We start from the raw sequence: 144,179 nt of genomic DNA on the forward strand, positions 1-144,179 counted from the left end.
CATCCCCTGCGTAACTTCAACTTTGTCACTGATTCTTGAACATTATTGTCAAGAATCTGCTGATACTGAGGGGAATCCATGCGTCCCTCAACTTTAACAAGATTCCCGGTGCCGGCATTGGCCACACAGCCCCAAAGCATGATGGAACCTCCACCAAATTTTATTGTGGGTAGCAAGTGTTTTTCTTGGAATGCTGTTTTTTTGCCGCCATGCATAACGTCTTTTTGTATGACCAAACAACTCAATCTTGGTTTCATCAGTCCACAGGACCTTCTTCCAAAAAGAAATTGGCTTCTCCAAATGTGCTTTTGCATACCTCACCCGACTCTGTTTGTGGCGTGCTTGCAGAAACAGCTTCTTTCGCATCACTCTCCCATACAGCTTCTCCTTGTGCAAAGTGCGTTGTATAGTTGACCGATGCACAGTGACACCATCTGCAGCAAGTTGATGCTGCAGCTCTCTGGAGGTGGTCTGAGGATTGTCCTTGACTGATCTCACCATTCTTCTTCTCTGCCTTTCTGATGTTTTTCTTGGCCTGCCACTTCTGGCCTTAACAAGAACTGTCCCTGTGTTCTTCCATTTCCTTACTATGTTCCTCACAGTGGAAACTGACAGGTTAAATCTCTGAGACAGCTTTTTGTATCCTTCCCCTGAACAACTATGTTGAATAATTTTTGTTTTCAGATCATTTGACAGTTGTTTTGAGGAGCCCATGATGCCAATCTTCAGAGGAGATTCAAACAGGAGAACGACTTAAAAGTGGCCACTTTAAGTAGCTTTTCTCATGACTGCATACACCTGGCTATGAAGTTCAAAGCTCAATGAGTTTACAAAACCAAAAAAAGTGCTTTAGTAAGTCAGTAAAAAGTAGGTAGGAGTATTTAAAACAAGAAAATGATAAGGGTGCCCATACTTATGCACCTGTCACATTTTGTTTGAATGCAGATTGCACATTTTCTGTTAGTAAAATAATCCTCATTTCAAGGCAGAAACATTACTGTGTCCAACAGTTATTACATATATCAAACTGAAATAGCTGTTGCAAAAACACCAATTTTTATAAAACATTAAGCTTAAGATTAATAGGGGTGCCCAAACTTTTTCATATAACTGTATATTATCTTACGGGCACATTATACCTCCTGTAATTGGAATAATTTCCTGTGTAAATTGGGTTATAAGGATTGAACATGCACTTGCACTTTTACTAACCTTATATATTTTTTATGTACCCTACATACCTTGACAGTAACATATATACATCTTTTGATTAAATAACTTATTCTGCCATTTTTCTGTGCATCCATTGTCATGATAAACTGTATGTAATACGGTTGGAGTGTAAGGGATTTCTGTTTGTAGTCTCTCTCATTTTATTGGTCTTATATTTTATTATAATAAAGTTTATACATTTTTGAATTCTACATGGGTGTTTGGCTTCCCATTTATTTTGGTTATTCTGTATAATTTTTGGAAGCACCAAGTATTTGTGGCCGAATATAGGTTTAAACATGGTGAAAGAGTATGTGTCCACACGTCTCCATGTACTAACTGATGGGTGTGCCCCATTTAACTTCTGGGTCTCTAAATTGGACACATGGCCTGAGCTTGTCCTTTATGCCTTGGAGGTGTGGGCCTGCCCTGTGGCAAGTTTACTGTTGGAATGTGTATTCAGCATGGCAGGGGGTATGATCACAGTAGGGGCATGCGCCTGTCCACAGCCAACATGGGCAAGCTAACATTCATTAAAATTAAGCAGGTGTGGATCCACAGGACTTGTCTGTCACTTTGGTTGACTTATCAACTTTACCAGCCGCACCCAGCCGTTGATTTACTCTATTTGACATTTGTTTCATTTTAGGGCCTCTCCAAATAAAAAAACAAAAAAAAAACAAAAGAAAAAAACAAAACTCCCACCCCCTCAACTCTGGTGGGTCAAGGTTCCTGATAATTAATTTATTTCAGCTATTCCTGGTGCTTCTGCACCCTAAACTCTGCTTAATCAAGTTACCTGATAATGAATTTGTCTATGCTATTTTTGCTGCTGTTGCACCCTCTATTCTATTGAATCAAGGTAACTGGTCCTCACTAGAGCCTCTGATGGTGAGGTTAGGCTTGAGCTGTAGGTCGCCGCCAGGTTCCACTCAAGAGCAGTCCCCGGACCTACAGCAGCTGACCCCAAAGGTCAAGAATGCAGGTACAGACTCGGAGTAGCAGGCAGGACTGGATCACAGGACAGACTCTGGTACAGGGTTGCTGGACAGGTACGGGAACACAGGACAGCCTCTAGTACAGGGTCGCAGGACGGGTATGGGAACACAGAACAAATTCTGGTGCAGGGTCACAGGACGGATACGGGAACACAGGACAGATTCAGGTGCAGGTTAGCAGGACGGGTACAGGAACACAGAGACCCAAAAACGGACTAGTGGGCTAAGACTCACTAGATATTTAAGTTGTTCAGGCACCTCCCTACAGGGGAGGGTGCCTTAAATACTTAATGCCTTCCAACTATAAGCTGGGAGAATTTCCAGAATGTGCACGCTACCCCTTTAAGAAGCGTGGAGCGTGCGCTCCTAAGCGAGTTGCCGGGAGACCTGCGTGATATGCGTGAGCCTTGGGACCAGGAAGTCGCGGCAGAAGCTGGAACAGGAGACGTTACCGAGCGGCCGTGGCAGTGAGCATGTCTGCGTTCCTGCTGGGAGCAGAGAGAGGAACCATGCTGACACACTGTCAACTATACTGAATTCTGGTACTTGATAACAAAGTCTGCTATTCATGATAATATTTATTGGCATTATTGGTATAGTTTTAGAGGTTTAAAGGGAACCTGTCAGCAGGATTTTGCTAAGTAAACTACAGGCAGTGTCATGTTCAGACTGCAGCACTGATTAATATGATACCTGAGGTGAAGAAATCCATCTTGTGGTTCTTGTGTAATTACTTAGTGTTTCCAGTTTTGAGTTAATGATATACCCGTGCTCCGGGGTGGGACTGTAGGCAGGGTCTTATCCTGGTGCTCTAGACCTGAGAAACCAAGAAAATACCTGCCTACAGGCCGCCCCTATCTCTCTCTGTCTGGCTGTCTCTATGATGAGGAACATACTTGTGCTTCGGGGCGGCCTGTGGACAGGGATTTTCTTGTTGATCTGGCCTAGAGCACCAAGGGAAGACCCTGCCTACAGTCCCGCCCTGGAGCACGAGCATATCATTAACTCAAAACTGCAAACTCTGATTACACACGAACCATAAAATGGATTTCTTCACCTCAGGTATCATATTAATCAGTGCAGCAACTCCAACATGACTCTGCCTGTAGTTTACTTAGAAAATCCTGCTGACAGGTTCGCTTTAAGGTGGCATCAAGTAATTTTACTGTTGAAAGAGGAGCCTATAAGGTCTGCATCTGCCTGGCATCATCATTATTCATGTGGAAAGTAATGATTTGTGGAAAGTGAAAACTTTGGACTTGGCTAAAATTAAAATAGATTTGTGTTTCTTCAAATATATTCTTCCAGATGTGAAGTAAATTGTTTGAAAAGTATCCCAAGATACATTTGGAGTGGTGGAAAATTTTGTTTTCTTGAAAAGATTTGGAAGAGGGTTAATCGTTGCATGTAAAATGTATGCCTTTGTTGAATAGTTGGTCTTTTAAACATTTTGAATTGGAGGATTTTATTTTGAGTCTAGAGAGATGACCTTGTCAATCTGTCTGACATCGGTTTAGACATTTTCAATGTGGATTTGGACTCAACTGTAGAGAAATTGCGTTTTTTCCTATGGGATAAAGTGTGGAGCTAGGGCCATACATGTCTGGTGGGTTTAGTTGCCCAACTTCTAATGATCACTTAATAAAGGACCGGGGCCATTTTTCATCTATAATCTGTCTAGATTCAATTATTTATTTGGGTTTTAATGATTATATAAAAAGGTTACGTGTGATGACTGCAGTACCATGTGAAAAAGATGAAAAAAAGAGTTTTTTCAGGTATCTGATGATTTTTCTCAAAAATCCGCAAAATAAAAAAAAAACTCTGGAAAAAGAGGGGAAAAAATGAAAATTGTTATCTTGGGGCTCACTTTTTATCTCTCACCTTGCTCACTCCCTGATGCAAAAAAAGTTGATTTTTTTTGTGATACATAAAAAATACATACATTTGGTATTGTTATTATGGTATCAACCCAGAGAGTAAAGATAACATTTCAATTATTTGGAATAGTAAAGAGTGTCTAAAAAAAAAATCTGAATTGCTGTTTGATTTGTTTATTCCACCTCTAAAAATGTCTAATTTATTGATAAAAAAGTAATTTAAACCCCAATTAGTCCATCTTGCCACAAATGATTTTTTAAACAGTGAATTTATTGTGTAAAACTAATAAAACATAAGTAAAGCTATATAAATTTGGCATTGCCTTAAACATACTTAGCCACAGAATAAGTTAATGCTTTTTTGTGCAGCACAGGAAAAACAGAAATTCTAAACTGTAAAAAACAACAGAGAAATTGCTATTTTTTTCTAAGTCTCCCCATAGAGTGTTAGTGAAAGTTTCGTATTAAATTATATGTACCCAAAAATGATGCCAGTGATGAATCCGACTCATCCTGAAAAAAAAAACAAGCCCTCATTGAGCTATGTTGACGAAAAAGTTGATACTGAAAAAATGAAAAAAAAAAGATATATGGTCATTATGGCCAAATTATGGTAGATCTGGACCTTTAAGCGTTAAACTAAATTTTTTTTACAGTCAGTAACCGGTATAATTAATATTTAGCATATTTGATTTAATGGGTATCCCAGAAATGAAAACATACAAGGGGTATTTCACTATATGACTTCTTCATAGGGATTCTGTCTTTTCAATAGGTCAAGTTGCAGCTCCAGAACATCTTCAAGAAAACGCTGTCTGCAAGCAAGATAGTATAAGGTCTGGGTCTTCAAATATGAATTATCCTTTCCATTTCCTACTAGTAGCCACACAGGCATTTCTCAGCTTACTGAGCTACTAAGCTTTTTCTTAAGAAAAGCTAGTGTAAAAACATTGTATAACCTTTGTACATGTATTCACTGTGTACTGTGTATTGCCCCTACTGTATGTTTTATAACATCTATTCTAAAGTGTAGAAACCATTTCTAGCTTAATTATCAAGTCAAAACTAAAGAATAATTAATCATATTTAATACTGGAATGATTTGTTCTTCAAAGCCAAAGACTATAGAATAAATGTTTTACTTTAACGTTTAATTGTGTTGTGCGATTTTCATTTTTAGGAGGAATTCATCTTTTTCTTTTCTATAGTTTCTAAGGTTATACATTTACTTTTTGAGCACTACAGCTTCTGTCTAGCAAGATTTGTATGTCAATTGCATGTATCCTTTTTTAAGCCTAATTCTTAGGTGCAGGGGTGTACATACAAATCATGAGGCCCTATAGCAGAAGTTCTAATTGAGCCCCCGCCACCCAAAAAAACAAATTAATATTCGACGATGTCAAAGAAAAACATATCTCACAACGTTGCAATGCAGCCTTTACAAAGTAATTTTTCTCCTACTGAAGCCCTAGATTCCACTTTCATTGCACCCATGAAGTATGATGCCAACAAAAGTGCCCCCCAAACACAGTATGATACCGAACGGTGAATTCCTCCACAGTACCCTGCACACGCACACAATGATGACCTTACTGTATCCCACCTCAACTCCCACAGCAAATATGGTGGTCCCACACAGAATGATCCCCCAACGGTGACCCCACACAGCCCTCCGTGCAGTACAATGGACCTACATACAGTATAATAGCCCCCCACAGCTCTCCACACTGTATAATTACCTCCACTAGCCCTCCAAACAGTATAATAGCCCCCACAGCCCCCACACTGTATAATTACCTCCACTAGCCCTCCAAACAGTATAATGGCCCTCACAGCTCTCCACACTGTATAATTGCCTCCACTAGCCGTCCAAACAGTATAATGGCCCTCGCACAGCCCTCCACACAGTATGATGGACCCTACACAAACCTTCACCCTGTATAATTGCTTGCATACAGTATAATAGCCCCCACATAGCCCTCCAAATATTATAATAGCCCCCACATAGTCATGCATATAGTATAATGGGCTCCACATTGCCCTCCATAAAGTATAATGCACCCCATAGTCCTCCATATAGTAATGCACTCCCCAAAGTCCTCCATATAGTATAATACACTCCCCATAGTCCTCCATATAGTACAATGCACCCCTATAGTTCTCCATATAGTGCACCCCTATAGTCCTCCTGCTGACAGATTCCCTTTAACAACATGCCGAAAGTGCTGGCTTGTCTACCAAGTTAATTCTGTCATAAGGCACTAAATAACCGCCTGTCAGTAAATATTTACCAAATCAGTGGTTGTATTAAAACCATTTACAAAAGCAGATCACGCTAAATGATGTACACTGAGCAATATGTAATAAATTATTCAGTGTGCATAGGCTTCTATTGTTGTTGGCAGCATGACAGGATGAGGCGCTGCTAAGAACGATGATTTTTAAGCAAGCTTAAAGCATTAATAAAGCAATGGGATCTACCTTATGCACACTGAATCATTATGGACAAGAAACAAGAAAATAGATGCGTGCATATACAGGGCTCACCAAAATGAGATAATAATGCAAATTATTAGAGATGATCAAATACATACAAAAAAGAACAATTAAAAACAATTAAAACGCCTCATGGCTGAAAAGAATCCATTAACAACCAGGTATGGTTGTTATGTGGAGTATGTGTGTATGTGGAGTATTACTTTTTTGGTTAGGATACACTCCTGACAGCATCTATTATATAATTCACTCCATATTATCCTGACATATTGTCATTACTCTTTCCCTAGTTGTTATTGTACAAGCACAATTCTGGTGTTTGCAGGGTATATTACAACCATACCTGGTTGTTAATGGGTTCTTTTCAGCCATGATGCTTTTTAATTGTTTTTAATTATCAGTTTTTGTATGTAATTGATCATGTTTAACAAATTATTTGCATTATTATCTCATTTTGGTGATCCCTGTATATGGACGCCTCTGTTTTCTTGCAAGCTTAAAAATCATTTCACCTGATGAATGAGCATTTAGCTCATTCATCAAGTGATTGACACTCTGTTTACACTAAAAGATTATCATAAAATATCCTTCCTAGGAATGCTTGTTCATGACTAACTTTCAGTGTGAATGCTCCTTTAGTAGCTAATTTCATCTGCTGGTATAGTAAGTATCCATACTCATAGAATGACTTTCTCTTTCTCCAGTCTCCCATGCTCAGATACTATTCCCAGTGTGAGTATTGGGGAGAGGAGCAGAGAATTTCATCGTCTGTAGAGATCTTTCCTAGACCTGCAGTTGAAATCAGCTACTAAGATTGAATGAAGCTGACAAACCATCGGTTTTAGTATTGTGCTAAAGGGAATTTCTCATCAGGTTTTTGCTATTTAATCTGAGTGTAGCATAATATAGGACGGGAGGCCCGGATTACAGGGATGTATCACTTGTTAGGCTTGAATAAAAGTGCCATTGGCCGCAGTTTTGTGCGCCTCTGAAAAAAAAGACACAGCTGAACAGAGGCGAGACGGAGTTCAGAGTAACTCTGCTGCCTCATTATAGTGAATGGATCCCTTGGGGGATTCATCTGAATCATGTCACTCAGAGATTTAAATATAAACCCTGATATAAGTGCTCTGCGTAGAGCGCCGGATAAATATGATCCAAAATGTTACGTAAATTTTGAATCAATCCACAAAAAAGCCCCCACTCAGGTCAGTCATCTGACAATGTAAATATAGGGGCTTCCACGTTACTGGTAGCACAAAGGCTCTGGAAAAGTGAAATGGCTCCTTGCTCCCCAAAAGAAATTCAGTGAATTCTATGCTCCCAAATCCAAATGCCCCCTCCCTTCTGAGTGTGCCTAAACCACATTTAGCGTCCACATATTTGGCATTTTTGTAGCAATGAGAGCCCGCCTAATTGATGCATGCATGTCTCCAAAAGCATGAGCTGCGCACAACGTACTGGTCACTACAATGTACTGGTCACTGCAACGTACTGAGGACTACAATATATTGATCACTACAGCGGCAGTTTGCAATTTTCACTTAGCAACATCCACTGCAACTTAGTTCTAGAAAACACCCATGTAGTTAAAATCCTTAAAACATCTGTGGATAAATTCCCAGAGGGGTATAATTTCCAAAGTGGGGTCACTTGAAGGGGGATTCTGCTTTTCTAGCACTTAGGAGCTCTGTATATGGAGTCTGCAAATTATTCTAGGAAAATCTGAGCTCCATGAGGCAAATAGTGCTCCGTCCCTCCCGAGTTTCACCTTGTGGCTAAACAGTACTGTACAGCCACATGTGGGGTATTTCTACATTCAGCAGAGATTGTGGGACAAATTTTGGTGCCATTTTTATCCATTTTCCAGTGTGAAAATGTAAAATCTGGGGCTAAAACAAAACTTTGGTGGTAAAAATTGAATTAGTCTTTTTTCACCGCCCAATGGTATAAAACTCTCTGAGGCATATGTGGTATCAACATGCTCACTGCACACTTAGATGAATTCATTGAGAGGTGGTGTATTTTGTAAAATGGGGTCTCTTATGTGGGGGTCCTGCTGTTCTGGTACCGTAGGGGCTCTGTCAATGTGACATGGCACCGTCAAACCAGTCCAACAAAATCGGAACTCCTATATGGCGCTCATTCACTTTCAAACTCTCCCCTCTGCCTCAAAAGTAGCTTTCGACCATATATCGGCGTACTCAGGAGAAATTTCATTTTCACAGATCAACTTTTTAAAATTCTGTGAAGCACCTGTGGGTTCAAGGTGCTCATCACAAATCTTTATAAATTCCTTGACTGGTCTAGTTTCCAAAATAGAGTCACTTGTGGGGATTTTCCACTATTTAGGCACACCAGGGGCTCTCCAAACGAGACATGACACCCATAGACCATTCCATCAAAGTCTGCATTCCAAACTGCCACTCCTTTTTTTAGCTCTGCCGTGCACCCAAACAGTAGTTTACCCCCACATATGGGGAATCAGCAAACTCAGGAGAAATTGCACAACAAATTTTGGGTTCCAATTTCTCCTGTTACCCTTGTGAAAATAAAAAAAAATGGTGCTAGAAGAAATTTTTGTGGGGAAAATGTGATTTTTTTTTTAGAACTCTACATTATAAACTTCTGTGAAGCACCTGGAAGTTCAAGGTACTCATCACACACCTAGATAAGTTCCCTGAGGGGTCTAGTTTCCAAAATGGGGTCACTTGTGGGGGGGTTTCCACTGTTTAGGCACATCAGGGGCTCTTCAATCGTGACATGGTGTCTGCTAATTATTCCAGCAAATTTTGCATTCAAAAAGTCAAATGGCTCTCCTTCCCTTCTGAGCCCTGCCGTTCGCCCAAACAGTGGTTTTTCCCCATATGGGGTATCTGCGTGCTCAGGGGAAATTGCACAACAAATTTTGGGGTCCAATTTTTCCTGTTACCCCTGCAAAAATAGAAAAAAATTGGGTCTGTTTGCACTCAAACAGTAATTTTCTTCCATATATTGGGTATCGGCGTACTCAGGAAAAATTGCACAACTAATTGTATGGTGCAATTTCTCCTGTTTCCCTTATGAAAATGCAAAGTTTGGGGCTAAAAAACATTTTTGTAGGAAAAATGTGAAATTTGTATTTTCACAGCTCAATGTTATAAACTTCTGTGAAGCACCTGGGGGTTCAAGGTGAAGTAAAATTTTTGTGAAAAAAGTAAAATGTTAATTTTTTAATTCCACATTCCAAAAATTCCTGTGAAGCACCTGAAGGGTAAAAATCTCACCAAATACTCAAAGTGTGCAAATAGTCTAAAGCTATGTCAAAGCCAAATACCAGGAAGCATCAAATACAAAGAAGCTTTATTTAAAACATGACATACAAGAAAAAGCCAAAAAACGCAAAGTCAAAAACACGATAAAAACACATGTAAAAAACCCACTCACAAACTAAATGAAAAAAAAAACGCAAGTCATCTAATTTATATAGTAGGTCCACAAATGGTGCAGAAAATGTGCAACATGAAAAACTCACTAAAAGTTTATTGTGGGAATGTAGCCCAAGGCACCAAAGATTGAGACAGACTCTTTGACAGAGAAAGAAAAAATAATTCAAATATATTCTTCAACTACATAAACAGTAAGAAACTCAAAAATGATAATGTTGTTCCCCTCAAAAATAATCTGGGTGAAATTGTGAAAGAGGATTTACAGTATTTACACGAGGCACATGACAGACGACATGATCAGGATACAAGAAATTCTACAATAAATGTCACCTGCCAGCAGGAAGTAAGGCGCTGCCTCAAAAACACTAAAGTGGAGAAATCACCGATGACATAAATCCCTGATGTATTGCAGGAATTAAGTACTGTGATAGACAGACCATTATTTCTAGTATTCAAGGATTCCATAATAACAGGGTCTGTACTACAGGACTGGCGCATAGCAAATGTGGTGCCAATATTCAAAACAGGGACAAATCTAAACCAGGAAATTATAGGTTGGTAAATTTAACTTCTACCGTGGGTAAAATCGTTGAGGATTTTTAGTGACGTAACTAGCAAAATCTGGACTCAGGCCCCCAATTGCATGTTGGTTAGCTGTATTGGGGCTCCCATAGCATTCTAGATCCTATAAAGACATTGTTTGCACCCCATTTAATAATGTAACATTCTGGCCCCTTTATTTAATAATGTCTTCCATCCTGGGCCCCTTCCTTTTGCAATATCCGCCATCTTGGCCCCTTTGTTTAATAATAGCCCCCATCCTGGCCCCTTCCTGTATTAATGACCCCTATCCTGGGCCCCTTCCAATTATAATGTCCCCCATCCTAGACCTCTTCCTGGCATAATTCCCTGACACTGAGCCCCTTCGGGAAATAATGAACCCCATCCAGGGTCTCTTCCTGATGTAATGTCCCCCATCCTGGGCCCCTTCCTGGTATTATGTTCCCCATCCTGGGCCCCTTCCAGTAATAATGTCCCCCATACTGGACCTCTTCCACTAATAATGTCCCCCATCCTGGACCCCTTCCTAGTGTAATATTCCCCATCTTGGGACTCTTCCTGGTATAATGATCCCCATCCTGGGCCCCTTATAGTAATAATGTCCCCCATACTGGGTCTCTTTCTGTAATAGTGTCCCTCAACCTGGGCCCTTTCCTGTAATGTCTTTGTGTTCTGCCACTTTTCTCCAACACACTTAAAAAAAAAAATAAACCATTCTTCTTATTATCTCCCACTCTCACTATGTGTGGCATCCTCTTCCAGTGCTCGGCTCAGAGGCCAGTAGCTGACAGTTGTAAGATGGCCGCCGGACAAGTCCTTGATGGTAGATATGTATCACCCAGGTTGGTAGCTTTGGTGATGTAAAACTGGTAAATCATGCTCCAGCATGTTTAGTGCTGAGAGGGTTAATAGGGCGTGTGAGGGCCATTTTTTACAAGCAGTTATAAGAGTTGGGCGGGATTGGCTGCTCACATATCCCCACCCCAAGGCCTGTGTAAAAAATGGAGACCGATTGTCTCATTCAGTATCTGTGGCTGGAGGTGTGGAGACCTCCAGTGTGTTTGTGCTACAGGACACTGACTGTGAGCAGGCGAACCCGTAGCACTGTATGGACTGTTTTCTTGTTTGTTACTTTGTGCCAGACAAGGCTATGTTTCATTTACTTTGAGAGTGCGGTTTATGAAGTCTGAATAAACCCATCATGGACATTTTAAAGACACTGACTCCTGTGACTACCTCAAAAGCGGCTGAGTGAGTACCAAACCCCTTACACAGTGTAAAGATTTGCTAGTCTTCTTGTAGCCTTCACTTTTCTTGTGTAAAGAAATTATTTTCTGACAGTTTGTAGCGCTTCTGCCGCCATCCCTGCATGGTGTCCCCTTCTCCCCCATGCAGGGATGCTGGCTTACTCACCAACCCAGCCCTCGGCGCAGTCCCCAGCATGCCCTGCTCCTGTTCCTGCTGTCACACAAGGTGTGGGAAAGACTTAGTGGAACAAAAAAGGGAAGAGGGAAAGGGAACCCAGACTTTAGGGAAAGGGGGGAAGTGGAGACCTCCTAGGTTGATCTAGGAGTGTCACCCTGTTTCCCCTAACATCCCTGTATTGGTTCTTCACCAATCGCCACACACGTGCCTCGCCCTGTCTTTCCCTAGCATATGGCTGAGGCTAGGGAAGGGAGGAGATGAGCACTAGTCAATCTCCACTAAACACTGTAGACAACAGGGGTGGACAAACAGGGGGAAATTGTTAGCTTTAGACGAACTCCAGACAAATGTGCACACGTCCTCAGGCTCCAGAGAGGATGAAGTACTTCTCTTGCTAAAGTAGGAATGAATATCACTGGCACCTCCCTCTGAAACACAGCAGGTAGGCAGGGTGTTACTTAGCCAGAGGGAGGTAGCCGCTGGGTCCTAGAGACAGCCTCTAAGAAGATGTCTGTAATCCCAAATGTAGAGATCTCCTGCAACCAACTGTCTGTCACCTCTGACACACCCATGACACCTGCTTCCTTGTATGCATGTGTGCAAGCTCCCCCGTTGTTATAGGGGCAGCTCACGCATTATGCTAAATGCCTTTACACTGTGTTCCAAATTATTATGCAAATAATATTTTCTCAGATTTTCCCAAATTACCTATATGAATTGCAGTCATTGTAATTTTCCAATCAAATAACTATTAGAGTACAATTGAAAGGTTTTTGTACAAACTGCCTATGATAACAGTATATTTATTAAAAAATAAAAAACTCAAACTGCACTCAAAATGCATGTTCCAAATTATTATGCACAGCAGAGTTTTCAACCTTTTCATTTTAATAAAGAACAAAAAAATGGTCATTTTTGAAATTATAAGCATTAGCAGGTTATTACAAACTGAAATCAAACAGTTTTCAACTCAAAACTTTATTCTAGGTGATGTTACATTTGCACATAGGACCGCTGTTCGAAAGGAGCTTCTGAACTCTCTCGTCCATTGAATTTGTCAGGTTTTGGATGGTTTCTGCTTCAGTTGTTTTGCATGAGGACAGAATACCCTCCCAGAGCTGTTGCTTAGATGTGAACTGCCTCCCGTCATCATAGACACTCCTTTTGATGATGCTCCAGAGGTTCTCAATGGGGTTGAGGTCAGGGGAGCATGGGTGCCACACCATAAGTTTGTCCCCTTTTATGCCCATAGCAGCCAGAGATGCAGATGTGTTATGTGCAGCATGAGATGAAGCATTATCATGCATGAAATGATCTCGATGGTCCAGATGGATGGAGTGGAGGATGGCTGGTTGATGGACACCCCATGAAAACACGGCTACGGCGCTAACAAGGAGGAGGTGAAGTAATGTTTTGGGCTGGAATCATGGGGAGAGAGATTGTCGGCCCTTTTAGGATCCCTGAAGGGGTAAAGATGAACTCCATAATGTATGTTGAGTTTCTCAAACAGCACTTCCTTCCATGGTTCAAGAAGAAGAACCGTGCATTCCGCAGCAAGATCATTTTCATGCATGATAATGCCCTGTCTCATGCTGCACATAACACATCTCCATCTCTGGCTGCTGTGGGCATAAAAGGGGACAAACTTATGGTGTGGCACCCATGCTCCCCTGACCTCAACCCCATTGAGAACCTCTGGAGCATCATCAAAAGGAGTGTCTATGATGGCGGGAGGCAGTTCACATCTAAGCAACAGCTCTGGGAGGGTATTGTGTCCTCATGCAAAACAATTGAAGCAGAAACCATCCAAAACCTGACAAATTCAATGGACGAGAGAGTTCAGAAGCTCCTTTCGAACAAGGGGTCCTATGTGCAAATGTAACTGTTAGAACCTTGCTCTTAGGTTTTTTTTCCTTTGCTGGTCACATGACCTTGTTGGCCTATTTAATCCTGCTCCGCCCTTCTGGCTTTGCTGGACTTCATTGTATATCTACTTTCTAGCTAGCCTGTGCTCTGTGTCTTGCTCTGTTAGTTTGCTTGGTCTACTGACCTCTATGTTCTATATATTTTGTTTGTTCGTCTGTCTGCTACTATTTCTGTTAGGAGGTGTCCCATATTCCTCCCAGTCCTTAGTACTTGTAGGGATTCCTTCCCCACATCTATAGGTCTCCGTACAGACTAGCTTAGGACTTTAGCAGGTCTGATCGCAGGATCAGGTTCCCTGTTACATCGTAGGGATTAAGCTGAGTTCTATCGTAGGGACAGATCTCCTCTCTTTCCTTAGCTCTGGTAGCAGAACATAACAGTAAGTCCAGCCAGCAAATTCTCTAAGGAAAGATTTTTCTGTTCCATCATGGTGTCGGTTCAGGATTTGGTTCATCGCCTGCAGGGACTCTCTCTGGAGGTGGCCGAGCTCCGTCAGCACGTGAGTAACTGTCCTGGAGCACATTTCTTGGAGCCTAAGGTATGTTTGCCGGATTTATTTTTTGGTGAACACCGAGAATTTTTTTCATTCAAAAATGCTTGCTTATTGTATTTTCGTTTGAGACCTAAGTCCTCTGGGGATGAATCCCAGCACGTAGGGTTCATAATGTCACTTTTGCGCAAAGAGCCTCAGGAGTGGGCCTTTTCTTTGCAACCTAGTGATACATGCTTCAGATCAGTGGATAGTTTTTTTTCTGCTTTGGGACTATTATATGATGATCCTGACCGTGTCGCATCAGCTGAGACTGAGTTGAAACGTTTAAAACAAGGATCAGGTAATGTGGAAAAATATTGTACTCATTTCCGTCGTTGGTCTACTCAAACAGGATGGAACGATTCTGCTCTGAAAAGTCTATTTCTTGCTGGGCTCAGTGAAAGGGTTAAAGACCTGCTAATTGCTTATCCTACACCTGAAGATTTGCAACAGGCTATGCAATTAGCTATACGGGTGGATAGAAGACTGCGTGCAAGGGTTAATGAGAGCAAATCCTCTGCTATGTCAGTTTCTGGTTATGAGAATGTGTGTACTAACAGTGGTGAACCGATGGAGATTGGATCGGTGGCACCTCGCTCTCAAGAAAAAGACCGTCGATTTTTTGAAGGCTTGTGTTTCTATTGCGGAAAATCTGGTCATTTGATTAAAGGCTGTGAGCTTCGTATGAAGAAAGAAAAAAAAATGGTCAGTCACGCCCGTATTGCCTGTTTAAATTCCAAGGGTGTATTTTTAGCTGCTTCCACGATTGCTCAGGAAAAATTAATGGAATTTCGGGTGTTTGTCGATTGTGGGTCTACTCTGAATGTTATTGATGGGGGATTCGTGGAAAGACTCAATTTAAAACCTGAACCTTTATCATCCCCCATTGCTGTGGTTTCTGTGGATGGTTCCCCTTTGAAGAATATTACTCTCAAGGTCTGTGAATTTCCTCTCACTATTAATGGTGTTCACCATGAGAAATTGGATTTGGTAGTGTTGAATAACTTGCCTTCTCCAGTAATATTGGGATTGCCCTGGTTAAAATTTCACAATCCTGTACTGGATTGGTCTACCAGTAAAATTAAATCCTGGAGCCATAAATGTTATGACAAGTGTTGTAACGGGCGTATTGCAGCTTTGGATAGGGGAGAATTGCCTGTTCCTATTCAGGATTTTTGGAGAGTTTTTTCTGAGAAGGAATCGCAGGTTTTGCCTCCCCATAGAGACTATGATTGTTCTATTGAATTTGTCCCTGGAGCGACTCTTCCTAAAAGTCGTTTATTTAACCTTACTATTCCTGAGAGGAAGGCTTTGGAGGAATACATACAGACAAGTTTGGCCGCCGGTCACATTAGGCCCTCTAAGTCTCCTGTGGCGGTTGGATTTTTTTTTGTAAAAAAAAAGGACGGCGGTTTACGTCCTTGTCTGGATTTTCGTGAGATTAACAAAATTACTGTACGCAATCCTTACCCACTGCCATTGATTCCTGATCTGTTTAACCAGTTAATGGGGGCCAAGTGGTTCTCTAAAATTGACCTTAAGGGGGCATACAATCTGTTGGGCATGAAGGAGGGTGACGAATGGAAGACTGCTTTTAACACTCCTGTGGGTCATTTTGAGAATCTGGTTATGCCTTTTGGTCTTACTAATGCTCCTGCATTTTTTCAGAATCTGATTAATGACATCCTTAGACCTTTGATCGGTAAAAATGTGGTTGTGTATTTGGATGACATTTTGATTTATTCGCCGGATCTGGAGTCTCATTGGCGGAGCGTGCGTGAGGTATTACAGTTATTAATGGACAATTCGCTTTTTGCTAAGCTGGAGAAATGTGAGTTCGCTGTACAGAGAATTAGTTTTTTGGGCTACATTATCTCCAGCAAAGGTTTTGAGATGGATCCGGTTAAGGTTCAGGCTGTGCAGGAATGGCCTAGGCCTATTGGTTTGAAATCGATACAGAGGTTTTTGGGTTTCGCCAATTACTATAGAAAATTCATAAAAAAAATTTCTAGTATTGTCAAACCTCTGACTGCTCTCACCAGGAAAGGTGCTGATGCGGTTCAGTGGTCTTCTGAGGCCATTGAAGCTTTTGTGTATCTCAAGGAGAGGTTCACCTCTGCTCCCATCCTTATGCAGCCTGATGTTACTAGGCCGTTTTTGGTTGAGGTTGATGCTTCCTCTGTGGGGGTTGGCGCAGTATTGTCTCAGGATAACGGGGATGGATTACATCCCTGTGCCTTTTTTTCAAAAAAATTTTCGGAGACTGAACTGAATTACGATATTGGTAATCGGGAATTATTGGCTATTAAACTCGCATTTGAACACTGGCGCCACTTCTTGGAAGGTGCGGAATTTCCTGTTCAGGTTCTTACGGATCATAAAAATCTGATATATCTTGATGCTGCCAAGCGCCTGAATGCCCGTCAGGCTAGGTGGGCACTGTTTTTCTCGCGGTTTAATTTCTCCGTTACTTACATCCCTGGTACTAAGAATGTTAAGGCGGATGCCTTGTCTCGCAGTTTTTCTCCCATAGTTGGTGCTGAGAAAGAGGAGAACATTTTACAAGAAGGTGTTGTGATAGCTGCTTTGGACTCCGTTTTGGAAAATGAGATTCTTAAAGCACAGGAGAATGCCCCTTCTAACAATCCTCATGGGAGGTTGTTTGTGCCTGGGACCTTTAGGAGAGATTTGTTTGTTGAGTGTCACGAATCTCGGTTGGCAGGTCATCCCGGAATCTCTGAGACCAAGAGACTGGTGGGTCGCAGTTTTTGGTGGCCTGGATGGCAGAAGGAAGTCATTAAGTGGGTGCGTCAATGTACTATATGTGCTAGATCTAAGTCCTCACATACTCCTGCTGCGGGGTTGCTTTGTCCTTTGGAGGTTCCCAGTGCTCCTTGGACACATTTGGCTATGGACTTTATAACTGACCTTCCCCCCTCTGAGGGTTTTACTGTCATCTGGGTGGTCGTGGACCGTTTTAGCAAGATGTGTCACTTGGTTCCTTTCGTCAAACTGCCCTGCGCTAAAACTCTCGCTAAGGCCTTTGTCAAGGAAATTGTCAGACTTCATGGCGTTCCTACTGACATTGTTTCTGATAGGGGTCCTCAGTTCGTGGCTCGTTTTTGGCGTGCCTTTTGTGATAGGTTGGGAGTTCATTTGTCGTTCTCGTCCGGATATCATCCTGAATCTAATGGCCAGACAGAAAGGAAAAACCAGGATGTTGAGCAGTTCTTGCGTTGTTTTGTGGCAGACAATCAAGAGGGGTGGTCTGAGTTTCTGCCACTTGCTGAATTTGCTCTGAACAATCATACATCTTCTTCTGCTGGTTGTTCGCCTTTTTTTTGTTGTTCTGGGAGACATCCGTCGTTTGGGTCGTTCTCCAAGTTGGGATCTGCCGTGCCTGAGGAGGAGAATTTTTCCAGTGATTTGGAGAGAGTTTGGACGGATGTGCGTGGTAATCTTCAGGAGGCCAACAGAAAATCTAAAGACTACTTTGATAGGAAACGACAGGAGGTTTTGTTCGCTGTTGGTGACATGGTTTGGTTGTCCTCTAGGAATCTGCGGTTGAGGATTCCTTCAAAGAAATTGGGTCCCAAGTTTGTAGGGCCCTTTAAGGTGCTTCAGGTTGTCAACCAATCTGCTGTTAGGTTGGAGGTTCCTACCTCCTGGAGAATTAATCCGGTATTTCATGTCTCTCTGTTGAAAAAAGCTGTTGTATCGGATTGTGACGCCTCTGCCTCTGTTCCTCCGGTGGTGGAGGACGGGGAATATGAAATTTCTCGCATCCTTAACTCTAGACGGTATAGAGGTAGTTTGCAGTATCTTGTGGCCTGGAAAGGTTTCGGTCCCGAGGATAACTCTTGGGTGAGGTCGGATGATGTTTCCGCGTCCAGACTTATCAGAGCGTTTCACAGGAGATTTCCTGATAAGCCTGGTCCTAGGGGATCCGGAGGATCCTCTTAGAAGGGGGGGTACTGTTAGAACCTTGCTCTTAGGTTTTTTTTCCTTTGCTGGTCACATGACCTTGTTGGCCTATTTAATCCTGCTCCGCCCTTCTGGCTTTGCTGGACTTCATTGTATATCTACTTTCTAGCTAGCCTGTGCTCTATGTCTTGCTCTGTTAGTTTGCTTGGTCTACGGACCTCTTTGTTCTATATATTTTGTTTGTTCGTCTGTCTGCTACTATTTCTGTTAGGAGGTGTCCCATATTCCTCCCAGTCCTTAGTACTTGTAGGGATTCCTTCCCCACATCTATAGGTCTCCGTACAGACTAGCTTAGGACTTTAGCAGGTCTGATCGCAGGATCAGGTTCCCTGTTACATCGTAGGGATTAAGCTGAGTTCTATCGTAGGGACAGATCTCCTCTCTTTCCTTAGCTCTGGTAGCAGAACATAACAGTAACATCACCTAGAATAAAGTTTTGAGTTGAAAACTGTTTGACTTCAGTTTGTAATAACCTGCTAATGCTTAGAATTTCAAAAATGACCATTTTTTTGTTCTTTATTCAAATGAAAAGGTTGAAAACTCTGCTGTGCATAATAATTTGGAACATGCATTTTGAGTGCAGTTTGAGTTTTTTATTTTTTTAAAAATATACTGTTATCATAGGCAGTTTGTACAAAAACCTTTCACTTGTACTCTAATAGTTATTTGACTGGAAAATTACAATGACTGCAATTCATGTAGGTAATTTGGGAAAATCTGAGAAAATATTATTTGCATAATAATTTGGAACACAGTGTAGTCTGTGTCAGCTAACCTGACTCCTTGGGTAAGCTGCTGCAGTACCAGCAACTGCCTAGGAGTGATACCTGGCGGCTACCTGACGCCCAGCCTGTCTCCCCCACCTGGAGCTGCAGTGAACCCCAGGTAGTCGCTTAGCTATGCTCCTACCAAGGCAGACCGGCCCCAGTCGCACATTTGGTACACTAATCCACTTGCACCACTGGGTGGCGTAACACACGTCTCTTCCCTGTGATGCTATTGGTAACAGCAAGAAATGGGCAGGGGTTTTCTTTGTTACGTAACGCTTTTTTATAGTCAACTGTCTGCTGGACATCTGTTTAATGAATAATTAGATTTACCTGTGGTTGAATTCTTTTTAATTCGAATTTTGTAGTCTAAATTTTAAAGGGATTGTCCGGTCATTATCAATAAGTCTGAAAGGGGAAGGGTCCAATGCCATCAGATTTTTACTTTTTGGCATTAATATATTTATTAAAAAAATGGGATCAATTTTAATGTTGTTGGCAATTAGTTTTTCTGTAGATAACTTTGCATTTTGATTTCTTTTTTACATTTCTTATTGAGCTCTTCATACTCCTGGGATGGTAGTTCTTGTTTTAGTTTTATTATACTTTGTACTGCCCTATTTCACCATGATGGTTTATTTTTATTCCTGGACATTTTATTACCTGGGGGTATAAGCTTTCTACAAGATTCTAGTAATATAACTTTAAACTCACCCCATTTATGTTCACTATGCCCAGTTACCAGGACACGATCCCAGTCTACAAGACTTCCCTTGATTGAGTGAACTTAGCTTTCCTAAATTTCCTGTTTTTTGTATGTGTAATGTTTTTTAGAATATTACACTAAAACTTACCATATGATCTGATATTGTGTCTCATCTTTTAGCTTGTCTTTTTACCATTACTGTAAAAAAACATTGTTTTAATTGCTTATCCTAAAGTGGCCACATGGTGGTAGTCTTCCTCCATACAAGGACAATCACATCCCACATTGAGCCATGCATTCATCATAGTGTTCTGCAGTGCACCACCAGCTGAGTGGTAAGTGGATAAAAAATGGCCAGATCCTCTCCTATTTATATAGGGAGATCTTATAACCCTGACATGGACATTGAAACAACAGGTACATGAATGTCATGCTGAATTCAGAGGTCCTAAGAGTGACACAAGGTTACGTAATATGTAAGTATGCTTTTTTGCATAAGTGGAAAAGGCAGGAATGTGAAGGCACGTGATATTTAGGGTTGGTATATTGCACTTCGGCATACGTTTGTAAAGTTATACTGCCCCTAGGTGGATAATAGGCGTATAGGCCTAGTGCTGTCAGCCGGCAAGGTTACCTGTGTAAAAGTGAGATGTTGTCTGAGCTGCTGGCTGATATGGGAATGTTTTCACCCTGCCTGTTGCATTGCTAGATTATTTCTTTCAGTTCAGGTACAATATTTGTCCTTATTAGCTTTAATCCTAAAAATTTCTTATGGCTGCAATCATTTTTCATTATCATCCAGTCAATTAAAAAAAGAGAAATGTGTATAGAAGTATAACTACTGATGTAATAAATAGCTTGCATGTCTTTTCTACTATGCTGCATATTGGGGTTGGGTGATGAAGATGATGAAGGCTGGTTATCATAATAAATAATAGTATCTATAGGTATCTTTTAAGAGCTAAGTGTCCGTAGAGATATTGCAGAGGTGGTTCATTTAATTGGTATAATATGTTAAAGAGATTGTGCCATTTATCACTGGTATACGTATATGATGTCTGACAACTAGGACGTTGGTGATTCTGAGAACAGGGATAATAAAAAATAATAATTTTATTTATATAGCACTAACATATTCCGCAGCACTGTACAATTAAGCGGAGACATGTACAGACAATACAAACAATAGAAAGTAACAGTTGCAGGAGGAGTGGGGGTCCTGCTCACAAGCTACAATCTATAAGAAAATGGGGGGGACACAATAGGTAAAAAGTGCTTGTCATGTACCGTCCAGCCATCATTATAATAAATGAGGATTTTCATATAAAGCTGCATGATCCGATCATCAGCCAGGATCTGTCTAAGTGCAGTTATTGTGTGCTATTGCGTGCATCGAGGATGTGGACACCACAGGTGAATAGGAGGGAGCAGATTATGATAAACATTTAGAAGGAGGGAACAGGGGAGAGTTAGGTTAGCGAGTTGAGGTGATAGACTTGTCTAAAGAGTTGTGTTTTTAAAGCACACTTAAAAACATTGGGGCTAGATATTAGTAGGTTTGTTTGGGGTAGTGATTTCCATAAAACTGGTGCAGCACAAGAGAAGTCTTAGAGACGGAGGTGCGAGGTTCGGACTATGGAGGATCTTAATCTTAGATCAGTTGTAGAAGGGAGGGCAGGGGTAGGGTGGTAGATAGAAATGAGGGATGAGATATAGGGTGGTGCATAACTGTGGATAGCTTTGTGGGTGAGAGAGATGTTTATATTGTATCCTGTATCGAATAGGCCACCAGTGCAATGACTGAAACAGGGTAGGGGCATCGGTGTAGCAGCTGGACAGAAATTCTACCCTGGCCGCTGCATTCAGGATGGGTTGGAGTGGAGAAAGTTTGGTTAGAGTGAGATCGATCAGTAAAGATCACTCCCCCTTCCCAGGGAACCCCATGCGAAACGCACGTTTGGGCATTAAGACTCATGCCAGGACACACTCCTTTCATGGGTAATGCACCTACTACTTACTATTCATGCATATGGCCGTTTATTTTTAACCCTATGTGATCCTTACATGGTTACCTCACACAGTGCAGCTCACTCTGCGCTGTTATACATTGACTGATTGACATATTGTTATTGTAAGGTTTGGTCACTTTCTATATGTGTGGGCCATCCAGAGGGTCTATTTAATGTACTACTTTTGACCATTGTCATGTTTTTACATTTTTGCTACCCAAACACTTGTCTTATAATTATTTATACTTTACAGTCCTAGATGTGGTCCTATATTTTGGTGTCCTCATCGGTCACTAGTGTATCTACTAATTTATAATTGACCATTTTGATATTTGCTCTACATTAATAAACTCTTCACACTCTGCAAAATACGGACGGATAGCGGGGATGTTCTGACACCAACTGCAACAAGCTGTAACTTAATTTTGCAATTATTTCATTTTAGACTCCTACTTGTATTATGCCGCAGTGTGTCATGCTGAATCTTGAACATTCTCTCTGTTTGGAAACAAACACCATGTGTGAGTGGTGAAATGGAACCTGATGAGTCACTGACATGAGATAACTATGACTCTGACACTGCTGCTTCTGAATGTAGAAAATAATATTTTTTTAGCTCAGAAACATCAGTTTTGCCAATCTTAATTAAAGAAGGAGCCCCAGAAGGTTTATTTATTGCCCACATTTGTATGACTACAAAGAAAAGTTAGGCTAAGTGCATATGGCAGCTGCGCACCTAGCAGGAAGCATATATACACTGGAGAAGCTCCTAATACATATGACGCACCCCTGGGCCTGTATCGCGCAGCGTTGCGCACGCGGGAGCTTACCCGGAGCCGGATCTGTTGAGGGTTGTAGTCTCGTGGCGGTGACCCGCTCCGTGCCCAGGGAGTCAGACTAAGTGGCGCTGTATTAGCGGTAGATGTTGTACGACTACGCCACCCGTTGAATGCAGCGAAGGAGCTGCCGCTGCAGGGCAGACCGCTGAGGCCGGTGGTAGGATTGTGCAGCGTGATAGTATCACCCCCAACGGGAGGGGTATGGCCTCAGGGCAGCCGACGTGGATGATGGGGGTAGCAGGAACCACTCGGAGACGGTACGGTGTAGTTCAGGGTCTTTACTGGTGACAAAGATAGACCCTCCCGGAGTACTGCTAGCGATTGGGGCCTGGTCAGTCCTTGAGCAGATGGGATCTCCCCTGGCCAGGCAGAGTTGTAGGCCTCCCAAACTAACTGTACTCTTCTGGCTACCTTGCTAGAGGCGGGTATAAGTAGCCCACGTCCCTGAGTGTACCGTGTGGTGCTCACCCGTATGGCCGGTGACTCGGGGCCTTCTAGTAGCTTCCGCTCCACGACGGCGGTGCTGGTCCCACGCGTGTGACCGTGCCTTCGGGTTTCTTGGCCAGAGGACCTGAAATCCCCTGCCGGGCGGTTTCTGCTGCTGGGTAAGAGTTAGTCCCCACAGCCTCGGACTCCGGGTCCGGTGATAGCTTCTCAGTCAGGGCGAGCTCTACAGCTGCCAGCCCCTGACTCCTTGTAGCACTGCGCCCACAGAGCTCCTGATGTTCTTTTCCTATATCTGCTTCTCTTCTCTGTCTCTACTTCTTCTCTACTCCCTAACCCTGCCTCAGCCCTAGGTTTATATAGGGGAAGTTCTTCCCCTCCCAGGACTGGGCAGGAGGTGTGGCATGCATAGGATCCCTGACCAAGAGACCTCCCACCTGCTCTCAGACATAACATTGCTGTTACTGTGGAAACCAGACCCCTGGGGTGCCACATTCCCCCCTAGTGAAATTTAGTACTCCGGGACTAAACATATTTTTAAACATAACAAGGTATAAACAATAATAGTACAATAAGAAAAACATATAAAGATGGTCACGGCGTGTCCGCAACCGGGTGCAGTTTTTGAAGAAAAGCAAGGTGTCCATTTCACCAAAACAGGGAGACGTAACCAGGTAGGGGTCTGTCCTGCCCCGAGTCCTTAACAGTCTTTAGTCCATTCCTAGGTTACGCTCCAATCATGTACAAGGATTCCCGGTAAATCCACCAAGGACTCCTATAAATAACTAGAAACACCTAATTATACACAAGCAACAAGAAAAACAGGTAACCACAAATAAAACAATTTATACACTTCAAATCCTCCAACGTGCGGGTAACTGGCCTCTAGTGGCCCTAGTGGACCTACGGAGCTGACTGTCTAGCCCTGAACTACAGAGTGTAGGAGCTGTCAAGGGTAAACTGGGCAGCTGTCTACCGGCTCTTTGGCTCACTAGGGGTACGGCAGGCTCACTATAAGCAGAGGGTTGATCCTCCTGTTCTGCTTGTGTGGAGTCTTCTGCCTCCTGGACCGGCTGCTCTTCCAGCTCTACCTGTTGCTCCGTAGGCACTTGGGATGCTGGTTGGAGGAACGTGAGGACGGGTACCACAACTGCACCATTGACTTGAGTCCAGGACCGAGGGAAGTTTCCGAGCACAGTACTAACCATATCTTCCCTTTCCTCTACGGGTCGATGGTCTTCTTGTTCCTCTTCAGGGTTCCGTAGCTGTTCAGGACACTTCTTCAGGTGATCCCGGGATACAATGGCTATGGTCTCCCCTCCGTCTTTACTGATGGTACAGACTTTCGGGTTCTCGTGGCTTGAGGGCAGTACGGTGTACGGGTCCTTCCCCCACTGGTCGTCCAACTTGTGGAGCCGTCTTTTCCTCTTCAAGACCTGCTCTCCGGGTACCAGGGGAACAGCGGGAGCATACTGGTTGTAAGTTTTCTCTTGTCTTTCCCTAGCCTGACAGAGACTTCGCTCCACGCTCTCCTGTACTTTCCGGTACTGCCGCTGCCTCTCTGTGTCCCAGTCTGCTTCTGGTGAAGTGTCCTCGGGTGTCAGGACTCCCATTTCCAGGTCAACAGGTAACTTACCAGGTCTCGCCCTCATTAGGTAAGCCGGGGTACAGTTGGTGGAACCTACCGGGATGTGGTTGTATAGGTCCACCAGATCGGGCAGCTTCTCAGGCCACAGACTGCGTTCTTCCAGGGGCAACGTTTTCAGGAGATCCATTACCACCTGGTTCATTTTCTCACAAAGTCCATTAGTTTGCGGATGATAGGGTGTCGTCCTTATCTTCCGGCAGCCATACAGATTGCAGAATTCCTGGAAGACCTCCGCTTCAAAGGCAGGTCCTTGGTCCGTCAGCACTTGGTCCGGGTACCCGTGTGGGCGGCAGAAGTGCTGCTGGAAGGCTCTAGCTGCTGTTTGAGCCGTTAAGTCCTTAACGGGGATGACAACCAAGAACCGGGAGTAATGATCCACAATGGTTAACGCGTAGACGTAGCCACTTCTGCTTGGGGTCAGTTTTACATGATCCAAGGCTACCAGTTCCAACGGCTGCCGGGTGACGATGGACTGCAGGGGAGTCTTCTGGCTGGCACGGTCCTTCCTTCTTAGGTTTCACGGGCCACAGTCTCTGCACCACCTCTCGATGGTTCCCCTCATGCCTACCCAGTGGAACCGCCCACGCAGCAGGAACTCCAGCTTCTTCCATCCGAAGTGTCCAGCCCCGTCGTGGTATGCTTCCATCACCATGGCTGCGTCTCTCCGTGGCACCACTACTTGCCAGATTAGTTCATGCGTCTGGGAGTTAACCATTCTGCGGCACAACTTCCCCTTGTAAAGGAACAGTCGACTCTTCTCAGCTCACAGTTGCTTGGCTTCCTCCGGAGCGTCTGGGTCAAGGCGAGCCTCTGGCCGAGTCAGCATCTCCTTCACCAGCCGGACGGCAGGGTCACTGTCTTGCGTTTCCTCCCAGTTGTAGTGAGGCAAGGGGTTAAACGTAGCGGCTTGCTTACTCCTTACCCGATGGGAATACTGGATAGTCCCATGACGGTGGAACGCGGGGAGTTCGACTTCTTCCAGTCCCTCTGGATCTTCTCCTACGTCCGGTAGGTTTGGCATCCTGGACAGGGCGTCTGCGTTGGTATTGGAGCGTCCTGCCCGGTATTTGATTGTGAACTCGTAGTTGGACAGACGGGCCATCCATCTCTGCTCTAGGGCACCGAGTCTTGCCGTGTCCAGGTGTGTCAACGGGTTGTTATCCGTGTACACGGTGAACCGGGAAGAAGCGAGGTAGTGCTTAAAGCGTTCGGTGACTGCCCACACCACTGCCAGGAACTCTAGCTTAAATGAGCTGTAATTCTCAGGGTTTCTTTCAGTGGGTCGCAGTTTTCGGCTAGCGTAAGCGATTACTCGTTCTTTCCCCTGCTGGATCTGGGACAGTACGGCTCCTAGCCCGATGTTACTTGCGTCGGTGTAGAGGATAAAGGGCTGGCTGTAATCAGGGTACGCCAGGATTTCATCCCCCGTGAGGGCCATCTTCAGCTGGCGGAAGGACTCTTCTTCTAACTTCTCCCATTTGAAGGGCGGCTTCTGGTTCTTGGCCTTCCGGGACTGGCCTATCAGGAGGTCCTGCATAGGAGCTGCCTTTTTGGTGAAACCGGGGATGAATCTGCGGTAATAGCCTACCAACCCCAGGAACTGCCGCACTTCCTTTACACTGGAGGGACTTGGCCATTCCTTAATTGCGGTGATCTTATCAGGGTCGGGAGCCACTCCGTCAGCGCTCACCACGTGTCCCAGGTACTGCACCTTTGGTTTCAAGAGGTGACACTTGGAGGGTTTTACCTTTAAGCCGTAGCTTGCCAGAGCTTCGAACACTTCCGCCAGGTGTTTCAGGTGGTCCTCATAAGTCTTGGAATATACGATGACATCGTCCAGGTACAACAGGACCGTCTCGAAGTTTCTGTGGCCCAGACAGCACTCCATTAATCGTTGGAAGGTTCCCGGTGCGTTGCAGAGTCCGAACGGCATACAGGTAAACTCGCTAAGTCCCATCGGGGTGGTGAATGCGGTCTTCTCCCGGTCCGCCTCTGCTACAGGAACCTGCCAGTACACGCTAGTGAGATCCAAGGTAGAGAAGAAGTTAGCAGATCTTAAAGCAGCCAAAGACTCCTCTATCCTTGGTAAAGGGTACGCATCCTTGTGTGTGATACGGTTAATTTTCCGGTAATCTACATACATCCTCATGGTGTTGTCTTTCTTTTTGACTAAGACTAGTGGAGCTGCCCAGGGGCTACAGCTATCCCTGATCACCCCAGCCTCCTTCATGTCCCTAAGCATCCCCTTGGCGTGTTGGTAGTGTGCAGGGTGTACGGGTCGATACCTCTCTTTTATGGGAAGATGGTCTCCCGTGGGGATGTGGTGTTCTACCCCCTTGACTCGCCCGAAGTCTAACGGGTGTTTACTAAACACTCTCTCGTACTCTTGAACCACCCGATAGACTCCCTGTTTCTGGTGTGAGGGAGTGGAGTCAGTACCCAAATGTAGTTGCTGACACCAGTCCTCCATTGTTTCCTTAGAGCCATTACCTTCCTCCGGGGAAGATGGAGGCAAGGGCTCCACGGACTGTATGGAATTTTGATTGATGGTATACAATTTGGCTAGCGTGGCATACCGGGGCAGGTACACTTCCCTCTTCCCGATATTTATTATGCGAACGGGCACCCTCCCATGGCGTACATTGACCACCCCCCGTGCTGTCAAAATGGTGGGCCTACTGTCTGAGTAGACTGGTTCTACCATTGCCTGGTAATCTCTACCTCTCAGACCAATAGCTGCCCGGCACCAAATCATCATTTCACTTTTTGGGGGCATGGCAATAGGGAAAGGGTCACACATTCTTACGCTACCAATCTCACCACCGGAGAGTTCTATCTGTTGCCGTCGCATCAGTGCCCGGATCTCTTTCTGGAGCACTCGCTGCTGGCCGGAGCTGGCGTTCTTGGCAACCTGTTGTAAAAGGAAAATCACCTCTGCAAGACAATTTTCAATTACATTAGTTCCTAGAGTTATCTTTGGGTGACTCTCGTGTTTATCAATGTCTACAATGATCAGTCCCTGTGCTGCCAGTTCGACTCTACCGATTTTAATGGTCACCTCTTTAAATCCAATCTGTGGCACGGGCTGACCATTGCTGGCGATGATACTCAAGTCGTCGTCAGGGTAGCGGGTGATATCCGAGTCATTCCAGTACTGCTTGAAGAGCACGTACGGGATAGTGGTGACCTGTGACCCGGTGTCCAATAGGGCACTCATAGGGATGCCATCCAGTACCACAGGCAAGACTGGACGTCCTCCCACATATCTGTCGCGCCAGTTCGATGGGCCTGATGATCTTTTTCCTGGGGGTTGGCCCTCTACCCCAGGTTGTGCCAGTTTAAAGGACAGTACCTTGCCATATGTCCGGGTTGATTGCAGCGGCGGCAGATGGGTTGTCCGTCCTCGTTGTATCGGTCGCTGGGTCTTCCTCTGGCCAGTGGGGTCCTCCTTGGTCGACGCCACGGGATGTCCTCCGGTCCGGATGCCAGCTGGATCTTCCCTGGAGTGGAAACCTGTAAAGACTGCACAGTTCGGGTTAGCGCAGCAACGCTTTTAGCTAGCTCTTGGACCTGATGGTGCAGGTCTGGAGCCGGGTCATTGTTCAAAGCCTGCGCATCAGCTCCCACAGGCCCTGCCGACAAGGGCGCCGCCTCCTGGTGGTAAGTGGTAGTGGGGCATCTGTGGGTCACAACGCCACCTGGTGCTGGTTCTCGGAGCACCCGGATGGCTCTGTCCTTGAGCTGTGCAAATCCCAGATGAGGGTCCTGTAAGGCCATTGCCCGCAACTGGGTTCGGTGGGCATTGCAATATAAACCCTCTATAAATTGTTCAGTCAACAGCCTGTCCTCGTCTCCCACGCCGTCAGGGTCGGTCTGCTTAATGGCTCTCAGGGCCTCTTGTAGGTTCAGGGCATAGTCCCTTATACTCTCATGTGCCCGCTGTTTGCACCCGTAGAATCTAAGCTTGATCTCGGCTGAGGTGCGGGTATCAAAGGTGTCCCTCAGCCGGGTTAGTATCTCTGCGACAGTCCTCCTCCCAGGTGGCCAGGACTTTACCTCCCTTTGGGCTGCCCCGGTTAATTGGGCCACCAGGATGCTCACTTTTTGCTCCTCTGTGAGGGGATACACCTGGAAGAGGCTATCCAGCTTTTCTCTAAAGTCATGCAGGGTATGTGACTCCCCTGAGTACTGGGGTAGCCAGGCTGCCCCCGGGATATAGGGCATGGTGAAAGGCATGACCGCAACAGCGGTGGCGCTGGCGGGGGTTGAAGCGGTGAAGCTCTCCTCCGTATCCGACATCCTTCTCCCCCCTAGTGGACCGTGGCCTACCTTGCGATGATCCTCTTCCGTAGGCCGCGGCTCCGCAGTGGATCGTCAGGGTTGAGGACCTTCCGTCGCGCTCTTGCGACGTCGGCGTCTGCTGGGCTCCTTCCAGGACCTTACGCAACGTCCGGACGTGAGGCGGGGCTTCAGTTTCTCGCGCGCTTTCGGAGTCCACGCCCCTCTTCTTCCCGCGCGGCGTCCTCAAGATGGCGTCCAATGGCGGGAAAACTCCACGGTTGGCGGGAAGAAGGCCGAAGATGGCGCCGAATGGTGGGAAAACTCCACCGATGGCGGGAAGGAAGCGGAAGATGGCGCCGGATGGCGGGAATCTTCACCACAGGTAAGTTTGAACAGTCTTTTTCAGGCACGCAGTACCCGGTGGTTGCGGGCACGAGATCCTGCCGACTACGCCAAAAGTTGACGCACCCCTGGGCCTGTATCGCGCAGCGTTGCGCACGCGGGAGCTTACCCGGAGCCGGATCTGTTGAGGGTTGTAGTCTCGTGGCGGTGACCCGGTCCGTGCCCAGGGAGTCAGACTAAGTGGCGCTGTATTAGCGGTAGATGTTGTACGACTACGCCACCCGTTGAATGCAGCGAAGGAGCTGCCGCTGCAGGGCAGACCGCTGAGGCCGGTGGTAGGATTGTGCAGCGTGATAGTATCACCCCCAACGGGAGGGGTATGGCCTCAGGGCAGCCGACGTGGATGATGGGGGTAGCAGGAACCACTCGGAGACGGTACGGTGTAGTTCAGGGTCTTTACTGGTGACAAAGATAGACCCTCCCGGAGTACTGCTAGCGATTGGGGCCTGGTCAGTCCTTGAGCAGATGGGATCTCCCCTGGCCAGGCAGAGTTGTAGGCCTCCCAAACTAACTGTACTCTTCTGGCTACCTTGCTAGAGGCGGGTATAAGTAGCCCACGTCCCTGAGTGTACCGTGTGGTGCTCACCCGTATGGCCGGTGACTCGGGGCCTTCTAGTAGCTTCCGCTCCACGACGGTGGTGCTGGTCCCACGCGTGTGACCGTGCCTTCGGGTTTCTTGGCCAGAGGACCTGAAATCCCCTGCCGGGCGGTTTCTGCTGCTGGGTAAGAGTTAGTCCCCACAGCCTCGGACTCCGGGTCCGGTGATAGCTTCTCAGTCAGGGCGAGCTCTACAGCTGCCAGCCCCTGACTCCTTGTAGCACTGCGCCCACAGAGCTCCTGATGTTCTTTTCCTATATCTGCTTCTCTTCTCTGTCTCTACTTCTTCTCTACTCCCTAACCCTGCCTCAGCCCTAGGTTTATATAGGGGAAGTTCTTCCCCTCCCAGGACTGGGCAGGAGGTGTGGCATGCATAGGATCCCTGACCAAGAGACCTCCCACCTGCTCTCAGACATAACATTGCTGTTACTGTGGAAACCAGACCCCTGGGGTGCCACACATACGTTAAAGGAAATCTGTCAGTAGGATCAACGTTCCCAAGTCGTCTATATGGGCATTTAAGTCATAGGAAGATGAATGAAGTAAAGTGTCCAGCCTATAGCCCTTAACAGCTCATTTACAGATAAGAAAAACGTGCATTCCTCTGGAATAAGACATCAGATCACAGATATCAAGGTATCATCTTATTCAGTTTCCTATGACCTACATGCCCATATAGACGACTTAGGAGGGTTGATCCTACTGACAGATTCCCTTTAGTATTCCATAGGTCCCAATTCACCTGATGGAGTCCCATTCAGACATCAGTTTTTCATGTATGTGTTTGTCATAAATGTAATGGTAAAATAGTACCAATTTCTAAACCATCTCTTGAGAAGGGACGTGTCACTCTCATATTGAGCATACAAACATGGCTTCATCATAAATTGTAAATGAAACAAAAATCACTAACACTCTAACACTCCATCTGACCCCTGTTGCTCTACAACCCCCTGCTGTGAACAGGTAATTGAAGTAGGTTATCTGTTGCAGAGCAGACATGAAGCCTTTACACCAGACTGTGAGGGGACACTTTCTCTCTTGTGTAGATACGTCTTCCTGTGTTCAAAACAATTACAGGCAGCAAGGACGGCACTGGATACTAGTTATGAATATTGTTTCTTTTTGTGATCGGTGTAGGTCTTCTAGTTATGGAATACATATTTTCAGTGGCATGGCAAAGTGGCGAACACAACACATTTACTTGCATTGTCATGTAGTCTGCGCATTAGCCAGATGGATAAAGTTGGATATGCCACATGTTGTATGTATAGAAAGCTAAAATCATGATAGAAATATTGCATTAATATCTCATGCCTGGGATCTCCAGGGGAGCAGATATCCTTAAGGTCAGGGATCTCATAATTTTTAGCACCTGAGCTGCATCCCGTTTACCAACCCCCATCTGAGGTCATCAAGAGGCATGACTTATACCTGGAAAAAGTAAATTTCAAGAACCATTCTTCAGTGCTAGGAGATACAGCTTGCTGTGGGACTGCACCATTTTCCAATCGGAGCACCCCCTTCACCCACAAAGATCTGCGCCATTCCTGTGACATCAAGTCTACTAATTTTCTATTGTTTATCCCTTTTATTTTTATGTGATTGTATATGCTGTATTGTCTTGTCCCCTTTGTAATATATTTTGTATATTTTTATAAATACTGCCTAATTTTTTGGATTAAACATGTACAATTTAATAGCTTTGTCCCTCTTGCTCTATAAACCGCATTCCTGAAGCCTTGTGAGACCCCACGTTACCAGAAACGGGTGTCTAATCGGCCTGTATAAACGATTTGTGGTGGCAGCTAATTTTTTCTGTGGTTATTGCGGAGTTTGGCAGTGAAGTATTTATAATCTTGGTTTTTGGGACCAAATGTGTATATACTATACGTTCACTGGGAAGTGCACAATAACCGGCCTAGTAGCAAAAGCAGACGTGGCCTTGTCCATCAATCGTCAGTCAATTGTGTGATTGTTTTGATGATTGTCGGCTGTTGGTGACAGTGTTCGATCTGTGTTTTTCACAGATAGAACTTATACCTGTTAGTAAGAATTCAGATGTCCAAGAAACAAGGTCCATGTATGGACAGCGATGCACAGACTGGCCAAGGGTCTCCTGACCTGAGCTTGACAGCCTCATATACAGTGCTGGCCAAAAGTATTGGCACCCCTGCAATTCTGTCAGATAATACTCAGTTTCTTCCTGAAAATGATTGCAATCACAAATTCTTTGGTATTATTCTCTTCATTTAATTTGTCTTCAATGAAAAAAACACAAAAGAATTGTCCTAAAGCCAAATTGGATATAATTCCACACCAAACCTAAAAAAGGGGGTGGACAAAAGTATTGGCACCCTTTGAAAAATCATATGATGCTTGTGTAATTAACAGCACCTGTAACTTACCTGTGGCACCTAACAGGTGTTGGCAATAACTATATCACACTTGCAGCCAGTTAACATGGATTAAAGTTGACTCAACCTCTGTCCTGTGTCCTTGTGTGTATCACATTGAGCATGGAGAAAAGAAAGAAGACCAAAGAACTGTCTAAGGACTTGAGAAACCAAATTGTGAGGAAGCATGAGCAATCTCAAGGCTACAAGTCCATCTCCAAAGGCTTGAATGTTCCTGTGTCTTCCGTGGGCAGTGTCATCAAGAAGTTTAAAGCCCATGGCACTGTGGCTAACCTCCCTAGATGTGGATGGAAAAGAAAAATTGACGAGAGATTTCAACGCAAGATTGTGCAGATGGTGGATAAAGAACCTCGACTAACATCCAAACAAGTTCAAGCTGCCCTGCAGTCCGAGGGTACAACAGTGTCAACCCGTACTATCCATCGGCGTCTGAATGAAAAGGGACTGTATGGTAGGATACCCATGAAGACCCCACTTCTTACCCCGAGACATAAAAAAGCCAGGCTGGAGTTTGCCAAAACTTACCTGAGAAAGCCTAAAATGTTTTGGAAGAATGTTCTCTGGTCAGATGAGACAAAAGTAGATCTTTTTGGGAAAAAGCATCAACATAGAGTGTACAGGAAAAAAAAGAGGCATTCAAAGAAAAGAACACGGTCCCTACAGTCAAACATGGCGGAGGTTCCCTGATGTTTTGGGGTTGCTTTGCTGCTTCTGGCACTGGACTGCTTGACCGTGTGCATGGCATTATGAAGTCTGAAGACTACCAACAAATTTTACAGCATAATGTAGGGCCCAGTGTGAGAAAGCTGGGTCTCCCTCAGAGGTCATGGGTCTTCCAGCAGGACAATTACCCAAAACACACTTCCAAAAGCACTATAAAATGGTTTTAGAGAAAGCACTGGAGACTTCTAAGGTGGCCAGCAATGAGTCCAGACCTGAATCCCATAGAACACCTGTGGAGAGATCTCAAAATGGCAGTTTGGAGAAGGCACCCTTCAAATATCAGGGACCTGGAGCAGTTTGCCAAAGAAGAATGGTCTACAATTCCAGCAGAGCATTGTAAGAAACTCATTGATGGTTACCGGAAGCGGTTGTTCGCAGTTATTTTGGCTAAAGGTTGTGCAACCAAGTATTAGGCTGAGGGTGCCAATACTTTTGTCCGGCCCTTTTTTGGAGTTTTGTGTGAAATGATCAATGATTTGATTTTTGCTTCATTCTCTTTTGTGTTTTTTCCTTGCATGCAAATTAAATGAAGATAATAATACCAAAGAATTTGTGATTGCAATCATTTTCAGGAAGAAACTGAGTATTATCTGACAGAATTGCAGGGGTGCCAATACTTTTGGCCAGCACTGTATGCCTATTAGACAGTCAAGTTCAGGTCAGGAGACCCGCGGACAGTCCGTCTATCGCTGTCTATTCATGGACCTTGTTTCAAGGAACAAATGAAAATTGGAAAAAAATTAAGTGAAAAAAACTTACGGACATCTGAATTCGGTCTTATTGTATATGGGACTGTTCACAGGTCCGTGTATTTTTTTCACAGAGTTTTGTCCAATTTTGATCTGAGATATGGATCAAACTTGCCAATGAAATTCTATGGGTCCATGAAAAACTGGAAAGCAATTGGATGCCATCCGTTTGCTGTTCGTTATTCAGAGGTTGATAGAAGAAGCTTGAGAAGCTATAATTTTTTTTCATACAAGAAAAACTGATAAATTCTGAGGGTAAAAACTGACACACTGACCAGACACTGGTGAAAATCTGATCAAAAAGACTGATAAAACGTGGACTTATTTTTTCCAGATGATTAAAATCATTGACATCTGAATGAGCTCTTAGACCATTTCTGACCTTGCTCAATACACTTGTATTGAGCGAGCCTGCACCCATTTAGTCATAATGTGGCTGGGAGTATGCTTATTGCATGCTTGCGGTAACATGACCGTCTGCTCCAGGCGCCAGCACCAGAAAATCCTCACAGCATGCAGTGCACTTGATGTGAGGATTCACAAGTCTGCAGTCACATAGCATGACCGCAGACATAGAGTGACTGCAGACTTGTAGCTTAAGACCGAACAATCCCTTTAATGAGCGAGAGCCATCATATATGGTACATTTTTCCTTATTGGTGTATTTTACCTGGCAAAGAGGACTATCCATCCTGAAAAGTGTTGGACACTACGATAAACATCTAAATACAGGGAGAAGATGGAACATACGATCTTCTGATTCTTCACACACAGGGATTACTGTTTTCACATGTTCACTTGTGAACGAATCTGGGTACATTGTTGCACTTCCAGCTAAAATTAACTTTTTTGTAGTTTAGGTAAAAATTTAATTAAATTGTGATCACTGTTAACAAAGTTTTCACAAACTGACATTTGCAATAAGCTCTGCATTGTAAGCTACACTGTGTGCCGAATTATTATGCAAATGAGTATTTTGATCACATGATACTTTTTATACATATTGTCCTACTCCAAGCTGCATAGGCTTGAGAGCCAACTCCCAATTAAGTAAATCTGGTGACATGCATCTCTGTAATGAGGAGGGGTGTTGACTAATGACATCAAAGTCATTATATATAAGGTGTGCTTAATTATTAGGCAACTTCCTTTCCTTTGGCAAAATGGGTCAAAAGAGAGATTTGACTGGCTCGAAAAAGTCCAAAATTGTGAGATGTCTTGCAGAGGGATGCAGCAGTCTTGAAATTTCCAACCTTTTGAAGCGTGATCACCGAACAATCAAGCGTTTCATGGCAAATAGCCAACAGGGTCGAAAGAAGCGTGTTGGCCAAAAAAGTCGCAAAATAACTGCCCATGAATTGAGGAAAATCAAGCGTGAAGCTGCCAAGATGCCATTCGCCACCAGTTTTACCATATTTCAGAGCTGCAACGTTACTGGAGTATCAAAAAGCACAAGGTGTGCGATGCTCAGGGACATGGCCAAGGTAAGGAAGGATAAAAAACGACCACCTTTGAACAAGAAACATAAGATAAAACGTCAAGAATGGGCAAAGAAATATCTTAAGACTGATTTTTCAAAGGTTTTATGGACTGATGAAATGAGAGTGACTCTTGATGGGCCAGATGGATGGGCCAGAGGCTGGATCAGTAAAGGGCAGAGAGCTCCACTCCGACTCAGACGCCAGCAAGGTGGAAGTGGGGTACTGGTATGGGCTGGTATCGTCAAAGATGAACTTGTGGGACCTTTTCGGGTTGAGGATGGAGTGAAGCTCAACTCCCAGACCTACTGCCAGTTTCTGGAAGACAACTTCTTCAAGCAGTGGTACAGGAAGAAGTCGGTATCGTTCAAGAAAAACATGATTTTCATGCAGGACAATGCTCCATCACATGCATCCAACTACTCCACAGCATGGCTGGCCAGTAAAGGTCTAAAAGAAGAAAAAATAATGACATAGCCCCCTTGTTCACCTGATGTGAACCCCATACCCCATAAAGAACCTGTGGTCCATCATAAAATGTGAGATCTACAGGGAGGGAAAACAGTACACCTCTTGGAACAGTGTCTGGGAGGCTGTGGTGGCTGCTGCATGCAATGTTGATGGAAAACAGATCAAGCAACTGACAGAATCTATGGATGGAAGGCTGTTGAGTGTCATCATAAAGAAAGGTGGCTATATTGATCACAAATTTTTTTGGTTTTGGTTTTTGCATGTCAGAAATGTTTATTTCTAAATTTTGTGCACTGATATTGGTTTACCTGGTGAAAATAAACAAGTGAGATGGGATTATATTTGGTTTTTACAGTATTAAGTTGCCTAATAATTCGGCACAGTAATAGTTACCTGCACAAACAGATATCCTCATAAGATAGCCAAATCTAAAAAAAAAAACACTCCAACTTCCAAAAATATTAAGCTTGGATATTTATGAGTCTTTTGGGTTGATTGAGAACATAGTTGTTGATCAATAATAAAAATAATCCTCTAAAATACAACTTGCCTAATAATTCTGCACACAGTGTATATACAGTCTCACTTCTACTTGGATCATCCACAAACCATTTTTAGAATGACCCTGAAACAAGCTGAGAAATCTTCTCTGCTTTGCAATTGAATAAATCTGAACAAAATCAATATCTGGGTAGTTTCAGCTATAGCCACTATCCCAGCCTGTACAGCCTTCTCTATTGTGTCCATCTCCTTAGTGATGTTAGGGATCTATAAGCGACACCAAAAATTAGTATTCACAGTTTATCTCTCTTTGTTATTCCACCCACAAGGTTTCAACATCTTTCCAATGTTTCTTCCCTATTGCCTCTATTGCATTTGCTTTCATATCAATCCTAATATCCATTGAGACCTACTCCTACAGTTATCGTATTTGCCCTGTCTTTCACGAAAGAGTGAAAAATACCTGAAAAATTTACAGCCCAGCCATGTCAAAAGTTTAGTCATGTTTCAGCAACACCAAATACCCCAACTTATTCCTTTTTTGCTACATTTTTCACATTCAATTTCAAGTATGAACTTGTTTAAATTTTGTGGCCACATTTTTCTTCAATGTTCGTATGAAACACATGTATACGTGACATAAATAATTAAACTCCCCTATAAAATGCCAGGTTTTTGTCATTTAAAAAATCATACCAAAAAGTATAATTTCAGAACTTTTTCCACCTTTAAAATTATCTATAATCCGCAGAAATTGTGTCAGGAATACGTTCGTGGATATACAATAAAGCCTATCAAGATTTTACCACTCCTAGTGCTGGATATTCCCTTTGCCATTTGCAAATTAGACTTAGTAGCAAAGTTTACAAACTGTGTGCTGTTTTCAATAAATCTATCACACAAGAACTATACAAGTCCATATAATAGAAAAAAAAGGTTTCCATTGCACTCAAAAACAGGATAAACACATTGGGCGGCATTAACATTAACATGTAGTGCTCAATATTTGAGTTCAAATGTAACATCAAAAAGTAGATTGGAACTCACCACGTAGTATGATAAAGACAACTGTTTGTTTTCTTTGCATTATCGAGAGATATACAAAAAATAGCAATATATGGGAAACACAGTGGCTCAGCGGTTAGCCCTTTTGCCTTGCAGCGCTGGGGTCCTGGGTTCAAATACCACTAAAGACAGTGCTGATAATGTCTGTAAAGTGCTGTGGAGTTAATGGTGCTATATTAGTGAGTAAAATAAATAAATAAATCTACAGCAGTTTACTATACTATACTACATGGTGAGTGTCAATCTACTTTTTTATATGTTGCACAAGAAAATTTTAAATAGATCAATATAATAAATATAACAAGTGAAGTCTCCAAATTCAACAGAAATTTCACTTTTACTGATTACTGTAGTGTCAGAATTATTTACTCCACATAATTACAAGCTTCATTGATACTTAGAGCACCTTTTGACTGTTATGACTTGCTGCAGACATGATGCATAACCTGACAGCAGCTTCTGGCAACCTTCTTCTGGAATCTTATCCCACTCCTTATAGGTAATGGCCTCCAGTTCACAAATATTCTTGGGTCATGAAGAAAGTCGTCCAAAAAGTTAAGAGATCAATGAAAAGGATACAGAAAATAGCAAAGGCATTGAATGTTTCTATGGATAAAGCTGGACGCACAGCTCACAAGGTCAAATGTAAAGTAATAATGACTAAACTAACTAGACATGGCATAATGAGGAAGCTACCACTGGCTGGCACCGGATTCAAGAGGAGACAGGTGGTCAATCCTCTAGTGACTGCAAAAGATCTGCAGCAAGATTTGGTGACCGCATGCACTGAGGTTTAAGCTTGTATAATAACACGCAGACTAAAAGCTGCAGGTCTCCAAGCCTGGACTCCAACACATATACTCCCACTGAACCAAATGTTCTAGAAATGTTGGCTCCAATATGGTCAAACCATATAAACAAACAAGAGAAGTTTTGGGATTCTGTTCTATGAAGCAATGAAACAAAACTGAAACTTTTTGGGCCTATGAATCAGCGGTATGTCTGGAACAGGAAGAATGAAGCATTCCCTGAAAAGAACACCCTGCCTACAGTAAAGCAGGGTGATGGATCAGTGATGGTCTGGGCTTACTTTGCTTCTTCTGGTACTGGATATCTACAGCGTGTGGAGGCAAGATATATTCAATTAAATATCAGAAAATCCTCTGAGAAAACATAATGCATTCAGTGAGGAAACTGAAGCTTGGATATCGCTGGACTTTCCAACAAAACATTCATCCTAAGCATTCCTCAAAGTCGACTAAGCCTTGAGTTCAGAAGAAGTCCTGTAAAATTCTTTAATGTCTGTCATAGTCGCCTGACTTGAGCGACATAGAAAATCTTTGGTTGAATTTGAAGAAGGTTGTTGCATCATGTACACCCAAGAATATTATTGTAGTAAGCCATTGCCCATGACGAATGAGCTAATATTTGTTAGGGACACTGTCAGAAGCTGATGTCTGACTATGCATCAGATCATAACAGCCAAAGGGTGTACTACTTAGTACTAAAAATATTACAAGTGGCATTTTCTGTTGAATTTGGAAAGCTGCTTGTTACATTAGTTATTTTGAGATATATAAATTGTTTGTGTTAGAATGGATAGATAGATAGATAGATAGATAGATAGATAGATAGATAGATAGATAGATAGATAGATAGAGACATGAACAGTCTATAATTTTAAGGGTAGATTAATTTTAACATTGAGAGATATAATATCCCAAAAAAAATCAAGAAAATCATATTGTATAAATTAGATAAATTTATTTGCACTTTGCAGTGAGAAATCAATATTTGATCCCCTACAAACCATTATGAATTCTGCCTCCTACAGACCAGTTAGACGCTCCTAATCAACTCGTTACCTGCATTAAAGACAGCTGTCTTACATAGTCACCTGTATAAAAGACTCCTGTCCACAGGCTCATTTCATCAGTCAGACTCTAACCTCTACAACATGGGCAAGACCAAAGAGCTTTCTAAGGATGTCAGGGACAAGATCATAGACCTGCACAAAGCTGGAATGAGCTACAAAACCATAAGTAAGACGCTGGGTGAGAAGGAGACAACTGTTGGTGCAATAGTAAGAAAATGGAAGAAATACAAAATGACTGTCAATCGACATCGATCTGGGGCACCATGCAAAATCTCACCTCGTGGGGTATTCTTGATCATGAGGAAGGTGAGAGATCAGTCTAAAACTACACAGGGGGAACTTGTTAATGATCTCCAGGCAGCTGGGACCACAGTCGCCAAGAAAACCATTGATAACACATTACGCCTTAAAGGTTTAAAATACTGCAGTGCCCGCAAGGTCTCCCTGCTCAAGAAGGCACATGTGCAGGCCTGTCTGAAGTTTGCCAATGAACACCTGGATGATTCTGTGAGTTATTGGGAGAAGGTGATGTGGTCAGATGAGACAAAAATTGAGCTCTTTGGCATTAACTCAACTCGCCGTGTTTGGAGGAAGAAGAAGGATGAGTACAACCTTAAGAACATCGTCCAAACCGTGAAGCATGGTGGGGGAAACATTATACTTTGGGGGTGCTCTTCTGAAAATGAGACATGATGACTGCACCGTACAGAAGGGAAGATGGATGGGGTCATGTATCACGAGATTTTGGCCAACAATCTCCTTCCATCAGTAAGAGCATTGAAGACGGGTCGTGGCTGGGTCTTCCAGCAAGACAATGACCCAAAACATACAGCCAAGGCAACAAAGGAGTGGCTCAAAAAGAAGCACAGTAAGAACATGGAGTGGCCTAGCCAGTCTCCAGACCTTAATCCCATAGAAAACTTATGGAGGGAGTTGAAGCTCCGAGTTGCCACGCGACAGCCTCAAAATCTTAATGATTTAGAGATGATCTGCAAAGAGGAGTGGACCAAAATTCCTCCTGACATGTGCGCAACCTTCATCATCAACTACAAACAACGTCTGACTGCTGTGCTTGCCAACAAGGGTTTTGCCACTAAGTATTAAGTGTTATTTGCCAGAGGGATCAAATACTTATTTCTCACTGCAAAATGCAAAGACATTTATCTAATTTATACAATGTGATTTTCTTGATTTTTTGGGGATATACTCTCAATGTTAAAATTAACCTACCCTTAAAATTATAGACTGTTCATGTCTTTGTCAGTGGGCAAACTTACAAAAACAGCAAGGGATCAAATACTTATTTCCCCCACTGTATATGAACTGCATTTCATCAAATGAAGTTGGGGATTTGGACAGGATTAATGATGTTCTCAATACTGAAAAATGTAGGCAGGTGCATATTAGTGATGAGCGAGTATGTTCTGTTAACCCTTTCGGCGAGTATGCTCGGGCCGAGCACCGAGTAGTTACAGCTGCTCGGTGTTATGTTTGAATCACTCCCGTGCGCATGATTTGTGACTGCTTGACAACTTTAATACATGTGAGGAATGTGTAAGAAATAGACATTCCTTACATGTACTAAAGCTGTCAAACAGTCACAAATCATGCGCACGGGAGTGATTCAAACATAACACAGAGCAGCTGTAACTACTCAGTGCTCGGCCCGAGCATACTCGCCGAAAGGGTTAACAGAACATACTCGCTCATCACTAGTGCTTATCCATCATGAAATACTATCAGGGAGGTGTCTGATTGGCTCCAAATTATTTCTGCAGCAGGACAACGACTTCAAACATATTTACAGTACAGACCAAAAGTTTAGACACACCTTCTCATTTAAAGATTTTTCTGTATTTTCATAACTATGAAAATTGTACATTTACACTGAAGGCATCAAAACTATGAATTAACACATGTGGAATTATATACTTAACAAAAAAGTGTGAAACAACTGAAAATATGTCTTATATTCTAGGTTCTTCAAAGTAGCCACCTTTTGCTTTGATGACTTCTTTGCACACTCTTGGCATTCTCTTGATGAGAAGGTGTGTCCAAACTTTTGGTCTGTACTGTACATATATATACCCTGCTCAAAAAAATAAAGGGAACACTTAAACAACAGAATATAACTCCAAGTAAATCAAACTTCTGTGAAATCAAACTGTCCACTTAGGAAGCAACACTGATTGACAATCAATTTCACATGCTATTGTGCAAATGGAATAGACAATAGATGAAAATTATTGCCATTTATCAAGACACACTCAATAAAGGAGTGGTTCTGCAGGTGGGGACCACAGACCACATCTTAGTACCAATGCTTTCTGGCTGATGTTTTGGTCACTTTTGAATGTTGGTTGTGCTTTCACACTCGTGGTAGCATGAGACAGACTCTACAACCCACAGAAGTTGCTCAGGTAGTGCAGCTCATCCAGGATGGCACATCAATGTGAGCTGTGGCAAGAAGGTTTGCTGTGTCTGTCAGCATAGTGTCCAGAGGATGGAGGCAGTACCAGGAGACAGGCCAGTACACCAGGAGACGTGGAGGAGGCCGTAGGAGGTAACAACCCAGCAGCAGGACTGCTACCTCCGCCTTTGTGCAAGGACGAACAGGAGGAGCACTGCTAGAGCCCTGCAAAATGACCTCCAGCAGGCCACAAATGTGCATGTGTCTGCACAAACGGTTAGAAACCGACTCCATGAGGGTGGTATGAGGGCCCGATGTCCACAGATGGGGGTTGTGCTCACAGCCCAACACCGTGCAGGATGCTTGGCATTTGCCACAGAACACCAGGATTGGCAAAGTCGCCACTGGCTCCCTGTGCTCTTCAGAGATGAAATCAGGTTCACACTGAGCACATGTGACAGACGAGACGCAGTGGAGAGCAATCTGCTGCCTGCAACATCCTTCAGCATGACCGGTTTGGCAGTGGGTCAGTAATGATGTGGGGTGGCATTTCTTTGGAGGGCCACACAGATCTCCATGTGCTCGCCAGAGGTAGCCTGACTGCCATTAGGTACCGAGATGAGATCCTCAGACCCCTTGTGAGACCATATGCTGGTGCGGTTAGCACTGGGTTCCTCCTAATGCAGGACAATGCCAGACCTCATGTGGCTGGAGTGTGTCAGCAGTTCCTGCAAGATGAAGGCATTGAAGCTATGGACTGGCCCGCCCATTCCCCAGACCTGAATCTGATTGAGCACATCTGGGACATCATGTCTCGTTGCATTACAGACTGTCCAGGAGTTGACGGATACTTTAGTCCAGGTCTGGGAGGACATCCCACAGGAGACTATCCGCAGCCTCATCAGGAGTATGCCCAGGCATTGTAGGGAGGTCATACAGGCACGTGGAAGCCACACACAATACTGAGCCTCATTTTGACTTGTTTTAAGAACATTACATCAAAGTTGGATCAGCCTGTACTGTGTTTTTCCACTTTAATTTTGGGGGTGACTCCAAATCCAGGCCTCCATTGGTTAATAAATTTGATTTCCATTGATGATTTTTGTGTGATTTTGTTGTCAGCACATTCAACTTTGTGCAGAACAAAGTATTCAATGAGAATATTTCATTCATTCAGATCTAGGATGTGTTATTTGAGTGTTCCCTTTATTTTTTTGAGCAGTGTATACAACCCCTGGCAAAAATTATGGAATCACTGGGCTCGGAGGATGTTCATTCAGTTGTTTAATGTTGTTGAAAAAAAGCAGATAACAGACATGGCACAAAACTAAAGTCATTTCAAATGGCAACTTTAGGGCTTTAAGAAACACTAAAAGAAATCAAGATTAAAAATGTGGTACTCAGTAAGGGTAATTTTTTTCAGACCAAGCAGAGGGAAAAAATTATGGAATCACCCTGTAAATTTTCATTTCCAAAACTAACACCTGCATCAAATTAGATCTGCTCGTTAGTCTGCATCTAAAAAGGAGTGATTACACCTTGGAGAGCTGTTGCACCAAGTGGACTGACATGAATCATGGCTCCAACAAGAGAGATGTCAATTGAAACAAAGGAGAGGATTATCAAACTCTTAAAAGGTAAATCATCACGCAATGTTGCAAAAGATGTTGGTTGTTCACAGTCAGCTGTGTCTAAAATCTGGACCAAATACAAACAACATGGGAGGGTTGTTAAAGGCAAACATACTGGTAAACCAAGGAAGACATCATAGCGTCAAGACCGGAAACTTAAAGTAATATGTCTCCAAAACAGGAAATGCACAACTAAACAAATGAGGAATGAATGGGAGGAAAGAGGAATCAATGTTTGTGACTGAACTGTAAGAAGCCGCCTAAAGGAAATGGGATTTACATACCGAAAAGCTAAACATAAGCCATCATTAACACCTAAACAGAAAAAAACAAGGTCACAATGGGCTAAGGAAAAGCAATCGTGGACTGTGGATGACTGGATGAAAGTCATATTCAGAGATGAATCGCGAATCTGCATTGGGCAAGGTGATGATGCTGGAACCTTTGTTTGGTGCCATTCCAATGAGATTTATAAAGATGACTGCATGAAGAGAACATGCAAATTTCCACAGTCATTGATGATATGGGGCTGCATATCAGCTAAAGGCACTGGGGAGATGGCTGTCATTACATCTTCAATAAATGTCCAAGTTTACATTGATATTTTGGACAGTTTTCTTATCCCATCAATTGAAAGGGTGTTTGGGGATTTTTCAAGATGATTATGCATCCTGCCATAGAGCAAAAACTGTGAAAACATTCCCTGAAAGAAGACACATAAGGTCAATGTCATGGCCTGCAAATAGTTCGGATCTCAATCCAATTGAAAATCTTTGGTGGAAGTTGAAGAAAATGGTCCATGACAAGGCTCCAACCTGCAAAGCTGATATGGCAACAGCAATCAGAGAAAGTTGGAGCCAGATTGATGAAGAGTACTGTTTGTCAGTCATTAAGTCCATGCCTCAGAGACTGCAAGCTGTTATTAAAGCCAGAGGTGGTGCAACAAAATACTAGTGCTGTATTGGAGTGTTCTTTTGTGTGTTTGTTTTTCATGATTCCATAATTTTTTCCTCAGAATTGAGTGATTCCATAATTTTTCCCTCTGCTTGGTCTGAAAAAAATTACCCTTACTGAGTACCACATTTTTAATCTTGATTTCTTTTAGTGTTTCTTAAAGCCCTAAAGTTGCCATTTGAAATGACTTTAGTTTTGTGCCATGTCTGTGATCTGCTTTTTTTCAACAACATTAAACAACTGAATGAACATCCTCCGAGCCCAGTGATTCCATAATTTTTGCCAGGGGTTGTATATATATATATACTTCAAACATACATATATATATACATATATATGTAAACATATATAGCCAATGTCATTAACCCCTTTCTGGCCCAAGGCGTACTAATACGTATCTGGGCCCTGGGCCTTATGGGTCAGATACGTGTTAGGATGCCCTGGCAATTTCGCCCACACACAGGCCGTGCGGGCGCGATCGCCGTCGGGTGTCAGCTGATTGTCACAGCTGACACCCGGTGCTATGTGCTGAGAGCGGTCTCGCACCGGTCCCAGCACATTAACCCCCGGAATGCTGCGATCGAAGTCGATCAATTGCATTCCGGTGGCAAGAGGAGATAAGCCTTCTCTCCAGCGCCCCGCCGTGTCTGTGGCTGGGTCCCGTGGTTGTCATGTGACCTGGATGTCGTCATGATGACATCCGGATCACCAGACAGCAGGAAGATACTTTGATCATACGCAGTGCGTGATCAAAGTATCTTCTGCCTGTGCAGCGCTGACAGGATGTATAGCACAGGGATGATGCTGCATCCCTATGCTATACAGCCGATCAGAATGTAAAAAGTGAAAGTCCCATAGTGGGACAAAGTGTAAAAGTAAGAAAAGTGTCAGAAAGTGAAAAAAAAAATATAAAAAAAACCTGAAAAAAATAATCCCCATAAAATAAAAATATAATGTACCCATCAAGAAATATTATTATGAAAAAAAAAGAAAAAGAAGTACATATATTTGGTATTGCCGCATCCGGAACAACCTGACCTATAAAACTGTCCCACTAGTTAACCCCTTTAAGTGAACACTGTAAAAAGTAAAAATAAAAAACTAAGCAAAAAACTATGCTTTATCATCATACCGCCAAACAAAAAATGGAATAAAACGCGATCAAAAAGACGAATGTAAATATAAATGGTAACACTGAAAAGTCATCTTGTCCCGCAAAAAACAAGTCGCCATACAGCTCCATCAGCCGAAAAATAAAAGTTATAGCTCTCAGTATAAAGTGATGCAAAAGATAAAATATTTTTTCTGTAAAATAGTTTTTAATGTGTAAAAGCACCAAAACATAAAAAAAATAATAAAGAATAACGCTGCCTTATCAATTTTACCACACACGGAATGGCATAAAAAAAGCAAAAAAAACAATTCCCGAATTGCTGTTTTTTGTTTATTCTGCCTCCCAAAAATTGGAATAGAAAGCGATCAAAAAATGTCATATGCCTGAAAATGATACCAATAAAAACGTCAACTCATCCCGCAAAAAAACAAGCTATCACAATTCTCTGTCAGCCAAAATATGGAAAAAGTATAGCTCTCAAAATATGGTAATGCAAAAACTAGTCTTTGCAAAAAATAAATAGTGTATGACAGCTGTCAATCATAAAGACCCGATATAAATCTGGCATCGTGGTAATCGCCCCAACCCGAAGAATAAAGTCGTTGAATCACTTATACTGCACGAGGAAAGGCGTAAAAAAGAAACTCTAGGGTTAGGGTTGTGCTAGGGTTAGGGTTGTGATAGGGTTAGGTGTGTGCTAGGGTTAGGGTTGTGCTAGGGTTAGGGTTGTGCTCGGGTTAGGGTTGTGCTAGGGTTAGGGTTGTGCTGGGGTTAGGGTTGTGCTAGGGTTAGGGTTGTGCTAGGGCTAGGGTTGTGCTAGGGTTGTGTTGGGGTTGGGATTTTTTCAAAAGTAAAGAAAAAAAATTATGATATGGAGACTAGTGTTGAGTGCAAGTGCTCGCTACTTGAGTTTGCATCAGGTGCTTGGGTATGCACCTAGTATCGCGGGTGCTCGAGTGACATGCTCGAGTCTCCGCTCCATATGCTTCGCGGCCAATAAAACCTTGCGGGGATTGCCTTCCATGCACGAGCGATCCCCGCAAGTTTTGTTTTGGGTGTCTAACAACTGTGAAACATGCAGGGCGGGGACTCGAGCATGTCACTCGAGCACCTGTGATACATGATGCATACCTGAGTAAAACAATGCAAACTCAAGTAGAGAGCACTTGCGTTCAAGACTGATGACAACTTATTCAATATGATGACCTAATGTTATCAAATTCTGTGTCGTACCTCTGGGTTCAAAATGTTCACTATACCCCTTGATAAAATCCTTGAAGGGTCTAGTTTCCAAAATGGAGTCACTTGTGGGGGGGGTTCCACTATTTAGGCAAATCAGGGGCTCTCCAAATGCGACATGGCGTCCGCGCTCAATTCCAGCCAATTTTACGTTCAAAAAGTCACACAGTGCTCCTTCCCTTCTGAACCATTCCGTGCGCCCAAACAGTGTATGTTCCCTACATATGGGGTATCGGCATACTCAGAAGAAATTGCTCAAAAGTTTTTGGGGTCCATTTTCTCCTCTTACCATTGTGAAAATAAAAAATTTAGGGCTAAAACATAATTTTTATGGAAAAAGTTTGATTTTTTTATTTTCACAGCTCCATGTTATAAACTTCTGTGAAGCACCTGGGGGTTCAGGGTGCTCACCACACATCTAGATAAGTTGCCTGAGGGGTCTAGTTTCCAAAATTGTGTCACTTGTGGGGGGTTTCCACTGTTTAGGCACATCAGGGGCACTCCAAATGCTGCATAGCGTCCGCTAATTATTCAAGCAAATTTTATATTCAAAAAGTCAAATGGCGCTCCTTCCCTTCCAAACCCTGCTGTGCACCCAAACAGTGGTTTTCTCCCACATATGGGGTTGTGGTTTACTCTGGAGAAATTGCACAACACACTGCATGGTGCAATTTCTTCTGTTTCCCTTATGAAAATGCAAAATTGGGGGCTGAAAAACATTTTTGTGGGAAAAATGTGGAAATGTTATTTTTACAGCTCAATGTTATAAACTTCTGTGAAGCACCTGGGAGTTCAAGGTGCTCACCACACATCTAGGTAAGTTCCCTGAGGTTCTAGTTTCCAAAATGGTGTCACTTGTGGGGGGGTTTCCACTGTTTAGGCACATCAGGGGCTCTTCAAACGCAATATGGCGTCCGCTAATTATTCAAGAAAATTTTACATTCAAAAAGTCAATTGGCACTCTTTCCCTTTTAAACCCTGCCATGTGCCCAAACAGTGGTTTTCCCCCACATATGGGGTATCGACGTGCTCAGGAGAAATTGCACAACAAATTTTGAGGTCCATTTTTTCCTGTTAACCTTGCAAAAATAAAAAAATTGGCGTCTGAAGTAACATTTTTGTGAAAAAAGTTAAATGTTCATTTTTTTCTTATTGACAGATCATACAGTGATGTGAAAGTGTTTGCTCCCTTCCTGATGTATTATTCTTTTGCATGTTTGTCACACTTAAATGTTTCAGATCACAAACCAAATGTAAATATTAGACAAAGATAACACAAGTAAACACAAAATGCAGTTTTTAAATGAAGGTCTTTATTATTAAGGGAACAAGAAATCCAAACCTACAGGGCCCTGTGTGAAAAAGTGATTCCCCCTCTTCCTAAACATGAACTAACTGTGGTTGATCACATCTTTGGGAAGCTGAGTTCAATTGCCACACACAGGTCTGATTGAGAACAGGTGTGGCAGTAATCAAGAAATCACTTAAATAGGACTTGCCTGACAAATTCAAGTAAACCAAAGCTAGACATGCTGTGAGCCAAAGAAATTCAGGTACAAATGAGAAACAAAGTAATTGAGATCTGTCAGTCTGGAAAAGGTTATAAAGCCATTTCTAAAGCTTTGGGACTCCAGCGAACAACAGTGAGAGCAATTATCCCCAAATGGCGAATATATGGAACAGTGCTGAACCTTCCCAAGTGTGTCCGGATGACCAAAATTACCCCAAGAGTGCAGCGATGACTATAGATCAGAAAAGACTCCTCCCAACAACATCCAAAGAATTACAGGCCTCACTTGCCTCAGCTACAGTGTTCATGACTCCACCATAAGAAAGAGACTAGACAAAAATAGGATGCATGGCAGAGTTCCAAGACCAAAACCACCGATGAGCAAAAAGAACACAAAGGCTCATCTCAGTTTTGCCAGAAAGTATTTGGATGATTTCCAAGACTTTTGGGAGAATATTCTGTGGACTTATGAGACAAAAGTTGAAGTTTTTGGAAGATATATGTCCCATTACATCTGGCGTAGAAGTAACACAGCATTTCAGAAAAGGAACATGATACCAACAGTAAAATATGGTGGTGGTAGTGTGATGGTCTGGGGCTGTTTTGCTGCTTCAGAACGTTGAAGACTTGCTGTGGTAAATGGAAACATGAATTCTGCTGCCTACCAAACATCTTAAAGGAGAATGTCCAGCCATCTGTTTGTGACCTCAAGCTGAAGCGCACTTTAGTTATGCAGCAGGACAATGATCCAAAACACACCAGCAAGTCCACTTCTGATGGCTTAAGAAAAACAAAATTAAGACTTTGGAGTGGCCTAGTCAAAGTCCTGACCTTAATCCAATTGAGATGCTGTGGCATGACCTTAAAAAGGCAGTTCACGCTCAGATACCATCCAATGTGGCTGAATTACAACAAAACGCAAACGCTTGATTGCAGTTGTTGCTGGTAAGGGTGACCCAACCAGTTATTACGTTTAGGGTGCAATCACTTTTTCACACAGGGCCCTGTAGGTTTGGATTTCTTTTTCCCTTAATAATAAAGACCTTCATTTAAAAACTGCATTTTGTGTTTACTTCTGTTATCTTTGCCTAATATTTAAATTTGTTTTGTGATCTGAAATATTTAAGTGTGGCAAACATGCAAACAAATAAGAAATCAGGAAGGGATCAAATACTTTTTCATACCACTGTATATGACCCAGTCATACTGGGTCATATATGTAGAAAACTCCCCTTCAAAGTAATACCCATCTACCCTAAAAGATGATTCTCCAATTTTCACAGAACTGCTAACTTTACTTTTTTGTGCTTCTCAGTAATAGTGTTGAGCCACCCCCGTAGTGTTCGGGTTCGGTTCGGTTCGTCGAACACCGGGATGTTCGAGGAACTGTTCGTCGAACTGTTCGTCGAACACCTTAGAACACCGTCGAACACCGTTAAAACCAATGGCAGGCAAACAAAAACACATAGAAACACATAGAAAACACCTGCAAAGGTGTCCAAAAGCGGACAAACTGCTCAGAAGACACTCTCTTTAAAAAAGCCGGCCGGCAAATTCAGCAGCGGCATACACCGGTACCCGACAATTTAGACAAGAAGGAATAGAGCATCACACATAGATTAGATAGATAGAAACATGTCAGTCACACATATAAGAAGCACAGTGACAGTGTTGGTTACTGCACTTGTCATTTAGTGTAAAGGATTTATTAAAAAAAATATTAGTGTTTTCATGCACCGTCTCTTTAAAAAAGCCGGCCGGCAATTCAGCATCTGTACCCGACAATTTAGAACAGAAAGAATAGAGCTTCACACATAGATTAGATAGATAGAAACATGTCAGTCACATATATAATAAGTACAGTGATAGTGTTGCTTACTGTACTTGTCATTTAGTGTAAAGGATTTATTTAAAAAAATAATAGTGTTTTCATGCACTGTCTCTTTAAAAAAGCCGGCCGGCAATTCAGCAGCGGTACCCGACAATTTAGAACAGAAAGATAGAGCATCACACATAGATTAGATAGATAGAAACATGTCAGTCACATATATATGAAGTACAGTGATAGTGTTGGTTACTGTACTTGTCATTTAGTATTAAAATAAAGGATTTATTATTAAAAAAATTGGCGTGGGGTTCCCCTTAATTTTAGGCTCTAGCGGAGGTTAAGCAGACGGCTGGGGCAGATGTTTGAAGCCTGGGAAGGGGGTAATACCCACGGAGCTTCCCAGGCTACTAATATCAGCCCCCAGCTGAATACATAGCCTTTACTAGCTATTAAAATGGGGGACCCCCCCAAAAAAAATGACGTGGGGTCCCCCCTAATTTAATAGCTAGCAAAGGCTAGGCAGACAGCTGGGGGCTGATATTAATAGCCCAGGAAGGGAGCCATGAATATTGGCCCCCTCCCAGGCTAGAAACACCAGCCGTCAGCCGCCCCAGAAATGGCGCATTCATAGGATGCGCCAATTCTGGCACTTAGCCTCGCTCTTCCACGCTGCCCTGGTGCGGTGGCAGGGGGTAATAGGGTTGGGGTTGATGTCAGCTTATAATGCCAGCTGACATCAAGCCCAGGTTAGTAATGGAGAGGCGTCTATAAGACACCCCCATTACTAACCCCATAGTCAAAGTTAAAAAAAACACAAACACCCAGAATAAAGTCCTTTAATTGAAATAAAGACACAATCCTTTATTGTTCTAAATTAAACCATACTTACCATCACGCCCATTCCAGCTGAAGCCAACGATCTCCTGCAATAAAAGAAAAATAATAAAGCAACCTCATCCTTACCTTTCCATGGTTCCCACGACAGCTTCAGCTCTGCTACATCGAGATGACAGGCTGGACCGCAGCAGAACGCTGCCATCCAGCCTGTCATCCCGCAGACACTGAGAAGCGCAGGCTTGCTTGCGCTGCTCAGCGTCTCTCTGTGACGACATCCAGATGAGCCGAGTTCATGTCCAATGAACTCGGCTCACCTCATGCACGTCACTGACAGCGTGGGAAAATTCTCACGCTGAAGCGCTGATTGCAGGAGAATTTTCCCACGCTGTCAGTGACGTGCAGGAGGTGAGCTGAGTTCATTGGACATGAGCTCACCTCATGCACATCACTGACAGCGTGGGAGAATTCTCCTGCACTCAGCACTTCAGCGTGAGAATTTTCCCACGCTGTCAGTGACGTGCATGAGGTGAGCCGAGTTCATTGGACATGACCTCGGCTCATCTGGATGCCGTCACAGCGAGACAGTGAGGAGCGCAAGCATGCCTGCGCTTCTCAGTGTCTGCGGGATGACAGACTGGATGGCAGCGTTCTGCTGCGGTCCAGCCAGTCATCTCGATGTAGCAGAGCTGAAGCTGTCGTGGGAACCATGGAAAGGTAAGGATGAGGTTGGTTTATTATTTTTCTTTTATTGCAGGAGATCGTTGGCTTCAGCTGGAATGGGTGTGATGGTAAGTATGGTTTAATTTAGAACAATAAAGAATTGTGTCTTTATTTCAATTAAAGGACTTTATTCTGGGTGTTGTGTTTTTTTTAAATACTTTACTAGAAATTCATGGCGGTCATGTCTAATACTGGCGTGACCCCATGAATTTTGGGCTTGGGGCCAGCTGATAATACCAAGCTGGCCCTAACCCCTTTATTACCCAGTGAGCCACCGCACCAGGGCCCTGGATGAGTTGGGTACAGCGCCAGAAGATGGCGCTTCTATGAACGTGCCATTTTCCGGGGTGGCTGCGGACTGCAATTTGTAGCGGGGGGGGGGCCCAGAAAGCTTGGGCCTCCCTGCGCTGCGGATTCCAGCCCCCAGCTGCCTAGTTGTACCTGGCTGGACACAAAAATAGGGCGAAGCCCCACGTACTTTTTTTTTAATTATTTCATGAAATTCATGAAATAATTAAGAAAAAAAGGCCTTCCCTATATTGTTGTGTCCGGCCAGGTACAAATAGGCAGCTGGTGGTTGGGGGCAGCCCGTTCCTGCCTGCTGTACCTGGCTGGACACAAATATAGTGCGAAGCCCCACTTCAATTTTTTTTAATTATTTCATGAAATTCATGAAATAATTAAGAAAAAAAGGGCTTCCCTATATTGTTGTGTCCGGCCAGGTACAAATAGGCAGCTGGTGGATGGGGCAGCCCGTTCCTGCCTGCTGTACCTGGCTGGACACAAATATAGTGCGAAGCCCCACTTCAATTTTTTTAAATTATTTCAGGAAATTCATGAAATAATTTAAAAAAAATTGACGTGGGGCTTCGCACTATATTTGTGTCCAGCCAGGTACAGCAGGCAGGAACGGGCTGCCCCCAACCACCAGCTGCCTATTTGTACCTGGCCGGACACAACAATATAGGGAAGCCCTTTTTTTCTTAATTATTTCATGAAATAATTTAAAGAAAATTGACGTGGGGCTTCGCCCTGTTTTTGTGTCCAGCCAGGTACAACTAGGCAGCTGGGGGCTGGAATCCGCAGCGCAGGGAGGCCCAAGCTTTCTGGGCCACCCCCGCTGCAAATTGCAGTCCGCAGCCACCCAGGAAAATGGCGCGTTCATAGAAGCGCCATCTTCTGGCGCTGTACCCAACTCATCCAGGGCCCTGATGCGGTGGCTCACTGGGTAATAAAGGGGTTAGGGCCAGCTTGGCATTATCAGCTGGCCCTAAGCCCGAAATTCATGGGGTCACGCCAATATTAGACATGACCACCATGAATTTCTAGTAAAGTATTTAAAAAAAACACAACACCCAGAAAAAAGTCCTTTAATTGAAATAAACACACAATTCTTTATTGTTCTAAATTAAACCATACTTACCATCACGCCCATTCCAGCTGAAGCCAACGATCTCCTGAAATAAAAGAAAAATAATAAAGCAACATCATCCTTACCTTTCCATGGTTCCCATGACAGCTTCAGCTCTGCTACATCGAGATGACAGGCTGGACCGCAGCAGAACGCTGCCATCCAGCCTGTCATCCCGCAGACACTGAGAAGCGCAGGCTTGCTTGCGCTCCACAGTGTCTCTCTGTGAGGGCATCCAGATGAGCCGAGTTAATGTCCAATGAACTCGGCTCACCTCATGCACATCACTGACAGCGTGGGAAAATTCTCCTGCACTCAGCGCTTCAGCGTGGGAGAATTCTCACACTGAAGCGCTGAGTGCAGGAGAATTCTCCCACGCTGTCAGTGACGTGCAGGAGGTGAGCTGAGTTCATTGGACATGAGCTCACCTTATGCACGTCACTGACAGCGTGGGAGAATTCTCCTGCACTCACCGCTTCAGCTTGAGAATTTTCCCACGCTGTCAGTGACGTGCATGAGGTGAGCCGAGTTCATTGGACATGAACTCGGCTCATCTGGATGTCGTCACAGAGAGACGCTGAGCAGCGCAAGCAAGCCTGCGCTTCTCAGTGTCTGCGGGATGAGAGGCTGGATGGCAGCGTTCTGCTGCGGTCCAGCCTGTCATCTCGATGTAGCAGAGCTGAAGCTGTCCTGGGAACCATGGAAAGGTAAGGATGAGGTTGCTTTATTATTTTTCTTTTATTGCAGGAGATCGTTGGCTTCAGCTGGAATGGGCGTGACGGTAAGTATGGTTTAATTTAGAACAATAAAGGATTGTGTCTTTATTTCAATTAAAGGACTTTATTCTGGGTGTTTGTGTTTTTTTTAACTTTGACTATGGGGTTAGTAATGGGGGTGTCTTATAGACACCTCTCCATTACTAACCTGGGCTTGATGTCAGCTGGCATTATAAGCTGACATCAACCCCAACCCTATTACCCCCTGCCACCGCACCAGGGCAGCGTGGAAGAGCGAGGCTAAGTGCCAGAATTGGCGCATCCTATGAATGCGCCATTTCTGGGGCGGCTGACGGCTGGTGTTTCTAGCCTGGGAGGGGGCCAATATTCATGGCTCCCTTCCTGGGCTATTAATATCAGCCCCCAGCTGTCTGCCTAGCCTTTGCTAGCTATTAAATTAGGGGGGACCCCACGTCATTTTTTTGGGGGGGGTCCCCCATTTTAATAGCTAGTAAAGGCTATGTATTCAGCTGGGGGCTGATATTAGTAGCCTGGGAAGCTCCGTGGGTATTACCCCCTTCCCAGGCTTCAAACATCTGCCCCAGCCGTCTGCTTAACCTCCGCTAGAGCCTAAAATTAAGGGGAACCCCACGCCAATTTTTTTTAATAATAAATCCTTTATTTTAATACTAAATGACAAGTACAGTAACCAACACTATCACTGTACTTCATATATATGTGACTGACATGTTTCTATCTATCTAATCTATGTGTGAAGCTCTATTCTGTCTGTTATAAATTGTCGGGTACCGCTGCTGAATTGCCGGCCGGCTTTTTTAAAGAGACGGTGCATGAAAACACTATTATTTTTTTTTGATAAATCCTTTACGCTAAATGACAAGTACAGTAAGCAACACTGTCACTGTACTTCGTATATATGTGGCTGACATGTTTCTATCTATCTAATCTATGTATGATGCTCTATTCTGTTTGTTATAAATTGTCGGGTACCGCTGCTGAATTGCCGGCCGGCTTTTTTAAAGAGACAGTGCATGAAAACACTATTATTTTTTTAAATAAATCCTTTACACTAAATGACAAGTACAGTAATCAACACTGTCACTGCACTTCTTATATATGTGACTGACATGTTTCTATCTATCTAATCTATGTGTGATTCTCTATTCCTTCTATTCTAAATTGTCGGGTACCGCTGCTGAATTGCCGGCCGGCTTTTTTAAAGAGACGGTGCATGAAAACACTATTATTTTTTTTAATAAATCCTTTACACTAAATGACAAGTACAGTAAGCAACACTGTCACTGTACTTATTATATATGTGACTGACATGTTTCTATCTATCTAATCTATGTGTGATTCTCTATTCTTTCTATTCTAAATTGTCGGGTACAGATGGTGAATTGCCGGCCGGCTTTTTTAAAGAGACGGTGCATGAAAACACTATTATTTTTTTTGATAAATCCTTTACGCTAAATGATAAGTACAGTAAGCAGCACTTTCACTGTACTTCGTATATATGTGGCTGACATGTTTATATCTATCTAATCTATGTGTGAAGCTCTATTCTTTCGGTTCTAAATTGTCGGGTACAGGTGTATGCCGCTGCTGAATTGCCGGCTTTTCATGTTTCACTGTTGGCACTGTTCCCATCGATTTGGGCAATCACTGTAATGCCACAACCACCATGGCTGTGGCATTACAGTGAGTGGCAGACAATCCCTGCATGATTGGTGCTCTAAATAGCGCCAGATATGCAGGACACGCTTTTGGTGCACGAACAGTTATCGAACATAACCTCGAACAGCCGAATTTTTTGCAAATCGTTCGGGTTCGTCGAACAACTCGAACACCGCCCAAAACAGCTCGAATTTGAGATTGGCGAACAGTTCTAGTCGAACACCGCTCATCTCTACTCAGTAACTCAATTTTTAATGCTACAGCAACAGTTCAGCTCTATTTACTGAAGAAATATAAAATGCAGGATTTTCTCCCATGGAGCTTTCTCATTATGAGGTACTTCACTACCTCCCACAGTTGATCTTGTCTCAGTTCAACTTCTTCTTAGAGGTTACAATCTATTAATCTCAATTCTCTCTGGTACTTCAGTTTCACCTGCTTCAATCTGGTCTCCAGGCAAATATGCATCTCAGTAGCTAAGGTTTATACTTTTACATGGCACCCAACAAAACGTAATGGTCAGTTTAGACTGTAGCAGTCATCCCTGCCTCAATTTTGGGCGGTAATTCTAACAACCTCTATGGAAGCTTCTGAAGTTTGTCTCCACTCCAACTGCATAACTGACTTCTCTCGATTACTGGAGCTCTTTCTGATCTCCTTACACTATGCTTACCATCCTGTCACTTCATCTACCTCTCTGCATGCTTATGCTGCCTTCTGCAACACCTTCTCCACTTCTTCACATCTACTGCCCTGGGCTGTAAACTGAAGGGCCACACGTGAGCTTCTGCCAGATTTCCTCTAACACTAAAGCCTCCTTCCATTTGTATTTGCTTTGCCTAAATAAGTTCAGGGCTCCTACACTTATTGTCCAAACACTGCGCTAGTCGAACAAGACCTTGTCTGCAGGCATATGAAGCCCAGGGCCAACTTTCTACAGCATGTTTGAGGACTGCCTGAGGGCCTAATTGCCAGTGTCCTATTGTGGACAGCAGATAAAAATATTTTTTGATCTCTGCATGTGGGGAAAAAAGGTTTAACATAGGTAAATTATAACTATGGGGACATCTGGCCAAACATCCCCAAAAAACACAATTGCATGTCATAGATGTAAAAAATAGTGTTCCTCACTGTCTACTTCAACTTCATCAGTTATGAAAGCATGATCTATACTTCCTTAGTAGGCACACCTCCCATAACTTTTCTAATAGTCATGGAAACCTACCACTTTTCCAGTTATTAAAGCTGCCTTCACCCACTTGCAGCTGAATGTATATAATGCAGGAGGCATAACCTGATCTCTAGAACCAATTTGCGTGTAAGGTTATGTTCACTCATCAAATTGTGCTAAAATTTCTGCATTTTCTCCTATCTAGTCATCACATGATCAAGTTTAATAGAGATAAATGTGACGCGCCCCCAGGGCCGTGGGGTACTCTGCAGCCGGACCTCTGGTTGCTGGGGGATATCACGGTGGCTGACCCGGTCCATGGCCCAGGGCGGTCACCCAAAAGGGAAATTATTTATAGGGGATTTGTAAAGTGTTCGTGACGCCACTTGTGGAATTCGGCTAAGGGAGTCGCCGCTGCAGAGCAGTCCTTTGAGGCAGATGTTAGGGCAGATGATGGAACGGCTCCCCACAGGTGGAGCGGGCCTCAGGGCAGCGTGGGGGAATGGATGGTGTTACAGGGGAGAGACGGCCAAGGCGGTTCAGGAAGAAATGACGGACACTCACACGGGGGTTCGCTTTGGTACCTTTACTGGTGTAGATGCAGGTATGGTCCAGGGTACTCGGTAGGCAGGGTGCACTTCTGGACTCTCCCCAGTGAGCGGGTATAGGGCCTCCTGATCCGTTGTTTCCACTTGCTAAGCTTCTGACTTGCCTGGAGCTAGGCCTGGCTTAATTACTGTCTCTCTCTCTTGCACCTGCTGACCTGGTGATAGGGCCTTCTCTTGGAGATCACTCTCCCTGGTCGCTGGGGCCTCCGTGACTCCTAGCCCTGGTACAGTAGTCAGCGTTGGTCGGCCTGGGACTTGTAGTCCTCCAGGTATCCGGTGGTCCCTACTGGGTATAAAGGGTCCCTGTAGCCGCGGACCCAGTGTCCGGTGTATATTTCGGGGTGAGCCTGGTACGCTCCTCTGCCCCCTCAACTCCTCTCTCCTTTCCTCCTTGCCATCGGCCGCACTCAGGGCCCTCATTACGGCAGCATCAGACGAGCTGCGTCTTCGCTGCTCTCAGCGTCAGCACGCTCTCAGACTCTTCCCAGTCTGACTACAAACAACTAACTTCTTACTGCTCACTGAACTAACTAAGCTGCCTAGCTCCACCCTCCCTATTTATATCCCTATCAGGGCTCCCTCTGCTGGTCTGAGGTGGTAGGGTGGAGGTGTGTGAATGTAATGAGGGCCTCTTGTGGAGAAGTCCATCCATGCACCCTACTGGGTTCCTACTGGGTTCTGTGGCACCCGTGCGCAGCAGGGCGCCACAAATGTAATGTCGTATACTTAGGCAGAGGAAATAATATGTACAATTATGCACTAAATCAGGGATGGGAAACCTCAGGCCCCCGGGCAAATTCCCAGGGACCGTAGTGCTTGGGCAGAAGCTGTATTTTGACTGCTGCTGGACCATTAATACCTTCTTGCTCTGGGAGCACGCGCATGTAGTGTTCACTACTGAATGCTGAGGCGCATGCAATGAAAGATTATATCCTAACACCAGTGCCAGCATCAGGACGCACTTTGTGGTCGGAGTTAGCGTGGGATTTGTACCGCCTCCAACGGATGGTATAAATATCCAAATGGCCCCTGGCAGAAAAAAAATTTCCCACTCCTGCACTAAATGGTAAAACACTGGGTAAAACTGCCACTGAAAAAGACTTGGGTCTATCGGTGGATGGCAAATTCAACTTTAGTGACCAGTGCCAGGCATCTGCTGCCAAGGCAAATAAAATAATGGGATGCATTAAAAGAGTAATAGATGCTCCTGAGGAGAACATAGTTTTGCCTCTATACAGGTCACTAGTGCAGCCAGACTTAGAAAACTGCGTACAGTTTTGGGCTCTAATGTATAAGGAGGACATAGATGAACTAGAGCGGGTGCAGAGAAGAGCTACCAAGGATAGTAAGGGAATGGGTGGATTGCAATACCAAGACAGGTTATCTAACTTGGGGTTATTCAGTTAAAAAAACAACAAAGGTTTACGAGTGATCCTATGTACAAATATGTGAAGAGACAGTAGAGAGATCGTATAATGATCTTTTTACACCTATGCCTGGTGACAAGCGAGCATCCTCTATGTCTAGAGGAAAGAAGGTTTAATTATAAGAAGATGATTCTTTACTGTAAGAGCAGTGAGATTATGGAACTCTCTGCCACATGATGATGTCATAGTTCATACACTACAAGGACAGCCTAGATGCTTTTCTCGAAAAATATATTACATGTTATGGGCACTAGATTCTGTGATGGAGTGCTGATCCAAGGATACTAGTCTGATTGCCAGGTGTGGAGTCGAGAAGGAATTTTCCCCTAATATGGGGCAATTAGCATCTGCCTCATGGGGTTTTTTCCTTCCTCTGGATCAACATGTTAGGCTATAGGTTGAAATAGATGAACTATGTCTCCCTTCAACCTTAAAAACTATGAAACTATGAAATGCGGGTTTTATTGTTACACCAAGTCATTTGTCCCATTTCCTGAACTGCTCCCTTTTAGCTTTGGCAATGTAAAAATGTATTCCATCCCACCAATAAATGAGATAAGATTGATAGCTAGACATGTGCCTTTTATGTAATGTTGTCTTTTCTTATCCTACTTCTTCATAGAAAGCAAACTCGTTATTGTAGGCAGATTTCTAATGAAGTCATCTGTTTGTGGGATAAGACCATACCCAGATAGCTGCTAATGTTTTTAGAATCCTGTTAATCTTCCTTAAAACTGATGTTACGTTATCCAAGCAGATAATCAAGGCATTTTAATCAGCTTTACTCATTCTCACATCATAATAAAAAGCCTGGCTGGCGTGAAGCAGACATCATCCTAACAGCTCATCTTTAGTCATATCATTTTTAACTCTCACATCTTTTTGTCATATCATCTGTTGCATTCATCAAAACAGGATTGAGTTATTCTAGATGGATTTTACTTTCATGAATTCTGCATGTAAGTATTTGTTCAACAAGCTTACCAGGCTTAATATGAATGATGTTGTGTCCACGGTGTGACCTGTTTTACTTAGAACGTGTATCAGCTGTTCTGATGTGTCCACATTAGCTGGGACATGGAGCTCCTTCATAATGGTACTTGCTTTCTCTCCTAACTGTACAAGATTTAGTCAGAGTTCTTTAGATAGTCAGATTTTCTGGACTTGGTTTACGGTTTTACAATTACTGTAGGTATTTGCTATGGCACTGTTACCTCTGTATAGCAAAGGAAACACAGACACATATATTCAGTAATTATTCATCTAAACTGATATACTTATACCCATTGCATTAGATAAACAGAAAGAACCAGTTCAAAGGTTTAACATAGTCAACATTTAACATGTATTTTAGTTTTTATATAATGAAATAATCTAAACGTTGAATGTTGGTTATTCGATTTTAAATTGTATTGTTGTCACTTTGCTCATCTTTCCTAAAATTCCACTACTGCAACTTTATGACATTCATCCCTACATCAGAGTTGCTTATTTTTGTGGTGATATTATGGGGTGTCATTTTTAATAGAGAATATTACTGACGATTCTCAGTTTCTACATGGTTGTGATAAAATTTTCCACAAAAAATAGAGTAAGGTGAGTTTGGAAGATTACAGTCTTTTAACGTGGTCCGCAGATTCCAGACCCACCCGGCGGGGTGGCCCAGACGAGGGAACTGCATCTATAAGATATTTATGGCAAATCACGCAAATATGCTATAAATGCCTTGCTTGTCAAAATCTCATTCTATTGCCATAGGTACTGCTGTTATGTAAGGGTGACAAAGAATCGCATTGTAAACGGAAAATGCCACTGACCTGATGATCAGAGCTACAGATGTAGACAAGTTTAACTTGACAAATAACAACCCTTCTTGATAACTTGTCACTTAAGGTTATCTTGCGTAACATGATTAAGATAATGTAGCATTGCACAAGCCATTGACTGATGTTAGGTGTCAGCTTAGACTTTTTTGCACTGTGGTGTCTCAGTAAGGTGTTATCTGTAGTAAGATAACCTTGGCTACATCAGTGTTTAGTTTTACTTATTTTTTGGTAATTGTCTTGGTTTGTAAATTGAATCCAAGTTATGGAAATGCGCTGGGATACATAAAGTATCTCTCATAGGCTGATGAAAAATTACTGATTAAAAAACTTCTGCAACTTAAAGTAAAATTAAAGGCAATTTTCCTCTGATTTGTCCATTACAATTAAATTATTAGTGAAATAGTGATGAGCGAGCATGCTCGCTAATTGAGATTTACGAGCATGCTCGGGCAAACACCTAGTATATTCAGCGTGCTCGGTATTATGTTTGAATCACTCGTGTGTATGATTTGCGACTGTTTGTCAGCTTTAATACATGTGAGGAATGCCTACGAAACAGGCAAGATACTCGGGTGTTCGCCCGAGAATGGTCGTTGAAAGGGTTAACAGAACATACTCGCTCATCATTATTAGTGAACCATTGAAAAATGCATCTGGATACAGCTACCAAATTAGACATTTTTGACAACACAACACAGGTATCAGGGCTGACATCATTTTCAAAAAATGCACTAACTCCCTTGTTAGATAATTGCTGTTGGCCTTGCATTTATCTTCCCACTGTTCACAGATGCACTTTCCAAGAAACGTGAGACAAACTGCTATTGATCACACTCACCTCAGAAGGGAGAACGGTTTGCCTCACAGCCCCAGGACAATCCCAGGACAATCCCAGGACAATCCCAGGACAATCCCAGGACAATCCCAGGACAATCCCAGGACAATGCGTCTATGTATACTAAGAAGATAACTTTGAGAGCACCAGCAATTACATTTTGAGCTTCTTCTCTGTAAAATGGGTGGTGAGTAACTTGTGAGTTTTTTGTTTCTAAAGTGATGAGAACTGAGGCTTAACATGGTGTTAAAATAGTCTAATGTGGCAGCCATATAAGCTGACTATTATTGAAACAATTAGAAGCTACACAGGGATTGATGAGCTGACATGGAGATACAGAGAGGGAAGTCCATTGGGGCTGTGAGTGGAGTACTTGACATCCCACCACACAGCAACCTTATCAAATGTCTATTAGGTAAGATTAATAGGTCAAATGACTCGGATTACAGTGCAAATGGCTGTCTACATCCCTATATCCTGTATGCTGTAATGTATATTTAACAGAAGGCAGGAAAAAGGATGAGATCTGAAACTGTATTTACCCAGTTGTCATAGTGTGGGATATCTTTATGAAAAGGTGTTCCCAAGCTTTGGTAAAAGCTTTAAAAAAACAAGGGTTATGTTATCTCATCAGATAGGTATTGTCTGAAGGAAAACATGCCATTTTTGTTTTCCCATATCAAATCTGAATAACCCAAAATTATGAATCTCCTTCTGCTCAAACTACCAATTGACCATAAATCTCACCGCTAAAATAGTTTGCACTTCCTAAATGCACAACACTACACATCAAATTTGTGGGCCAATAAGTACAGCAACATATTCACACTATTCTCTTGCAGCTGAAGGGGTTAACGGGATTGTCCAGTTTTAAACTTCAATTGTTCAAATTCATGATTTGTATGAAAGTAACAGAATCATCATCACTCCCGCAAAGAGACTCTTGTGGCGCTACTTCTTCACAAGCCTTTATATATCTTCACAAGCCTACACTTATCATGGAGGAGTGGCACTCGTGTCAGGCGTGCAGATTCACATGCACACTTCCCCAAAGCTCATGGGAGTTCACCATCTCATGCATTAAATAGAACCTGTCAGCAGGGTTTTGCCAACTAAACTACAGTCTACAACAAAATGGCGCCACTGCCAGCGGATGCGCGGTTGTAACTATCATCAAGTCTAGATGCTCCATCTGCACATGCGCCGCCCGCTGTGTACAGAGGACCAGTGCAGGAGCGCGCAGAAGAAGACATTGTCTTATAATGAATCATTATATATTTTACTGTATCGGTAAGACAGTGGGGTTGAGCGTGTTCTCTTTTTAATGATAATACCGATCGGAGGTATCTTGCGTGCAGCACTGTTGACAATGTCTTCATCTGCGTGCTCCCGCACTGGTCCTCTATACACAACGGGAGGGTCATGCGTAGATTGAGTATCCAGAGTCCGCCGGCGCCATTTTGTTGCAGACAGAATTATTTTTTCGGAGACCACTGCACTGGCTGCATAAGATCAGTGACCTGTCATTCACATAGGAGGATGAATAAGGGACCAGAGCACCAAGACAAGATCCTGCCCACAGGCCTGGCCCGATACACAAAGTTATCATTAAACTTCAAACACATTAAATAAAAACTACAAAACGGTTTCCTTATCATTTTAATCAGTATCAAAGCACAAATATGACCAAGCCTGTAATTTAGTTGCCAAAAGCCTGCTAACAGGTTCTCTTTAAATGCGTACATCATCACTCAGATATAAGCATTGTCTTTTGCATTTTACCTTACATAGCGCCACAATAAAAACATAGCTGTTAGCAGTGTTGGACTGTTATTCCAAAGGCCCACCAATAACATAGAATAAGGGGGGTCTCACTGTTCTGCTACATGCAAGTATTACATTACATTGATACACAATTTTATCTCTGCTTGTGCATAATAAATTGTAAAGTTTTTCTAAATGATTGCTAAGATGTTGCCTTTGTCTGTACATAGTGAATAAAGTGTACAATCAAGTGAATCAACTACTGCTCATGTATGGGAGTGGAGGGCCCAATAGTTCAAAGGGGCCTACCATGGGATTCACCTGCTCTCCTGTAGGCCTGTCCGAGCAAGGCAATTAGCACCATATTAATGTAATTTTAAAAACAAGAGGCTACCAGTGTAACAACAATTATGCTTTTTTATCATTACTAAACACAAGGCATCTCCTATACACAATACATGATTAAAGTACACCCATTACCTGTAACAACTCTAAAATATATGAATTGGCATCTAAGTTTCCCTAGTTTCCTGCTTTTTCAGTTTTCCCCATTATGAAGTGGCCACAAGGATAAAAAAATGACATGCACCATGTAATTGGATTACAACAGTAATGAACACTTACAAGGTGGCTCAGTGGTTAGCACTGTTGCTTTGCAGCCCTGGGGTCCTGGGTTCAAATTCCACCAGGACAACATCTGTAAGGATTTTGTATGTTCTCCCTGTGTTGGCGTGGGTTTCCTCCAGGTTCTCTGGTTTCGTCCCACACTCCAAAGACATACTGATAGGGAATCTAGATTGTGAGCCCCAATGGGGACAGTGATGATAATGTATGTAAAGCGCTGTGGAATTAATGGCGCTATATAAGTGAGTAAAATAAATAAATAAACATAGTAATCAACCCCTCTCATATTGAGATTAGTGTTAGTATTCTTTTGAGAACAAATGGACTACATCTGTGGTCCCCCTTTTAGTCGAGTACGATAAAAGTATTTAGCACTATCATCCCTTCCTCCCCAAAAAAGTCCCCTCATGGTCTAATCCTGTATTGTCTTACAGCTCTGGAAGATAATTATGGGGGTACATGAGTATGATCTTTTCAAATCAGATCATCTGAAATTGGCCTTAGGGCACAGTTTTTTTCACTTGCATTGGATGATTACTGTTAAAAATGAATAGTCATTTTGTTCCTCTTTTTTTAAGCTGGGGTTACCAGGGCCCACATAGCTGGTTTCTTCTGTATTATGACACAGAACATATCTGTCCTATGAAGCTTCACAGAGAAGTCAACACACACATTGTCCATATCCATCTCTTCAAGAAATGTTCTCACTGCTGCAATCCCATCATTGTGGTGTATACGTGAATAGAGATTCACCATATCAGTGGATGCTAGTGAACACCCATCCCCCACATCACATTTTCTAAATACTGAAAAAGCATTTTTGGATCCCTCAAAAAATGGGAAGTCTTAAATAGCAGCCAGAGGTGTGACGCCATACGCTCACTGGTCGCTTGCCGACACCTAAGTAGAGAGTAGTCTGGATCGTGTGCTCGCGATTCTGGATGAAATCCATGACACAGTGATGGCACGATGAGATATTGCGTGATCTCCCCGGTGTCATCTCTGTGGAGTCCCTGACACTCACCATAATCACTTTGTCAGTGGCTTGGTTATTAAATATCTGTTATTTGTCAACTAACGTATTGCCCCTTTTTCTTTTTCTGTTTGCTAAACTCCTAAGTAGGATATTTAAAAAATGTTATATCCTAAGTTACTGCAAATATAGCATTGGACAGTATGCTGCCTGGTGCATGTGGTGAAAAAAAAATTAGATTTTTTTTATCCAGTATTTTTTATTGCATTTTTAATGTTACACAGTCAAAGATTCCATTCCCAAAATCACATTGGTCCCCCTCACCCACACCAAAAATATAACCAGCAATAAGCACTTGCTGCCACAATGTCATGGCATTGCAACTCTCTGTGAGAAATCCTTATTCTGTTTAAAGTCCATATTTTAATTAACCTGCAAAAGGATCATATATTATTACATTCAGAAAGTACATTCATTTCCCTTAAAATTATACCTCATAAGTCATCCATATATATGTTTAAGACAATATTCCATTGTTTTAGTTCAAACTCTCCACTGCCCCAAAAACTTTCTACAATATCTTGCACAAGTCGGGTCGGAACCAAAACAAATAGATTCAACTACATTCACCATATTTTCTCAAATTTGCCTATGGCACCTTTGTTTTATACATACATGTTGTTTCAATGGATAAAAAATAAAAAATATTCTGTGATGTTGAGGGGTGGTTCAGACCAGCGTTGGGCTATACTTCATTTATTATATGTACTTTCCTGTGCCTTTATCTTTCAAGCCAAGGGCATTCCTCATCATATGTATCAATGTGTTTTATTGATGTGACACCTCGGGCAAAGCTACAAATCTGTAATTCCAATGTGATGTGGGAAGACTGGTGTTTTGTAGAATCAATAATCCTAATTTGCATTCAGGAACAAACCTGAAGATTAGGCTGGACTAAGCTAGGTATCGTAATAGAGGATAGAAAATAGTAAGAAATATCAGTGGGTAACCCAATCCTATAGATAATAGAAATCCTGAAAAAAAATGATAAAACAATTCAAATAAGTCACACAGGACAAAGGGCAGCACATAAGGCTATGTGCCCACGATGCAGAAATGAAGCAGAAAATTTCTGCATCTCCCTGGCAGAAAAAACGCAGAATACATGCGGATTCACATGCGTTAACGCATGTGTTTCCGCATGCAGATTGACAAGCGCTTTCCAGGCGATAGCATCACTTGGAAAGTGCTTGACAACTAGGTCACACTGTATAAATCCATGCAACCGGCATGGATTTATATAGTGTGATCGTAAAAATAAAAAAATAAAGCTATACTTACCCCCGATGCCCCGGCGTGTGCTGCAGCGCTCGTCCTGGCTTCTTCCTGGTTGCCGGCACATCGCGAGACAACCTGCGGTCACATGACCGCGACGTTATCTCAGGTCCTGGAAGGAGAAGCGCTGCAGGGGCCGCCGGACAGGTGAATATAAACTTTATTTATTATTTTATTCTTTTTTTACAGGTACAATGGTACCCAGGTCTGGATGAGAGTCTCCTCTCCTCTAGAACTGGGTACCATTCGCACATTGAGACGCATGTTATCCGCTTGTAGAAATGTACAGACACGGATTCTATGCGTCTCAATGCAAGTCAATGGCGGCGCTTCCGCAAAATTAATGGACATGCTGCGGATTCATTTGCGCTGCAGAAACGCTGCGGAAAAATCCGCAGCATGTGCATTGACATTGCGGAATGCCATTGGGGACCATGGGGTGCGGATTACCATGCGTTTTTGAAGCGTTTCCGCTGCGGAAATTCCGCAGCGGAAACGCATGAAAAACGCATCGTGTGCACGCAGCCTAACGCAGGAGAAGACAATGCTAGTAAACTTGTAATACATGACATCTAGAGGTATAGGTTGTGTAACCAAGAGAGCAAGACCAAAAGAATAGACAGACATTACAGAGTGAATGCTTGTGTAGATAAGAATAAATCCTACAGTGTGGTGAAAAACAAAGGACAAGCAGCTGGACTGGGCACAACTTAAAATGCAGCACATACAGAAACGAAGTTTATACCGACGTGATTCTCCCCCTGCTGGGATAGCACCCACCCAGATACCCATTTCGTCACAAGCCTTTGCCTGTGGGTGGGCATCATCCCAGCAGATGGTATGAACTAACCTTTCTCTATGCAGCATTTTTTCTACTTCTGTTAATCTACCATTACCATGTTACAATTACAGACCTGTTCTATTCCCCCCACTCACCATGGAACCTTTTCTTTTTCCGCTTTTTAGGCTATGCTCAGTCTAGCTGCTCTTCTATTTGTTCTTCACTGCATTATAGCATTTATACAAGCATTCATTCCATATTATAATCACGGTCCCTCCATTATTTTGACCTTGTTGTCTTGGCTCCACACCTACTCACCCCCTTACTAGATATTGTCTCCTTGTTCAGCATGTGCAGCTCTTTGTCTTGTATAACTCATTTTTAATTGTTTTATGAAATATTACTGATATATTGATTTTTATTGATTTTTTTCTACCAAGCAGTCTCCCAAATTTTTAGTAGGATTTAGATATTTTGTTGAGTATATATAACAAATGAAGATGTGACATGCGATGGGGCTTCACTTATTGACAAAGATGCCAATCTTTACACTCTTAAAGTGATGGAGGAAACCTGTTCAGGAAACTAGTAAGAAGACTCTGATACAGACGGGAAGTTATTCCTGAAGTAGAGTCCACTTGTCTAATCACCTCTAGATTTTCCAGTATTATATGACCGTGGCTGATCCCTAATAGAAGAGATCTGATAAAAGTAATAATAATAATTTTTCTATAGCGCCAACATATTCCGTAGCACTTAACGTTTTAGAGGAACTTGTAGAGACAATAAAATACATTACAGAATAACAGTAGTCACATAAATTAACAGATACCAGGAGGAGAGCGGGCCCTGCTCGCAAGCTTACAATCTATGAGGAAATAGGGGAGACCCGAAAGGTGGATGGTAACAATTGCTTGTATTGTACGGTCAACCATCAATGTAATAAATAGGGTAATCACATAAAGCTGAATGAATAAGTCACCAACCAGTATGTGAACAAGTACAGACATAGAGGTCTATTAAGGGGGGTTGTGAAGAGAAGATACGAGGGTCCTGATTTGGAAGTAAATTTTATATGCGAAAAACAAAGATAGTGAGGTGAGGCAATAGGCCAGTCTAAAGAACTGCATTTTTAGGGCCCACTTAAAACTATGGGTATTGGGGATTAATTGAATAGTCCTTTGGTAGTGCATTCCAAAGAATTGGCGCAGCATGCGAGAAGTCTTGGAGACGGGAGTCGGAGGTTCAGATGATTGAGGATGTTAACCCTAGAACGCATGACCATAAAAATCTACATTTTCACATACCTGGGGCCTTTTAGGCCCGTGTGTGAATAATAAATAAATGACCAACTGGAAATGACAAACAACTATATACCTGAGGAATACCTAGAGTTTCAAAATTCTAACTAAAGAAATCTTGCAGAAAATAGAAAACAATTAAAAGGGCGGGCCTGCAAGGCCCCAGGTATGCGTTCTAGGGTTAATCTTAGGTCATTATCAGAACAGAGGGCATGGGTAGGGTGGTAGACCGAGACCAGGGAGATGTAGGGTGGTGCTAAAGCATGGAGCGCTTTGTGGGTGAGGGTGATTAGTTTATATTGAACTCTGTGGCGGATGGGCAACCAGTGCAACGACTGGCACAGGGTGGATGCGTCAGTGTAGTGGTTGGCGAGGAATATCATCCTGGCTGCTGCATTCAGGATGGATTGGAAAGGGGAGAGTTTATTAAGAGGGAGACTGAGTAGTAAAGATTTGCAAGTAGTCCAGACGAGAATGAATCAGAGCGACAGTTAGGGTTTGTGCGCACAATCAGTATTTGCGTGCAGAAATTTCTGCAAGGTTCTGCACCTCTTGGCAGCTAAAAAAAACTGCGGAAATTCCACGTGTTTGCTTTTTTTTGCGTTTTTTGGTGTGTTTTTGCCTGCGTATTTGTCATGCATTTTTTCCAATGTATTGTGTAGGAAAAACGCAGGCAAATCCACAAAAAGAATTGACATGCTGCATATTTAGACGCACATGAAATCCTGTCAGGAAAATTCCTGATCATGTGCACAGATCTTCCAAATTCTCATAGGAAATCCTGGGATAAAGATTACAATGCATTTTTGGCTCATTTTTGCATGGAAAAAATGCACAAAAAACGCACCATGTGCACATAGCCTAAGAGTTTTTGCAGAGTCAAAGGTAGGAAAAGGTCGAATTCTAGAAATGTTTTTGAGGTGTAGATGACATGAGCGAGAGAGTGATCGAATCTTGGGAGTGAATGAAAGATCTGAATCAAGTATGACCCTGAGACAGCGTGCTTGTTGCTGGGGAGTAACGGTTAAGACACACACAGAAATGACAATATCAGGCATAGGTAGGTTAGTGGAGGGAGAAAATACAAGTAGTTCAGTTTTTGACGGGTTCAGTTTCAGATAGAGGGAGGACATAATCTTAGAGATGGCGGAAAGACAATCACTGGTGTTTTGTAATAATTCAGGGATGAGGTCAGGAGACAATGTGTATAATTGGGTGTCATCAGCATAGAGATGGTACTGAAAACCAAATCTACTGATTGTTTGTCCAATAGGTGTGGTGAATATGGAGAAGAGGAGGGGGCCTAGGACTGAGCCCTGTGGAACCCCGACAGTAAGGGGAAAAGGAGAGGAAGAGGAGTCAGCAAAAGATACAGTGAAGGAGCAGTCAAATAGGTAGGAGGAGAACCAGGAGAGAGCAGTGTCCTTGAGCCCGATAGAGCGGAGCAGCGCGAGGAGGAGCTGGTGATCCACAGTGGTGAATGCTGCAAAGAGATCCAGGAGAATCAGCAGGGAGCAGTGATCATTAGATTTAGCTGTTAGTTAATCATTAGATACTTTAGTGAGGACAGTTTCAGTGGAGTGTAAAGAGCGGAAATCAGATTGAGAGTCAAGGAGAGAGTTATCTGAGAGATAGCGGATTAGAAGGGAGTTAACTATTTTAGTTAGGTGAGTGGTGACAGCTGGGGAAAGGGACTGAAGGAGATGTGAGGGAATAGGGTCACTGGTGCAGGTAGTAGGGCGAGAATATGCAAGGAGCCTGGTTACTTCTTCTTCCATGACTGGTTCAAAGACAGAGAGTGACCTAGATACATTGGGGAAGGGAGGACTGTGCATGGTATTAGGGGATTGGGAGAAAATTTACTGTCGGATATGGTCAATTTTTTCTTTGATCTAATTAGCCAGATCATCAGTGCTGAGGTCGGTAGTTGGGGCTTTCACTCTTGGATTGAGGAGGGAATGAAAAAAGTGTCAAAGAGGAATTTAGGATTGTTGGAAAGTGAGGTGATAAAAGTGTTGAAATAGGTTTGTTTGGAGAGGTGAAGGGCAGAGTTGTATGTTTTTAGCTAAACTTATGATGGATAAAATCTTTGGCCAGATAGGATTTTCTCCACAGACATTCGGCGCACCTGGAGCACCGCTAGTGAAAATGTGTTTGCAGCGTGTGCCAGGGTTGTCCCCGTCTATGACCAGTTGTTCTATGTGTAAAAGGTGCAGTATCGCCTTTATGAAAAAATCTCTGTGAAACCAGACTGGGGAATCAAAAGAGATTTTCTTAAACCATGCTGTGCACTGTTCTTTAGGTTGATGCTGTTTGTTCATTGTCAATGAAACCATTGAGAAAATCTCTACTTACGCTCTTCATATTTTTCTTTCCATTTCAGAAAGCGCTTAAAACTATCAAACTGATATATACTCCTCAAAAATGCTTCAGGAAAAATCAGTCTTTTCCTCTATACCTATGCAAGTAACTTCAATATTGAATACAAAGTAAAGCGCTCTTCCATTTTTGGTACTGTGTCAATCAGAAGTTTATAGATGATGACAAAATAAGCTAAAAGACTAGTAACGAAATACAGAAAAAAACATGTACACAGCTTACTGATTGGTCATGACTTGCAAGAAAAGTACATCTGTTGTAACTAAAATGACATGCGAGATCGTTCCCAGCAAGGTATGAAGAAACGGAAGTGAAGCCAATGGAAAATTGTATGCACGCACTCATGGATATATAGCTTCATCTTCAGTATGGAATTAAGCAGGAAGAACCGGTCAATCCTCTCGGTGGTGCTGAACCTACTGGCTTTGAGTTTCTCTGTGGCAGCTTTCTTTACAAGTTACTGGTGTGAAGGAACCCACAAAGTTGTGAAACCCCCCTGCTTGTCAGCAGTGAAAAGTAAAAACTGCCAAGTGCTAAGTCTAAACAGCACGGCCACAAACAGCGACGTATCTGACATCAATGGGACATTGGACCAGAATGTCGTTCACTATAACTGGGAGACGGGGGATGACAAGTATGCCTTCAAATACTTCCACACTGGCTTTTGGTTCTCCTGTGAAAAGCACCAAGGGGGTAAGTAATTTAAAATCAGTGAGCAGAATCATATCTTGTAAAGAGAGTTCAGGACAATACAAGCTATAAAACCTACAACACTGTATTCAAGAAGCAGCTGATGTAGAGGCAGTGTATACAAATCACTTGATGTTTTTACTTAAATTGTTCTCTTCAAAATTAATTAATAAAGCACAAAGGGCATGATTAAAGATGAATAATAAAAAGAGGGGAGGGATGTGCCATGATTGAAAAATACAGTACTGGATCATAAATATTCATTTAATGGCAGATATTGAAGTGCACTGTTCATACAGATATAAATTGATAAATTATCTAAATGAATAAAGTATAACTCTCCGGTAAGAAAAGAATGATGAACAGAATATAAATGTCTAGTGACCAAAAAATAAATTCATTAGATGCAGTATAAAGATCAATAGTTAGAGCATAGTGCCAAGCGTAAAGATCGCAGAAAGGCTCCAAGAGGTAGTTGTTTAAAGTTTACACATGATACTGACAAGAGATAGCCCACCACAACCTTCTCACACCACCCCAACGCGTGTTTCGCTACCGCTTCATCAGGGAGTCAAATACATGCTATAGTTTAAAGAAGCACTCCTCCTATCAAAGTTTTTATCTTCTTAATATATTGCAACCATATTATATAGCATTGTTTACTTACAATTGCTCATTTTGCCTTTCTACCCAGTAGTGTTGTGCGAGCGTGCTCGGATAAGGTGTTATCCAACTACGCTCGGGTGCTAACAGAGTATTTTCGGCATGCTCGAAAAATATGTTCGGCTGCATGTCTCACAGCTGTTAGAGAGCCACAACACTTGCAGGGATTGCATGTTTATTAGGCTGCTGGTCCATGTGGAAAATCAGTTGTGTGCGCTGGCACATTGGCTGTAATGGGTGTGTGTGCTCTCTGTGTACGGTTCATGGTGCACACAGACAGCACATGTACGTGACTCGCCCCCTGGGCCGTGGGGCACTCGGATCCGGGCAATAGGGAAACGGTGGGGGTAGTAGTGGCAACCCGGTTCCGTGGCTCAGGGTGGTCAGGCCAGTGGTAGTCCGTTATGTGCTATTGATTATGTCCGACTACGCCACCTGTGGATTTGCGGTCATTAGGAACCGCCGCTGCAGGGCAGACCGCTGGGGCTGATGATATATGCAGCTGGGATGGTGTGACTCCCCACGGGAAGAGTGCGGCCCCAGGGCAGTGTGGTGGATGGTGGGAGTGATGGTAGTGAGAGTCCCGGTGCCGATAGTGCTGGAGGAGCAAGGAGCACACAGACAACAAGTTGCAGTCCAGGGTCTTTACTAAAACAGGTAAACTGACCCATAAACAGTCCCGTCTAGGAGGGGACCTGGATGTCTGAGAGCAACGGGGAAATTGGCCCTGGTCAGGGTGAGGGTGTAGGCCTACCGTGCTTTCTGCGCTCCTTCTGGCTATCTCCTCCTTATAGAGTAACAGCCCACGTTTCCGAGCTTTCCGTGTATTCTCGCCTGTATGGCCTGCGACATGGGTTCCTTTCTGCTCCCAGCCTTGTACAGCTTTACTGGTCCCTTCGGTTGTGGCAGGGAATCCAGGCTTCTTAGGCCAAGGAATATACAGTCCCTAGCGGACTGGTTATCTGCTGGAGGATGTAGAATCCTCCCAGCCTCAGACACCAAAGTCTGGTAAAGTAAGTCTTTTATCTGCCAAGACAGGCTCTCTTCGCCTCTTGTCTCTGGCTTGTGGCTCTCCTCCTGCCACACTTCCTCTTAGGTGCAATACAAAACTGTCTGTCCCTGCTCTGCTCTGGGACAAGTCTCAGTCCTGAGACAGGCCTTCAAGTTCTCTCTAACCCTGCCCCCAGTACCAGCTTTTATAGGGGCAGCCTGCTCCCCCTACTGGCCTGAGACAGGAGGTACTGCATGCTAATGTTCCCCTGACTAGAGAACCTCACCCTTGCTCTCAGACACAGCTTTATTACATTTTGTGGCATCCAGGCCAGGGTGACACATTCCCCCCTAGTGAAATTTAGTACTCCGGGACTAAACAGTAAACAAGGATTATATGCATGACCATAAAACATTAGTATACAAGCGACGCACAGATTGAGTTCTTAAGGTCACAGTGTGGTCTGTGACCAGGTGTCCATATCACCAATACAACGGGGAGCCTTAACCAGGTGGGGGTCTGTCCTACCCCAAGTCCTTTACAGTCTTAGTTCATTCCTTGGTTAGGCTCCGAACGCAGTCCATACAAGGTCCCGGTTATAAAAAGTCCATAACCTTTGAGTCCTTACGGTAGCTGCAAGAAACTGAAATACACTATTAATAAAAATGCAGGTAACTTGGCAAACATTTCAACATTTGGCAATAGGGTTATTTACAATTTTAGTGCACTCTATATTTTCCAGCGAGCGGGTATCTGCCCCTTTGTGCTCCTGGTTGATCTACGTAGCCCACTGTCTGTTGGTGGACCAACCTGGCTTTCCCCACTAGCGTTAGGGGTACAGCTACCAGCTGGACTTACAGGCAGGGCAGGCAGCTGTCTGCGGGTCATTTGGCTTACCGCAGGCATGGCAGGCTCACTGTCAGCAGAGGGTTGATTCTCCTGGGCTGCTGGTTCAGGCTCTTCTGCCTCTGGAACTGCTTGCTCCTCTTCACCTTCCGGCTCTGGTGCAGGTTGTTGCGCAGTCGGTTGCAGGAAATGCAGGACGAGTACCACTATGGCATCATTTATTCGAGTCCAGGACTGAGGGAACTCTCCGAGAACGGTGCTGATCATTTCTTCCTTGTCCTCTGCGGGTTCAAGGTCACTTTGATCTTCTTCTGCACTACGGAGTTGCTCGGGGCACCTTTTTAGGTGGTCTCTGGAGACGGTACTAGTGGTTTCTCCTCCGTCCTTGGTGATCACGCACACCTTCGGGTTGTCGTGATCAGACTGCAGTACGGTGTAGGGTTCCCTTTCCCACTGGTCGTCCAACTTATGTAGCCTTCTCTTCCGCTTCAGGACCTGCTCACCAGGTTCTAGGGGACCAGCAGGGGCGTGTTGGTTGAAGAGTCTTTCTTGCCTTTCTCTCACCTGGGCCAAGCTCCTCTCCACACTCTCCTGTACCTTCTTGTACTGCAGTTGCCTTTCCGTATCCCAGTCCGCATCCGGGGAGGTGTCCTCAGGTGTTAGGACTCCCATCTCCAGGTCTACGGGCAGCTTACCCGGTCTGGCTCGCATCAGGTAAGCCGGGGTGCAGTTGGTTGCGTTCATCGGGATATGATTGTATAAGTCTATCAGGTCCGGCAGTTTTTCTGGCCACAGGCTGCGTTCCTCCAGGGGCAACGTCTTTAGGAGATCAATGACTATATTGTTCATCTTCTCACACATCCCGTTGGTTTGGGGGTGGTAAGGCGTTGTACGAATCTTCTTACAGCCATAGAGGTTGCAGAACTCCTGGAAGATTTCAGCCTCGAACGCTGGACCCTGGTCTGTCAGGACCTGTTCCGGATACCCGTGTGGACGGCAGAAATATTGCTGGAAGGCTCTGGCCGCCGTTTGGGCTGTCAAATCTTTCACCGGGACCACCACTAGAAAATGGGAATAGTGGTCCACGATTGTCAGGGCGTAGATGTATCCTGACCGGCTTGGAGCCAATTTGACGTGGTCCAGAGCTACCAGCTCAAGAGGCTGCGTGGTGACGATGGGCCTCAAGGGTGTCTTCTGGCTGGCACGGTCCTTCCTCCTTAGGTGACAAGGGCCACAGTCTCTGCACCACTTCTCTACAGCCCCTCTCATGCCGACCCAAAAGAACCGTCCTCTTAGCAGGAACTCCAGTTTCTTCCAACCGAAGTGCCCCGCTCTGTCATGGTAAGCCCCCAGGACCATAGCTGCATCCCGCCTTGGAACCACGACTTGCCAGGTCAGCTCGTGCGTCCGGGGGTTGACAATCCTTCTGCCAGCTTGCCTTCGTAGAGGAACTGCTTGCTCTTCTCTTTCCATAGCTGCTTGGCTTCCTCTGGAGCATTCGGATCCATGCGGGCATCTCCCTGGGTCAGCAGATCTTTCACTAGGCGGATGGCAGGGTCACTATCTTGGGTCTCGGCCCAGCTGTGGTGAGGTAGGGGATTGATCATCACGGTTGTTAGATCCTCCTCCTTCACGCGGTGGGAGTATTGAGCGGCTCCATACCGGTGAAACGCGGGGAGTTCTACCTCCTCCAGCTCTTCTGGGTCTTCGTCACCCTTCAGGTAAGTGAGGCATTCTTGATAGGGTATCAGCGTTGGCATTGGTTTTGCCTGCCCGGTACTTGATCACGAAGTCATAGTTGGAGAGGCGGGCCATCCACCGCTGTTCCAGGCCACCAAGTCTTGCATTGTCTAGGTGTGTTAACGGGTTGTTATCCGTGTACACCGTGAACTTTGCGGAGGCCAGGTAATGCTTGAAGCGTTCCGTCACGGCCCACACCACCGCCAAGAATTCTAGCTTAAAGGAGCTGTAATTCTCCGGGTTCCTCTCGGTGGGCCTCAGCTTCTGGCTGGCGTATGCGATCACCCGTTCTCTGCCCTGTTGGTTTTGGGACAGTACGGCTCCCAGTCCCACATTACTGGCGTCTGTGTGGAGAATGAAAGGCTGGCCATAATCAGGGTAGGCCAGGATCTCATCCCCCGTGAGGGCCATCTTCAACTGGCGGAAGGACTCCTCTTCCGGTTTATCCCACTTGAAGGGTGGCTTTTGACTTCTGGACTTAGACTGTCGGATCAGGAGGTCCTGCATAGGAGCTGCCATCTTAGTGAACCCGGGGATGAACCTTCGGTAGTAGCCTACCAACCCGAGAAACTGTCTCACCTCTTTGATGTTCGAGGGGCTTGGCCAGCTCTTGATTACCGTGACCTTGTCAGGGTCGGGGGCCACTCCTTCCGCGCTTACCACGTGCCCTAGGTACTGGACCTTTGGTTTCAACAGGTGACACTTCGATGGTTTCACCTTCAGGCCATAGCCTGCCAGGGCTTCGAACACCTCGGCCAGTTGCTTTAGATTGTCCTCGTAGGTCTTTGAATAGACGATCACGTCGTCCAGGTAAAGGAGGACCATCTCGAAGTTTCGGTGCCCTAGACAGCATTCCATCAGCCTCTGGAAGGTCCCTGGTGCGTTGCAGAGCCCGAAGGGCATACAGTTGAACTCACTCAGTCCCATCGGGGTGGTGAAGGCGGTCTTCTCCTTGTCAGCCTCTGCCACAGGAACCTGCCAGTACCCGCTAGTAAGGTCCAAAGTAGAAAATAAGTTAGCTGATTTTAGCGTGGCTAAAGACTCTTCTATTCTAGGCAGCGGATATGCATCTTTGTGGGTGATACGGTTGATTTGTCTATAGTCCACGCACATTCTCATGGTGCCGTCTTTCTTTTTCACCAGAACCAAGGGGGCTGCCCAGGGGCTACCGCTGTCTCTAATGACCCCAGCTTCTTTCATTTCTCTTAGCATGCCCTCGACGTTCTGATAATGTGCAGGGGGTACAGGCCTGTGTCTCTCTTCTATTGGTGGGTGGCTCCCTGTGGGGATGTGGTGTTCTATCCCCTTTACTCTGCCGAAGTCTAGCGGGTGCTTACTAATGACTCTCTCGTACTCCTGTACCACCCGGTAGACTCCTTGTTTTTGGTGCAGGGGAGTGGAGTCAGCACCCACATGGAGTTTCTGGGACCAGTCCTCCTTTTGTTTCTGGGAGCCATTACCCTCCGCCTGAGGAGATGGAGGCAAGGGTTCCACGGCCCTGATAGCTTTGTGTTCGACCACAAACAGCTTGGTGAGTGTAGCGTACCTGGGTAAGTGTACCTCCCTCTCCCCAATGTTGAGGATGCGGACGGGCACCCTCCCATGACGGACATCAACCACCCCCCGGGCTGTCAAAATGGTGGGCCTGCTGTCTGAGTACACGGGTTCTACCATGGCTTGGTAGTCTCTACCTCTCAACCCGATTGCAGTCCGACACCAGATCATCATTTCACTTTTGGGAGGCATGGAAATGGGGAATGGGTCACTCAGTCTTACGCTACCGATCTCACCACCAGACAGTTCTACCTGCTGCCGTCTCATCAGGGGTTTTATCTCCTTGTTGAGGACTCTCTGTTGGCTGGAACTAGCATTCACCGCCACCTGTTGTAGAATTACAATTACCTCTGAAAGACAATTTTCAATTACATTAGTACCCACAGTTATTTTAGGGTGACTTTCACGACAGTCAATGTCCACAATAATTACTCCCTGTGCCGGCAGTTCAACTTTACCAATTTTAATGGTCATCTCCTTGAACCCCATCTGCGGCACGGGTAAGCCATTACTGGCGATGATGCTCAAGTTACTGTCTGGATACCGTGTGATATCAGCATCAGTCCAATACTGCTTAAAAGTACATAAGGGATAGTGGTTACTTGTGACCCAGTATCCAACAAGGCGCTCATGGGGATACCGTCCAGCACCACGGGTAAAACCGGGCGCCCCCCAACGTACTTATTACGCCAATTGTAAGGGCCTGGTGATCTTATGCCTGGGGGTTGGCCCTCTGCCCCAGGTTGGACCCGTTTAAATTACAGTACCTGGAAATGTGTCCGGGCTGGTTGCATCGACGGCAAATGGGCTGTCCATCCTCTGCGTAGCGGTCTGTGGGCCTCCCTCGGAATGACGGGATCCTCCTCTGTCGACGCCACGGGACATCCTCCGGACTTGAAGCCAGCTCGATGGGTCTTGACAGGTCCACTTGCAACGCCTGGACGGTCCTGGTCAACGCCGCGACGCTCCTGGTCAGCTCCTGGACTTGGTGGTGCAGGTATTTCGACGGGGCTTGGTTCAGGGCCTGTGCATCAGCCCCCACGGGGTCCATAGAGGAGGGCGCCGCCTCCTGGTGGTAGGTGAGAGCAGGGCGCCGGGGGTTTATAGCGCCACTGGTTGCAGATTCACGGAGCACCCTTATGGCCCTGTCCTTAAATTGGGCAAAGGTCAGGTCGGGGTTCTGAAAGAACATGAGGCGCAGTTGGGCCCTGTGGGCGCTAGAAAGCAGACATTCTATGAATTGTTCTGTTAGCAGCTTATCCGTTTCCTGCACACTGCCAGGGTCAGTTTGTTGAATAGCCCTCAAGGCTTCCTGCAGATTTAGGGCATAGTCTCTGATGCTGTCCTGTGCCCGCTGCTTACATCCATAGAACCTCATTTTAATCTCAGCGGAGGTACGTGTGTCAAAGGTACCCCGCAGCCGGGCCAGAATACCCTTCACAGTCCTTTTCTCCTCAGTGGCCCATGATTTTACCTCCCTTTGGGCTGCGCCAGTTAACTGCCCTGTTAGTATGCTGACCTTCTGTTCCTCTGTCAGGGCGTAGACTTGGAACAAACTGTACAGCCTTTCCTTGAAGTCAGTTAGGGCATGGGGCTCCCCTGAGCACTTGGGCAGCCAGGCCGCTCCAGGGATGTAAGGCAGGGAAAAGGGCATCACCGCTGTTGCAGCTGCGTTGGTGGTAGTGGGCGCCTCTGTGTCCGACATCTTCCTCCCCCCTAGTTATGCGTGGCCTACCTTCCGACCATCCTCTTCTGTAGGCCGCGGCTCCACTGCTGCTGCTCTGGACGAGGACCTTGCGTCGCGTCCTGATGACGTCAGCGTCGCTCTCTCTCCCTTCCAGGACCTTGCGCAGCGTCGGTGCGTGGAGTGGAGCTTCGGGTCTCGCGCGCTTTCGGCGTCCACGCCCCTCTTCTTCCCGCGCGGCGTCCTGAAGATGGCGTCCGACGGCGGGAAAACAACTTCGGACAGCGGGAAAACAGCTGAAGATGGCGGGAACCGACTGAAGATGGCGAGAACCGACTGAAGATGGCGGGAAACGGCTCCGGATGGCGGGAACCTTCACCACGGCAGGTATGACAGTCTTTTGACGGCACGCAGTACCCGGTGGTTGCGGGCACGAAATCCTGCCGACTACGCCAAATCTGACTCGCCCCCTGGGCCGTGGGGCACTCGGATCCGGGCAATAGGGAAACGGTGGGGGTAGTAGTGGCAACCCGGTTCCGTGGCTCAGGGTGGTCAGGCCAGTGGTAGTCTGTTATGTGCTATTGATTATGTCCGACTACGCCACCTGTGGATTTGCAGTCATTAGGAACCGCCGCTGCAGGGCAGACCGCTGGGGCTGATGATATATGCAGCTGGGATGGTGTGACTCCCCACGGGAAGAGTGCGGCCCCAGGGCAGTGTGGTGGATGGTGGGAGTGATGGTAGTGAGAGTCCCGGTGCCGATAGTGCTGGAGGAGCAAGGAGCACACAGACAACAAGTTGCAGTCCAGGGTCTTTACTAAAACAGGTAAACTGACCCATAAACAGTCCCGGCTAGGAGGGGACCTGGATGTCTGAGAGCAACGGGGAAATTGGCCCTGGTCAGGGTGAGGGTGTAGGCCTACCGTGCTTCCTGCGCTCCTTCTGGCTATCTCCTCGTTATAGGGTAACAGCCCACGTTTCCGAGCTTTCCGTGTATTCTCGCCTGTATGGCCTGCGACGTGGGTTCCTTTCTGCTCCCAGCCTTGTACGGCTTTGCTGGTCCCTTCTGTTGTGGCAGGGCCTCCAGGCTTCTTAGGCCAAGAAATATACAGTCCCTAGCGGACTGGTTATCTGCTGGAGGATGTAGAATCCTCCCAGCCTCAGACACCAAAGTCTGGTAAAGTAAGTCTTTTATCTGCCAAGACAGGCTCTCTTCGCCTCTTGTCTCTGGCTTGTGGCTCTCCTCCTGCCACACTTCCTCTTAGGTGCAATACAACTTTCTGTCCCTGCTCTGCTCTGGGACAAGTCTCAGTCCTGAGACAGGCCGTCAAGTTCTCCCTAACCCTGCCCCCAGTACCAGCTTTTATAGGGGCAGCCTGCTCCCCCCACTGGCCTGAGACAGGAGGCATTGCATGCTAATGTTCCCCTGACTAGAGAACCTCCCCCTTGCTCTCAGACACAGCTTTATTACATTTTGTGGCATCCAGGCCAGGGTGTCACATACGTATATTATACTTGCCTAACTGAGCACTAACAAAAGTGATTTTCTACTATCAACCAGAAACGGTGCAATACAAGCTGTAGTTCAACAGCATTAATACAAATCCGTCTAATATTGTTTTTAGACAAAGAATTTCATACATTCCCCTCTAGACTCATTGTCTCATTAACTTTGTTCTAATTGATAAAAAGAAACCCACCATCCATATATTTTACATAAGAGAGGGGCAAACATGATCTACAGTATATAACATAAACATGATATAAGACATACATTAAAAAGTACATAAAATATAAGAAGCAAGTACAATAAATGTAACTAAATGAAATATTCTACATCGCATTCAAAACACACGTCTAGTAAAGGGAATATGTCAATAGGTTTTTGCTATGTAATCCGAGACCAGCAAGATTTAGGGGCAGAGACCCAGGTTCCAGCAGTGCATCACTTACTGGGCTACTTGCTGCAGTTTTGATAAAAAAGTTTTCTCTGCTGCAGATCTAGCAGTTCTCTGAATGCTGAGCTCTGTATAACCCCGCCTACACCACAAATGCCTTCTGTGTATGCTGTTCATAGGCAGAAAGCTGTCAGTCAGTGGGGGCGCCAGGTTTATACAGAGCTCATGAATATGGAGAACTACATGGTAGCAGGTTTACTAGCCCTCTAGGGATAATCTCCTGCTGAAAAAAACTCTGATCTTATCAAAACTGCAGCAAGCAGCCCAGTAAGTGACAAATCACTGGAATCAGGGTCTCAGTCTCTACATAATGCTGCTCTCATATTACGTAACAAAAACCTGCTGATAGATTCCCTTTAAGACTATGCACTGGACTAAACGGCTAGATTTAGTGTACACTGTGTACAGTAACATGTACCTCAGAGCAAGTGTGTAATCTATATGGTAGCTTGCATTCAGAATGTTTAATTTTTTTATATTTTGTTTCAGAAGAGGCATGTCGTAGTTTTATCGAACTATCTCCAGATTCCGAGAAAGGTATGTACGATATGTATTTTTATAATAACATTACATAAAATAATTTATGCAAGTATGGTTGTACACTATTGCGCAATAGTCAGAGATGATACTTTTTAAATACTTATACAAATGGAAGAGATTTATCCTAGATCATGAGATCATGAAAACTTTGCCAAAGGCAGGCAATCAGATAAAATAACAAAAAAACATTATACTCATCCATTATATACCATTGCTCCCTAGTGGTCTTTGTTTACTTGGCTACAATGATGACATTCTCTCTACACACATGGCAGCTGCAGCCAAACACTGGCCTCAGCGACTGATTACAGATTATGTTGGGGGGCTTTAAAAATACATTAAGCTACTCCAAAACCTTATGCTGAGTTCCTGCGCTACGATGAGTATTTCATGTGGCATTTTTTATGCCGTGTATTTTCGTAGTGCAAAAGCGCAGCGTCTTAGGGTATGTGCCCACGTAGTGTTTTTCAAGCATATATGCTGTGGATTTTCCGCAGCGTAAACGCTTGGGAAACGCAATGTAATCCGCCCCCCATGGTACCCAAGGGGAATCCGCAAGTTTTATGCCCATGCTGCGGATTTTTCCGCAGCGTTTTTGATGCGAGCAAAAATCTGCAGCATGTCAATTAATTTTGCGTTTCCGCAAACGGAATTGCCTTTGCAATGCAATAAAAAACGCAAGGCAATTCCGCATGTGGAAAACGTGCAATAAACGCACGATAAACGCGTGCGGAATTCCCCATGCGTTTTTCCGGGAGAGAAAATGCGGAAATGAAGCAACGTGGGCATATAGCCTTACAGTTCCAGTTCCAGCAAAGCGGATAGAATTTATAGAAATCTCATGCCCACTCATGCTTTTTTTTTTTAACGTTGCGGAAACTGACCTGCGGTGTAATTTTGAAAGCCATTACATGTCAATTTGTCTTGCAATAAATACGTATTTTACTTTCAGATTTTAGCCAGACAAGAGTATTTAAATTCTTGTTTGAATGATTTAAATCCATTCTTCCTCGGAAAATTCTTCCAGTTCTGAGATTCCTGGGTCATCTTGCATGCACTACTATTTTGAGGTCTAGCTGGACAAAGGAGAAGAGCTTGGAGAAGAAGCCGCAGGTTACCATTCTCCCCGGTGGGGATTTCTGGGTGAGCACCGCTCTGGCTTCGGAGGAGGGTACATCAACCTCCAGGAAGAAGTGCTTGTTGCCATCCGGACGGTGCAGCACAGGGGTTGAGGAGGAAGCTTGTTTTAGGGAGATAAAGGCCTCCTCCGCTTCGGAAGTCCATTCCCTGGGATTTGCTCCCTTACGGGTGAGCGCGGAGATGGGAGCAGTCCGGGAGGAGAAATGAGGGATGAAGAGGCGGTAATAATTTGCGAAGCCCAGGAATCGCTGAATCGCCTTCAACGCCTCCGGTCGGGGGCACTTTAAGACGGCAGAAACCTTCTCGGGATCCATCCGCAGACCAGTCTCAGAGATAATATAGCCCATGAAAGGAAGGGAGGTCTGCTCGAAGAGGCATTTCTCAAATTTTGCGTATAGGCGATTCTGCCGGAGCCTTAGCCGAACCTGACGAACATCCCTCCGGTGTGTGGGCAGGTCCGGAGAGAAAACGAAGATATCGTCCAGGTACACCACCACGCAAGAATACAGGAGATCACGGAAGATTTCGTTAACCAGCTCCTGGAAGATGGCTGGGGCATTACAGAGACCAAAGGGCATCACGCGATATTCATAGTGACCGTCCCGGGTGTTGAATGCCGTCTTCCACTCGTCTCCCTGGCAGATCCGGACCAAATTGTACGCCCCACGAAGATCGAGCTTGGTGAAGATCTTCGCGCCTTTAAGGCAGTCGAACAGCTCCAAGATGAGAGGCAGGGGGTACTTATTCTTGATGGTAATCTGGTTAAGACCCCTGTAATCGATACAGGGACGTAGTGAGCCACCTTTCTTCTTAACGAAGAAGAATCCTGCTCCAGCTGTGGAGATAGATTTCTGGATGAATCCCTAGCAAAATTCTCTTCTATGTACTCAGACATGGCCCGGGTCTCAGCCAGCGACAAGGGGTAGATACGTCCGTGGGGAGGAGAAGCACCAGGTACCAGGTCGATTGGGCAATCATACGGCCTATGAGGTGGAAGTGTCTCTGCCTCCTTTTTGTCGAAGACGTCCGCATAGGACCAGTAGGGTGCCGGCAGACCAGGTAGGACTCCTGGCATTCCTGCCCCCAACGGAGCACTTCACCAGACCTCCAATTCAGGACAGGTTCATGTCTCTGTAGCCAGGGTAGACCAAGCAAGAGAGAGTGAGAGAGGCAGGACAGCACATGAAAGGAGATCTTCTCCGAGTGCAGCATTGCCACCTGGAGGGTTACAGGCTCTGTGACAAGCAAGATGGTCTCCGGAAGAAGTCTCCCATCCACGGAAGCGACCGCCAACAGTTCAGCCAGGCGTATGGTAGGAATCTGATACCGCTCCACAACAGCTTGTGAAATTAGATTCCCAGCAGCTCCGGAATCCAGGTGGGCAGTCTCATAGAAGCGGGTCTCACCACTGGAAAGAGAAACAGATATAGTCAAGGACGGAGAGGATTTACTCTTGCCTAGGACGACCTCTCCAAGTGGTCCTAGACACTGTAGTTTCCCGACTTCACCGGACAATAACGGATAAGATGCTCTTTACTGCCACAGTAGAAGCAACTCCCCTCAACTCAGCGCGTCTCCAGGCGAGACTTGACCATCTTGGTCTGGTCAATTTGCATAGGCTCTGGGGAACGTCTCCGAGGAATAGCTGGTTGCGAGACTGAGCTTTGGAATACAGGAGCGAGACGTGGAAGTCTTCTCTCCCTGGTAGTCTCCTTAGCTCGTTCCAAAAAATGGATGTCAGTCCGGGTAGCTAATGACACCAGGTCGTCCAGGGTGGAAGGGATGTCACGACCGGCTAGATCATCCTTGATCCGTCCGGAAAGACCCTCCCAGAAGGTGGACACCAGGGCTTCGTTGTTCCAGGCAAGCTCAGATGCGAGGGTTCGAAAATGTATGGCATACTGGCCCACGGTGAGACTCCCTTGATGGAGACGGACAAGTGAGGAGGCAGTAGAAGATTTTCGTCCAGGCTCATCGAAGACCTTCCGGAAGGCAGTGAGGAAAGCCGGAAGATCGGACACCAGGGGATCCCCTCTCTCCCACAGAGGGTTTAGTCATGCCAATGCCTCCCCGTTGAGGTGAGACATGATGAATGCCACCTTGGCCCGGTCGGAGGGGAACTGATGTGCCAGGAGTTCAAAGTGCAGCGTGCACTGATTTAGGAAGCCTCGAAATAAGACGGGGTCACCACCAAAACATGGAGGCGTAGAGAGCCGGGGTCCAGAGCCGGGTGCCATAGCGCCAGTAGGTTGAGCTGCTGCCGGAGCGGGTGCCGCTCGGCTAGAGACGGACACAGACGGGGTGGACAGCGTGTCCAGGCGAGAGTTGACTGACCGCAGATAGGACAGGATGGTCTCCTGTTGGGATCTTTGACGTGAGACCTCCTGGTACAGGTCAGAGAGCGAAGGAGCCTGGGGGCCACCGGGTTCCATGGCCTGTGCAAACTGTTACGGGTCCGGGTGGTGGAACCTCTGTGCTTCGGTGCAAGGAGGGACCAGAGGGGCGTGACTAAGTGCCTACTCGGCCTGACCAAGGTCGCACGGCGGCTCAGTCGACTCCATGAATCAGGGAGGGACCGAGCAGGGGAACCAGGTGCCACTCTGGGACCGACCTTGTATGAGAGCAGGTGACTCCCATGGGTCAGATGGCAGGAATTGACCGGTACAGCGGATGAGCACGGCTGGAAGGCTGACGGGTGGTCCGGTTAGATAAGCAGGCTGGTTCGGCGGAAAGCCAGACAGGTGCTCCAGGTAGGCAAGCTGGCGGGCACGATAGGTAACAGGTAGGTGCTCCAGGTAGGCTGGCGGGCAGGCATGACAGGTAACAGGCAGGTGCTCCATGTAGGGAGGCTGGCATGCACTACAGGTAACTGCAGGTGCTTTCAGGTAAGCAGGCTGGCGGGCACGGCAGGTAACTGGCAGGTGCTTTCCAGGTAGGCTGGTGAGTACGGCAGGTAACTTGCAGGCAGACTGGCGGACAGGACTGACAGGCAGACTGGCGGGCAGGACTGACAGGCAGCGGGACCTGAGGGCTGAAGCAAGTGTTAGCACACAGAACAACAACCTTGCACCGGCACCTCCATATTGGAGGAGGTGCTTTAAATAGGGGAAGTCCTCCGGCCATTGGCCGGGGACTTTTTAGGATGGCGCGCGGCCCCTTTAAGAGGGAGGGAGCGCGCGCCCTAAGCACAGTGCTGGGAAGCTGCGCGCAGTGCGCGCCACAGTAGCTGCAGGACGGGGGCCGGAAGACGCCGGACCAGGGACGTGGCTGTGAGGGGAACGGCGTCTCTGCCCGGCAGGAGGCAGAGACGCTGATGCTACAATGTCTCTGCTGTAGAAGTCAGCAATGTATACTGACAAGGAGTGTAAAATCACTCCTGTCAGTATACATTGCTGCAGGAGGTCACTGGGGTTCATCCACTGAAGATCAGCAGATGAGCCCTGGTGAGCTAACCACCGTGTGAGCATTTTTGAGAATGCACCCACGGGGAGGTCACGTGAGCATCAGCTGATCGGTCAAGTGATCGATCAGCTGATGCTTACGTCACCGCAGGTACTGTACTGACAGCACCTGCATAGACGTAAGCATCAGCTGATTGGTCACGTGACCGATCAGCTGATTGCTACGTCACCGCAGGTCCTGTCAGTACAGTACCTGCGGTGACATGAGCATCAGCTGACCGGTCACGTGACCGATCAGCTGATCGCTGACGTCACCGCAGGTCCTGACAGCTCAGTACACTGCGGGGAGCGATCCCGCTCCCCACAGTGTACCACAAGCCGCCGGGAAGAGAGGATCGCCGCCGGGGACCAGGAGGACACCGGGGGCGCCGGACAGGTGAGTATAAAAGGTTTTTTTTTATTCTTAGTTTCTTTTTTTTTTACACTGCGTGCACGTGGGCTGGGCAGAGCAGACTACTGCTCCTTCCAGCCATGCTTCCCTCGCTGTTATCAGCGAGTGCAGCGATCGGATGAAAGGAGTAGTAGCCTCCTCTCCCGACCTGGGTACCACATGCAGAGCGTTTCCGCCGCAAATTCGCGGCCATTGACTTTAATTGAAATGCAGCAAATTCACAGGTTACCTGCGGTTTTGCTGCGTTTCAATTCAAGTCAATGGGCGCAAATTTGCGGCGGAAACGCCCAAACAATGGTAGTCCTGCGTTTTTTAACGCAATGCGAATCATGTGCACAGCACATCTGGATTTGCATTGCTATGCATGCCAGACCTATTAACAAACGTTTTTGCAGCATTTCCGCGGTGGGAAAAACGCCGCGAAAACGCTTCAAAAACGCATTCTTTGCACATAGCCTTAGGATATTTGGATTTTTATTATTTGGTGTTTTTTCAGATTTTTTTTTATTCACTTTTTTCCATGTCATGTTTTAAAAGATTGCTTTGCTTTGGATACTTCCTGTCACTTAGCTTTAATAAAACTTTATTGATACAGTCATGTGCAGATTACATGTGTTTTTAGTGCGTTTCCATTGCTGAAACATGATCAAATATATATGTGGTTGTTACGTGCGGATTTTCCACATCTCATTCAAGTTGCTGGGGAAAATCTGCAAATAAAATGCATTTTTACCCCAAAAGAAATTGACATGAGGAGTTCAATAATGCATTACATATCAGTTTTCGCAGCATTAAAAAACAGCACAATGGGCATGAGAATTCTACTGTATAAATCCCCTCCACATTGCTGGAACAGTAATACACAGTGTTTTGCATACAAAAATATGCAGCATGGAAGAGACACCAAATACTCTTTATGAGAATTTAGCGTTAGGCCTCATTCAGTTGTCCTTTTTTCATGTACGAGTGCTATTCGTAGTTTTCACGGATAGCACTTGTACCTGTGATATCCTATGGGGCTGTACACATGTTCTGATTTTTCGCGGCCCACAGAAAGACATACTGTATATGATTTTGATCCGAGAGTCGATCAAAAAATAGCAATGCAAGTCAATAAGTCTGTGAAAAATTCGGTCCACGCTCGTATGCAATACAAGTACAATCCGATTTTCACAGACTATCAGAAAGGAGAAGGTAGAGAAACTTTTTTTTTTCTCCATATACGAGAAAAACTGATGATACTCGGACCAAACTCAATAAACCCTGATTAAAATAATCGGCCCTCTTATCTCGAATGTGAGAAAATCAGACATCTGAATGAGCTCTTAGAGTCTATCAGAGGTGGACGCATACAAGTAAAACATGTGACTTGATACAAAGTAGAAGAATCACCAGCATCTAGAAGTCCCATAGAAATGATCTAAATGTATTCTTATTCAGTTAAAACATCCATATTGTTTCAAATGCATTTCCATATGAGTGGAATCCACTGCTGACGCTTTTTGGGCCAGTCGTGTCTATATAAAAACTGCCACCACTCAGCATTGAATCACCAATAAGCTTGTTCACTAAATGAATACCCGATTACAAAATACAAAATATTTTAGTCAAAGAAGTAAAAAGCATGTAAAAAACAAGATGCAAAATACTCATCAAAAAGCTAAAATATAACATTAAATGTGAGGATTAATATCTTGTTTCTGTTTGTAAGCCAAATTGATTGTATGACTTTAGCAAGAACTTCCAGTATGTTTTACAAATTCAACATTTTCTTAGGGCGATCCCCACACTGAGTACATTTACACGTTCAATACCCTGTAATATTAATGATGAAATATTACATACATAATAATATTGGCACATGATAGGTCTTTTTAAATTTAAGGTGCCAATATGCAGATTTCCTCTTTAACCAATGGGCTATTAACAGAGATTCTTCAATGGGAGGTATGCAATTTTTTCCCTCTATCATCAGATCAAAATGATCTATTCCCTTGTGCTGTGGGTGTAGTGCATAACTACTTCTGTACAGAACCTATCTAACTTCCTGAACTACAGTGCCCTCCATTGTCTTTCCCAATTCCTAACTATCCTCATGGCCTTATCTAGTTCCTACATTTATATCCTAATTTCCCATCCTTTCCCTATGCAATTACATTATCATAAAGCACATTTTTATTATTTCATATATTTCCTATACTATTAGTTGTTATGCACACGCCCGGACTGACTGGCGTGTGCGTGTTTAGTGATCCCACTGGACCATGAACCGGAGAGTGCCCGGAGGGGCGCAACTAAGTATCTACCAGATCCGACCAAGGTCGCACGACGGCTAACGACGCCAGTGCACCAGGGAGGAACCGAGCAGAGGGACCAGGTGCTACTCCAGGTCAGACCCCGGACACGGCTGTTGACCCACACCGGAGAATACAGGAACTGGCAGGTTAGGCTGGCACACTGACTGGTGGGTATAGGCAGGCACGGCAGGTATGCAGACAGGCGGGCACTGGTAAGCACGACTGGTATGCAGGCAGGGAGTACTGGCAAGCATGGCTGGAGTGCTGACAGGGAGGCACTAGCAGGTTGGAGCACAGACTGGATAAGGTCCAGTACAGACTGGGACTCAGGAACAGAACCGCAGATGTGGTAGACAAACAGAGCAGAGCAAGACCGCCGGAGCGTTGAACAAGAGCAGAGCAGGGCGAGGCTGCCGGAGCGGTGAGCAAGAGCAGAGCGAGACCGCCTGGAGCGGTGAGCAAAGGCAGGGCAGAGCGAGACCGCCTGGAGCGGTGAGCAAAGGCAGAGCAGAGCGAGACCGCCTGGAGCGGTGAGCAAAGGCAGAGCAGAGCAAGGCCGCCTGGAGCGGTGAGCAAAGGCAGGGCAGAGTGAGGCCGCCTGGAGCTGTGAGCAAAGGCAGAGCAGAGCGAGACCACCTTGAGCGGTGAGCAATGGCAGAGCAGAGCGAGACCGCCTGGAGCGGTGAGCAAAAGCAGAGCGAGGCCGCCTGGAGCAGTGAGCAAAGGCAGAGCAGAGCGAGAACCGCCGGAGCGGTGAGCAAGGCAGAGCAGGCAGGAACCGCGAGAGCGGTGAGCAAGGCAGAGCAGAGAGAAACCGCCGGAGCGGTGAGCAGGGAAGAGCGGGCAGAAACCGCCGGAGCAGTGAGCAAGGCAGAGCAGGCAAGAACCGCCGGAGCGGTGAGCAAGGCAGAGCAGGCAAGAACTGCCGGAGCGGTGAGCAAGGCAGAGCAGGCAAGAACCTCCGGAGCGGTGAGCAAGGCAGAGCAGAGAGAAACCGCCGGAGCGGTGAGCAAGGCAGAGTGGGCAGAAACCGCCGGAGCGGTGAGCAAGGCAGAGCAGGCAAGAACCGCCGGAGCAGTGAGCAAGCCAGAGCAGGCAAGAACCGCCGGAGTGGTGAGCAAGGCAGAGCAGGCAAGAACCGCCGGAGCGGTGAGCAAGGCAGAGCAGGCAAGAACCGCCGGAGCGGTGAGCAAAGGCAGAGCAGAGGGGACAGGGCTCTGTTCACACGGAACAGACTGGAAGGGAAAGGCAGAACCAGATACACACAAGATACTTGCAATGAAGTAGCGAGTGGACTCTAAACTCACAAACGGAAGTACAGCGACAATGAGTAGGAGTTAGGTGCAGGTACAGACTCTGCAGAAAAAGTGAAGGTACGGACATAGAGAAAAACAGGAAACAGGCTAGGAGAGTGTTCAGACAGGAACTGAGTGTTCAGACAGGAACTGACACTGCAGCGAGATACAGGAGCAAGTCTGGGTATGCAGCCCCCAGAGGGCGGGATGAACAGGCTAGGAGCGTGTTCAGACTGGCCTGGAAATACAGCCTCCAGGAAGGCGGACAGACAGGCAAGAAACACAGATAACAGATCTAGGTATGCGGCCCCTAGAAGGCGGAATGAACAGGCTAGGAGCGTGTTCAAACTGGCCTGGAAATACAGCCTCCAGGAAGGCGTACAGACAAGCAAGAAACGCAGATAACAGATCTAGGTATGCGGCCCCTAGAAGGCGGGATGAACAGGCTAGGGTACAGTTCAGACAGGACTGCTACTGAAAGAGATACAGGAGCCAGTCTGGGAATACAGTCCCCAGAGTGGCGGAAACAGACAAGAACAGAACAGGACCTGGCACATTCAGAGTCAAGGAGCACTCTGAATTAAAGCATTGCTCAGGCACCAGCTTCCAGGTGAAGCTGGTTTAAATATCCAGTCACTGACAGCAATAGGCTGAGGACGCATTAGGGGTGTGCCCACAGCAGCTACAAGAAACAGGAAGTGACCGGGGCGCCGCCCTAAGCAGCCAGAACAGAGGCAAGCAGACAGCATGGAAAGAAGCCAGGCTAGCAGACTGGACTGATGATCAAGTTTGCGATCTTGCATAGTGGCAGATGGTGCCCTATGCAAGAATGCCACCAGGTATGTTACATTAGTCATCCACATATAAACCCGTATACGTTATATTGTTTACATTATTATACATAAACCGTTATTAACATATAAACATTATTCACACTTCCACAAACAAGTGTACCCATTTTACTAGGAAGGGATGAAAGGCATGAATCGATCCAGACATCCACTTACATGTCTCTAACAGCAGCAGGTGAAGCTAACTGAGCTGTCAATCTCCGACAGTGACATTTCAAGTGAGCGGCCTGGTAGGTGCACCATTCCATGTTCCCCTTGCCCCCTCTCAGTGCAAGCGGAGGTACCAATGGGCTGTTATAGCAGCCAGGGTTCTACTGAAGACTGCTGTGCCAGCATTTATGGCCTGTAGCTAGAGTACAAAGGACACCTTAATTTACACGATATAGTGAAATACTGTGATATTTCAGTCAGGGCTGCCACTAGGAATGTCGGGACCCCATACTGGCAAAATTTTCGGACCCCTTGAGACTCCTCCCAGGCTCCACCCCAGCTCCACCTCCACCCCTAGAACGTTCCATAGTCCCACCGCCCACTCTTGGAAAAACTCTACTTTCTGCACCACGTCTTCACCAATCACACATTAGCAGTTCCCATTGAACACCATATCACATATATAGCCATCAGCTTTTTTTTTGGCCAAAAGATTTTTTAAGCCGCCACCACGACAAGGAGACTTTTCTGGCCGGACCCTACTCTACTCTAACCTATTAAACATTTCTTATAATACCCAAATCTTTTTTAGGTATATTTTTATTTATGGGAATGTGTCACATACATTTTTTAAAATGACCAATAATACCACATATAAGGGATAAATACCATCACACTATGACCATATCACATATTACCACCACCTAGTGACTGAATTATACCACATACAAGGGACAAATACCACTACACCATGACCAGACTACATATTACCACCACATAGTGACCGAATAATACCACATACAAGGGACAAATACCACCACACTATGACCATATCACATATTACCACCACCTAGTGACTGAATTATACCACATACAAGGAAAAAATACCACCACACCATGACTGGACCGCATAGTGACCGAATAATACCACATACAAGGGACAAATACCACTACACCATGACCAGACCACATATTACCACCACATAGTGACCGAATAATATCACATACAAGGGACAAATACCACCACACCGTGACCAGATCACATATTACCACCACATAGTGACTGAATACTACAATACTGATCATTAATAAAAAACAGAATACTAAAAAGAATACTAATAAGTACAGTGTCTGTGTACAGATAACACACTGGCTCACCGGTGATGTCTCTAGTTTAACCCCTTCAGGACCCAGCCTATTTTGACCCTAAAGACCTTGGCATTTTTGTCAATTCTGACCAGTGTCCCTTTACGAAGTAAAAACTCTGGAACACTTCAACGGATCCTAGCGATTCTGAGATTGTTTTTTCGTGACATATTGGGCTTCATGTTAGTATTAAATTTAGGTCGATAATATTTGCGTTTATTTGTGAAAAAATCAAAAATATGGGAAAAATTTTGAAAATTTTGCAATTTTCAAATTTTGAATTTTTATTCTGCTAAACTAGAGAGTGATGTGACACAAAATAGTTAATAAATAACATTTCCCACATGTCTACTTTACATCAGCACAATTTTTGAAAAAAAAAAAATTTTTGGTAGGAAGTTAGAAGGGTTCAAAGTTCATCAGCAAATTTTCTTTTTTCCAGCAAAATTTGCAAAGCCATTTTTTTTAGTGACCACATCACATTTGAAGTCCCTTTGAGGGGTGTACATGACAGAAAACACCCAAAAGTGACACCATTCCAAAAACTGCACCCCTCAAGCTACTCAAAACTACATTCAAGAAGATTATTAACCCTTCAGGTGCATCACAGGAACTAAAGCCACATGGAAGAAAAAAATGAACATTTTTATTTTTCTAACAAAAATTTTCTTTTAGCCTAAATTTTTTAATTTTCACATGGGTAACAGGATAAAATGCATCCTAAAATTTGTTGGTCAATTTCTCCTTAGTACACTGATACCTCATATGTGGTCATAAACCACTGTTTGGGCACACGGCAGGGCTCAGAAGGGAAGGAGCGCCATTTTACTTTTTGAATGGAAAATTAGCTCCAAAAGTCAAATTGCGCTCCTTCTCTTCTGAGCCCTGTCATGTGCCCAAACAGTGGTTTACGACCACATATGAGGTATCAGTGTACTCAGGAGAAATTGACCAATACATTTTAGGATGCATTTTATCCTGTTACCCATGTGAAAATTAAAAAATTTAGGCTAAAAGAAAATTTTTGTGAAAAAAAAAGTACTTTTTTGTTTTCACAGATCATTTTGTGAAGCACCTGGGGGTTCCAAGTGCTCACTATGCATCTAGATAGGTGCCTTGGGGGGTCTAGTTTCCAAAGTGGGGTCACTTGTGGGGGAGCTCCACTGTTTAGGCACATTAGGGGCTCTCCAAACGCAACATGGTGTCCGCTAACAATTTGAGCCGATTTTCCATTCAATTTGTTAGCGGACACCATGTCGCGTTTGGAGAGCCGCTGTGTGGCCAAACATTGGAGCTCCCCCACAAGTGACCCCATTTTGGAAACTAGACCCCCCAAGGCACCTATCTAGATGCACAGTGAGCACTTGGAACCCCCAGGTCATTCACAAATTAATCCGTAAAAATAAAAAAGTGTTTTTTTTTCCACTTTTTCATTTTTATGAATCAATTTGTGAAGCACCTGGGGGTTCCAAGTGCTCACTATGCATCTAGATAGGTGCCTTGGGGGGTCTAGTTTCCAAAATGGGGTCACTTGTGGGGGAGCTCCAATGTTTGGGCACACAGCGGCTCTCCAAAAGCAACATGGTGTCCGCTAACAAATTGTCGGCTCAAATTGTTAGAAGACACCATGTTGCGTTTGGAGAGCCGCTGTGTGGCCAAACATTGGAGCTCCCCCACAAGTGACCCCATTTGGGAAACTAGACCCCCCAAGGCACCTATCTAGATGCATAGTGAGCACTTGGAACCCCCAGGTCCTTCACAAATTAATCCGTAAAAATAAAAAAGTGTTTTTTTTTCCACTTTTTCATTTTTATGAATCAATTTGTGAAGCACCTGGGGGTTCCAAGTGCTCACTATGCATCTAGATAGGTGCCTTGGGGGGTCTAGTTTCCAAAATGGGGTCACTTGTTGGGGAGCTCCAATGTTTGGGCACACAGGGACTCTCCAAACGCAACATGGTTCCAATTTGTTAGTGGACACCATTGTGTAGTGTATGTCAGGTTGGTGTGCGGTGTGGTATATTGTAGTGTATACACCACACACACACACACACACACTACAACACACACACCAACCTGACATAGCCTACTAAGCTGAGTACGCCCTAGACTGGGATGAGTGGGACGGGCGGGACATTTTGTGTGCTGTGTGCGTTTGTAAAAAAAAAAAAAAAAAATCGAAACTTTATTATAGTGTGAGTGTACGTGTGTGTGTGTGTGTGCTTGGTGTAACCTTCTGCAGTCACGTGTGGGGGCTGTCAGGCGTAGGGGGCTGTCAGGCGTAGGGGGCTGTCAGGCGTAGGGGGCTGTCAGGCGTAGGGGGGCTGTCAGGCGTAGGGGGGCTGTCAGGTGTACGGGGGCTGTCAGGCGTACGGGGCTGTCAGGCGTAGGGGGGGGGCTGAAGAGATGGAGGAGCCAGCAGCTGCAGCAAGGGGGGTGATCACTGGGGCAGGAGCCGGCAGTAGCAAGGGGGGTGATCACTGGGGCAGGAGCCGGCAGCAGCAAGGGGGGTGATCACTGGGGCAGGAGCCGGCAGCAGCAAGGGGGGTGATCACTGGGTTTGCGGGGGGGGGGGATGATCACTGGGATGGGGGGGTGCACACTGGGGATGGGGAGTGAACACTGGAGACAGGGGGGGTGAACACTGGGGACAGGGGGGGTGAACACTGGGGGGGTGAACACTGGGGTCAGGGGGGGTGAACACTGGGGACAGGGGGGTGAACACTGGGGACAGGGGGGGTGAACACTGGGGACAGGGGGGGTGAACACTGGGGACAGGGGGGGTGAACACTGGGGGAGGGGTGATTATTGGGAGGTGGGGGGTGATATCACTGGGACTGGGGGATGGTGGGTTTGATCACAGGAGCAGGGCATTTACACTGAGCCTGCTGCTGCTGTGATCACAGTCCACCGGCTGTCAGAAGGAGAGCAGCAGCCGGTGGATGAAGACGTGGGAGAGGGAGCAGAGGGAGCGGAGGTCGGGGTGCAGGTATGAAAGTGGAGGGGGGGTCGGGGGTGGAGGGGGGGGCAGGGTGGAGTGGAGGGGGGGTCGGGGGGGAGCGGGGGCAATACTACCTACTAGCAGCAGAGGGTCCACAACGGCCGGCACCCGATCCATGGACGGGCAGTTGCGGCCATCATTAAAAACTCCCTCCACATCTGATTGGGGCTAGTATCCATGTGACGCTAGCCCCCCAATCAGATCTGGGGGGAGGGGGGGACAGAGGTGACACTCCCCCCAGCCAATGGCTGATGCTGTAAGCATCAGGCCATGCCCAGATTTAAATATTACACCAATTTTCATTGGTGAAATATTTAATTCATACCGATTGGCAGTTTCATTAAAAGTGAAAATGAAACAGCCAATCGGAGGGGTCCCAGGCACGGGGGGGTTAATCCACCCCCCGGGGGGTCGACTTCAGGATGTCCAGTTGCAGTAGCAACTGTGACACCTGAGCGACCCCGCTCGCAGGCGCTGCAGGGGGTCTTTCCCTCCATGTCACAGACGCTGTGACATGGGTCGGGAACGAACTGTTTTCCATGTCACAAACGGTGTGACACGGGTCGGGAAGGGGTTAAGTCTTTCATATTTGCTTTTATTCTTCATCCAGCGCAGACCGTCATCACTTCTTCCAGCCAGGACTCGCCCCTGCATAAAATAACACAGTTATATAGAGCAGCTTACAGAGCACATTCCCCAACTTTCCCAACTTCTACACTACACCAGATGAAGAAAAAAAGTGACATAGTGCTGCCCTGCACAGTAACAGGACCCCCCTCACTGAAAACGGTATCGTCATAAATAAAATACATCACAGCAGTAATAATATCCTTTAATTATCCCCTACGGTAATAATGTCCCATATCTTTCCCCCATGTCCCCATCCTGCCCCCATTGTCTCCATAATTAGCCCCTAAAGTAATAATTTCCCACATCCTGCCCCCATGTCTCCATCCTGCCCCCATGTCTCTCCATCCTGTCCTCATGTCTCCATCCTGTCCCCATGTCTCAATTCTGCCCCTCATGTCTCTATTCTGCCCCCACTGTCTCACATTCTGCCTCCATGTTTCCATTCTGCCCCCAATGTGTCACATTCTGCCCCCATGTATTCTGTCCCCAATGTCCCCCGTGTTTTCATCCTGCCCCCATGTTTTCTGCGGCTGCCCACAATGTTCCCCATCCAGTTCTGGTGCGGCTTTGAAAAAAAAAAAATCGGTGGAAGCACGATCGCTGGCACATGGCGGTGACGTCATACACCAGCGACATGCGCGCTGACGTCAGTTGCCGGTGAGTCACTGTGATTTGCCGGCGGCTGTTAACTATTGCCGTGCGGGAAGCTTCCTGTACGGCAATAGATTTATAGTGAACCTGCGTCCGAGGGAGCAGGTTCACTGAACCGGCAGAATGTTGCTGCACCGGCCCGGTGAGCAGAAGAACGGGGCCCTGACCGGGCCCTCTCTGCTCGCCGGGCCCCATACGCCAGTAAGGGCAGTAATGCCCTGATGGCAGCCCTGATTTCAGTATATAGTACAAGCAATCAGATAATCACAGGTTCTAGTCTACTAAGCAGGGTTGCCAACCGTCCAGAAATTCCAGGCTAGGTCACTTTTTTGCCCTCGCCATAAAAAAGATTTAAGGAGTCCGTGATTTTTTTGAAGCTGAAGAAAGTTATAAAAATGATTTTGACTGTAAATATCATTTTACAGTTTACAGTGAATGCAACTGATGTCCTCATATTAGAATTGTGGGCTGTAGACATGGATCACTGATCATAAACCATTATTGTGGGTTTCCAATGTGTCCATACAAAATATTGTCGGTCCTTTTTTATAAGTTGTCCAAAAAAAATAAAATGTCAAGTTGACAACCCTGCTCCTAAGGGGACGAAAAAATAAGGTAAAATAAATGTTATTGAAAGAGAATAAATAGATATTGAAAAATACCCTTTTTTTCTCATTAAAATAAAGTAATGATAAAAATATACAAAAATAAACATATGTTTTATCCCCGAGTCCACTAAAGTATGATCTATGAAAATATAAAATTAATTAAACCAATCGGTAAATGCTGTAAAAAGAAAAAAAACGCCAGAATTGCATTTTTCATGGTTGGTGCAACAGTGTAAGAAATGCCATAAGAAGCGATTAAAATGTCTGATCTACCCAAAATTGTATGGATAAAAATGTGAGATCACCATGCAAAAATAAGCCATGACCGAGCTCCATTGGCCGAAAAGTGAAAACATTACGGGTGTTGGAAAATTACAACATAAGCTAAATTTTTGATTTACGAATGTCCATTTATTTTAACCACTTAAATAAAAAATAACTATACATGTTTGGTCTTGCTACATTGCTATCTTGCTATCATTCTAACGCCACGGCCCCACTATCAGTATTTGGTCAGTATTCGATCAGTTTTTTTTATCAGGAATGGGAGCCAAAACCAGGTGAGGAAAAAATCTGAGAAAAGGTAGAATAGAAACAAGTCACCAATTCTGCATTTATCACCCACTCCTGGTTTTGGCTCCCACTCCTGAGAAAAAATACTGACCGAATACTGACCAAATACTGATAGTGGGGCCGTGGCCTTACCTGGAGAATTATGTTGCCAGGTCACTTTTACCACACAATGAATGCCGTAAAAATAAAACCCAAAACAGTATTGCACAATTGGGGTTCACACCTTTTACATTTTTTTCCTGTTTTCCAATACATATACAGTGGTGTGAAAGTGTTTGCCCCTTCCTGATTTCTTATTCTTTTGCATGTTTGTCACACTTAAATGTTTCAGATCACAAAAAAAATTGAAATATTAGACAAAGAAAACACAAGCAAACACAAAATGTAATTTTTAAATGAAGGTCTTTATTATTAAGGGAAAAAGAAATCCAAACCTACAGGGCCCTGTGTGAAAAAGTGATTGCCCCCTAAGTCTAATAACTGGTTAGGCCACCCTTAGCAGCAACAACTGCAATCAAGCATTTGCGATAACTGGCAATAAGTCTTTTACAATACTCTGGAGGAATTTTGGCCACTCATCTTTGCAAATTGTTTTAATTCGGAGGGTTTCAGAGCATGAACCGCCTTTTTAAGGTCATACCACAGTATCTCAATTAGATTAAGGTCAGGACTTTCATTAGGCCACTCCAAAGCCTTAATTTTGTTTTTCTTAAGCCATTCAGAGGTGGACTTGCTGGTGTGTTTTGGATCATTGTCCTGCTACATAACCAAGTGTGATTCAGCTTGAGATCAAGAACAGATGGCCGGACATTCTCCTTCAGGATTTTTTGGTAGACAGCAGAATTCATGGTTCCATTTACCACAGCAAGTCTTCCAGGTCCTGAAGCAGCAAAACAGCCCCACACTACCACCACCATATTTTACAGTTGGTATGATGTTCCTTTTCTGAAATGCGGTGTTACTTCTACGCTAGATGTAATGGGACATACACCTTCCAAAAAGTTCAACTTTTGTCTTGTCAGTCCACAGAGTATTCTCCCAAAAGTCTTGGCGATCATTAAGATGTTTTCTGGCAAAACTGAGATGAGCCTTTATGTTCTTATTGCTCAGCAGTTGTTTTCATCTTGGAACTTTGCCATGCATGCCTTTTTTCCCAGTCCCTTTCTTATGGTGGAGTCATGAACACTGACCTTAATTGAGGCAATTGAGGCCTGCAGTTCTTTGGATGTTGTTGTGGGGTCTTTCGTGACCTCTTGGATCAGTCGTTGCTGCGCTCTTGGGTAATTTTGGTCGGCCAGCCACTCCTGGAAAGGTTCAACAGTGTTCCATGTATTTACCATTTGTGGATAATGGCTCTCACTTTGGTTTGCAGGAGTCCCAAAGCTTTAAAAATGGCTTTAGAACCTTTTCCAGACTGATAGATCTCAATTACTTTGTTTCTCATTTGTTCCTGAATTTCTTTGGATTGCAGCATGATGTCTAGCTTTTGAGGATCTTTTGGTCTACTTCACTTTGGCAGCCAGGTCCTATTTAAGTGATTTGTTGAATGACAAGAGGTGTGGCAGTAATCAGGCCTGTGTGTGGCAAGGGAAATTGAACCCGGCTTCCCAAAAATATGATAAACCACAGTTAATTTATGTTTTAAGGGGGTGGGGCAATAACTTTTTCACACAGGGTCCTGTAGGTTTGGATTTCTTTTTCTCTTAATAATAAAGACCTTCATTTAAAAGCTGCATTTTGTGTCTACTTGTGTTATCTTTGTCTAATAATTTTAAATTTGTTTTGTGATCTGAAAAATTTAAGTGTGATAAAAATGCAAAAGAGTAAAAAATCAGGAAGGGGGCAAACACTTTTTCACACCACGGTATGTATGGTAAAATAAATGGTGTCATTCAAAACTACAACTCACAAAAAATTAATATTATGTCTATATGAACAGAAAAATTAAGCAAACTTGGCACTAAGGGGTGAAGTAGTGCAGTGAAGTGAAGAAAAAATGTATTCATGCAATCCAAAGTTATTCAGAACAGTTAACTGATGGCAGTCGCATTTTCTAGAGCGCTGCTCACAGATTATCACTCCCCAAAGCAATCACACCAATCTAATGAAGGTCCTGTTTCAGGGTCGAAACATTAATTGTTCTTAATAACTTTGGATTGCATGAATAAATTATTTCTTCACTTCACAGCATAGTCTAATTATACGAGAAAATTAGGGTAACGGATTGGAACCCTACTCGAGCACCAACTTGTCAAATGGAGTGATGTATAACATTACCTGCAGACGAATGAAACAGTTATGGTTCTTGGAAGGAGGAGAGGAAAAAAAAGTGCAAAAACGGAAAACTCCCATGTCGGGAAGGGGTTAAGATATAATGTTCACATCCACCACATGCCACGATTAAGGGTTACAGTTGGCCTAAAACGCGTCAGTATTTGGATTTTATTCATATGGGACTGTATCTGAAACAATATGCATGTTTTCACTGAATATGAAGGATGTTGGATTGTTTTAATGAGGCTTCTGGATGTTGCAGTATTTTATTCTATGATGCCAAGGACTGCACAACTAAACTGCACACATTTTAGACATGGCTTATACAGGTGAATCTCATTGAAATTCATAGTAAAACCATGTGTATGGTACTACTGTACAGTATTACTGTGCATAGGGAGAGACTGAGGGACAGACATATCATTGGTGCAAGCTGTGCAGCCGCACAGGGGCCCAGGTGGTAAGAGAGCCCATTACATCTCCAAAATAGGTGTAATTGTGCATTATAATCAGCTATTGGGCTGCAAAGGGCCAATATACTGCTCTTGAATGGGGGCCTCTTCTGTCCACTGGAGAGACTTGTCTGGTGGGTGGGGGATGGGAGTCTGTATATCATGTGTGGGAACTGGCAGGTTCCCTTTAAAAGCTAAAATTATATTTTATTTATCTGAGAGACTTTGTACAAGAATGCAAAACCTCAGAGGAATCAGAAAAATAATAATAATAATAATAATAATAATAATTCCCCTAACACAACAAGCGAAGATGAAATTCTACATATAGAACGACACTTGGCGGCAGACTATAAGGTTCTTGACTTATTATGGGTGTCAGAGTACTGGAGAGAATGATGGCGATGATGATGGGTGGAAGTAACACATAAATGACAGACAAAAACCCTATAAAAAGCTCCTTAAAAAACCCAGTTAAATTTAGATAGGCAGTGTGGTTGAAGATGACAATATTTATCAGGCACAAATAAATTCATAAATGTAAATATATGAAATATATGAAATCCTGAATTCTATTGGTTTAATTATTTATGGCATTAATTGTACATATATCTATATATGAAATTTTCTGATTATTTATAATTTTTTGGTTATATTTATTAACCATTTAACAGTCATCTGTATTATCAACTATATACATACCACTTATATCACCTTTCATTATTTATTTGTGGCAGATAAATATTGTCATCTTCAACCACACTGCCTATCTAATTTTTACTGTTTTTTTTTTTAAGTGCTTTTTATAGGGTTTTTGTCTGAGTGTGTCTTGACTTAAAATCAATAAACTTTGTGATACTTTAAAAAGCTGTATATGATAGCTTCATATTCTTTATTCTCTTAATGGTGGTAATAGTAGAGGTACTGTAAGGTCCATATATATTTGGACAGAGACAACATTTTTCTAATTTTGGTTCTAGACATTACCACAATGAATTTTAAGCAAAACAATTCAGATGCAGTTGAAGTTCAGACTTTCAGCTTTCATTTGAGGGTATCCACATTAAAATTGGATGAAGGGTTTAGGAGTTTCAGCTCCTTAACATGTGCCACCCTGTTTTTAAAGGGACCAAAAGTAACTGGACTATTGACTCCAAGGCTATTTCATGGACAGGTGTGGGCAATCCCTTCATTATGTCATTCTCAATTAAGCAGATAAAAGGCCTGGAGTTGATTTGAGGTGTGGTGCTTGCATTTGGAAGGTTTTGCTCTGAAGTAAACATGCGGTCAAAGGAGCTCTCCATGCAGGTTAAACAAGCCATCCTTAAGCTGCAAAAACAGAAAAAAACCATCAGAGAAATTGCTACAATATTAGGAGTGGCAAAATCTACAGTTTGGTACATCCTGAGAAAGAAAGAAAGCACTGGTGAACTCATCAATGCAAAAAGACCTGGGCGCCCACGGAAGACAACAGTGGTGGATGATCTCCAAGGTGAAGAGAAACCCCTTCACAACAGCCAACCAAGTGAACAACACTCTCTAGGAGGTAGGCGTATCAATATCCAAATCTACCATAAAGAGAAGACTGCATGAAAGTAAATACAGAGAGGGTTCACTGCATGGTGCAAGCCACTCATAAGCATCAAGAATAAAGAGGCTAGACTGGACTTTGCTAAAAAACATCTAAAAAAGCCAGCACAGTTCTGGAAGAACATTCTTTGGACAGATGAAACCAAGATCAACCTCTACCAGAATGATGGAAAGAGAAAAGTATGGCGAAGGCATGGTACAGCTCATGATCCAAAGCAGCATACCACATCATCTGTAAAACACGGCGGAGGCAATGTGATGGCTTGGGCAAGAATGGCTGCCAGTGGCACTGGGTCACTAGTGTTTATTGATGATGTGACACAGGACAGAAGCAGCCGAATGAATTCTGATGTATTCAGAGCCATACTATGTGCTCAGATCCAGCCAAATGCAGCCAAACTGATTGGTCGTTGTTTCATACTACAGATGGACAATGACCAAAACATAAAGCCAAAGCAACCCAGGAGTTTATTAAAGCAAAGAAGTGGAATATTCTTGAATGGCCAAGTCAGTCTCTTGATCTCAACCCTATTGAGCATGCATTTCACTTGTTAAAGACTGAACTTCAGACATAAAGGCCCACAAACAAACAGCAACTGAAAACCACTGCAGTGAAGGCCTGGCAGAGCATCAAAAAGGAGGAAACCCAGCGTCTGGTGATGTCCATGAGTTCAAGACTTCAGGCAGTCATTGCCAACAAAGGGTTTTCAACCAAGTACTAGAAATGAACATTTTATTTACAATTATTTAATCTGTCCAATTACTTTTGGTCCCTTTAAAAAGAGGGTGGCACATGTTAAGCAGCTGAAACTCCTAAACCCTTTATCCAATTTTAATGTGGATACCCTCAAATGAAAGCGGAAAGTCTGATCTTCAACTGCATCTGAATTGTTTGGTTTAAAATTCATTGTGGTAATGTCTAGAACCAAAATTAGAAAAATGTTGTCTCTGTCCAAATATATATGGACTTAACTGTATGTTGTATTATATGGTACCTCCATAACTTATAATCAATAAAAATAGCTAAAATGAGTCTATATATCCTTTCTTTTGTATTAAACATAAATGACAGCCCTTTGTTTTGGCATTTTACCATTGTTATTTTGCCAACATTTGATGATATTTCCCATTCTGTGTGTTTCAGGTGTCCTCTGGTTGTCAGTTATCTCGGAGTTTTTGTACATTATATTGCTCAGCCTTGGTTTTCTGCTTATGTGCTTGGAATTGTTCACTTCCAGTAACTTTATAGATGGTTTGAAAATCAATGCATTTGCTGCTATCATTACAGTGTTGTCAGGTAGGTGATATATTTTTTTGTTTATAGGACAGGCAAGAGTGTAAAATAAAAGTGTAATTGTGATCATAGCAGTATAGAAACAATATAGTAACAATGCCCAAAGTAACATGCTGAATGAAAAGCCACAAAATATCAGAAATCTGTCACCTATAAAGATGCAATCTACCTGGAGAAATAGTGGTAATCTGCATGTATAAAACAGAAAAATGAAAACAAGAGGACAATCCGAACATACGGTCCCTAGATCAATAAAGAACAATTGAATAGTGACTAAGGATGAATCAATTACCTTTATTAAATATAGAAACAATGGTACACCATACAGGAGAAGTACATGTGCAGCACATAACATATATTAAATTAATAGAAGAATGATAGTACATACTCATATATTTAGATTACACAGGAAACAACCAAATAGTATAGTAGTCAATTCCATCCCAAAGTGCCTGAAAAATGTATAAAGCAGTTAAAGAGGACCTTTCATCTAGTCAAAAGTATCCAGTTTTTGCCCTTATTTTACTCCTTGCTCCCACCATGTGCAGAATTATTAGGCAGGTGAGTATTTTGACCATATCATCATCTTTATGCAGATTTTCCAGCTCCAAGCTAAATAAACGTGAATGCTTATTGGATTAAGCAGATCAGGTGATGTTAATTTGTGTAATGAGGGGGGTGAGGCCTAAGGATACAACACCCCCTTATCAAGGTGTGCAGAATTATTAGGCAGCTTGTTTTCCAAAGGCAAAATGGACAATCTGACTCTGAAAAGTCAAAAATTGTTACGAGTCTTACAGAGGGATGCGGAACTCTAGAACTGCTAAGATATTGAGCTTTGATCACTGAATCATCAGAAGTTCTGTTACAAATAGTCAACAAGGACACCAAAGACATGTTGAGAATAAAAGACGCATATTAACTGCTAAATATTGGAGATGAATCAAACGTGAAACCAACCAGGAAGCCATTATCCTCAAGTGCTGTCATATTCCAGAACCTCTCAGGAGCGCACAGAAGTACAAGGTGTTCAGTGCTCAGAGACATGGCAGAGGTAAGGGAGGCTGAGACCCGACCACCTCTGAACAAGACAAGGAAGTGGAAATGTCAAGACAGGGCCAAAACATATCTGAAGATAGGTTTTTCAAAGACTGATGAGATGACAGTGACTCTTGATGGATCAGATACATGGGCCTGTGGCTGGATCAGTAATGGCCACAGACCTACACTTTGACTGAGACGTCAGCAAGGTGGAGGTGGGATACTGTTATGGGCTGGCAATATGAAATATGAGCTAGTTGGAGATTTTTGGGTTGAAAATGGACTCAAAATGAACTCCCAAGCCAAGAAAAAGTCTGCATCTTTAAAGAAAACTATTATTTTTATTCAGGACAATCCTCCATTGCAGCATCAAAGTCTCCACTGCTTGGCTAACCAGTAAAGGCCTTAAAGGGAATCTGTCAGCAGGTTTTAATATGTAATCCAAAAACAGCGTTATGTATGGGCTGAGACACAGATTTCAGGAATGTGTAATTTATTAGGCAGGGTGCCATTGTTTCCATAAAATCAATGTTTTATCACCAGGAGTTTATGACTGGCTCACGTGAGCACCGGTCCAACTATGCCCCCAGCACTGATTAGCAGCTTATTTCCAAAAAACAATGTACACAGAAATCTGTGGTGTGGGAAGGGTTAGCTGTCTGAGCTATGCTACATGCTACAACTAAAAACTCTGATTGTGTCACAACTGCTGCACCCAGAAAACTAATTGATACATAGAATCATAGAATGGTAGAGTTAGAGGGGACCTCCAGGGTCAGCGTGTCCAACCCCTTGCTCAATGCAGGATTCACTAAACCATCTCAGACAGATGTCTGTCCAGCCTCTGTTTGAAGACTTCCATTGAAGGAGAACTCACCACCTCTCGTGGCCGCCTGTTCCACTCATTGATCACCCTCACTGTCAAAAAGTTTTTTCTAATATCTAATCTTTATCTTCTCCCATTCAGTTTCATCCCATTGCTTCTCGTGTTTCCATGTGCAAATGAGAATAAAGCTGATCCCTCTACACTGTGACATCCCTTCAGATATTTGTAGACAGCTATTAAGTCTCCTCTTAGCCTTCTTCAAGCTAAACATTCCCAGATCCTTTAACAGTTCCTCGCAGGACATAGTTTGCAGTCTACTCACCATCTTGGTAGCTCTTCTCTGAACTTGCTACAGTTTTTCGATGTCTTTTTTAAAATGTGGTGCCCAAAATTGGACACAGTATTCGAGAAGATCTTTGCAATCAGGCTCTCTTTTCCTACATCATGCTGCTCTCACATGAGGTTATAAAAACTTGGTGACAGATTCCTTTTAAAGATTAAAGAATAATGACACAGCCCCTTCCTCACCCGACCTAAACCCTACTGAGAACTTGTGGGCCCTTATTAAACAGAAGATTGACAGTGAAGGAAACCAGTCCACCTATCTGGACAGTGTCTGGGAGGCTGTGGTTGGTGTTGACCAAAAAGTTAATTGTCAATAGAGTAAGAAACTGACAGTCTCCATGGGTGGAAGGCTTATGACTGAAAAAAAGGGTTATTGGTTATTATTCTCAATTTAACAGATGAAAAAAAACAATTGAAATGGGAACATTTACATTTTTCATTTAGTTGCATAATAATTCTGCACACATAAATATTCTCATAAGAAAGACAAAACCTCACTTTTACTTTTTTAAATATTCAGGTTCATTAACCCTTTGGACCGACAGCACTGGAGACGTTCAATAATAAAATGAATCATAAAAAATACAAATTGCCTAATAATTGTGCAGACAGTGTGGAAATAAGCAGTGTGCATGAAAATGATTGGGTTAGGCTCTGTGCCCACGATGCAGAATTGCTCCGGATTTTTTCCTGAGCGTTTCTGCATCTCCCTGGCAGAAAAAACGCATGCGGATTGTAAATGCGGATTGTACATGCGGATTGTACATGCGTTTTTCCTGCCAGGGACAAGCGGATGTGAAGCGTTCTTCACTTGCATTTCCGCATGCAGGTTGTCAAGCGCTTTCCAAGCGATTTTAGCATCACTTGGAAAGTGCTTGTCAACTTGGTCACACTATATAAATCCATGTAACCGGCATGGATTTATATAGTGTGACCTTAAAGAATGGCAAAAATAAATCTATACTTACCTTCCGATGGCCCCCGGAGTCTTTATTCACTCCGTCCTGGCTTGCCGGAAGCTCGCGGTACACTACACTGAAGGACCTGCCGTCACATGACTATATGACGTCAGCGCAGGTCCTTCAGTCCACCGCGATCTGCCGGCATGGGAGGACAAGCACACCGGGGGCCATCAGAAGGTAAGTATAATATTTATTTTTTATTTTATTCTTTTTTTACAGGTGCTATGGTACCCGGTCTGGATGAGAGTCTCCTGTCCTCCAGACCCGGGTACCATCCGCACATTGAAACGCATGGAATGCACATGTACAGATCCAGTGATGTGGATTACATTAGTTCCAATGCAAGTCAATGGCGGCGAAAACGCAGCGCTTCTGCAAAATAATTGGTAGTGCTGCGTTTTTTTCCACAATGATAATCTGCAGCGGAAATTTCCGCAGCATGTGCACAACATATGCGGATTATCATTGGGGAACATGGCAGACCTTCTACCCTGCGTTTTTTAAGCGTTTCTGCAGCGTTTTTGCCGCTGCGGAAACGCTTAAAAAACACATCGTGGGCACATAGCCTTAAGCAGTCTTAGGCATGAATGCTCCATATGTACAGGTAATTTATCCTCAGTGACTTTGTATCCTTCCTATACAAAGTAATAAATCTAAATCTCTGTATGTTGACACACATACATGGATTTGTAGTTCAGGTGCTATATTATTAGCTCGTCCTCCACAGACATTGCAGCTGTTGGTTGGTTCCCCACTGTCCACCACTAAAATGCAACATGAGTGGGCTATCAGAATCACATGCTGTATGTCCTTGTTGTTATTAGGCTATGTGCACACGATCAGGAATTGCTTGCAGAAATTTCTGCAGCGTTTCTGCAAGGTTCTGCACCTCTTGGCAGCAAAAACACTGTGGAAATCCCACGCATTTTTGATGCATTTTTTGTGAGTTTTTGCCTGCGGATTGGCTGTCCACCAACGTTCACCATCCAACCTGATGGAACTGGAGAGGATCTGCAAGGAAGAATGGCAGAGGATCCCCAAATCCAGGAGTGAAAAACTTGTTGCATCATTCCCAAGAAGACTCATGGCTGTACTAGCTCAAAAGGGTGCTTCTACTCAATACTGAGCAAAGGGTCAAATAAATTTGCAAAAATTTCTACATTTCTGTTTTTTTTTCAGTCAACATGGGGTGCAGAGTGTACTTTAATGAGAAAAAAAAATGAACTTTTTAGAATTTACCAAATGGTTGCAATGAAACAAAGAGTGAAAAATTTAAAGGAGCCTGAATACTTTCCGTACCCACTGTACTTAATCTTGATGGATGAATAATATAGTATCACTTAATGTTTTGATTTTAAAATTATTTTTTTGATGTTGATGCTCTGAAGATATTTATAGTCCTTAATTTATTTAAATTGCGGAGCATTCATTTATTATTAATTCCATGTTAGAATATGTTAAAAATAAAATAATAAAATACTGAAAAGGAAAAAGGATAACATTTTTCTCCTGGCACTGGGGATAGCCATATAGTTATCCCTAAAAGTGATTGTTGATGGTTGGGATCTAATCACTGGGATCCTTCACTGATTCCTTCATGTGCTCTAAGATGCTCTGTTAGAATGGAGCAGTGATCGTACATGCTCACCGCTGCTCTGTGCCAACTGGTCACTTCACAACATCATTCTCATGTTGGAACAACCCCTTTAATAATAGAATTGTGTGGAATAAAATAGTGCAAAATGTTTGGTCAGACCAACATTTAAAAACGTTATAGCTGTTAACCCTAGAATGCGTAATCCGGCCTTTTAGGCCCGGTAGCTTGCTATTTTCTGCAAAATTACTTTAGATAGAATTTTGAAACTCTAGGTATTCCTCAAGTATGCCATTGTTGGTAATATCCAGTTGTTCATATAATTTTATGTGATAGGCATTTTGGTATAACAATGCTTTTTTGGGGAAACCTTATATTTACAGAACCCAGGCCTTTTAGGCCCGCACTATGTTTATCTTATACTCATCAGTGTTTGTGTCTGAAGTTACTGTGTTATTGTAGTCAGGGTTGCTGGGGAGGGGGATCCCCAATACATGTCTCCTAAAGATGTTTTCTGTACTTTTTTTCCGAAAATATTGCAGACGAGGTACTTTTATGTACAAACCTAGAATGAAGACGTATTGCTTCTGGAAAAAAAAACATGGCAAAATATCTCAAGAGAGGAATTGTATGCTTATATTGGACTAACACTTCTGGCAGGGTTTAAAAAATCTTATGGATGTTCCTATCAGAGAATTATTTCTGGACCCACTTTCTGATCCACACTACAAAGTAACAATGTCAGTGGATAGATATGAGGAAATTCGGAGAAGCCTTCGATTTGATAATAAGCGAACTCATCCTGCGAGGTTGGAGACAGATCAATTAGCACCTATCAGTTACATCTGGAATATTTTTATCAAGAATTGTACCAAGCTCTAAAATCCTAGTGATAATGTAACAGTGGATGAGCAACTTGTAGCCTACAGAGGACGTTGCAAGTTCATTCAATATATGCCTAGAAAACCAGCCAAGTATGGAATAAAAATATTCTGGATGTGCGATTCTGCAAATCATTATGGGATCAATGGGCTTATCTACTGTGACAAAGAAGTTGTCACTCCAGTGCAGAAAGACCTACGTTCTGATATTGTAAAAAAACTTGCTGTATCAATTTACAATTCTGGTAGAAACATTGCAATGGACAATTATTTTACTAATGTTGAACTGAGCAATTTTTTGCTTGAAAAAGATCTTATAGTTGTTGGTACTATGAAGCTAAATCGACGAGATATTCCTCCGTTGATGAAACACATTCCACAGTGAGCACTTTATGATAGTGTCTTTGGTTTCAGCAACAAAGCAACAATGGTGTCTTACAAACTGAAGAAGGAAAAATCTGTTATATTACTCAGTATCATGAATCATGATTCCAGTAATGACAGCAATGACCAGAAACAGAAACCAGAAATCATCCTGCATTATAATAAAACTAAAGGAGGTGTGGACAAGATGGATGAAATGGTTGGAGAATATTCATGCAAGAGGTCAACAAAACGTTGGCCTGCAGTAATTTTTTCAAATATGCTTCATATATCAGCCTTTAATTCCTAGATTGTTTATACTGAAACTCATCCTGATTTCCCTGCTAGGAGGAAGGACAGGAGACACCTATTCTTAAATGACCTTTGCCATGAACTTGTAATGCCTCACATGATGCTGCAAAGCCACATAAAATGTTTGCCAAAGCAAACTAGAGAAGATTTGAAACAGTGTGGCGTATTCCATTTTCAGGCAATTCCAGAGCCAGGAGAAAGAAAACGAAAGCGTTGTCTTATTTGTCAAACAAACAAAGACAGGAAAACTGAGCATTACTGTATCATTTGTGGAGAAAATATCTGTAAAGAACATTCTTCAGAAAAGATAATGTGTAAATTGTGCGGAAGATCAATAAAATTGAAAAGGAAAAGTTGGAAAAGAAATGTAGCTGCAGCTAGTTTACTTCAACATTTATATACCCTTGTTTGTGTGTTTTTCAGATCTTTGTTTGAAACTTTTTAAAAAAAGCGTTAAATGATAAAAAGGATTCATCACATAGAATGCATAATGTGGGCCTTTTAGGCCCATGTACTTACTTTTTTGGTGTTTTCTGCAAACAATTACAATTACAATGTTGTGCATTTTTCATATCTTATTTTGCAATTTTAAAATAAACTTGTAAAAGTTATTTATTTGAGTTCCTCCATATGATTTGCACAAGGGCCTAAAAGGTCCGGGTTATGTGAAAGTGTATATTTCAGACATCACGCATTCTAGGTACACTGTACCTGGTCATTTAGGAATGAAATACTCTGATCCTCTACCATAGCTGATGCTGACTTTCTATTTACTAGGACTTCTTGGCATGGTGGCACATATGATGTACATGACCGTTTTTCAGGTGACTGTAAACCTTGGACCAAAGGACTGGAGACCACAGACTTGGTATTATGGTTGGTCTTTTGGGTGAGTTAATACTATGAATAATAATGTATAAGTTAACTGCACATTTTAACCCCTTGGCAACATCCACCATGCATGAACAGCAGCTGTGCATACTAAGTGTAAGGATCAGGCTCCTGAGCTGAATCCACTCCAAAGGAGACTGATAACTATACAATAGTGATGAGCGAGCCTGTATTGTTAACCCTTTCGGCAATTACTTGTTTGTTAGGCAATCCCTGCATGTGTCCCAGCTGTTTAACAGCCGCGACACATGCAGCTGTGGCGACACTAACATAGATGCCGAGCGTGCTCGCCGAAAGGGTTGACAATACAGGCTCGCTCATCACTACTATACAACAAACAGAAAACTACAGTATTGCAGTGTCCTGTATAGGAAATTATAGGTTCAAGTCCCTTAAGGGGACTAATGAAAATGTAAAAAACATTTACAATTAAAAATATTTATATAAAAGTTGAAATCTAAATTTTAAATCTAAAAGATAAAAAATTAACATATTTGGTATCACTGCATGCATAATTGTCCAAACTAATGAAATATAAAAATATTTATCCTATACAGTGAAAAGCAAAACAGTATGTGGCGACTAAATCCAATTGTTTTTTTTATTTTATTTAAGAAGTATAATAAAACTAAAAACATTATAAATTTGGTATCACCATAGCAATATTGACTCAAAGAAAAAAGTTTCAAGGTCATTTTTACCAAAAAGTGAACGTTGTATAGTAAGAAAATTAAAAATAACATTTGCAGAATTGCTGTCTATTTTCAAATCACAACCACTTGGAACTTTTTTCTTGTTTTCAGTACTTTAAATAGAAAAATACAGGGTGACATTTTAAGCTACAAATCATCTCACAAAAAGAGTCAACAAAAAAATAAAGAAAAAGTTATGGCTCTTGGAGGAAGGCTACAAAAACCCTAAAACATAAAAACAAAAATTGCTCAGTCTTCGAGGGTTTAAACAATACCAAATTAAAATAAAATTAAGGTACTGTAACTACACACTGCATAGATGATGTCATGCCAGGCATGCGAATCAAACACCATGCCTGGGAAACTGAAAGCTCAGGAAATTCATGCAACCCCTCTCCACGGCCAGAGATGACTGACCTGGACCATGGACCAGGGTTGCTAGAAGCGATCAGCTCATCTCTATTCAGTGTGTTTGTTTGGCATGTGTCGTAATATGTGAGCAGTGTGTGTGCTGTACAGTATGTGTCTGATATGTGAGCAGTGTGTGTGCTGTATGCATCTGAAATGTGAGCAGTGTGTGTGCTGTATGTGTCTGATATGTGAGCAGTGTGTGTGCTGTATGTGTCTGATATGTGAGCAGTGTGTGTGCTGTATGTGTCTGATATGTGAGCGGTGTATGTGTCTGATATGTGAGCAGTGTGTGTGCTGTATGAGTCTGATATGTGAGCAGTGTGTGTGCTGTATGTGTCTGATATGTGAGCGGTGTATGTGTCTGATATGTGGGCAGTGTGTGTACTGTATGTGTCTGATATGTGAGCAGTGTGTGTGCTGTATGTGTCTGATATGTGAGTGGTGTATGTGTCTGATATGTGAGCAGTGTGTGTGCTGTATGTGTCTGATATGTGAGCGGTGTATGTGTCTGATATGTGAGCGGTGTATATGTCTGATATGTGAGCAGTGTGTGTGCTGTATGTGTCTGATATGTGAGCGGTGTATGTGTCAGATATGTGAGCAGTGTGTGTGCTGTATGTCTCTGATATGTGAGCGGTGTATGTATCTGATATGTGAGCAGTATGTGAGCGGTGTGTGTGCTGTATGTGTCTGATATGTGAGCAGTGTGTGTGCTGTAAGTCAGGTGCGGACATATCATTGGTGCAACCTGTGTGGCCGCACAGGGGTCCAAGAGGTAAGGGGGCCCATTTCTACCTCTAAAGCAGGTGCAATTTTGAATTTTTAGGGGCTCTTGGGCGGCAAAGGACCCATATATTGTTCTTGCACAGGGGCCCTTTTCTGTCTGTGTCCCAAGTGCTACAAGTGTCTGATATGTGAGCGGTGTGTGTGCTGCATGTGTCTGACATGTGATGGTGTGCATACCACTAAATATAGGACCAGAAAGCAGCAGATAGGGAATAGTGAGCAATTCTAAATGTGAGAAAATATGACAATTTTATTATTTAGCCTCTTCTTGGGTACCATTGCCATGTTAGTATGACACAAAGCAGTGGTGCAGGATTGTCTGCCAAGAGGACTGGCAAGACAGCAGTAGTCAAGAAAGCCGCGTCAAAACCAGGAAGTACAAAAACAGAGGCAGAATTGTGAGGCTAGAGGGTAGTAAGAGATCAGTCTGTGGGTCAACAACAGGAGATTCACTAATAATATTACAGACACAACAAAACCAGGAGCAAAGCTATAATAGGCTGCGATGGACTGACTGCTGAGTGTCTAAATAGGAAGGAACCCCACACCTGGCACCAGCAGAGAACTAATTGATGTTAACCACCTAAGTGCTGGAGCAAAACAGAAGGCAGAAGAACACAAATCTCAGCAGTTTAGCTGAGCTGTCCAGTGGCAATCGTGGCCTTAATGCGTGCCGCCTAGTTAAAAGTAGCTGACGTGGCAGGGGCGTATTCATACATGGATGTTACAAGCAGTATAAGTTTTATTGCAGCCATTTAAAGTAAAAGATGACAATACGGTCTTCAGACTTTAAAAGGTTGTGCCTTAGAATGTCCAACCGCAGAAGTTAATCAACTGCTAACCGGCTAAATGCAAGCCGATCAGAGGTCCCTCATTGGCACGTTTAGCCAGGCTGACCACACTTCTATGCACTTAGAACAATAAATAATCATTAATATAATCAGTCTATGCATAGAACATCATGTTATCAACAGCACATCATCTGATTACATAAGATGATGTGCTGCCAAGAATGATTATTTTTAAGCTTTCTCATTTTGTTCATTCGTTGAGTGATTGCAGGCTTATTTAGACAGGCCGATGATTGAGAAACGAGTATTCCTAGGAACTTTTGTTTCCCAATTATTGGCCAATCTAAATGGACCCATAAACTGACTACAGGAAATCATGTTAACTGCTGACTTGGGTAGGAGGGTCACATTCAATTACATTGTATTACATTTAAGAGGATTTTCATTGCATTTTCATTGCATGTGTCATTTATGACACCAGTAACAGTTTTTAATTATGATAATTCTTGTTTTTCTTTCCAGCCTGGCTTGGCTATCCTTTACATTATGCATGTCAGCCTCTGTTCTTACACTCAACACTTACACTAAAACAATTCTGGAATTTAAGTACAGAAGAAGGATATTTGAAAAGAATGTACGCGAATGCAACCCTTTCCTGGACTCTGAAATGGTGCGTTTTCTCTGGGAGAAGTATATTTTCTCTGTTAGTGGCTCCCTGGAAGACCCATTGAACTGGCACAAGGGAATTGGCAGCCCAGTATTTGTGGATATTGGCAGCATCACTGATCTACCAGGTGCAGCCAAAGAAGTGGAAAGAAGCATTGAAGTAGAAGATGATGGAGAACAGTGTTGACCAAAATGCTAAATAGGGTTGCACATGACATACAAGCATAGCCTAGTGTAACCTACAATGCTTATCTGCCTCAGTGAATTACATACTGTAGTTGTATTGTGATAAATATAAATTATTTCATTTAACACAAAAATATATTGAAGAGGAATGTACTAGTAATGTCTCCATCCCGGTAATTATTCCAGAAGAATATATATTATTGCGAGCTGATAGAATAACATTATCATCAACGACAGATATAGCAAAGGAGAAGTTTGTGTTTTAAAATACAATTAAAATCTTACCTTTGCATTTTAACATGGTGTTGTGTGACTATGTATTTAGATCACATTTTCCCACCAGTAACTTCCATTGGCCTTTCTTTTGTTCCCTACTCTTGCTTGTCTAGCTCATGAGGAAACTGGTACAATTGTATCGTCAAAGTGATATATAGTCAATTGTACAATCAACAAAGCAATATATTGTCAGTGCCAGGTTGTGATATTGTATCTGCTTCCTTACAGGGTTGTGCCAGAAGGTAGAGCTTGAAAACATTAATATATTAACACTAATATATTCAAAACTAGACAGTATTATTTAAAAGACACGGAAGTTATATTATGTGAGTGGGACAGATCTGGCCCCTGTGATTCTGAATTTTAACCCAGTTTCCACAGAAAAGTGACTGCAAACGCATTCACTCTGTTTTCACACAATTAGGCCACGTTCACACATTCAGTATTTGGTCAGTATTTTACATCAGTATTTGTAGCCGAAACCAGGAGTGGGTGATAAGTACAGAAGTGGTGCCCGTGTTTCTATTATACTTTTCCTCTGATTGTTCCACTCCTGGTTTTGGCTACAAATACTGATGTAAAATATTAAAGTAGCCTTAGAGTGATATATTTCCAATGTCTTCCTGCACAAAAAAAAGATAAAATGTACTTTTAAATGAATAATCTCTATATCCAGAGACTAAAGGGCAGAACATTTGTCAGAAGTATAGAAAAAAGACAGGGACCGTACATCCAAAAATCATACATTGGTCTAATGATACCCTTTAAATACCTGTAACGGGTCTGGGAGGCGGAACCTCTGAGCTACTATACAAGGGGGCGGTCCTTGTAAGGGAGCGGGTGGCGACCAGGGAAGACGGGCAGGAAGTCACAGCAGGTGACCGGGACAGTCTCTGAGTGAACGGGCTGGAGGTCACGGCAAGTGACCGGGGCAGTCTCTGGATGAACGGGCAGATGGTCACGGCAAGTGACCGGGGCAGTCTCTGAATGAACGGGCAGATGGTCACGGCAAGTGACCGGGGCAGTCTCTGAATGAGCGGGCAGATGGTCACGGCAAGTGACCGGGGCAGTCTCTGGATGAACGGGCAGATGGTCACGGCAAGTGACCGGGGCAGTCTCTGGGTAAAGGGTTGGTACGACCTGTGGCGGCTGATGATAGACGTGAGCTCCCAGGTGAGCAGGCGAGAGTCTCTGGATGAACGGGTGGTCACAGCATGTGACGGCGGAGCCTCCAGGAAGACCAACAGACAGGCGGCAGATGAGCGCTCCCAGGTGAACGGGCAGAAGTCTCTGGACAGGCGGGTGGTCACAGCACGTGACGGCAGAGCCTCCAGGTAGGCTAGCAGACAGGCAGCAGATGAGCGCTCCCAGGTGAGCGGGCAAGAGTCACTGGACAGGCAGGTGGTCACAGCACGTGACGGCGGAGCCTCCAGGTAGGCTAGCAGGCAGGTAGCAGATGTGTGCTCCCAGGTGAGCAGGCAAGCTGGTCCATAGACAGACTGACAGGAGTTGGAAGGCAGACCGTCGGACCTCAGGCTAGCAGGCAGGTGGCTGAAGTGCGCTCCCAGGTGAGCGGACAGGCTGGTCCTTAGACAGACTGACAGGAGTAGTAAGGCAGACCGTCGGACCTCAGACTAGCAGGCAGGTAGCAGATAATCAGGCAGGAATAAGACAGCAAGCTGGCAGGAATCTGGCAGGTATCTGGCAGGTAACTGGCAACGGGACCTGAGGGCTGAAGCAGAGTAGTGAACAGTGCAACAACATTGCTCGGGCACCTCCATTTTGGAGGAGGTGCCTTATATATGGTGAAGTCCTCCGGCCATTGGCCGGGGACTCCTTAGGACGGCGCGCGCGGCCCCTTTAAGAGGGAGGGAGAGCGCGCGCGCGCGCCCTAAGCACAGTGGCCGGGAAGGAGCGCGCGCTGCCAGCAGAGCGGGAGGAGGACGCCGAGCACGGAGCAGAGAGGTGAGGGGAACAGCGTCCCTGCCTAGCAGAGGGCAGGGACGCCGGCGCTACAGTACCCCCCCCTTTAGGCCCCCCCTTTTTTAGGCCAGACAGAAATTTAGCTAGGATAAGAGGGGCATGGATGTTCTCCCGGGGCTCCCACGTTCTCTCCTCAGGACCAAACCCCTTCCAATCTTCTAGAAAAAAGGTCTTTCCTCTTACCCTTTTGGTGGCAAGAATGTTCTCTACCTCAAACTCGTCCTCAGCAGAAACCAGAGCAGGAGGCGTACCTGTAGACTTGGAAAATGAGTTAAGTACCACAGGTTTGAGGAGAGATACATGGAAGGAGTTAGGGATCCGTAAGTTGGCCGGGAGTTTCAATTTATAGGCCACCGGGTTGATCTGACTGATGTCCTCCAGAGGACCGATGAACCGAGGCCCTAACTTGTAAGAAGTAGTGTTGAGCATTCCGATACTGAAATATCGGGTATCGGCCGATATTCGCGGTATCGGAATTCCGATACTTAATTCCGATACTATTGCAATATCGTATACCGGAATCGGAAGTTCCCATAATGCAATGAGACATTTTCATTTTATTCAGCCAATGAGGATCCTAAGAAGTGTGGGCACATCCTGTTAGGCATGTAGGCATCTTAACTAATGGCATGGCTGTGATTGGCTGCTGAAATGATGTCATGATGCACTATAAAAGCCACCGCCGCCATTTTGAGCTCACTCTGCTGTGAATTCAGTTAGGGATAGGACGCTGTTGTTCTGAGGGACAGTTTTAGCTACCTATTTGCTCTATACTGCTTTACCCAAGCTACTTTCTAAATCACTGTGCCTTGCAGTGCTAGTGCACAGTTCCCTGTGCTGTTCACCGCTATCTGCAAGGTCTGTGTGTGTGAGTGCAGCTCACCCTGTAGTGTGTGCTTCAGCCAAGTCTGGTTGTAGTGCACTCAGTGTGTGTCACTGCCTCATACATTGTCCTTTTTTGCCAATTCATAATTTTTCCTGATATCTCCTATTAGTGTGGTGGTTCCATCTGTATTCAGCTAAATTGGTTCCAAACACACTATATAGGAGTAGATAGAGAAATTTTTTTCCGTCTTGCAGCGCTAGTGCACAGTGCTCTGCATCTGTACTGTTCACCGCTGTCTGCAAGGTCTGGTGTGTGAGTGCAGCTCACCCTGTAGTGTGTGCTTCAACCCCGTCTGGTTGTAGTGCACTCAGTGTGTGTCACTGCCTCATACATTGTCCTTTATTGCCAATTCATAATTTTTCCTGATATCTCCTATTAGTGTGGTGGTTCCATCTGTATTCAGCTAAATTGGTTCCAAACACACTATATAGGAGTAGATAGAGAAATTTTTTTCCGTCTTGCAGCACTAGTGCACAGTGCTCTGCATCTGTACTGTTCACCGCTGTCTGCAAGGTCTGGTGTGTGAGTGCAGCTCACCCTGTAGTGTGTGCTTCAACCCCGTCTGGTTGTAGTGCACTCAGTGTGTGTCACTGCCTCATACATTGTCCTTTATTGCCAATTCATAATTTTTCCTGATATCTCCTATTAGTGTGGTGGTTCCATCTGTATTCAGCTAAATTGGTTCCAAACACACTATATAGGAGTAGATAGAGAATTTTTTTTCCGTCTTGCAGCACTAGTGCACAGTGCTCTGCATCTGTACTGTTCACCGCTGTCTGCAAGGTCTGGTGTGTGAGTGCAGCTCACCCTGTAGTGTGTGCTTCAACCCCGTCTGGTTGTAGTGCACTCAGTGTGTGTCACTGCCTCATACATTGTCCTTTATTGCCAATTCATAATTTTTCCTGATATCTCCTATTAGTGTGGTGGTTCCATCCATATTCAGCTAAATTGATTCCAAACACACTATATAGGAGTAGATAGAGGAGCCTTTCTGCAGCATTGGGCCCTGCAGCCCCAGCCAGATTAGTATTAGCCTATTTTTTGCAGCCTCATCTATTGCATTGTAGGTTACCTTCCTACATTGTAATAGCTACAAAAAGTTTGTGATACTATCGTTATTACATCTTTAGGCACATCCAGTGTCTTTTTGTGACAAAAAAAACCTAAATAAAGTTCACCAAACACTCCACTTTACAGTTGTGTAGGCCACATTAGCTCATATTAAAGTCTAGTCCACACTTTATAAAATTAGTGTTTCTTATACCTGTTAGCAGCTGTTCAGGAATAAGCACACTAAGCCCTTAGTACTTTTCTGCCTATCTTTATCAGTCTACCAAGATGAAGAAGGCAGGGAGTAAGGCATGTGGTCGTGGTCGTGGGCGTGGGCGTGGAGTTTCTGCAGGGAGAGGACGTGAGGATTCTGTGCCTGCAGGGAGAGGACGTGGGGATTCTGTGCCTGCTGCGGGCACCAGTGACTCAGCATCCCCCAGTTTTACCAGGGAACAGTCCTTTATGCGCAGCTTTGTAGGAGCTAGCCGTACCCCACTGCTGCGCGAGGACCAAATTGAAGCCGTTGTCGGATGGATGGCAGCTAACGCATCGACTTCAATTAGTTCCAGATCCTCTCAGGTCCTGAGCACTGAAGAGCACCCATCTGTCTCTTCACCACCTGCCAAATTGCCCAGGCAGTCAGAGAGCCCTGGACAGGAGCCATCTCTACTTCTGTTCTCTGAATCTCTTGGCTTGGAAAGAGGGGTCCAGCCAAGCAGAATTCGAGAATTTGAAGAAGAGGTAGTATGCAGTGATGCGCAACCGTTTTGTCTCTCTGAATCTGAAGAGGCGGGTGGGCCAGTGCCTATGGTCAGCAGCACACCTCAGTACGCATCTGATGATGAGACTCAGGTGCCACTTTCTGGTGCGTACTGTGCTGTCGAGACTACCCAGGAGAAGCAGTTGTTTGAAGAGGGTGGTGTAGATGATGAGGTCCTTGACCCATCATGGCGTGAGGGACAGGAAGGTGGTGGGAGCAGCTCTGAGGAAGAGATTCCCCGAACGGCCCAAAAAGGAGGGAGAGGGAGGGGGCAGACTTGGTTGCCTGTAGCCTCCACTTCGGCACCCATTAGGAGCATGGCTCTTCCAAAATCCAAAGCGGGCGCTCCCAAGACTTGCAGTGCCTGGTCCTTTTTTGACACAGTTGCAGATGACATTTGCTTTGTCAAATGCAAGCTGTGTAATCAGAAGGTGAAAAGAGGGAAAAGTGTCAGCAACCTCAATACCACAAATATGTGGAAACATGTGCGGACCAAGCACGTGGTGGAGTTACACAAACACACTGAAGACCTAGGCCAACCTACAGCGCCACCTACCACCTCTTCAGCTCGTGTTGTAGCCTCTTCCTCCAGCTCACACACAGCTGGTTCGGCTTCCTCACAGGATCGCCATGGAAGAATCTCTGGCACTGTTGTACAGAGACACAGTGTAATTCCACCCACAGCACCACTTTCCCAGTCATCCTCACACTCCCAGGCCAGTCTACAGCCATCGTTAGCACAGGCATGGGAGAAAAGGCGCCCATACTCGGCAAACCACCCCCGAGCACAGGCTCTGAATGCTGGCATTGCTAAACTACTGGCCCTTGAAATGCTATCATTCAGGCTGGTGGAGACTGACACATTCCGTAACTTTATGGCATTGGCAGTCCCACAATACAACGTGCCCAGCCGCTTTTATTTCAGCAGGCAAGCCGTCCCTGCCCTGCAACATCATGTGGAGGGAAAAATTAAACATGCGCTACAAAACGCCGTCAGTAGCAAGGTCCACCTGACCACTGATGCGTGGACCAGTAAGCATGGACAGGGACGATACCTTTCCCTCACTGCCCATTGGGTAAATGTTGTGGAGCCGGGTACAGATCTTGAGAGTGGCGCTGTACGTGTTCTGCCAACTCCAAGGATTGCAGGAATCCAGTCTGTACACATTGACTCCTCCTCATACTCCAGTTCCTCTGAATCAGCGCTGCAGGAGCCGTCACGGTCTACCTCCACATCGACCCGTGAACGGTTACCTGTTATGATGACCGATATGAGCACAGCCGTGGCCAAACGTCAACAGGCCGTATTAAAATTAATTTCTTTGGGGAATCGAAGCCACACAGCGCAGGAGCTCTGGAATGCCATCAAGCAGCAGAGTGACGTGTGGTTTGTGCCAGCGAATCTCCAGCCAGGCATGGTAGTGTGTGACAATGGCCGAAATCTGGTGGCAGCTCTGGGCCTAGGCAACCTCACTCACATCCCATGTCTGGCACATGTGCTCAACTTGGTCGTGCAGAGTTTTTTGAGGGACTATCCGGATCTTGATGCACTGCTTCACAAGGTCCGCATAGAGTGCGCTCACTTGCGGCGTTCCAGCAATGCAAGATCACGCATTGCAGCTCTGCAGCGCCGATTATGTCTTCCGGAACATCGCATCATATGTGACCTACCCACCAGGTGGAATTCAACGTTACATATGTTGGAGAGGTTGTGTGAGCAGCAGGCAGCAGTAATGGAGTACCAGCTGCAGCAGGCGCAAACAAGTCGCAGTGCGCGCCGTTCACACTTCACCACCACTGAGTGGGCCTCTATGAAGGACATTTGCCACGTTTTGCGTGCCTTCGATTATTCCACGCGGATGGCGAGTGCAGATGATGCACTAGTCAGCATGACTATCCCCCTTATCTGCCTGCTTGAAAAAACACTGCAAGCACTAAGGGACGAGGTTTTGGAAGAGGTGGAGGATGAGGAGTCACAAATGCCATCTGCTTCTCTACAGTCTGCGCAACGTGGTTCCTCACAAAGGCCTAGGCAGGGGACACTTTGTGAGGAGGATGAGGAGGAGTCAATGGATGAGGAAGACATCTGTCCAGAGGAGGGAGGTACACAATGCTCTAGTAGTCAGTATCTAGAGCGAGGGTGGGGTGATGCAGAGCAGGCAGAGATCACGCCTCAAGCAGGGGACAGCGTTTCTTGGCCAGTTGGCAGTCTGCAGCACATGGTTGATTTCATGCTGCAGTGCCTCAGAAACGACCGCCGCATCGCCCACATTCTCAACACGGCTGATTATTGGGTGTCCACCCTCCTAGATCCTCGCTACCGGGACAACTTACAAAGCCTCATAACACCATTGAACCGGGAGCGTAAAATGCGGGAGTACCAAGACGCACTGGTGCATTCCATCATGTTCTCCATTCCAACCGAGAGCAGTGCTGCTAGTGCTTTACAAAGCAGCTCAGTGCGTCGAGGCAGTGGAGGAAGCTCTGCACAAAGAGGGAGCAGAAGCAGCGCCTCAGCACAAGGCAAGACCAGTATGGCCGAAATGTGGCAAAGTTTTGTGTCCCCGCCGCCACAAATGTCTACACCATCACAGACAGCTCCAGTCAGCAGGAGGCAACGTTTCCGTCAGATGGTGACAGACTACATGTCTTGCCCTCTTAGTGTACTCCCAGACGGCTCTTCTCCCTTCAAGTTTTGGGTCTGTAAGCTGGATACATGGCCAGAGCTTAGTCAGTATGCACTGGAGGTGCTAGCTTGCCCTGCTGCTAGTGTATTATCGGAACGCGTCTTTAGTGCCGCAGGTGGTGTACTAACAGACCGTCGCATGCGACTATCCTCCGATAACGTTGACCGGCTTACTTTTCTCAAAATGAACAAGGCCTGGATCTCTCATGAATTTGCCAGTCCTCTTCCAGAATAAATAATTGGTTGGCAACAGTATCCAGGTCTCCTGTTCTGTTCATGTTTCTACCACCTGAACTGTAATCCCTGAGCTCCAACACCGCCAGTTGGCGCTCGGAAGTGCCGTCTGCACAGTCAACACTTGCTGCCGTGTTATTGGGGTTCAGTAACGTCAGCTGTTCTCCTGCTGTGCGGACGGCAATTTCTCCTGATTTGTCCACATCCACTGTACTACACATTTTAAAGTTGCTCCAATTACTCCTCTGGCTCCTCTGTTTTCATTCTTATCCCTGGGCTCCAGCACCGCCAGTTGGCGCTCGGAAGTGCCGTCTGCACAGTCAACACTTGCTGCCGTGTTATTGGGGTTCAGTAACGTCAGCTGTTCCCCTGCTGTGCGGACGGCAATTTCTCCTGCTCTGTCCACATTCTCACTACTACAGATTTTAAAGTTGCTCCAATTACACCTCTGGCTCCTCTGTTTTCATTCTTATCCCTGGGCTCCAGCACCGCCAGTTGGCGCTCGGAAGTGCCGTCTGCACAGTCAACACTTGCTGCCGTGTTATTGGGGTTCAGTAACGTCAGCTGTTCTCCTGCTGTGCGGACGGCAATTTCTCCTGATTTGTCCACATCCACTGTACTACACATTTTAAAGTTGCTCCAATTACTCCTCTGGCTCCTCTGTTTTCATTCTTATCCCTGGGCTCCAGCACCGCCAGTTGGCGCTCGGAAGTGCTGTCTGCACAGTCAACACTTGCTACCATGTTATTGGGGTTCAGTAACGTCAGCTGTTCCCCTGCTGTGCGGACGGCAATTTCTCCTGCTCTGTCCACATTCTCACTACTACAGATTTTAAAGTTGCTCCAATTACACCTCTGGCTCCTCTGTTTTCAGTATTATCCCTGAGCTCCAACACCGCCAGTTGGCGCACGGAAGTGCCGTCTGCACAGTCAACACTTGCTGCCGTGTTATTGGGGTTCAGTAACGTCAGCTGTTCTCCTGCTGTGCGGACGGCAATTTCTCCTGCTTTGTCCAAATCCACTGTACTACACATTTTAAAGTTGCTCGAATTACACCTCTGGCTCCTCTGTTTTCATTCTTATCCCTGGGCTCCAGCACCGCCAGTTGGCGCTCGGAAGTGCCGTCTGCACAGTCAACACTTGCTGCCGTGTTATTGGGGTTCAGTAACGTCAGCTGTTCTCCTGCTGTGCGGACGGCAATTTCTCCTGCTTTGTCCACATCCACTGTACTACACATTTTAAAGTTGCTCGAATTACACCTCTGGCTCCTCTGTTTTCATTCTTATCCCTGGGCTCCAGCACCGCCAGTTGGCGCTCGGAAGTGCCGTCTGCACAGTCAACACTTGCTACCATGTTATTGGGGTTCAGTAACGTCAGCTGTTCCCCTGCTGTGTTCACGGCAATTTCTCCTGCTCTGTCCATATTCACTGTGCTACTTATTTAAAACTTGCTCCAATTACACCTCTGGCTCCTCCGTTTTTAGTATTTACCCTGGGCTCCAACACCGCCAGTTGGCGCTCGGAAGTGCTGTCTGCACAGTCAACACTTGCTGCCGTGTTATTGGGGTTCAGTAACGTCAGCTGTTCCCCTGCTGTGCGGACGGCAATTTCTCCTGCTCTGTCCACATTCTCACTACTACAGATTTTAAAGTTGCTCGAATTACACCTCTGGCTCCTCTGTTTTCATTCTTATCCCTGGGCTCCAGCACCGCCAGTTGGCGCTCGGAAGTGCTGTCTGCACAGTCAACACTTGCTACCATGTTATTGGGGTTCAGTAACGTCAGCTGTTCCCCTGCTGTGCGGACGGCAATTTCTCCTGCTCTGTCCACATTCTCACTACTACAGATTTTAAAGTTGCTCCAATTACACCTCTGGCTCCTCTGTTTTCATTCTTATCCCTGGGCTCCAGCACCGCCAGTTGGCGCTCGGAAGTGCCGTCTGCACAGTCAACACTTGCTGCGGTGTTATTGGGGTTCGGTAACGTCAGCTGTTCCCCTGCTGTGTTCACGGCAATTTCTCCTGCTCTGTCCATATTCACTGTGCTACTTATTTAAAACTTGCTCCAATTACACCTCTGGCTCCTCCGTTTTTAGTATTTACCCTGGGCTCCAGCACCGCCAGTTGGCGCTCGGAAGTGCTGTCTGCACAGTCAACACTTGCTGCCGTGTTATTGGGGTTCAGTAACGTCAGCTGTTCTCCTGCTGTGCGGACGGCAATTTCTCCTGCTTTGTCCACATCCACTGTACTACACATTTTAAAGTTGCTCGAATTACACCTCTGGCTCCTCTGTTTTCATTCTTATCCCTGGGCTCCAGCACCGCCAGTTGGCGCTCGGAAGTGCCGTCTGCACAGTCAACACTTGCTGCGGTGTTATTGGGGTTCGGTAACGTCAGCTGTTCCCCTGCTGTGTTCACGGCAATTTCTCCTGCTCTGTCCATATTCACTGTGCTACTTATTTAAAACTTGCTCCAATTACACCTCTGGCTCCTCCGTTTTTAGTATTTACCCTGGGCTCCAATACCGCTAGTTGCTGCTCAGAAGTGCCGTCTGCACAGTCAACGCTTGCTCCAGTGTTATTGGGATTCAGTAACGTCAGCTGATCCCCAGCTGTGTGTCCGGCAAATTCTCCTGCTTTGTCCACATCCACTGTAGTACGGATTTAAAACCTCCTCCAAATACACCTCTGGCTCTTCTGTTTTTAGTATTTACCCTGGGCTCCAGCACCGCCAGCTGGTTCTCGGCAGTTCCATTGGCTCTTGTACCTTCTGCTACCCATCCGGGTTCCAGTACCGTCAGCTGGTTCTCGGCAGTGTCTTTGGCACGGGTACTCCCTCCTGCCCAGCCTGGTTCCAGCACGCCAGCTGTTTCCGGGTAGTGTCAACGTCACTTTGCCTCCAATGCGTTGTCCTGTCGTGTTGCGGTCGGGTTAGCCGACTCTATGGTGCCTGCAGTTTAGGTGACTCCTATGTGGGCTGCGGGATCTGGCAATGAAGGCTGGTTCCATAGTGCCAATAGGACAAGCACCCTCTGTAGGACTGTGGGTTTTGGTAACTGCGGCCGGCTCGCGGCCTTGAACTTTTTTTTTACATGGGTACCTTCTGCTACCCATCCGGGTTCCAGTACCGTCAGCTGGTTCTCGGCAGTGCCTTTGGATTAGGTGCCTCCTTCTCGGTATCCAAGTTCCACCAACGTCTGCTGGTCCTTGGTAGTGCTTTCTGGCACAGGTACCTCCTGCTTAGTAACCGAGTTCCAGTAACATCAGCTGGTCCTCGGTAGTTCCATTGGCTCTTGTACCTTCTGCTACCCATCCGGGTTCCAGTACCGTCAGCTGGTCCTCGGTAGTTCCATTTGCTCTTGTATCTTCTGCTACCCATCCGGGTTCCAGTACCGTCAGCTGGTCCTCGGTAGTTCCATTTGCTCTTGTATCTTCTGCTACCCATCCGGGTTCCAGTACCGTCAGCTGGTTCTCGGCAGTGCCTTTGGATTAGGTGCCTCCTTCTCGGTATCCAAGTTCCACCAACGTCTGCTGGTCCTTGGTAGTGCTTTCTGGCACAGGTACCTCCTGCTTAGTAACCGAGTTCCAGTAACATCAGCTGGTCCTCGGTAGTTCCATTGGCTCTTGTACCTTCTGCTACCCATCCGGGTTCCAGTACCGTCAGCTGGTCCTCGGTAGTTCCATTTGCTCTTGTATCTTCTGCTACCCATCCGGGTTCCAGTACCGTCAGCTGGTTCTCGGCAGTGCCTTTGGATTAGGTGCCTCCTTCTCGGTATCCAAGTTCCACCAACGTCTGCTGGTCCTTGGTAGTGCTTTCTGGCACAGGTACCTCCTGCTTAGTAACCGAGTTCCAGTAACATCAGCTGGTCCTCGGTAGTTCCATTGGCTCTTGTACCTTCTGCTACCCATCCGGGTTCCAGTACCGTCAGCTGGTCCTCGGTAGTTCCATTTGCTCTTGTATCTTCTGCTACCCATCCGGGTTCCAGTACCGTCAGCTGGTTCTCGGCAGTGCCTTTGGATTAGGTGCCTCCTTCTCGGTATCCAAGTTCCACCAACGTCTGCTGGTCCTTGGTAGTGCTTTCTGGCACAGGTACCTCCTGCTTAGTAACCGAGTTCCAGTAACATCAGCTGGTCCTCGGTAGTTCCATTGGCTCTTGTACCTTCTGCTACCCATCCGGGTTCCAGTACCGTCAGCTGGTCCTCGGTAGTTCCATTTGCTCTTGTATCTTCTGCTACCCATCCGGGTTCCAGTACCGTCAGCTGGTTCTCGGCAGTGTCTTTGGCACGGGTACTCCCTCCTGCCCAGCCTGGTTCCAGCACGCCAGCTGTTTCCGGGTAGTGTCAACGTCACTTTGCCTCCAATGCGTTGTCCTGTCGTGTTGCGGTCGGGTTAGCCGACTCTATGGTGCCTGCAGTTTAGGTGACTCCTATGTGGGCTGCGGGATCTGGCAATGAAGGCTGGTTCCATAGTGCCAATAGGACAAGCACCCTCTGTAGGACTGTGGGTTTTGGTAACTGCGGCCGGCTCGCGGCCTTGAACTTTTTTTTTACATGGGTACCTTCTGCTACCCATCCGGGTTCCAGTACCGTCAGCTGGTTCTCGGCAGTGCCTTTGGATTAGGTGCCTCCTTCTCGGTATCCAAGTTCCACCAACGTCTGCTGGTCCTTGGTAGTGCTTTCTGGCACAGGTACCTCCTGCTTAGTAACCGAGTTCCAGTAACATCAGCTGGTCCTCGGTAGTTCCATTGGCTCTTGTACCTTCTGCTACCCATCCGGGTTCCAGTACCGTCAGCTGGTCCTCGGTAGTTCCATTTGCTCTTGTATCTTCTGCTACCCATCCGGGTTCCAGTACCGTCAGCTGGTTCTCGGCAGTGTCTTTGGCACGGGTACTCCCTCCTGCCCAGCCTGGTTCCAGCACGCCAGCTGTTTCCGGGTAGTGTCAACGTCACTTTGCCTCCAATGCGTTGTCCTGTCGTGTTGCGGTCGGGTTAGCCGACTCTATGGTGCCTGCAGTTTAGGTGACTCCTATGTGGGCTGCGGGATCTGGCAATGAAGGCTTGTTCCATAGTGCCAATAGGACAAGCACCCTCTGTAGGACTGTGGGTTTTGGTAACTGCGGCCGGCTCGCGGCCTTGAACTTTTTTTTTACATGGGTACCTTCTGCTACCCATCCGGGTTCCAGTACCGTCAGCTGGTTCTCGGCAGTGCCTTTGGATTAGGTGCCTCCTTCTCGGTATCCAAGTTCCACCAACGTCTGCTGGTCCTTGGTAGTGCTTTCTGGCACAGGTACCTCCTGCTTAGTAACCGAGTTCCAGTAACATCAGCTGGTCCTCGGTAGTTCCATTGGCTCTTGTACCTTCTGCTACCCATCCGGGTTCCAGTAACATCAGCTGGTCCTCGGTAGTTCCATTGGCTCTTGTACCTTCTGCTACCCATCCGGGTTCCAGTACCGTCAGCTGGTTCTCGGCAGTGCCTTTGGATTAGGTGCCTCCTTCTCGGTATCCAAGTTCCACCAACGTCTGCTGGTCCTTGGTAGTGCTTTCTGGCACAGGTACCTCCTGCTTAGTAACCGAGTTCCAGTAACATCAGCTGGTCCTCGGTAGTTCCATTGGCTCTTGTACCTTCTGCTATCCATCCGGGTTCCAGTACCGTCAGCTGGTCCTCGGTAGTTCCTCAGCTTTCTTGTACCTTCTGCTACATTTCCAAGTTCAAGCTTTTTGAAATGGTTCTTGGTAATCACTCTGGATCTCCCTGACGAGGACCCTGAAGACGAGGACCCTGAAGACCAACCCTAAGAAGACGAGGACCCCGAAGACAATGACCCTGAAGACGAGGACCCTGAAGACCACCCCGAAGAAGACGAGGACCCTGAAGACCACCCCGAAGAAGACGAGGACCCTGAAGACCACCCCGAAGAAGACGAGGACCCCGAAGACGAGGACCCAGAAGACCAACCCGAAGAAGACGAGGACCCCGAAGACGAGGACCCCCGAAGACGACGACCCTGAAGACCACCCCGAAGAAGACCAAGAAGATGACCCTGAAGAAGTTGACCAAGAAGACAAAGAAGAGAAGACAAGCACCAAGATACAGAAAAACAAGAGACAGAAAACCAAGAAGCAGAAATACAAGAAGCTGCAGAACAAAAAGCGGAAGAACATTAAGCATAAGACTAAAAATCAGAGCAAAAGATAATATCTAAATTATAAGCAGAAGATGACTAAGCAGTGTATGGGGGTGAGTCCGTTCCTCCTCGTGGTGCCCCTGGAAAAGACCTGCTGCTGCAGGCCAAACTGAACGCGGACAAATCCTGTTGTAAATCTTTTGTGACGGGCAGAACGAAAGGTGTAATGTCCAACCTTTTATAGATAACAACTACAGGAATGCCTGTCACAAATAAGAATATGATGAAGAAGAAGAATATGAAGAAGATGAAGAAGTAGAATATGAAGAATGTAAAAAAAAGAATAATACGAAGAAGGTGAAGAAGAAGAAGGTGAAGAAGAAGTGGATGAAAAAGATGCTGAGGATGATGAAGGAGAAAGTGTGGGAGAAGTAAAAAAGAAGGTGAAGAGCATGGAAGTAGTGAAACATAAATATCTGACAAAATATAAAAATACTTAACATAGTTAATATTTCCGTAACTCAGAACATAATAAAAAAATATTAATTCCTGCTATTCCATTTGACTGGGCTAAACCTCTATGCCTTTATTGTCTCCCCCACCTCCCCCAATACATTCTACATTATTCTTAGTTGTTTTCCTTCATGTAGAAATAACCTACAAGGAAAGAAAGGGTTTATTTTAATTCCGATATTTATGTCCCATTGACTTGCATTGGTTTCCGGTATCGGAATCGGCGATATCCGATACTTTTTCGGTATCGGTCCGATCCAATCCGATCCGATATTTCCCGATATCGGAAGGTATCGCTCAACACTAGTAAGAAGGTATCTTGAGTCGGACATATTTAGATGAGAGCCAGACTTTATCTCCAGGACGAAATTGTGGAGGATCCAGGCGTTTTTTGTCAGCGTGTCTTTTCATCCGTTCGGACGACTGAAGGAGTGCGGATCGGGTACTCTCCCAAATGGAGGAAAATTTGCTAACGAGAGATTCCGCAGCCGGGTTGTCCACAGAGGTGGAGACAGGAAAAGGAATCCGAGGATGCTGACCGAAGACTACAAAAAACGGGGATTTGGAGGAGGATTCACTCTCGTGATTGTTATAAGAGAACTCGGCCCATGGTAGGAGATCCACCCAGTCTGAATGATGGGCATTAACGAAGTGCCGGAGGTAACTGGTCAGGTTCTGATTGATCCGCTCCACTTGACCATTGGACTGTGGGTGGTAAGCGGAAGAGAAGTCCAGGGTGACGTCTAGCAGTTTACAAGTGGCTCTCCAGAAACGTGAGGTGAACTGTACCCCACGATCCGACACGATGTGGAGGGGCAGGCCATGAAGATGGAAGATGTGGCGGATAAAGTCTTTAGCCAGCTCGGGTGCAGACGGGAGGGCTGGCAGGGGAATAAAGTGAGCCATCTTGGAAAAGCGATCAGCGACCACCCAAATGACCGTACAACCGGCGGAGACGGGGAGATCAGTTATGAAGTCCATAGCAATATGCTGCCAGGGGGCAGCCGGCACAGGAAGCGGAAGGAGGCGACCGGCTGGCAGGTGTCTCGGGACTTTGTTGCGGGCGCAGGACACACAGGCAGAAACAAAGTCTATTACGTCCTTGTGCAGGGTAGGCCACCAGTAGTGCCGGGCAATAAGCTGGAGGGTCTTTTTCTGACCGGCGTGGCCAGCTAGTTTAGACGAATGGCCCCAGTGTAGGATCTTCTTCCGATCAGGTACTGAAACAAACGTCTTACCGGGAGGGAGACGATTTGGACTCACGGGAGCCACCTGCATTACTCTGGCGGGATCGATGATATGTTTAGGTTCTTCCTCGAGATCGGACACCAGAAAGGATCGGGACAAGGCGTCTGCTTTGACGTTTTTGTCAGCCGGGCGAAAATGAAGAACAAAATCAAAGCGAGCAAAAAACAAGGACCACCGGGCTTGGCGCGGGTTAAGTCTCTGGGCATGCTGGAGGTAAGCCAAGTTCTTGTGGTCAGTGTAAATTATTACCGGGTGAAGAGCCCCCTCGAGTAGGTAACGCCACTCCTCCAACGCCAGCTTGATGGCCAATAACTCTCGGTCTCCTATGGAATAGTTGCGCTCAGAAGAGGAGAAGAGTTTGGAGAAGAAGCCACAAGTTACCATTCTCCTGGAAGATGATTTTTGAGTAAGTACCGCTCCGGCTCCAGAGGAGGAGGCGTCAACTTCCAGGAAGAACTGCTTGTTGACGTCCGGGCGATGCAGCACCGGGGTGGAAGAGAAGGCCTGTTTTAGGGATAGAAAGGCCTCCTCTGCTTCGGGCGGCCACTCTTTGGGATTAGTACCCTTACGGGTGAGCGCGGAAATTGGGGCAGTCCGGGAAGAGAAGTGTGGTATGAAGAGGCGGTAGTAGTTAGCGAAGCCCAGGAATCGCTGAATGGCCTTCAACCCCTCCGGTCGAGGCCATTTCTCGATGGCAGACAGTTTCTCTGGATCCATTCGTAGGCCGGTCTGAGAAATAATGTAGCCCAAAAACGGAAGCGAGGTCTGCTCAAAGAGGCACTTCTCGTATTTAGCGAAGAGGTGATTCTGCCTGAGCCTGAGCAGGACCTGACGAACGTCCCTCCGGTGAGTCTGGAGATCCGGAGAGAAGACCAAGATGTCGTCCAGGTACACCACCACGCAGGAGTAGAGAAGGTCCCGGAAGATGTCATTGACCAACTCTTGAAAGACGGCAGGAGCGTTACAGAGACCAAAGGGCATTACCAGATATTCATAGTGGCCGTCCCGGGTGTTGAATGCCGTCTTCCATTCATCCCCCTGACGGATACGAACCAGGTTGTACGCCCCACGGAGGTCCAGTTTGGTGAAGATTCTAGCCCCCCTCAGACGATCAAATAACTCCGGAATGAGCGGAAGGGGGTACTTATTCTTCACCGTGATCTGGTTAAGGCCTCTATAGTCTATACAGGGACGGAGAGAGCCGTCCTTCTTTTTGACGAAAAAGAAGCCTGCTCCCGCCGGGGAGGTAGATTTCCGGATGAATCCCCTGGCCAGATTCTCCTCAATATATTCGGACATCGACCGGGTCTCAGCAGCGGATAATGGATAAATACGCCCACGGGGAGGAGTAGTACCAGGTAACAGGTCGATAGGGCAGTCGTATGGTCTATGAGGGGGTAGTGTCTCTGCTTCCTTTTTATTAAAGACATCAGCATAAGACCAATAAGGAATCGGAAGTCCAGGTAGATTAGCTGGGGTAGGAGAAGGACGGACGGGATGGACGGGAACCAGACAGGTCTTATGGCAGTCCTGTCCCCAGCGAAGGACTTCTCCGGTCTGCCAGTCAAGCATGGGTGCATGTCTCTGGAGCCAAGGTAGGCCTAGCAAGAGGGCGTGGGAGAGTCCAGGCAGAACATGAAAGGAGATACTCTCAGAATGCAGCATTCCCACCTGCAGAGTAATGGATTCGGTGATGAGTTGGATGGGGCGTGGTAAGAGACCCCCATCCACGGCAGCAACAGACAAGGGTACAGCCAGAGGTTTGGTGGGGATGCGGTATTTCTCTACCAGGGACTGTGAAATAAGATTCCCGGCTGCTCCAGAGTCAAGTTGGGCTAGTTCGAAATAACGGTTCTCCCTGCAGACGATTGAGACTGACAACAGCAGAGATGGAGAGGATTTATTCTTGTCTAGGTCGACCTCTCTGAGCGAACCTAGACACAGGCGTTTCCCGACCTCTCCGGGCAGGTACGGATCCGGTGCTCCTTACTGCCACAGTAGAAGCAGCTCCCCTCGGCACGGCGTAAGTCCTGACGGGTTTTGACCATCTTGGTCTGGTCGACCTGCATAGGCTCAGGAGAGTGTACCTGGGTAGAGACGGAGGGAGTGACGGGTTTCTGAAAAGTAGGAGCTAGACGTGGTAACCTCCTCTCACGGGTGACCTCTTTGGCACGCTCCTGGAACCGTAGGTCAATCCGGGTGGCAAGAGTTATTAGGTCATCGAGAGTGGTAGGGATGTCCCGACCGGCAAGTTCATCTTTAATACGGCCGGACAGACCCTCCCAGAAGACGGATACCAGAGCGTCGTTATCCCAGGCCAGCTCCGAGGCAAGGGTACAGAACCGTATGGCATATTGGCCCACGGTGAGACTTCCCTGACGGAGGCGTAGCAGTGATGATGCGGATGAGGTCTTCCGTCCGGGTTCGTCGAAGACTTTCCGGAAAGCCGTGAGAAAAGCAGGCAAGTTGGACACCAGGGGGTCTCCTCTCTCCCATAGAGGATTTAGCTAGGCCAGGGCCTCCCCGGTGAGATGGGACATGATGAATGCAATTTTGGCTCGGTCGGAGTTAAACTGGTGGGACAATAGTTCAAAGTGCAGGGTGCACTGATTCATGAAGCCCCGAGCCTGGGCGGAGTCGCCTCCGAAGCGAGGAGGTGCAGAAAGCCGGGGTCCGGGGTAGGATACCATGGTATTAGTGGGCAGCGGAGCTGCCGGATTGCGAGACATGTCACTGGCGGAGGTTGCTGGTGGAGCAGTCAGAGTGTCCAGGCGAGTATTGACATTCCGCAGGTGACCCAGGATGGACTCCTGTTGGGACCTTTGACGGGACAGTTCATGACACAGGTCCGAGAGCGAGGGAGCTTGGGTGCCACCGGGTTCCATGGCCCGAGCAAACTGTAACGGGTCTGGGAGGCGGAACCTCTGAGCTACTATACAAGGGGGCGGTCCTTGTAAGGGAGCGGGTGGCGACCAGGGAAGACGGGCAGGAAGTCACAGCAGGTGACCGGGACAGTCTCTGAGTGAACGGGCTGGAGGTCACGGCAAGTGACCGGGGCAGTCTCTGGATGAACGGGCAGATGGTCACGGCAAGTGACCGGGGCAGTCTCTGAATGAACGGGCAGATGGTCACGGCAAGTGACCGGGGCAGTCTCTGAATGAGCGGGCAGATGGTCACGGCAAGTGACCGGGGCAGTCTCTGGATGAACGGGCAGATGGTCACGGCAAGTGACCGGGGCAGTCTCTGGGTAAAGGGTTGGTACGACCTGTGGCGGCTGATGATAGACGTGAGCTCCCAGGTGAGCAGGCGAGAGTCTCTGGATGAACGGGTGGTCACAGCATGTGACGGCGGAGCCTCCAGGAAGACCAACAGACAGGCGGCAGATGAGCTCTCCCAGTTGAGCGGGCAGAAGTCTCTGGACAGGCGGTTGGTCACAGCACGTGACGGCAGAGCCTCCAGGTAGGCTAGCAGACAGGCAGCAGATGAGCGCTCCCAGGTGAGCGGGCAGGAGTCACTGGACAGGCAGGTGGTCACAGCACGTGACGGCGGAGCCTCCAGGTAGGCTAGCAGACAGGTAGCAGATGTGTGCTCCCAGGTGAGCAGGCAAGCTGGTCCATAGACAGACTGACAGGAGTTGGAAGGCAGACCGTCGGACCTCAGGCTAGCAGGCAGGTGGCTGAAGTGCGCTCCCAGGTGAGCGGACAGGCTGGTCCTTAGACAGACTGACAGGAGTAGTAAGGCAGACCGTCGGACCTCAGACTAGCAGGCAGGTAGCAGATAATCAGGCAGGAATAAGACAGCAAGCTGGCAGGAATCTGGCAGGTAACTGGCAACGGGACCTGGCCGGGGACTCCTTAGGACGGCGCGCGCGGCCCCTTTAAGAGGGAGGGAGAGCGCGCGCGCGCGCGCCCTAAGCACAGTGGCCGGGAAGGAGCGCGCGCTGCCAGCAGAGCGGGAGGAGGACGCCGGGCACGGAGCAGAGAGGTGAGGGGAACAGCGTCCCTGCCTAGCAGAGGGCAGGGACGCCGGCGCTACAATACCCTTTATTATTTATCATTATTTTTGCACTGTGCAATTTATCCATTTACTTCCAGATATTTGGGTATTTTGCTTGTCTTTGGTTTTTCTCTGTCTAGTGGCCTTATGTGAACATGCATTTACATTTTGCATGCACATCAATTTATGTTTCGGTTCAGACTTTCAGGTTTTTTCTTTGCAGTTTAGTGTGCTTTAGTGCATATAAAGGGTGTGGCCGCCCTTTGTCTGAGCAGAAAGGTTCATTCTGCCTCACAGGTCTATGTTTCTACTAGGGGTTCAGTCTCTCTGCCCTTATCCATATACAGTGCCTACAAGTAGTATTCAACCCCCTGCAGATTTAGCTGGTTTGATAAGATGCAAATAAGTTAGAGCCTTCAAACTGCAAACGAGAGTAGGCTTTATGAACAGAAGCATAAATCTTACAAACCAAAAAGTTATGTTGCTCAGTTGAATTTTATTAAATTTTAAACATAAAAGTGTGGGTCAATTATTATACAACCCCTATGTTTAATATTTTGTGGAATAACCCTTGTTTGCAATTACAGCTAATAATCGTCTTTTATAAGACCTGATCAGGCCGGCACAGGTCTGTGGAGTTATCTTGGCCCACTCCTCCATGCAGATCTTCTCCAAGTTATCTAGGTTCTTTGGGTGTCTCATGTGGACTTTATTCTTGAGCTCCTTCCACAAGTTTTCAATTGGGTTAAGGTCAGGAGACTGACTAGGCCACTCCAACACCTTGACTTTTTCCCTCTTGAACCAGGCCTTGGTTTTCTTGGCTGTGTGCTTTGGGTCGTTGTCTTGTTGGAAGATGAAATTATGACCCATCTTAAGATCCTTGATGGAGGAGCGGAGGTTCTTGGCCAAAATCTCCAGGTAGGCCATGCTATCCATCTTCCCATGGATGCGGACCAGATGGCCAGGCCCCTTGGCAGAGAAACAGCCCCACAGCATGATGCTGCCACCACCATGTTTGACTGTAAGGATGGTATTCTTGGGGTCGTATGCAGTGCCATCCAGTCTCCAAACGTCACGTGTGTGGTTGGCACCAAAGATCTCGATCTTGGTCTCATCAGACCATAGAACCTTGAACCAGTCTGTCTCAGAGTCCTCCAAGTGATCATGAGCAAACTGTAGACGAGCCTTGACATGACGCTTTGAAAGTAAAGGTACCTTACGGGCTCGTCTGGAACGGAGACCATTGCGGTGGAGTACGTTACTTATGGTATTGACTGAAACCAATGTCCCCACTGCCATGAGATCTTCCCGGAGCTCCTTCCTTGTTGTCTTTGGGTTAGCCTTGACTCTTCGGACAAGCCTGGCCTCGGCACGGGAGGACACTTTCAAAGGCTGTCCAGGCCGTGGAAGGCTAACAGTAGTTCCATAAGCCTTCCACTTACGGATGATGCTCCCAACAGTGGAGACAGGTAGGCCCAACTCCTTGGAAAGGGTTTTGTACCCCTTGCCAGCCTTGTGACCCTCCACGATCTTGTCTCTGATGGCCTTGGAATGCTCCTTTGTCTTTCCCATGTTGACCATGTCTGAGTGCTGTTCACAAGTTTGGGGAGGGTCTTAAATAGTCAGAAAAGGCTGGCAAAAGAGATCTTTAATCCACACATGTGAAGCTCATTATTCTTGGTGCCTGAACTACTTCTTAATACTTTAGGGGGACCAAACAGAATTCTTGTGGTTTGAGGGGTTGAATAATAAATGACACTCTGAATTAACTTTTAACGTTTTAAAAAAAAAAAAAAAAAAGTTGCTGCAGTGCATTTCCCACTTCCAGGCTGATCTACAGTACAAATGTCACAATGCCAAGTTAATTCCGCATGTGTCAACCAGCTAAATCTGCAGGGGGTTGAATACTACTTGTAGGCACTGTATATGTCACTTGACAAATGGTAAGGTTTTAATATTAGAGTCAGTACTGTCCCATAAGGGTTACCGTGACGTGGTGGGATGGCTATTACATTATTTTGATCAAAATTATGTTAACTAAATAACCTTTATTATTAATCATTATTTTTGCACTGTGCGATTTACCCATTTACTTCCAGATATTTGGGTATTTTGCTTGTCTTTGGTTATTGGTCTAATGACGCTTGGCAACAATTTACAAAACTGAACATGAGGTTCTTAGTTTAACATTCTGATCAGACTGTATGAAGCCCACATCACAGCGAACCTCTCAGTGGGTCCCTAGTCTTAAAGGTGTGGCACCGTGTGTCAACCACCGCCACAGCGACAGTGCACCAGCAGGGCGGCTGGCCAGGTGCCCCATAGCACCCTTACTTCGAGGCTGAGTCCTCATGACTCCAGGCCACACCAACCCACAGGCACAGCACCACAGCAAGAATGGCCAACAACAATTGAGGTTCCATCTATTTTTGCTCTTAGCTCAGCCTGAGTACATGTGGAAGGTGAGTTTTTTATCTTTCACTTGGTGTTGGTGCTGTGAGGTGGCCATTGTTGTTGTGGTGCTGCACTTGTGGGGTAATGTGGCCTGGAGTCATGAGGACTCAACCTCACAGCATGGGTGCTGTGGGGCACCAGGTCACCTGCCCTGATGGTGCAATGTCACTGTGGCGGTGGTATGCACCTTTTAGGCTATAAAAAGTTAGGGACCCAGTGATAGGTTTGCCATCATGTTGCAGTAGGCTTCATGCAGTCTGATCAGAATGTTAAAGTAAGAACGTAATGTTCACTTTTGTTAATTTTTATGTAACAGCATTAGATCAATGTATGATTTTTGGCTGTGTGGTCCAGAGGCGTATCTAGGGGGAAGTAGCCGGCAGGGGGGCGCAGTTGGGCTGCCTAAGGCGGCAGTCTGAAGTGTCTTCCCCGGCGGCTGTATTTTGCCACCTCCCTGGCTGGGAGTTAGGCGTTCTGTGAGCTGGCTGTCAAGCTGACAACCGGCTCACAGAACGTACAGTGCGCTGGCTCCCAGACGCGAGTACAATTAAAGCTCTGACCGCTCGTGCTGACGTCACTCGCTGGCGTGCAGAAGAGCAGGCTGCTTCTTCTGGTACCCACTTCCGGAGAGCAGGGGACATCAGGGGAGCCCCAGGGTAACCCCCAATGTGTGGCTCCCTCAGTCTGTACACCTCCGAAGCCTCAGTGTTCAAATGAAGGTGCCTAGTGGCTGAGTAAGCAGAGGTCGCTGTGGGTCATCCATGTGCTGAATGACAGCATGAATGCAGCCATGGGAGGCAGCCCGGAATCTGGCGCACTGCACTGCCTGCACAGCGCCTGTGACAGTGAGGGGGGCGCAACTCATAAGTGTCAACTTTGGTGACCTGGACTTCGGGGAGACCATGTTGCTGGACACCTTCTATGAGTGCAAGAGCTGCTACTGTGGGAACTGCTTTATGGGTTGATGAGACCTGCATGGGGGCATGTGACGTGCCAGGGGGTACATAGGACTGTGCCCAAGAGTTGTGTGCCACGGGTACACAGGACTATGCCCTAGAGTGATATGCCAGGGGGTACACAGGACTGTCCAGGAGTGATGTGCCAGGGGGTACACAGGACTGTCCAGGAGTGATGTGCCAGGGGGTACACAGGACTGTCCAGGAGTGATGTGCCAGGGGGTACACAGGACTGTCCAGGAGTGATGTGCCAGGGGGTACACAGGATTGTCCAGGAGTGATGTGCCAGGGAGTACACAGGACTGTCCAGGAATGATGTGCCAGGGGGTACACAGGACTGTCCAGGAGTGATGTGCCAGGGGGTACACAGGACTGTCCAGGAGTGATGTGCCAGGGGATACACAGAAGCGAGTACAATTGAAGCTCTAACCACCTGGTCAGAGCAACGTCAGCAGCGTGATCAGGTCATGTGATCTCGCTGCTGACGTCACTCACCGGTGAGCAGAAGAGCAAAAAGCATCGGTGGTAAGTGCTCCTGCAGCTGTGGAGCTGAAGATACCGAAGATTCAGAGTAGGGGGGATTTATTCTGTGTGGAGGGGGGGATTTATTCTGTGTTTAGGGGTGTTCAGTGTTGAGGGGGGATTTATTCTGTGTGGGGGGATTTATTCTGTGTGGAGGGGGTATTCATTCTGTGTGGAGGGGGGGATTTATTCTGTGTGGAGGGGGGGACACAGCGTAGGGGGGATTTATTCTGTGTTGAGGGGGAAGATTTATTATGTGTAGAGTCAGGGATTTATTCTGTGTGGATGGGGGATTTATTCTGTGTGGAGGGGGAGGATTTATTCTGTGTGGAGGGGGGAAATTATTCTGTGCGGAGGATGGAGATTTATTTTGTGCGCACGGGGGAGATTTAATGTGGGGGAAGGGGTGGGGGAGATTTAGTGTAATGGGGTGGGGAGGAGTTAATCTAACGGGGAGGGAAGATTTGAGGACACAAATTTGGGGAGTAAGGGAGAGACAGGTGAAGGCCCAGTATGGTGAGCGGGTAGGAATGTATGAGGAGGGGATGGGTGCAGACACAGTATGGCGAGTGGGGGATGGGTGCAGACGCAGTATGAGTAGTGAGGGGAAAAATGTATACAGACACAGTATTGGGTGCAAGGGTGATGTGATGGGTTTGGACTCAGTATGTGGAGCTGGGGAGATGTGTGAAGAGGAAGTATGGTTAGCAGGGGGGACATGAGAGTAGACAGCATGAGGAGTGAGAGGAAAACATGTGAGGAGACTATTGAGAGGAATAGTATGAAGAGTCAATATGGGGAGATAAAAGTGTGCGTGGGCACAGAATAGATACCACCAATGAATTGGAATCAGATAAGTTAATTTTTGTTGCAGTTAACAAATCCGCCCCTTTGTTTGCTTGACATGCTATTTATATCATGTAATCAATATTGTTGATATTGTATGGCAATGTAATGTGCTATTATGCCAGGAATATTGTCATCTATATATAAAACTGCCAATATTAATTAAGCCTTGGGGCTTTCTGTTTGTAATATTGATGCCAGTTATATCATCTGCTAATTGGGACCCCTAATTCAAATCACTCATTTGTCTTGAGTAAAATAGGATTGCATTATTTGGGGTTTGACACAATAACACCCAGTGATAAACATTTTGAATTAGGGTAATCATTCTGAATTAATCTTCATGTTATTTGAATCCCCCCCCTTTGCCAACATAACTGCTGCATGTTTTTTATTATACTTTTTCATTCAGCGTGTTAACTGTAACATGTCTGTCTGGATTTTCATTTTTTTCTATGTCTGTATAGGGTTAGGTAGGGACAGGTTAGGGACCGCCTCCATGGAGCGGGGACATCACGCCGACTCCTTAGGGTGAAAACTCCGTAGTCGGGCAGGGCATTCTTTCCATTAGGGCTAGGGTTAGTCTGACTACCTATTTTTACCATGCTATTCCTCCCCCATACATGTTTGTTAATAATTGTCCTTAGTATATTATTACAGTTTCTTTTAATATATCTATTAAAAGTTAAATTTTATAGGGTGTTTATTATTTAGTCTCTGGTTAGCCAGTCCTGTGGGCACACAGGCTGGGTAGCGTCCAGTACACTGGCTCAGTCTGGAGATAACACACGGGAGGCCTTCTCCCTCCATACACAAACCATGTTCCAAACAAAGGACTCCATTTTATCCTCTTAACCACACCCAGAGGTGAGGTATGTGGGCAGCCAGACCTGTCTATCTCTCATGGCTGCCCGTAACCTGGTCCCGGATGCACCAAACAATCCTCTTAGTGCTAGATGCATTAAAGCAACACTCCAGGATTATATCAAAGATGACAGCCATCTCTGTGACACATACCTATCATCAACTATATGTCTCGTAGCTGCCTTACAGTAGTGAAAAAAAAATCCAAAGTTTGTAAAAAAAAAAAAAATAATAAAATTGCACCATTTTGCAAGACCCATAGCGTCTCCATTTTTCGGCATCTGGGGCTTTGTGACGGCTTATTTTTTGTGTACCAAGCTGACGTTTTTATTGATACCATTTTTGGGTAGAAACAATGTTACGGTGAAAAAAATTAATTCTGGTGTTTTGATTTTTTTTCTTGTTACGCCGTTTACCGATGGGATTAATTATTTTTATATATTGATATATCAAGCGATTCTGAACGCAGTGATACCAAATAAGAGTATTTTTTTATTGTTTTATTTTGACTGGGGCAAATGGGGGGTGATTTGAACTTTGATATTTTTTTTATGTTTTTAAAAACTTTTTTTTTTACTTTTCACTTGCTTCAATAGTCTCCATGGGAGACTAGAAGCTATAATCATCCGGTCACCTGTGTTACACATAGCTTCAGCCCTGCTATGTGAAACAAAAGCGCTCAACTGCAGCTTGGCAATGACGATCACAAGGGTCTCCTGCAAACCCCGGGTTGTCATGCCATCCCATCGGTGACCCGCGATCATGTGACGGGCGCACAGATGGGTGGAGCTAATGACGCACTTCCGGCGCAATCATGTTAAATGACGCTGTCAGAGATTGACAGCGACATTTAACATGTTAACAGCCGCGGGTGGATCACAATTCCACCCGCGGCTGTTAGGGGCACATGACAGCTGATGAAATCAACTGTCATGTTCCTGAAAAAGTGCGGGCTCGTGATGTACCTATGACGTACCTATACTTCATAGGTTGTAAAGGGGTTAAGGGCATACAAAATAAGTTTGAATGTAGCTAATTTTTCTAGATTTTCACTAACAAAATAATGCGATGTATCACAAAAAAAATTAATCTCATTGGGACCAGGTAGGATCATTCCAAAGTTACTGCTACATAGAGTGACACGTCAGATTTGAAAATTACTCAGATGTCAGAAAGAAATGAGAAAAAATTGTAGCAAAAGTTTATTAGTGTTAGTTTTCTCGTTACTAAAATAGCACAATAAATTACCGTAATTAAATAAATGACTAGCTATTGTTCTATTTTACTGTTTAGACTGTTTAATAATTATCACTGCTAAAAAGTATAGCTATCAAAAAAGGAAATTATCTGCTATGCTCAGATTGTCATACTGATACATGAACCACATTTGAAATTTTACTTAATTTTAATTTTTACTGTCACTTTTAACACCCTTAGTACTCAGGCATTTTGTGCCCATTAAGAAGGCCCGTCACTTGGTTAAAAGTGATCAGTTTTTGCGCTTATTTTATTCCCGATGCTCCCCTGATTACACCGTTTGTTTTTATCCACCATATGGTTCCATAGATATGGGCTTTTTTATTTAGTGCTAATTTTTATGGTCTTTACAAGGGGGCATGTTTCACAGGATCCTCAGGGGTGTGTCTTTAGGCTGTTATGCATTATTATCCTGTGAGCAATGCCCCCCTTAGTAAAGTATGGATGACACTGAGGGTACATTATACTACTATGGATGACAATGGGGGGCTTTATACTACTATGGATGACAATGGGTGTGCATTATACTATTATGGATGACAATGAGGGTGCATTATACTACTATGGATGACAATGGGGGTGCATTATACTATTATGGATGACACTGAGAGTGCATTATACTATTATAGATGACACTGAGGGTGCATTATACTATTATGGATGACAATGGGGGTGCATTATACTATGGATGACAATGAGGGTGCATTATACTACTATGGATGACAATGGGGTGCATTATAGTTTATAGGATAACTATGGGTGGTACATTATACTTTATAGGATGACTGGGGTGCATTATGCTACTATGTATGACTATGGGGTGCATTATACTATTATGTATATATGATTATGGGGGTGTATTACACTACTATGGATGACTATGGGGGTGAATTATACTATATTATACTACTCTGGATGACTATGGGGGTGCATTATACTTTATAGGATGACTATGGGGGTGCATTATACTTTATAGGATAACTATGGGGAGCATTATACTACTATGGATGACTATGAGCTGTGCAGTATATTATATGGAGAACTATGGGATGCATTAAAAAAAAAATCTTTCCAAATCAGACAATGTGATTTTCAGGATTTGTTTTCTAATTTTTTCTCTCAAAGTTGAGGTCTACCTATGATGGTAATTACAGGCCTCTCTCATCTTTTTAAGTGGGAGAACTTGCACAATTGGTGGCTGACTAAATACTTTTTATCCCCACTGTATATGGGGTCCATTATGTATGGAGCATTATATGGGGCCCATGATGTATGGAGCATTATATGGGGTCCATTATTCTGTATGCAGCATTATATGGGGTCCATTATTATGTACGGAGCATTATATGGGGTCAATTTTTCTGTATGAAGCATTATATGAGGCCCATTATTCTGTATGGAGCACTATATGGGGTCCAATATTCTGTACAGAGCATTATATGGGGCCCACTATTCTGTATGGAGCCCATTATTCTGTATGCAGCATTATATGGGGCTCATTAATCTGTATGGAGCATTATATGGGGTCCATTATTCTATATGGAGCATTATATGGGGCCCATTATCCTGTATGGAGCATTATATGGGGTCCATTCCATTATTCTGTATAGAGCATTATATGGGATCCATTATTCTGTATAGAGCATTATATGGGGCCCATTATTCTGCATGGAGAATTATATGAAGCCCATTATTCTCTATGGAGCATTATATGGAGTCCATTATTCTGTATGGAGCATTACATGGGGTCCATTATTCTGTGTGCAGCATTATATGGGGCCCATTATTCTGTATGGAGCATTATATGGGGCCCATTATTCTATGTGCAGCATTATATGGGGCCCATTATTCTGTATGGAGCATTATATGGGGCCCATTAATCTGTATGGAGCATTATATTTGGCCCATTATTCTGTATGCAGCATTATATGGGGCCCATTATTCTGTATGGAGCATTATATGGGGCCCATTATTCTGTATGGAGTATTACATGGGGCCCATTATTCTGTATGCAGCATTATATGGTGTCCATTATTCTGTATGGAGAATTATATGGGGCCCATTATGCTGTATGGAGCACTGTATGGGATCCTTTATTCTGTATGCAGCAATATATGGTGTCCATTATTCTGTATGGAGCATTATATGGGGCCCATTATTCTGTATGTTTATTTTATGGGGTCCATTAATCTGTATGGAGCATTATATGGGCCCCATTATTCTGTATGGAGCATTATATGGGGTCAATTTTTCTGTATGCAGCATTATATGGTGTCCATTATTCTGTATGGAGAATTATATGGGACCCATTATTCTGTATGGAGCACTATATGGGATTCTTTATTCTGTATGGAGCATTGTATGGGGCCCATTATTCTGTATGGAGCATTATATGGGCCCATTTTTCTGTATGCAGCATTATATGGTGTCCATTATACTATGGAGCAGTATATGGGATCCTTTATTCAGTATGGAGCATTATATGTGGCCCATTATTCAGTGCGGAGCATTATATGGTGTCCATTATTCTGTATGGAGAATTATATGGGGTCCATTATTCTGTATGGAGCAATATATGGAATCCTTTATTCTGTATGGAGCGCTATATGGGGCCCATTATTGTGTATGGAGCATTATATGGGGTCCATTATTCTGTATGGAGAATTATATGGGGTCCATTATTCTGTATGGAGAATTATATGGGGTCCATTATTCTGTATGGAGAATTATATGGGGTCCATTATTCTGTATGGAGCAATATATAGGATCCTTTATTCTGTATGGAGCGCTATACGGGGCCCATTATTCTGTATGGAGCATTATATGGGGTCTATTTTTCTGTATGCAGCATTATATGGGGTCCATTATTCTGTATGGAGCATTATATGGGGCCCATTATTCTGTATGGAGGACTATGTAATGCCCATAATACTGTATGGAGGACTATGTAATGCCCATAATACTGTATTGAGGACTATGTGATGCCCATAATACTGTATGGAGGACTATGTGGGGCCCATTATACTGTATAGAGGAATATGTGTGGCCCATTATACTGTATGGAGGACTATGTGGGGCCCATAATACTGTATGGAGGACTATGTGGTGCCCATAATACTATATGGAGGACTATGTGGGGCCCATAATACTGTATGAAGGACTATGTGGGGCCCATAATACTGTATGGAGGACTATGTGGGGCCCATAATACTGTATGGAGGACTATGTGGGGCCCATAATACTGTATGGAGCACTATGTGGGGCCCATAATACTGTATGGAGGACTATATCATCCGATCTAAAATGAAAACTTTTGAATCCCCCAGGGCACGCACCGTGCTCTGCAAGGATTTGCTGGTTTCTGAGCTATTGTAGAATTTAGTGTTCAGCAGAGTAGTAGGTATGATTAAAAATTAACTTTAAATGCATTAATTAGAAGAGCTAAAGGGCTCAAAAAGGAAAACTATTTAAAAAGAAAAAAAAAAGGAACACACAGACAATTGTCACCTACAAAATTAAAGTACAGTTGACATGACAGTGTTATCTCACTTGTACAGTGTTCATTTTAGGACATGATCAGATATCAAAACCAAGCATCAGAATGATGTCAGTTTGAGGCTAAATACCCTGTCTGACAAGTGATTCTGGCAAGTGATTCTGACAAGTGATTTTGACGAGTGATTCTGACGAGTGATTTTGACAAGTGATTTTGACGAGTGATTTTGACGAGTGATTCTGAAGAGTGATTCTGACGAGTGATTTTGACAAGTGATTTTGACAAGTGATTCTGACAAGTGATTTTGACAAA

At 45.0% G+C, this 144,179-nt stretch overlaps 1 protein-coding gene across 5 annotated transcripts; it reads left to right on the forward strand.

The window, feature by feature from the left end:
* Positions 1-20,155: 20,155 nt before the first annotated feature.
* LOC141173198 (germ cell-specific gene 1-like protein) lies at positions 20,156-114,021 on the forward strand. 5 transcript variants are annotated; one of them, XM_073657825.1, is made up of 7 exons: positions 20,156-20,250; positions 61,306-61,537; positions 70,512-71,200; positions 81,123-81,170; positions 102,827-102,979; positions 110,078-110,189; positions 113,394-114,021. In XM_073657825.1, the coding sequence occupies exons 3-7, from the start codon at positions 70,876-70,878 to the stop codon at positions 113,722-113,724; spliced, it is 969 nt and encodes a 322-aa protein (XP_073513926.1). In that variant the 5' UTR covers positions 20,156-20,250; positions 61,306-61,537; positions 70,512-70,875; the 3' UTR covers positions 113,725-114,021. The 5 variants fall into 5 exon arrangements, with proteins under 5 accessions (XP_073513926.1, XP_073513928.1, XP_073513924.1 ...); XM_073657823.1 differs by having other exon boundaries at positions 20,204-20,391; XM_073657824.1 differs by lacking the exon at positions 20,156-20,250 and adding an exon at positions 59,496-59,648.
* Positions 114,022-144,179: the final 30,158 nt, after the last annotated feature.

This window comes from Phyllobates terribilis, unplaced genomic scaffold (assembly GCF_046119375.1).
Source record: "Phyllobates terribilis strain yellow unplaced genomic scaffold, ASM4611937v1 Scaffold_12__6_contigs__length_324123572, whole genome shotgun sequence".
Taxonomy (NCBI): Eukaryota; Metazoa; Chordata; class Amphibia; order Anura; family Dendrobatidae; genus Phyllobates; species Phyllobates terribilis.

Bases quoted from the DNA above. Each gene is read 5' to 3' on its own strand.
- LOC141173198 (XM_073657825.1), top strand. From the start codon at position 70,876: ATGGAATTAAGCAGGAAGAACCGGTCAATCCTCTCGGTGGTGCTGAAC. The intron at 102,980-110,077 runs GTAGGTGATATA...TCTATTTACTAG, and splicing joins TATCATTACAGTGTTGTCAG to GACTTCTTGGCATGGTGGCA. The intron at 110,190-113,393 runs GTGAGTTAATAC...TTTTCTTTCCAG, and splicing joins TATTATGGTTGGTCTTTTGG to CCTGGCTTGGCTATCCTTTA.